The sequence below is a fragment of the Miniopterus natalensis genome, chromosome 6, assembly GCF_054644295.1.
Source record: "Miniopterus natalensis isolate mMinNat1 chromosome 6, mMinNat1.hap1, whole genome shotgun sequence".
NCBI classification, from domain to species: Eukaryota; Metazoa; Chordata; class Mammalia; order Chiroptera; family Miniopteridae; genus Miniopterus; species Miniopterus natalensis.
In genome coordinates, this window is record NC_142086.1 from 63906613 (window position 1) to 64014130 (window position 107518).

Here is a 107518-nt window from a genome sequence, read left to right on the forward strand (position 1 = left end):
GGTGGCTCCTGGCTTCCCCTCTGGGAGTAGCAGGTGTGTTTGTAGCAACAGCTTGTTTACTCAGTAAACTTCCCGTTTCCTGGGTACTCCTCTCCTTTTTTTTTTTTTTTTTTTTTTAAGCGGCACGGAATTCTCTAAACGATATCAGTGCCTCCGTAGACGATTTTCCCCCACTGGTTGCCGTTGTCTATAGGATTTCCCTGCCCGAATGCTTTCTGCTTTATCGGTGGGCTGGTGGTGTGGGCGTAGCAGGGACAAGGACAGGCTAACTCGGGCTTCTGCAGAGGGGCTTTTAAAGTCGGCAGCCCGCTTATGTAAATCCTGATGTACGTAAAGCGCTGGACTCCGGTCTAGGGAATTTCGTGAATGATTAAAACAACTTCCTAATATTCCTCCGACTTTTTTTAAAATTATATTTAAAAAAATATAGCCTGCCTTTGAACACATGTAAAAATATGTCTGGAGATTCTAGAGTCTCCTGGAGCCAAAGTAAATTGCTTCCTGATGTCCTCCCTCCCCCCCCCATTAGATCTTTTGTTACTTTCCTCTAAAGCATAGCCAAGACTTTCTCATTTTTCCTGTAATAACTATTGTTCTTATGAAACAATCTTATTTGCTTCATCCTCTAAACATAATACTCTATATAATACAATCTCTTTAAGAAAAGTACGCCTCCCCCAAGTGGGCTTTGCATAGCTCCCGCCCAAACACGGATTTACATGAAAGAAGAAAGGGGAACCCCTAGCCAGAGCCTTAGCCAGGAAGAAAACTTGTTCTTTGAAATGGAACACTTCCGAACGTTTCCAACGGGTCATGGGGATTTACAGTTTTTTCTAATTTTGTCAGGCCGCCTCAGAATGCCTGAACAGTTTGCAATGCAGTACGCAAAACGCGTGAAGCTGTGTGCTAATTCTTGATTTCCCTGTTTATAACTGAACGTTTTCAGTCTGCCCTTCATTATAATGCTGCGATAACCGTGAAGGCAAAAGAAAAGAAAAACAGTAATTGAAATTTCACTTTGGAATGTGCTTGCATTCTTAAGCTAGGGTGTGCCCAGCATTCCAGAAACCCTCGCCGCTGAAAAGACGCTAGTGAGAGCAGCCTATTTCCCCGGTTAAACAGGCTTTGCACCCAAACCTAAAGACTGACTATATGGTGTCACTGCACAAATTGTATGCTAGCCTCACAAAGGTTATACTCGATTCCTCTAAAGGGATGTATGTTGGTTTGACTAGCAAATAAACAGGCAATGCAATCTTACAACATTTCCAAACCATGTAACCTCAAGCAAGTTATTTAACCTCTCTGTGCCTGTTTTGTGTTTTTACAGAATGGCATGCTTGGACCGAACTCACAGCGTCGGCTGTGAGGATTAGAAGAGTTAATGTGTGTGATTAAAACATACTCCGGCATATAAGCATGCAATAGAGGTTAGCTATTAATATTACTGCTACTTTTACTCCTACAGTTATCTCAGCCGAGGCCCTGTAATCTCCTGATGAGACTGATGGTTCTCTGCACTGCCTTCTCACCCCTGACCACAGGAGGTACGGCACCTATGTTTCTGTTCCCTTTGCCTCACCTTACGCCAGCCACAAATCCCAACCCCACCAGACCAAGCTTGATGCAGAGAAAACCTCCATTGCATTCTTTTCCTACCAGAAGGAGGACGGTCCTTCTAGACCAAATCTAATCTCCCTCTTCTCTTCTAAGGGAAACCCTGTTGTACTTAAGCCATCTTTTCTTGTCTGGAAGACGTGGCTGTCTTGCTGCTGCCCTTGGCCAGGTTTCTGTTCCTTTCCAAGGCAGGTCCTAGCTAAGATTCCTTATGTTAAATGCTACCCTCTTCCTCCAGGACCCTTCACTGGAAATACAGTTTTTGAATTCATATGTCAAGGGGACAAAACTGTTTCAAGTTTAAGCTAGCTAGGTAGATAGATAAATCAAAATGAGAAGTTCCTTGAAAGAATAAACCATTAAAAAAAATTCTTGTGGCCCTGGCCAGTGTTACTCAGTTGGCTGGAGTGTGTGGGAAGCAACAGTAGATGTTTCACTCTCACATCGATAATGTTTCTTTCTCTCCCTCTCCCTCTCCCTCCCTCTCTAAATAAATAAATAAATTCTTGTGTGTCATCCACAACTCCTAAGATGCGGAATGAACAAGTTTCAGACAAAAAATACTAAAGGAATTGAACTAAATTTAAGTACTTAATATATTAAAGTATGTGGCATATTTTCCCCAAGCAATAAAATAATATCTGAGAAGGAGAAAATGAAACGTAGATTAAATTACTGAGATTGCTACTTTGGAGAATGAACTTCCCCACCTCCATCTCCGAATTGAGGCCCACTCTGGACCATCTTTCCTGACTTCCCTCTCATACTTGCTCCTCTCCCAGTTCATGCCCTCCTCTTTACTCACAGCTTCTTTCTTTCCTCCCCCCCCCCCAAAATCCATCTCCATCTTGGGAGGCTGGGAAGGTTAGTTTGGGGTTATGGACTCTCTTTCTCCACTCGCCCTCCTTCACAAGTATGCACACTACCCATGCAATCAATCTTCAAACCAGAGTGAATAAGATTTCTTACAGCTTTCTAGTTTGTTCACATCTACTGATAAGAACTAGTATACCTGAAAAATTATTAAATATGTTGCAATAAATGGACAACGTTTGTTGTAATGGACTTTGTTTTTATTACCTAAAGTTGTGATTAAATGTATAACAATAAATGATGTTATTTCTAAATATGAAATGTTGTTATCAGCCTATAGTATTATCTGTTTTATAATAAATTTAAAGGCCTCATCGTAGGATTAGATGTTTTACTGTAACTAAATATTAACACTGTAATGTCACAGAGGTTTCCTGACTTCCCTCTCATACTTGCTCTTCCTCTAGTTCATTCTGTTTTTCTCCTCTATTTCTGTTCTTAGCCCCTCAAGGCATTTATGAAGTACATAGCTATATGTAATGCCACAGTAGTTACAGTTACAAAGATTCAGGCCTTCTAACAACTTATCGTTTAAGGTTTTTTCCCCAAAATGTTTAATGAACAGCCATGGAATTCTGTTCTATCTTGGAATTATTAACATTTTCCAATTAAAATTTCCAATAACCATTTCCAAGTTGGTTATAATATAGCATCTTCTAACCTGTCATCTCTGCCTGAAAAACAAGTTTTAGAAATTATAATCACTTTGAGCCATTCTAAGCTATTTTACACACCTCAATAGCCAGTAATTAGGATATGAATCATTGCTTTATTCATATGAATCAATGGGCTATAAATCACTTGACATAGATTTGCAAGACTGTACAGATTTAGCACTTAAAGTTTCACAAATAGAATTCGCTTTCCTTGATGGAACAAGAGGTTTCCAAATGTGATGAGGCCATTATTTCAAATTATCTAATTTGATTAGTAAAATTTTAGATGTGGAAAAAAAGTCTTAGCTCATGAGTCTCATTCTTTACTTTACAGATGAATTTTACTAAGACTAGCAACAGAGAGGTTATAGTCCTTTACTAAGGTCAGGTAACTAGTTAGTGGCAAAACCAAGATCAAAAGTTTTATTTCCATTCATCGAGTCTGTCTTTTTATTAAGTATATTAATATTTATTTTTTACATTATACTTATAAAAGTACCAATATATTTATTTGTAGTGCTTATATTTTTTGTACCTTTGAAATCAAGATGCTTTCAGTTCCATAAGAGCCTTATTGGTCTTGTTCACCAGTATCTCCAGCACCTAGCAACTCCCCATCACCTTTGCCTTATTAAATTCTTTAAGAGCAATTAACTAGGTCCAGCCCACAGCCCAGGGGAGGGGATTACGCAAGGGCATGAATACTGGGAGGATGGGAATTATTGGGAGCCATTTCAGAAACTGCCCACCACAACATGCAAACAATCAACATAAGAAAGCAGAAGTGCAATATTAATGTCAAATAAAATTGGCTTCAAAACAAAGAGTATTACCAGAGATAAAAAAGAATGTTTACAATTTTATATTATTAATGCCTTAGTAAGACATAAATATCATAAATAATTATAAACATTTCTATGACTAATAGTAACATTTCAAAATAGTACTCGATATAACACTGTATAAACAGAATAAAGAAAAAGACCATGTGATCATTTCAATAGATGCATAAAAACTGTGTAATAAAAGTAAATACCTATTCATGATAAAAATTTTCAGCACCCTAGAAATAGAAGCAAACTTTCTGAGTCTGGTAAATATTTTCTATTAAACATTTATTCCTATAATCCCACATAATAATGAAATATTTAATGAATGAGTCAACATGCCCATTCTCACCACTCTATTCAACATTGTACTGAAGTTTCCATTCATTGTAATAAAGCGTGAAAAACAAATAAAAGGCCTAAAGAAATAAAAGAAAGAAAGAAAAACTGTCTTGACTTGCAGATGATATAACAAGTCCATAGGAAATTCTAAATAATCAACAAAACTACACTTACAACTAACAATTGAATTAGTAAAATTGACAGATACAAAATTAACATACAAAATCAATTATATTTTTAAATATACCAGTCATAAATTTGAAATGAAATTAGAAAAACAATTTTACTTACTATTGTATCAGAAAACATAAAATACTTAGGAATTAATATAACAAAAGGAATTAATGCTAACCCTCTACACTGAAAACTAGAAAACATTGCTGAGAGAAATTAAAGAAGACCTTAAAAATTGGCATGATATATCACATTCAAGGACTGTAAGTCTCAATAATGTTCAATGGCAATGATCCACAAACTGATCCATAGAATCAATGCAATCCCAATCAGGATCCTAACAGATTTTTTTTATAGAACTTGAGAAAACTTTTTTATAGTCTGTTGAAAAGCAAAGAACCTAGAATATCTAAAGTAATCTTGTTACAGAACAAAGTTAGACTTCCACTATCTGACTTCAAGACTTAATATAAAGCTATAATCAAGACAGTGTAGTGTTAGCATAAAGTACCAACAAAGTGATCAATGAAAAAATAGAGAGTCCAGAAATATATCCCTACTTATACAGCCTTCTGACTTTCTGCAAAGGAACCAAAGCAAACCAATGGCGGAAAGACAGCCTTTTCAACAACTGGTATGGGAAAAACTACATATCCACATGGAAAAAAGACAAAATCTCAACCCTTGTCATACCCCATACATAAAAATTAATTTGAGGTGGATCATAGACCTAAACAAAAGCTAAAACCATAAAATTTTTAGAAGAAAAGCAGGAAAATATCTCCATGACTTGGATCTGAGCAAAGGTATGGTAGTCAAGTCACACGAAGCAATAACCATAAAAGAAAAAACTGATAAATTAGACATAATTAAAAACAAAGATGCCCGGCCAGGCGTGGCTCAGCGGTTGAGCATTGACCTAGGACCCAGGAGATCAGGGTTCGATTCCCGGTCAGGGCATATGCCAGAATTGCGGGCTAGGCAGCCGATCAATGACTCTCTCATCATTGATGTTTCTCTCTCTCCCCCCATTCCTTTCCTCTCTCTGAAAGCAATAGATGTTGGAGGAAAATTCAATAAAAATTATTTTTAAATATCAGACCATCAAAGAAATGTAAATGCAGACTGGATAGTCAATGATATTAAGGAATTATTATATTTATATTTGTGTGTGATAATGATATTGCAATTATAACCTTTAAAGGGATCTTATTTTTTAAATATACATTCCAAAATATGAAAGCAGACTTTTGAGACCCTTGCTAAGTTTTTCTTTGTTTGTTCCCAAATTTTGTAATTTTTTATTGATGTAGTTGACCATATGGGTTTCCAAATTTTCTTTTTGCCTACAGTTGTGGTATATTGACGCTGAATACAACACCTTTATCAAATCCTGGAACAGAAATAAAGCAAAGGAGTGACCATCTAGTGCAGGAACTCACAACTTATGGAAGATGAGCTCAAGGTACTGGGAACCAAGAGAATTTTTTGCTTTGTTTTTTCGATATGTTTTTTATTGATTTTAGAGAGGGAGAGAGAGAGAAACATCAAGGAGAGAGAAACATTGATCCGCAGCCTCCTGCATGCCCCCCACTGGGGATGGAGCCCACAACCAGGCACGTGCCCTAATCCGGAACTGAACTGGGGACCTCTTGGTGCACGGGACAATGCCCAACCAACTGAACCACACAAGTCATGGCACTGAGAGAAGTTTTAAACCTATGATGACTGAAGTACTAAAATTCTAGCAAGTATAAGGGACCAAGTAAACAGTGTGTGAGATGATAAAGACCAGACAAGCAAAGAAATTCCATATTTTGGACAACAAAGGTAAATCAGAGGAAACCTAAAATTCAGGCAATTTTATAATTCCAAAAGTCCTTAACCTTTGCCCTAGAGTGGATAAACTAATGGGTACCCTATGAAGTATTTTGTGAGTTTCTTTGAGGATTATATGAAATGTTAATGCTTAGGATAGTGACACATGTAAAACACTCAATATATGCCAGCTATTATTATTATTATTATTATTATTATTATTATTATTATTATTTGACATACATTTATTAAATACTTATTATACATTAAGCACTGTGCTAGGCACTGCAGATAAAACTATGAAACACATTAATGTGGCTTTTGCCCTCACAGAGCTCAGAGTTTAGTGAGCTCTATCTAGACAACCTCAAACTCTCCTCATTTCCCATGCTTTCCTTTTTGTATGACTGGAGTTCATAAAGCCACAGAGTATTCTAGCTACCCATAACAAAGAGGCAATTTTATGTTAATATGTATAAAATAGAACAACATTTTCCTAATGCACACTAACATGAAAGTTGTGATGCTTGATATAGTCACAGATGTGAAGGAAAAAAATTGGTGCTTTATGTCTTATTACTTTTACCTAAGTTACACACAGTGGAACTTATTTTATAGAGGCTATTAAAATATTAGGCTATTTTCTCCATCATTAAGTATAATTTCTTTTAATTTTTCATTAACATTTTGCATGCTTCCCTTTCTAAAGATTAAATGGAGCTATTTTGCATAATATGGGGTTGAGATGTTTATCAATATTTTCAAATTACATTGTTTTATTTTCCTAATTAAAATCCTTTTCTTGTTTGTTTTCTTTTATTTATTTATTTATTTTTTGGCCTGAATGTGACTGACCAAGAAGTTGATACATATTAAATCACTGCCCTTGAGAACAGCAATGTGAAATTAAAAGTGAAGAATATGTTATCATATAGTAGGTACCTCTAGACAACACTTCTATACTGTTTGATTTTTAAAAATTGTGAATGATTAAATTTAAAACTGTGAAAACAGAACAATCCCAATTGTGTCATTTTCCCTGTCAAACCTTTCACTTCCTGTTAATTACCAATAGCATACATTCAAAAACTTTCCCATAAATGTTCAAATGTTTTATCAACTCTCCCCTAAGCAGAAAGAAGAATTGTTTTCATGCTATGAAAATAAGGAACATAAATTAAGAGGCCCATTTCCTGAAAAGTTTTGGAATACCTTAAGGTAGAAACCACAAATAATATATTTACTTAAAATTTTACAATTAGAAATTAGGCCATCTACCCATAAACTTTACAAGTAATAGTGCAAATCTAAAAACAACAACAAAACAGCTTGAGATTCCAGTTTATTTGTCTATTCCATTATCTTGTTAGAGTTTTAATGAACATATTTCTTATCTTAGGTCCCTACAGACAACTCAAATTTGTGTGCAACAAGATTATCACAAGGAAAAGAATTTTTTAGAAAAACAAATGTTGTACTATCTGGATGAGCAAGCTCTGACTTGACTTCTGAGTGTACTTAAAATTTTCTCAAGACAGACAAATTTTTATTACTGTGGCACTATTCCTCTTCTTGAACTAGGAAAAGGGAATTTAAGCATAGGCTTTGTTTCCTAGGCCATAGAAATGAAGGGCTAGGTTCTACTTCATTGTCTTTGGCTGACACCACATTACTGGGCTTCACTTCCTCCAGCTTCACCTGGTGCTCCTTTGTATATCTCCTCTCAAATGTGGGCATATTCGCCAGGAACCAAGGATTCCACTGTCATCTCCCTTTTTCATGGGTTCTGAATAGCTCAGGCTGAGTCAAAGTGCACTTGGTTCCACTCCATTTGCAAAGGATGTGACTCTGCTTCATAATTATGGGTCCAAAAGCACGTCATTTTTCTTAGGTGTTCTTTGTTTGTTTATTTGTTTTTGTTTAAAATATTACAGATGTCCCTTTTTCTCCCAGTGCTCTTAATTAGATATATCTGCCTAACCTTGGTAAGTTTAGGATTGGTGGGAAATTGAACCCATCTTGTTTCGCTGATTATATACGAGAACCAGGAGAGGGTGGACTGTCTCCACCCCTTCTCTAGGATCATAAACAATCTACGTCATCAAAAATAATCCAGAAAATTTAGGGGAAAGGATTCTGGTCTTCAGTCCATTCTGATTACTTCTCAGATGTTAGTTATCGAAGCCTGCATGAACTATTTGCAGACAGGCACCTCTGCTCCCTTCATGCTACACTTAAACAAGAATATCTTTTATTCCTCCAAATTATGACTCTCCCCAAAATCAGTCCTCAGGCAACCCCAAACTGCACCTACTTAGAGCTGCCCCTGAGCGCTGTGCTGGTGTAGGTCTGGGAACCTCATCACTCTCAGAACTCCCTCCACTATGTTTCAGGAAAAGTGCACTAGAGGTCAGACAGAACCCATCTCCACCTCAAAGGACTAGTCTCTGGCTCTCCTCCTCCTCCTCCTCTGTCCCCCAGTGCTTATGAACCGCAGAATGGCTAACTTCTTGGAGGGCAAAGGGGGTGGGCTGATAGGGTCTTCAATGCTAGGAAGCTTTTCCTGGAAAGAAACTCTCACTCTTATACGTACTTTGATTAATGCTACTTTATTACACTAATTATTTAAACATGAGATATTATGAGAAACTAAATCAAAACAAATTAAATTTAAACACTGATTAGTTCCTTATTGAAACCTATAATCAAAATTTCATAATTGCTAGTTAAAAATCACAAGTCTGGAGATTAATGAGGGCGGAGGGCTGAGTGGAAGCTACACTGACACTTTCCCCAGACCAAGCTGGAATTACGACCAAAAAATAGAAAAACCATCCTGAATAAACAACAGCAACTGAAGACTAGCTGGAAAGCACCCTCATAACTGAGGAGGAAAAGTGGAGACCACATAGAGACTGGTAGGAAGTGCAGGGGCGAGAGGGCTGGCTGGCCCCCACAGGCAGCAGCTGAAGGTCCAGGGGGGTATCTCAGCTGTGGGGGTTCCCACTGAGGACTCTGGGGCCTAAACCCCAGGCTGGGCTTCCCAGCCAAGAGCAACAGAACTGAGAAAGGTGCTCATATAACATCTGGCTGTGAAAAGCAGACGGGTTTCTGTCTGCCAGGGAGAGACAGCTGGGTTACCAATAAGATCAAGAAAGAAATCAAAAACTTCCTGGAAACAAATGAAAATGAACACACAGCAACCCAAAATCTATGGGACACAGCGAAAGCAGTCCTAAAAGGGAAGTTCATAGCACAGCAGGCCTACCTCAAAAAGCAAGAAAGAGTTTTAGTAAACTATCTAACCCTACAGCTTAAAGAATTAGAAAGCTCCCCTATGAAGCCATCCAGACCTGGGCTTTTGTTTGCTGGGAGTTTTTGTATTACTGCTTCGATTTCATCAGTTGTTATTGGCCTATTCGGGTTTTCTGATTCTTCCTGATCCAGTTTTATATGATCTCACTCATATGTGCAATCTAATAAGCAAAACAGATTGAGGGACAAAATAGATCCAGAGACACAGAAGCATGGAACAGACATGAATCTCAGTGGGAAGGTGGGGATGGGTGGGGAGAGATTAATCAAATAATTGATATGCATATATACATAAGCCATGGACACAGACAATAGTGTGGTGAAGGCCTGGGGAGGGGGTGGATGTGGGGCTGAGGGGATCAATGAGGAAAAAGGGTGATATCTGTAATACTTTCAACAATAAAGATCAATTTTAAAAAATCACAAGTCTGATATATCAGGTTTTCTTTAAAATATATCTTTATTGAGTTCAGAGAGAGGGAGAGAGAGACAGAAACATCGATGATGAGAGAGTTGTCCTTGATCTGCTGCCCTCTGCACACCCCCGACTAGGGATGGAGCCCACAACCCGGGGAATATGCCCTGACTGGGAATCGAACCCAGATCTCCTGGATCCTAGGTCCATGTTCAACTGCTGAGCAACGCCCAGCCAGGCAGGTTTTCTTAAATATTATATACACATTTATCAAGAAACACACATTGTATTGATTACAGAATTTATTACTACTTTTTTACTACTTCAAGCAGTTTAAAAAGTATTAATACTATGGATTAATATTTATATTTTTGTTATTTCTATATTTTTCTCATTATTAGTTCTCATTTCTCTTAGGGGTTGCCTTCTTAGGGTACAGAAATATTAATTACTTTGAGGGTATAGTGCCAAATTTAAAAAGCAAACAAACAGAAAATATCAATGCAAGGTAGTCAAGGTTACAGATTCTACATCGTCAGCATATTGGGCTTGTTGGTACCCTTCAAATTTCAGGTGCTGATCTCCAGGTTGTACTTCCATTTTGTACTTATTTTTTGTGGTAAAGACGCTAATGTGAAACTTAGGATAAGGTATTTTGGACAGAGCAGAGTCAATAAGAACAGCAAGAGAATAAATCATGGACTATTAGAGCTAGAGAACACCTTAAAAACAGTCTCTGTTACTTCATCTTCTAAACAAGGAAACTGAAAAAAAAGAAGCAGCAGATACTGGTGTCAAGGAGACCGTTAAATTGGCCTTTGCAATAGTTCATGAATCATGATTTTATAGTCCTGAACAGGGGTGATGGCAATAAAAAAGAAGGCAATCGTGAGAGCCGGATAAACAAAATTGAAGACTTGCTAGTAACTGATTAGATGTAGGAGAATACTATAAAGTTAGGTAGAAGCGCAAGTTTCTATAACCCACACATGCTATAGGGAGTTGATTTTATAGCAAAGCATAGTTTATTTCCAGCAGAGCTTGCCTTGTTTCTCAAGGCAATAAAATTAGTAGAGCCACTGAATGGAGGGACTGCCCTTGAGCAATGCTATCTGATATCCCCAACAGGACTGGTTATCAAATTCATTTTTCTTCATACTGTGCAATAATTTTAGGTGTTTTAAAACAGTGCTACTCAAAGTGCGATCTATAGAGCAGAAGCAGCCTATAAACTATCATCAGTTCACAATGAGATAAGTACAGGAATTGCAAGTTAGCATTTAGAAACTTGAATAGTTTGTTGTGACATCCAAGTGGATGATTGCAGAGTAACTAACAAAAATATTGGTCTGAAAGAATTGAAAATAACCCTGGTCCTTCACCAAGGCCAGTTTGAGAAGCTCTGTTTTCAAAGACAAGAAGAGATATTTATAATACATGAAGTTATAAAAGCAGGTAATAAAACTTTATATTGTATGAAACCACTTTTATAAATATATACATTTATCTATAGTAAAAGTGGAAATACATTAACTATAAAAAGATTAAATAAAATAAAGTATATCAAATACTTAGACTACTGCCTGATACATATAAACACTCAATAGGTATTCATGACAATGACACTGGGACTTCTCTGCAGTTTCCAGTCTTATTCTTGCTATTCTATAACAATCAAGGATTTTCACTTTATTCCAAAGCTGCGACTGCCACCACTGTGCTTACTGGTCTTTTGCTGCTGGTGCAGACCCCACCCCAGAAGTCTCTACCTTATCATTGTGCCATTCCAAACACACCGTCATGATTAATCACGGATTCTTCCCATGGCCACCAAGCCTCATGGCTCTTTCTCCTTCTGGGTCAGTTTCAACAGGTATTACCAGGCTATCAAGCCTACCAAGAAACCTAGCATTACCTAAGGCTGCTGAAAACCAAAATGCATAGTGCTGCTTGTGAGAGTCAGCTTACATCTTTTCCACAGTTCTTAGCTAGACTTAAAAAAGAACATAAATTCATTTAGAGGGTTATAGCTGAAAGAAACAAAAGAGATCACCTGAAGGCTCAGAAGTAAAGCTTTGGTAACATTTGATATCTCCTCCCTTAACCTGAGGTGGTGACATTACTTCTCTCTCTTTCAGCAGTAACTGGCAAAGCATGTGCTCAATAAACGAAAGCTATTATTATTATTATTATTATTATTATTATTATTATTATTAGCACAACCCTGCCATTTTCAGAGGAGGAAGCTAGAAGAAAGTCAAGATCACATGGCTGGTCTATAATTGAACTAGGACTAGTTGCTGACACTCTTTCTCATATCCCTCTGTTGTTTGTAACTGAAAGCCCTGATATAACCATTCAGGAACTCACAATTATGATGATTTTTAACATTTTGTATATACTTTTAGTTTCTGCGTTCATTAATTTAATTCTGGAAATGCAGTGGTGTGAGCCTGTACATGGATAGAAAGGGGGAGAAAGAACACATGCAACTAAGTGTAATTTCTATGTATCTAATAGATGTGCCACCACTGGCTAGCCTCTGCCTTCAGGAATTACAAGTATTAATTAGGTTTACAAAATATTAAAAATCATCATAATTGTGGACTCCTAAATGATTATATCAGGGCTTTCAGTTACAAACAAATGAACCAACTCACTCTAGCTAGGTTTAACAGAAAAGTACAATTCTCAGAAGCTAGTGCTCCTTGGAGTAGTACCCAAAGCCACTGTGAGGCTATCCACAGTGCCTCTGGGAACAATGACCTCAGACACTAGCACCAACCTTCACCTCTGATGCCATGAAGAACTCCATGACTCTCAACCAGACTCTGTACAACACCTTCTTCCTCGTGATGCTTGAGTCAAAGGTTTCCATGAGTGCGTTAATGACAGAATCTAGGGCACTTGCTCAGTGTCTGGGATGCAGGAGAGACTGGGAAAGTGACATTTGTAGCTTCCAGTTTGCAGACCTGGGGTTCATAATGTGGAAAACTACCAACATTTAGAAAGTGTTCAGCCCTGGCTGGGTGGCTCAGTTGGTTAGAGTGTCGTCCCAATACGCCAGCTTGCAGGTTCGATCTCTAGTCAGGGCATATACAAGAATCAACCAATGAGCGCATAAATAAGTGGAACAAACTGATGCTTCTCTCTCTCCCCCCCTTCTCTCTCTCTCTCAAACCAATAAATTTTAAAAAAAAAGTTTTTCAAAAGATTTCAGTAGGACACAGAAATACCAAATGTCCAACAAGTTTTCTTTCATAGGCCCCAAACACTATAAAGCATATGAAGAGCCAGATGATTCACCCTTTAAACAATATAAAATAAAATGAGTATTTCTGGGCAAGTAGTTTAAAATTTTATTTTATGTTTTCCCTCCAACACACCCTTTTTATCTCCTGTTTTTTCCCCCTATTCTGCCTCATTTTTCCCTTATCTTTTTCTCTGAATCTATCATTTCTCCAAATATACTTACCAATAATTTGCATAAGTGACATTTTCATTAAATTTGAAAAAGTATTGAGTGAATTTACCAATGCTTCATCATAGTCATTCATTAAAATGCTTGTTAAGCACCTACCATGTGCCAGGCTCACTAGGGATACAGCAGTGAGTAAAACAGACAAACCTCTTTCTTCTTAGCAGGTGCAGTAAGAATTTTAAATCACTTCAAGATCTTTCAAAAAGCAATCAACAAAGTAGGATGAAGTTTAGTAAGAGAAAAGCAAAATGACAGTAAATCACTCAATTTTTGACAACAACACATCTTTAACATTGAGTTTCTTCATCTTGCTACAAATTCTGGCAGCTCTGGTCACCTGCGACCTGGCTAAAATGGAAGGTGAGCCTAAGAAGTCAGGAGGCACCTTGCTCAGCACGGAATGTGTAGGAAATGTGTCCTTGGCCTGCCAAAGAGTCCCCAGGACAAACTCTGATTAGAGCGTTGGTTTGGTTCCCATCAGCTGTTTAGGCTTTGACAAGGACAGAACACATGAACTTGGAAAGGCTGGCAAAGGACGATATTTCACAACAAAAGTGAAAAAGTCAGTGTGAAACATAAGGGGAAAACCTCTAGTGAGATGCGGTCATTGTGACGTAGATGATGAAAGGATTTCTACAGTCAGTGACACCTTCATTTGATCAACATAAGCCATTGGATACAATAAAAAACTCAATATACACGTTTTTCAGACTAGCTTGTGATGGCTCTTCTTACTTCATTCGTAACAGCACAAAGAATACAACTTTATGTTCTGGATGCTGAGGTCTCCACCACTGATTATAGAATCGATCTTGTAATTCTATTCATTAAGGCTCTATTTATAAAGCAATTTCTAATGAGTTAGTTATGAGTATTGCAAAAGCTGAAAGATTCATTGTGCCTAAGGAAAGGAAAAGTAACTTAAGTCCAATGAGTCTAGAATAGTCTAATCACGCTCCACGTTTCTTCCCGAGGATAGAATTTCTTGCCAAATACGCATTTCTGTGATTTGAATACGGTCACCTATTAAGCTAATACTATATTTTAATCATTCTTTGTTTTCCCCAACATAAATTACTTTTTCATGTGAGCTCTTGTACATTTTTAGAGCTTTATTAAAAGTGCCTGTTTAAATATGGTTAGCCTGTATTTGCATTCTCATGTAACTGGTAGCTCTTGGAGCTGGAAGGACTCTTAGGGACACTGGATCCAAACTACTTTACAGATGAAGAATCTAAGCGTCAAGAATGATTAATAACTTCGCCAAGGTCATATAGCTGATGATAGACTCCCAGACAACTTTTCTGTTAAGATAGGCTGCTTGATTTTAGAGAGAGAGGAAGGGACAGGGAGAGATAGAAACAGCGATGAGAGAGAAACATCAATGCCCCCTACTGGGGAGCGAGCCTGCAGCCCCAGCATGTGCCCTGACTGGAAGTTGAACAAGTGACCTCTTGGTGCATGAGACGACACACAACCAACCGAGACACACCTGCCAGGCAAGTTCTGCTCGTCTTTGGATGACATTTTGACTAAATTATTTCAAGTAATAAAATAAAGATTTTGTTAAGCAATGATATTGCTATATCGTATAACTAGGAGATTTTAATAAAAACTAATTTAATTCTATATAAATGGAAATGTTAATTGCTTGACTCAAATTCCATCTTATTTCCTTCGAAGCAAAGCATTTTATTGACTTTTCTTTTTATCACCCTTTACAATTTATGAGTATATCCTATCTCCACTAGCTCTAAAATAGATCCTAAATATGCCGCTTTTCTCTATTCCACTCCAGGCCACCATCATTTCTCATCTGAATTACTGCAGAAGTCTGACAGGCCTCCTGTTCTCATACAGCAGCTGGAGTGCTTCTTTTCAAATACAGATCAGATCCTGTTTCTACCTGTAAAGCCTCCAGTTGCTTCTCACTGCACGAGCATGTTCAGACTCCTTAACATGGCCTACTTGGTCCTAAGTGATCTGCCCTCTGACGCCCGTACTACCTCTGACTCTCTCACTGTGCTCGTACCAACACCCCTTGCACGCTACTCCTGCCTCACTAGCGCCCTTTCTGTTCCTTGACCTCCTTAGCAATTTAAAGCCTCTGCTCTTGTTCCTTTGACCTCTAGATCCCAGCAAGGCTGTCTCCTTAGTCGTTCAGATCTCAGTTCAGATGTCATCTCCTCAAAAAGTTCCCCTCATCACGCAGTTTAAAGCAGCAACCAGCCACAGGGTGTCACACCACCCTGTTCTATTTTCTTCACAGTCCCAATTGCTTAGCAGCACAGTAAAACTTGGAATTATTTTTACAGATTTCCTCAAAGTAAGTTATGTTAGTGAGCTTGATTTTTATCTCTGGGACTAGCTCTCATCACCCATAAAGATTAGCTTCTAACTTTATGCACATGTATTTGTCCACAAACTTACGCATCTCTGTTTGTTTAGAGTTATATGCGTTACTAGCAACTACAAAAAAAGATGTAAAACAATGATCTCAAACTTGAATGCTTGAAATACCATTAAAGTGTGCCCCTTATATACAAGTTTTCCTTTAACTTTAACACACCTCCACCTAATCATCTCATTATCAGTTCCCAATTTATGATTACTTCACTTCTTTGGACCAGATTCCGTTTAGATTATTATTTCAAGGTGCAAAATTACATGTACCAGGTGTTTTAAGGCCTCAATCAATAAGTTTGGAGTTCTTCTCTTGCCATCTCCTGGAAACAGTTCTCCCAAATGTTTTCCTTTTAGATCTCAGGTTGTAGTTCTGCTAGAGAAGTTCTCTTTCCGTTTCTGTACTCACCTCCCATCCCCTATCTTTAACAGAAAGTCTGGATTCAAGTGCTGTTTTGGTTTCTATTGACCTACTGAAAGAGTTCTTTCAGGTGGCATTTCCTTCATTTTTATTAGTATAGACTCATGGATATTTCTTTTCACTCAGTGGTTTATAATCCACTATTATTATTCATTTTGATGCTAAAATTATCCCAGCTTTAACCTTTGGGAGATCCTTAAAGCTGCTACCTGAGTCCTTTTGACCAGTCCCCTCCATTTTTTAAACACTTCTCTATCTTCTAGCACAAAGGACTAATCTTGTACTTTATCTGCCCCAGTCCTGGAGTCAGCCTTTCCCCCCCCAAGTAGCTGTGGCAGAGCCATAGTTCCATTTATTGGAGACTGGGATTTAGAAACCAAGACTTAGGTGCTAGATATAGTCACTGGCTTGTCATTGCTTGAACTGCAAGAATTTGTAATTATCTTCCTTCACCATATGTCAGCTAGAATTTCATTGCATTGCCAGACAGTGGATTTTTACCTTTCTCCGTATGCCCAGTCTGAGTCAGACAGGCCCGCGTGCTTTGCACAAACAAACGATTGCAGCTTTCCATTTGCGGACGGTCCGCGGGGAGCCCTCGGTCGCAGGCGTGCAATGCAGGCCCGCGTCCTGCAGAGGCCGCTGCGCGCCCCGGAGCCGCCTGGGCGCTCCCTCCAGCCCGCAGCTTGTGCTGCGCTCCGCAAGGACACCGCCGGGGGGGCGCACGTCCGCGCTCGCACTTCCTCCCGACGCCGCCTCTGATTGGCTCCCGGGGATATAAGAAGCCAGGGAATGAGCCGCCGGCCTTCGCATCCACTTGCTGGAGGGCTCGGGGCGGCGATCGCCCTCTCGTCCGGGTCAAGCCGCAGACTGGCCGGCCGGGGGCAGGATGAGGTCGTCGTGCGTGGTGCTCACCGCCCTGGTGGCGCTGGCCGCCTATTACGTCTACATCCCGCTGCCCAGCTCCGTGTCCGACCCCTGGAAGCTGATGCTGCTGGACGCGACTTTCCGGGGCGCGCAGCAAGCGGTGAGCCGCAGCCCAGCGCTGGCTTTTCTCTCCCTCCTCTTAAGCCCTGTTCGAAGGGGGGGGGGAGCAAAATTACCGGACCACGTCCCCCGAGGATGCTTGTTTTTCTAACGCGGGGAATGGAGCGATTGCTTTTTAAGGTGGCTCCGTGCGGCGTCTTTGGGGTGTCGCATTCGCCGCCTGGCTGGCAGCCGCCTAGCTCTGTCCCCTCGGCCGCCTTGGCGACGCAAAAGGCGAAGTTTTTGATTAGAATTTGACAACCGTGCAACCCTTCGTCCGACCTAAACAGCCCCCTCTTTCTTGGTTTGCAAAGTCAGAAAAACACACACCGATCTCTCAGCATTTTATAAGCCGCCTCTCCCCGTTTTCGTTCTCCGACCGGGGCCGGCAGACAGCGAGCTACATGTTTTTTGGGACAGCCCCGGGAGAGCCGGGTCGCCTTCCGACCCGTGCAGCCGCCTCGAAGGCAGGAGCGGGCGCAGCGGTGTCCCCGCGTCCCGACCGCGGAGCCGACCCTCCCCGCGGGCCCGTCGGGGCTCCTGCGAGCGCTTCAGGGGCCGCTCAGATCCCCGGCTCGCGAGCGCGTTTACCAGCGTAGCCCGAGGGAGAAGGGCAGCCGGGCTGGCGGGAGCCCGTTCGCCGGGTGCATCTGTTCTCTGCCCGCCTTGCAGCTTTATTTGATGTCCTTGGCTGTGGAGGAGTAACCTCTGCCTGAGCCAGGATCCCCTGGCTTACCCGGCAGGGTAACAGTTCTCTCTACTGTACCATGGGTGTGTGTTTCTTCCCCCCCCCAAACAGGAAAATATTACTGTCTCTGCTTTTTTCTATGGTAAGAGGCCTTATTTTTAGTGTCAGAAACACTAAACTGCAATCTACAGCCAAGGCTGAGCCCTATGACTGAACAGTATTTCCGAGCTGCTTGCTCTTCTAAACTCCTAACCTTCCTCCAAAATCAAGTTTCCTCTTTTCCCCCAACCGTAGGCTTTACTCTCAGGTTATTTTTGTAAACTCTTTTTTTTTCTTTTCTAAGAATGACTAGAGAAAGGGAGGGGGGAAATCACGACCTTTCCTGAGGGTTGATGTTCGTTTTCCCTGTCCATCCTCGCTGTGTGTGGGATTCTGTAGTCTCTGAAGCTTCGTCCTATCCCAAGTCCCCTGTTGTGTCCTAGGAAGTGTCTGTGAAGCTACTGATCTTCTTCCTTTCCTCCTGCTCCCTGGAATATTAACATGGTAAAAGGATGACCACCCCCTTCTAGCGTTGATTTCATGGAAGGCAGCCCTCATGTAGGAAGCCCTGCAATCCCTCTTTTCCTTCAGAAATTAGATAATTTGGGAGTAACATCCTTCAAGGATTCTAGGGTATAATGGTAGATACCTGGGGTGGGTTAAATAGCCTTTTGTAAATTGTAGGTAGTACATAAAAAGAATAGCGACTAATAAGAATTAGAAAAACAGAGGAAAAAAGAAAAAAAAACTTCTGTGCTTGCCACAGAGATTATTTTTAGTTTTCAGGTCACCAAAGCGTTCCCCATCATAAGTAATCTGGGAAAAGCCAGGTTGGAAGAAAAGCCTTTTTTCCCCAACTAGGCCACCAACCCATTAAAGGCAAGGCCTTCCAACCCTTTACAGAATGTGCCCCCAGCTGGTGTTTGGGAATGATAACGTGGACTGCCAGGTCACAGAGATAGATGAGGCCGCAAAGGATCCTCACCTAGCACCGTAGCTTGGGAGTGGCTTTGCACAGAAGTGACTCTCATGACTTGTCTTTGGAATTGTGAAATATCAGAAAAATCACTCGGACCACCTGGAAACCTCTTCTGCCCAGTAAAGCAATTTACCAGTGTTGCTTCAAATTGTCCTGGGGAAAAGACAATGTGGCTCGACACATTGTAATTGGATAAGAGCATGACTGTTAGAGCCATGCCTTGCCTAATCACATCCCAGTGAGGCCACTTACTGATTGCGAGGCCAGGCAATTTCCTAACCCACTGTGATCCTGAGTTTTCCCTGTAAAATAGGGTTGCTGTGAGGTTTAGTAATGTACTTAAATGCCTGGGACTTGCAGTTATTCTTTTAAGAGTTGCCCCATAGGTCCGCTAGGGATTGTGGAGGTTTCCCAATCCATGGGATTGCCCAGCTGTTGAAACAGTGAAATAAATGTAAATTGGAAGCAGTCGAAACCTGGAGAGCTACCGCTAAATTCATGGCATAAAGTTTGTTACCCAAATAATTTTAGAGATTACTGGTTCTATATAAAAGCAACTGAAGCTACTTCAGAAGTGAAGCTTGGTCTACTTCTGAACACAGCAGACTCGTGCCTTGCATCAGGAAGCATGAATGCTAATTTTATTCTATTGTTGTTTGCAAATGCTTCACCCTTCCAACCTCTCTTATCTCCTTTGTTTGTGCAGAAGAATTTCACTTATTCTACTTTTCTTCCTTGGAGTCCTCCAATATTATCTAAGAAGAAGCTACGTGTTATATCATCTCAAACACAGATGCTACATTAGAATCATCTAGGGAGCTTTAAAAAATTCTGATGCCCAAGTCACACCCTATACCAACTTTATTTAGAATTCCTGGGAGGTAAGACCCAGGCATCAGTGTTTTTAAAAGCTCCCCAGGTGATTTCAGTATACAGCAAAATTTGAGAAGCACTGTGCTTTAAGATAAATAAAATGCATTGTAGATGTAGATAATATATTTTCCTTAAACTGCTTAAGTTATGTTGCACATATGTTGCTGAGAATGAGCCCCTCATATTAGCATGGATTAGTTTATCAGATTAGTTGGTTGATACTTTCGCTCTAAGAGTCCAAGGGGATAAAATACTAGCTAGGCAAATTTCAGTGTTACAGCAGAGCCATCATAAGACTTGAGCAGTGGAAAAGCACAAACAAAAGGCAGTCTGGGAAGGCAGTAGACAGAGAGGGTAGGTAAAGATTGGGTCACAGAAAACTAGAGGGACAAAAGAATGGAGTTTGAGGAGGTTCTGGTACTGATTTCAAACTGCTATGCAAGCCGTTTAAAAAATGGTGATCCCAGGACAGGTGAAGATACCCAGAAATGTACAACTAGTCCCAGAGCACTGCTATTCATGAGAAATATGGGGGACTACTCAGCAACCTTTTTTATCTTTTATTCCTTTTTACATTTTTTTTTAGCGAGAGGAGAGGTTGAGAAACATCGATATGTTGTTCCACTCATTCATTTATTGGTTGATTCTTGTACATGCCCTGACCAGGATTAAACCTGCAACGTTGGTGTATCGGGACAATGCTCTAACTAACTGAACTACTCAGCCAGGGCCTATTCCTTTTTTCTGTAACATTATTTAAAAGAATGAAAATTTAAGAACAAAAGAGATTAAGTAAATTGTGGTAAACCTACGTTTTGGAATACTATGCAGTCAAAAAATTAGCTTGTAAAACAATGGTTGGTGGCCTACGAAAGATTCGTACTGTACATTAAGTGGGGAAATGCTACAAAACAGCATATATGTCCATTATCCCATTTAAAATGTCTTTTAAAACGTATAGTTATCTATATCTACATATATAGGTATAGAAAGAGCAGAAGGATATAATTTAAAATATAGGGATTTGGGGAGGGTATAAGGTTGTATCTTCAATTTTCAAATCTGTATATTCTAGTTTTTCTACAGTGAACATGTAATAATAAGAAATAACTTTAAAACCTTTTTTGTAATAAGTTTTTGTTGTAGGTTTCCTACTTCTAAAGTGGAATTGATATGCCTGTGAGTATCAATGTGAATAATTTTTTAGTAATTGTTCTATGAAGAACATCAGGTGTCTTTTGAAAGGCACAGCTATCCCAGGAGATGCTTCATGTTCAGTCACTGAGCTATAACACAGGTTGAAAGGCCTACTGTACGGGGTTTTAGGAAGATGCTAAAATGACCTAACAGAAACTAGAGCCTAGTAGACTGGAGAAGCCTTGTTTATATACAGCTGTTAAAAAGGTAGGAGCTGACAGGTGTTACAGAAGAGGCACAGTTACAGAAACTCATAGGACAGTAAGGTTATATACAGTATAGAGAGGTGATAAGATGGTGGATCAAGTTAATAGTGGCATCTGAAGGGAGTTCAGAGTAAGAGCTTGACTTATCTTGTTCACTTCCTAGCTTACTAGTTCTTATACTATGTTCCTTTTGATTGCATATGTAAAAGAGAGGATGTTGAATTTGGCATTTCTACTGATTCCTACTTCTTATGGACGACAGTGCTTTTGGACTAGTTGAGCAAGTTGTTTTTCATCCTGTAAAATGTCCCCAAACTTGTTGAAATTTAAAGTGATCTTACCTGGCCCCAGCCGGTTTGGCTTAGTGGCTAGAGCCTCGGCCTGCAGACTGAAGGGTCCTGGGTTTGATTTTGGCCAAGGGCACGTACCTCGGTTGCAGGCTCCAGCCCCAGCCCCAGTCGGGAGGCAGCCAGTCAGTGTGTCTCTCTCACATCGGTGTTCCTCTTTCTGTCTCTCTCCCACTCTCTCTGAAAAGCAATGGAAAAAATATCCTCAGGTGAAGATTTAAAAAAAAAAAAGTGATCATACCTGAATTTTCTGTGTATGATGTGCCCTTGGGCTATGTAGGTGTGGTTTAAATGACTGCTCAGCTGGAGCCATGCAGAGCTCCAACTTGCTAAGCTTTTTCATAACCATGTATGAATGGGATGTTTACTAATACGAGGTACATGTAACCTGAAAACCACAGTAAATAACAAGTTTGTCTACCACCTAGACTTGCCATGATAATAATGCTTCATGTAAGTTAGAGATTTCACCATCCACAAAAGTTTCTAGATGATTTGGTGGGATTTTTCTTTAAATGCCTGGTTGTAGAGAGGCTTTAAGAATAGCTTTGGGGCAATATTTATTCAGTATTAGTTCTGATAGGTCAGCAATCTGAGTTGACAGGTCAGCACCTCTTGATCCACCTGAACATTAAGGTTAGATTAATTCAGCTATCAGGTGTGTTAGACTATGCCTAATTTATAATTTTTCTTTTTATTTTTCTTAGAACTCTGCAAATATAGCCCCGCTCACAGAAATGCCATCATTATTGATTTTAATGGCACATTCTTCTTCTAACATGTGGTTTGATCTTGATCTATGACATTTTCTGTGAGATGTGAAAGTGCAGTAATCATCCTTAAATGTTCTCTCAGTGCACAATTACTTCTCTTAAAATAGTGAGTAATATTTACTTTTACTGCCAAATGAAACTACGTGGGAACTGTCTACCACTTATTTTCTCCTTCATTTTATCTTTCAGTGTTTCTAAAATAAAATTAAAATCCTACCATTTAGAAGTCATCACTTACTCAATGAATATTAACTGAACACCAGTGCTAGGAAGTGGCAGATGAAAATGAAAAAGACATCTACCTAATCTTGAGAAGCTTACAGTCGAGTGAAAGGGAGATAAATCTATTGACAGTTAGAGAGTGGGAACTAGAGTGACAGAAGGAGAGTTATGATACAGATATTTATGGGTTGCTACAAGAGCCTTAAAAAAGACATCTAATGTAGACCTGGGCATTGGGGAGTTTCCCTTTCACGTTGACATCTAATCTGAGTTATCAAGGTTAATGTTTATGATAAAAGTAGCTAACACTATTAGGCATGTAGTGAGCATTTACTCTGTGCCAGATACTGTGCTAATGTGCTTTGCATGCAAGTCATTTAGTCCATGTTATAATTCTACGAGGCGGGTGGTTTTTGTGGTTTTTTGTTTTTTGTTTTTGGATTATTTTCTCGTTTATTGGCACATCAAAATGAAATATATGGCTTGGAAAAGACTTGTAAAAGCATGAAGTGAATAGAGCCTCTGCTTAGCAGCCATTGGAATCTCTAGGTCAGAAAGGAATTTAGGGATTACCTAAACCAACCTATTTACTGTGGTTTCACCTGACCCCTTTGTCTGCCTTTGGAACCCCAGCTCAGAGGACGGAAGCCTCTATCGAGGTTTACAATGAAGAGGCGAGTGTTCTTGTTTTCTTTATCTTACACAGGAGGAAACTGAAATGCAAAGAACTGGTTCAAGGTGACAGTTTATAAGAGGGGAAATCACAATTCACCTCAGGCCTGAACTCCAGGGCTTAATCATTGTACTAGAATGCTTTTCCTTAGGAGCCCGCTGAGTGAAGAAGGTGGGGGAAGAGAAGAGAGGGGAGAAAGAAGGGTGAAAAAGGCACTCCAACCAGTAGGGCCTTTCCAATGAGAGAGGGCGGTACAGCTAAGGAACCAAAAGTAGACTGGCTGGAGCATGGAGCCCAAAAGTCAGAGAGAAGAAGGAGGAAGGAGGCACCGGTCAGATAATGAAGGGCTTTGTGGACCAAGAAAGGAGCCACTGAAAGATTTGTAGTAGGGAAATCACATGGTGGAATCTGTGTTTTAGAATAGTCTCTCTCAGTGGCAGTGTAGAGACTAGAGTTTAAGAAAGCAAGTGAAGGTGAGAGACCACTTAGGAAACAATCCAAGTGAAAGGTGAAAACATGAACTAATAAAGTAGGACTGGTTTGGAGTGAAGGTTGCTGATGGAGGTGATAGTCTGAGTGAAGGAAGAAAGGAGTCAAAGATGACTCCTGGCACAGGCTCTAGGTAAATGGTGGTGATGACCCGGATTTAGGCAAAGAAACAGACCTGAGAGGGAAGATATTAGCATTCTGGATCTTGTTTTGAAGTGTCCATGGGACTAGTTCAAGCATAGCTGTTCATAAATAGCTTGCATTTATACAAGACCAGAGCTCAGAAGAGGAGAGAGGTGGCCTGCATATATGGATTTGGGAGTGGTCAGTGAATGGGTAGTGATGCAAGTAGTGGGAATGAATGTGTATGGAGTTGAGAGTAGGATTGGGGGGATCCTACCATAGATACCCCAGGGGGACAGCAGTGGTGACAGGGAAAGGAGGCTAGCCCTAAGAGAAATGGGACCCTAAAGAACCTAATTTTTTATTATAACTTACATTTATATAGAACTAGGTTTTTGCAAAGGGTTTCACTTACATCATCTCATTTTATTTTTATAATAAATAATTGGCTGGCATTAGTTATGTCCATTTGTCAAGTGAGGAAATTCAGGTTCAGAAAGGGTTAGTGACACTCCTAGGATTACATGATTGCTTATACTGGCAGGATAGGGACTGGAATCAAAGTCCCTGGACTCCTAGTTTCACCTCTTACTGTTGGGCCAGGCCTACCTGAAAACAAAGTCCTCTAGGATGGATCTGCTCCATTTTGTCCCTGATTCTGTCTCTGACAGGCCCCTCATAGCCGTGGCTGTGCGTGTGGGAATGCTCTTGGTCACTTTGTCACCAGTACACTGTATCCTGACTTTTTAGAGCCCCCACAGTCCACAGTGAAATTAACCTACACTAGTGTTTCCCAATCTTTTTTCATGCCATAGACTTGATTACATTTTTAAAGTATGCTAGGGGAAACTGAAGGAAATATGGGGGAGGGGGGGACCGGAATCTATGTGGATTTGAATGACAAAATTCACTAGATTTATAAAGAAAATTTATACAGTGCTTCTCCAATAGGATGTCAACTGTGATAAATTTTGAATAGTTATAAAACATGGTTTTAGGTATTTACTTCCATAAAACACCTAAACCAATATCTTGTGGTCCACCTGTAAATCATTTGTAACGTACCTGGTAGGAATCTCTCCACTCTATAGTTTATTATTACTGCTATTAAATGTAGATTGATAGTCCCCAGATTACCTATACCTAGGTAGCCATATAATTCAATGTCCAAACCAAGACATTTTTGAGAGTCACAGGGGCTGCTATTAATAACCTTAGCAATACAACTGTTTTAAACCAGAATTATACCTAGACAGATCTGGACAGATGCTTGGCCTACATTTATTTCACTTGCAAACATTCAGCAGCATCAAGTTGAAGTTGAAGCATGACTGTTGTGCTCCCAGTTCTACTCAAATCTCACTGCTAACCTTCCGGCGCCCACCCCCCTTACCCCCTGGCTTCCTGTCCCCTAGGATAAGTGGCAGAATAAAAGGACTGAATTCCTTAGCTGGCATTTAGGGCCTGCTACAGCCTGGAAGTACCACTCTGCTGAGTGTGGCCTCAGTGTTCCCATTGTGGTTTACACGCTTGTTATCTGACACCCTTCCTCCCGTTGTCCTCTCTGCCTCACGTGCCCTCCCTCTCTCTTACTTTGGGCAACAGCTCCCGCATCTTTCAACACCTCCTCAAAAACCATCTCTTCTGGAAACTTCCCCTTTTTCCCCAGTCAGCTTTTTTCTCTCACCTTGACACTCTGCTAGCATTTTGTTCTTCTTTTATGGCCCTGGTGTGTTTCTTTCCTTCTGTTGATATGTACAGACTCCCCACCGGATCATAAGCTTTCTCACCTATTATGACGTCATTTCCCTCTTACTGTTTTAGGTGTTTATTGTTTGTTTTGTTTTGAAGGTCTTTCCCCATAGAGAACACAGGAATTCCTGGTTCCGCTTTCCTTCAGTCTTCTGTGCTGCTCCATGGGCCCTGAGGGGCACAACTAGCGCTTCATGTGCTCTGACTCTGAACTTACAGAAAACTGGCTTTTTGTTGTCCTTTGCAACTTTTGTCGCAAGCCTCGCTCTTTTCTGGGTTTCTGACTTCTTCATAATATTTTTTGCAGATTATGCTTTTTTTCAAATTTGTAATGAATTGTATGCCTATTCTAGCTAAATGTTAGTTACAGTTACAGGCCATCTCCTTAAAAGATTGCTGACGAATCCCCACATTCACTTCACATCGTTCTGCCTGTCCCTTTTCCTTTTGAATGGATAATTGATGAATGCCCCATAAGAAATTTATTTGACCCGATCCTCCTCGGTGCTGCCTATCCCATAGTAATGACCCTGCCCTGCGACTCGAGTTACCTTTTCTTTGTTCTGAAGTTCACTTTTCTAAAGTGCAAGATGTTTATCTCACTCTTCTTAGTTTATGCATCTGTTCAAGGTAAGGCCACTCTGTCCCAAGGTTTCAGTCATTTCCATTTCATGACACAGTTCTTCCTTGTTAGCAAGACACAAGTCCAGAGTAGCAATAGTCCCTGCCTCCTTGACTTTCTTAGTGAGGCAAGTCAATCCTCTGCTTTTAGAAGATTACTTCTTTTAATACAATAAGATTTCCGGCAGAAAATAATGGATCTATTTACTGAGTAATATATGTAACCACCTTGTGAAATAGTCATTAGTGTCCTCATTTAACAGGAAAGGAAATAGAAGCCCACAAGGTTAAGCAACTGGTTCACAGACACATGACTGCCTGGTGAGGCTGGCTGTTAAACCAGTCGGCTGGACTCCAGTGCCTTTTGAACTATATTCTACGACTTCCTCTTTGGATTGTTCAGCCTCCCCTCCTCCCCTTCCCACTCAACCCCCTCCACTCTGAAATCATTTGTCCTAGTTGTGTGATCCACAAAGAAAGCATCACGTAGGAAAGGAGTGTGTTATGCATTTACAAATTTTAGTTCTGGAAGATTTTAATGTATATTACACATCTACAAGGATTCCCTGGTTAAATAAGACTTGGAAATGCTGAGTTAAACAGTGTTAATCAGGATTTCTTTTTAAACTGTAAAATGTTTCAGAAGTCCTATCATTTTAACATGTATTTTGAGTCTTAAAGAGAGAATATATAGTGAGTCCCAAATGTAATGGACTGTAGATCTCTATTTTACAAAATAGATCCAGAGACAGAAGCATAGAACAGACTGACAAATCTCAGAGGGAAGGCAGGGGTGGGGTGGGGGAGGAGAGAATAATCTAAGAACTTATATGCATAAATGAATAACCCATGGATACAGACAATAGTATGGTGAAGGCTTGAAGGGGGGTTGCAGGGTGGAGGGGATCAATGGGGGGAAAAGAGGGGACATTTGTAATACTTTCAACAATAAAGATAAATTAAAAACAAAAACAAAAAACAAACAAAAAGTTCATGGTACTGATGATATATTTACCAAAATTTGGGGACCATTTTCATAGTGTTTAAGTGCATGGATTTTGGGATCAAGGAGACCTGTGCTCAAATCCAGGCTCTGAGCTATGCCAGCTGTGTGACCTTGAGGAGTATTTCACCTATGAGTTTGTTTCCTGATCTAATAAGTGGTTACGATACTTAGCCCATAAAGTTATTTGAAGATTGTGTGAGTAATGTGTATAAAGCTTCATTGTTTGTCATTATTATCACACATTAGTTAATAAATAAAGCACTTGGAATAGTACTTGGCACATAAGACATACATTTAGTTCAGATCTGATTTTTGGCAATTGTCTGCGGTATACCCCAATAGTAATATGCTGTTCCTTAGACTTTAACTGGAGCTTAGAGTCGGCGACGTGACATTTTGTTATATAAAGTGCTTTATTTGACTTCTGCTCCAGTGGTGGCCATCTTGCCAGAATGTGAAGGTAGTGAAGCACTTGCAAAGCAGGGTTGTTCTCCTCAACAAAGGGCTTTGGATTTGCTCAAAGATTGCCTGTGGGCCCAGAGATCTGGTCTATAACTATGGAAAAGACGGCAGTGCCTTCTAAGTTATTAAAGGCAGGTGTCTTCAATTGACCACCATGACCTCTGTCATTTATTAACTGAGCAATTATTCTGTGCCAGCCACTAGGGTGATAGCAGTTCACACACACACACACATACCAGCCCCTGGCCTTCCTGGAGCTACAATCCATGCTAAAAATATGTGACAAGTAATCATATAAAGGAAAGTATAGGACATATGAGAAATTTGTTGGCAGGTCAGTGGTATTTGAAATCCCATAAAGACATGAAATCCCCTAAGGAAACAGTGTTGAGTGAGAAGAGAGAAGTTTTAGAGTTGTGAGAAGAGGTGGAGCCAACAAAGGAGATAGAGCAGGCAGAGAGCAAAGAGGAAAACTTGGAAAATATAGCGTCAAAGAAACCAACATAGAGCACCACGAAGAAGGGGTGGTCAGTTCTCCTGAGAGACTGAGAAACATGAGGTTGCGAAGGGGCCCTCTGCCCCCTGGCGGACCCCTCAGGGTATCAGGCATAAAGTGTACTCACAGGCAACTGGCCCTTTTACACGTCAGCATCTCCACTTGTAGCCTGTTTGTTGGAAGGATTTCAAGGATTCCTGAAAAAAATAATGTTTTGACTTATGAAATGTGGATATTGAGCCTTCATTTTTCACAGGAAATAGCCAAAGTATACTTTGTAGCTTGTAACTAAAACCTAAGATGGAGGTTACTGATATACTATATACTATACTACTGACTATACTGATATACACACTATATAGCATCTCAACTTGGAGCCTAAATAATTAAAATAAATTAAAAACAACAACAAGGAGAATGAAAAGTAAAGACTCCCCTTCCCCAAACAACTAAATGTATATTGGTTGGTTCATTTATATGGAAATACATTTTAAAATCTGGACTCTTAACAGGCTATGTAGCTTTTCCTATGTGCCTGGAAATGAGGTTCACATCAATAATTATTGAACTTGCTCTGTTGTAGACCGATGCCTTTTAGTTCTATAGTTAGCAGTGTACCATTGAAATGCACTGCTATACTTCCATCAAGGACAGTGAACCACTATTTTACAGGACATACCACGTGCCAGATTTGGGTCTTAGCAGCCACAGAAGCTCCTACTGAACAAAGCCAATAACTTGTCAGTCTTATTTCCTCATATTAAAATTGCATAATTCTGCAACTTCAGTGAAGATTTATCTTGGATGAAGATTAAAAAAAAAAAATTGTAATTGGTTATGTGTACAGGAGGTGTACAAGAAGAAACTGTTTAGAAGTGATTTTCTTTTTTTTATCATCACCCAAGGATATTTTTTCCATTGCTTTTCAGAGAGAGTGGAAGAGAGAGAGAGAGAGAAACATTGATGTGAGAGAGACACATCAATTGGTTGCCTCCGCACGGTCCCGGACTGGGGTTGGGGATCGAGCCTGCAACCGAGGTGCATGCCCTTGGCCAGAATCGAATCCGGGACCCTTCCGTCTGTGGGCTGACGCTCTAACCACTGAGCCAAATTGGCTAGGGCAGAAGTGATTTTCAGTTATTCTAAAAACATTAACATGATTTTCTTTATTCCATAAAATATTATTTTTTAGAAAATCATAGAATTTTAACTACTTAAAAAATTGGACTTTCTTTTGGGTGTTGTCATGGTTAAATGTCTTTATGTCTTTATGCCATTCTTTCCCTCACTCCATCCCAAACCCATTTTTCCCCCATTTTCAGGTTTTAGAGAGAGGCAGACAACCATGGATAGCATTTTAAAGTTCTATATGCCAATGATCCTTAAAGTTGTTGCAATAAAGATTGGTTCCTGTGGTTTTATGTGCATGTGGGAGAGCCAGGTTTACTTAGGGTCATTTTGTGAACATTGAAGTTAAGCTTAAATGTGTGCTGTTGTGCTTCCTGTTTCTGTTCATGGAGGGAAATCATGCATTATTCATTCTCTAAAATACCGGCAGACATTTATTGGTCACCTGGAACGTGCCAGACTCTGCAGAGACCTTGAGGTGCTCATATTCTAGTTTGGAAAATCCAAGTAGACAGTTCCAACAAAACTTGCTGAGTGTTGCAGTTTGTGGTCTGTAGTGGGCACTGTGGGAGCCCAACCCAGGCGGCCTCTGTAAGTCTGGGGAACTCAGGCCGAGGAACCTGGAGAAGTGCTGGCTGACCTGACTCTGAAAGGGCGGTGAGAAGAGCACAACAGATTGGCAGGGAAGGAAGGACTTCCCAGGAAGGGAAAACAGCAGGTGCAAAATTGTGAGGTGGGAGAACGTGTCCCATCCAGGGAACCACTTCTATTGAGTTTCTGACAGGTAGAAAATAAAAGTTTGAAGGGGATCTTTACATAACTGATCTATGGGTAGGGCTAATCCCAGTCTTGTGTTGTTAAGATATATTTCACCATTTTAATTATGGTAACTTTAAGCTAATAGTAGGATTATGAAAGCCCACAACCATTGTATGATATTTCAAAAATTAGTACTACTTGACAAATTAAGTTTTAACCTTCTTATTAAAAATACTCTCTTTTATAAACCCATATTGGTGGCCAAATATGTCATTTGACTGAAAACGATTTGTTTTTCTACTGTTGTTTGGTTTTATTAGCTTTGGGTCTTACACAAAAACTTGAGTCAGTCTTCCCTTGCTGTGCCACATGTGCTCTGTCTCAGAGAGTCACTCCTTGTTGAAACAAGCACTGCAGCGGTTGGCAGCTGTGGTGACTTAAACGTCAAAAGCTCCTCGCATGTTTGTCAAAGGGGTTGGGTCTATGGTTAGAGAACCTGACCTCTTGTTTTAACCACCCAGCCTGGTTCCCCTCTCACCTGTTTTCCTCTCTTACTCCACCCTGTTCTTTCCCTCCATAGAACAGGCTGCCATTCATAATTGTCTGTTTAATTACTTCTAAGTAACTTGTCTCCCTGAGTAATTCTGCCTCCTCTACAAGGCTGGAAGCTCTGTGAGGGGAGGAAGCATGTCTGTGGGCTTCACCACTGTGGACCCAGCTCCTAAAAGTACCTGGCACACTATACCCGAAGGGTGGACCACATTATTACTGCTCCATGTTCCCTTCTCTTTGTAATGGAACATGTGCCATTTTTAATGTAACTATTCCTCTGTTACCAGAAACAGATGATTTAGTTACTTGCTATTATAAATAATGTTACGGTGTACATATTTGTATATATAATTTTTTTGTGTGTTTAAGATTTTTCCTCCAGAGATTCCCCAAAACTAAAACTACTGGATCATTGTATAAATAATTTTGCAGGTCCTTATTTCCAAGTTATTCTCTTATTAATATGGTTGACAGTAATGTGAGTGAATGCCAATCGTACTATACTCTTCCAGCCTAAAATATTATAACTGGTTTTTTAAAACTTGTTAATTTAATAGTTTAAATCAATACTTTGTTTAATTGTAGTTTCTTTGAAAACAGTTGTCATCAGAATTCTTGTTCATTCCTTCAATGATTCCTGCTTTCATCCTCTGTTCTTACACTTAAAGAAACTTTCATTAAAAAAACACAAAAAAAACAACCTTGGGAGGTTAAGTATTTTTGCAAAACTTTACAGCTGATAAACAGCTAAGAAAGGATTCAACCTGGTCTTTTGTTTCAATCCCATGGTCTTTCCAATCTGCTACACTACCCGTGAAGGGGAATATAGGGGTTTTAGCAGAGTGCCTATCCCTCCAAGTATCTTCCTCTATGCTTAATCTAATTATGATGCCATTGCTAGTACTCAGAGCATGTCTAAGACCTTTTTTAGAAATTTCATTCCAAGCCACTTCATGAGATGCAGGTGAACATCAGTTTCACCTTGTTTAGAACAAAATACAGTCCTCAGCTTCATCATACACCTCTATCTCTAGAGGAACTGTGGCTCTTCCAGAAATCAAATTCAACGTCAGGGAAAGAGGATCTGTCCCCATTAAGGGTACACAAAGGAGTGAACCAAACTCTGAAACCAGTTGGATTCTCCCTCCTTTGCAAGAGTCAGTGCTCTGAATGTCGCTTTGGTTGTCAGTTAGTGTAAGAACTGTCAGCTTTTACTTCTGCATGGGTTGGTAGGGCCCTGCAAGTCCACAGCACCTGTGGGTACCACCAAGTGTTCAGCACATATGTCAACCTCAAGGAGAAGGGCCAGCGACCCTTTACCCAGTACTGGGCAACTATTACAACACCCAACTATATATAGCCTACTTCCTCGGAGCCTTGGTGGGGGGACGGAGACAGCATGTAGGCAGCCTGGACTTTCTTTCATACTTATATCATATATCATATTATATTCTCTTTAATATATTTCCCTTTAATCTTTTCTTCTAACACTAACCAAGTTAATAATCTCAGAAAAATTAACCTCTGTCCTCTATTTCTCTTTTGATTCCCGAATTGTCGTAAGTACCTCTGATGAGAAGACTGAACTCAAATCAGGGAAAAGGAAATCTGTGTGTTTTGAAGGAAAGCTAATTTTAAAAAGAAACAAGTGCATCAGCCTCTGCAGTCCTCAGGTGGACCTGTAAATCCCATTCAGGTTCTCCAGAATCCCCATGGACATTGTCATTGCTCTCTAATTAAACTGTTTCTATGCATCATCATAATTCAAAATGTAAAACAAACAAAAGTCACATATTCTGATGTCATGTCCTGGTTTTATTTATTATTGTCCAGGTTTGGGGATAGAATACTGTCAGTCATGCATATTGTTTGTATGAAAAAAAATGTGATTTAACTTTCAAACAATCAGCGTGAGAGCCAGAGACTGACCTGTAGATATTATTTTTTGCCAACACCGTATATTAAACATTTTATAATCTGAGTTTTCTGCTTCTCTTTAAAAAATCAGGTCATCTGGCAGCATGGGGCCAGAATTTCCACATCATGCCATCACCCGGGGAAAGCAGCAGCTTCTTTATTATTCAGGAAATTGTTTCTCCAGTTTGCCACAGGCCTCCCCACTCCCTGATGTATTACACCTGTTTTATTCATTTAGCCTGGCCCCCGAAGACATGAATTTATGACCTGTGTTCTATAGCTACACTCATCTAATGTTTCACCTAATTAACAAGTACTTACTGAAAACTTTTATTTTGCCCAAGTGTTCCAAACGATTCCTATGCTTGAGGGGTTCAGATTCTATTTGGAGAGACAGGACATAATTACACAGTAGGTAAAGTAATACAGGAGCATAAGCCTAGGGATGTCAGGACGCAGTAAGTACATGGGTGGTTTTCACAATGGGCAGTATAGCTAACAGTGGCTGGGAGCTTAGAGAAGGTGAGAACCAAGCTGGAACAGCCTTGGGAGGGTTAAGATCTGAGCTGTAGCTTAAAGAGTGGGGCAGAATAGCATTGCAGGGAGGCTAGGGAAAGGGAGATCTGTGTGGTAGGGAAGGAAATAATATAAAATATGCACAAAAGCAAACTGGTAGGAATGAGCATACTTAGGAACTGTGAGCAGGTCTGTTTTGTTGGATAAAAGAGCTCTTTCAAAGAGTATGGGCTACCACTCTAATGAAACCATCTGACATCCATTCTTTAGTTCTCACTGTCATTGTCCATTCACTTCACAATTATTCTGGAAATCCCCAAACAGAAAGACAGCAGGCAGTTTGTGTAAACACTGGCCCACCTCTATGCAAATCGTGATTTCCACTGTCTTAAAGCTCTTTGTGTCACCTCTATCTAGCTTTCCCTCCCCCAGGAAAAAATGGAAAGGAGGCTGATTCTTGGCATAGTAGGATCTCTAGAATCACCTGGGAAAACGTGGAGAACAATTCAAAGGAAGCATGAAAAAGATGGAAGGGCAGTTTGGCTTGTACCATCAAATTTTTGGAGGAGCCTAGGCTCACCCAGCCCTTTGCCCTAAAGACTATAGCCCTTGTCTGAACAGTCTCACCCTCAAATCCTTTCCAGTACACGTTGCTCTGAGCTGGAACCCCTGAGAATGAACCTTAGGATGGTTTTCCATGCCCATGCCCAGTGTTTAGTGTTACGTAGTAGTTGTGTAACAGGAAATCCAGCGTAGTCCTATGTCCTGATTGGATGTAAGATCAAGTTGACATAGTAAAATCAAGCATCTTCTCTTCTCCCCTTTCCCTTAGGCGTACACTGTGGGAACATTTGTAGTCCAGCTCGAGGCAAAGGGTTGGATATTGGGTGTGCTGACGACCTGGAAGCATTGGATCTAGCAGAGGAGGAATAATCCTTAGAGTGTAGGCCCTGGCCTGAGGTTCAGAGCAGGATTGGAGCTCCATCTGTGGCTCCCAAAATAGAGCAGGACCTTGGCAAGTCATTCAAATGCAGATTCAGTTTTGATTTGTAGAAGAAGAGAGTTGGACTAGGCACTGTCTTCCCAAACCAGTTTTAAGGGAATTTAATAGGTGTGAAAGATTAAAGACTAAGCAGAGTAAAATAAATTTCTGTTTTACTACTGGGACTTGTCAGTGTCTTTAAAAAGCTGATGTGAGTCTCTGGGAGAACTGATAGGCAGTATTTTCCAAATTTAGTTAATCACAGGATCACAGAGCCTTTCTCTCTGTTCTCTGTGCAAAATTGTCTCCTCAAATTGCTGTTCCATGGAACACAGTTTGGGAAAAGCTGCTTTGTAGTTTTCCTTCCAGCTCTAACATTATAATATTCTAAGTATGTAAAAAGGGCAACAAAATCTAAAACGCCAGAGATGTCAAAGAGAGCACAGGGGTCAGGTCAGCAGGTAGTGAGGTTTTAGAACAATGCTGCTTGAAACACGGATGTTCTAGCTGTAGGTTTGGGAGGCAGATGGAGTAGTGAAGTGGAAGTGTTACGTGATGGGATGGGGACTGGGCCAAAGCAGGTCTGCCCCAAGCTGGCCTGTGGTGGGTGGGTTCTTGACTTTGTGCAGGAGAATATCACAATATGAGTCTGGGTGATTTTGAGAGTACTTTTTTAAAGCTGGGGACAGTGGAGCAAAGAAGGGCGTAGGGTAGAAGTAACAGAAGAGCGCCTAGGCGGGGCTGCTTTGGCTCTCTAGAGACCTTATAGGAAAGGAGTGAGCCGTGGCAGGGCTGCATGAACTAGCTGAGGAGTAAAAGTCACAATGGCAGAAGTGAGTTAGGGTGGGGCTGCTGTTAGCTCCCTGGAAAGTCAGAGAAAAAAGGGGCCTTGGAGACGGGTTGAGGGGGTTAGCCCAGGACAAGCTGCCGCTGCCCACTGCTACCCTGGTTGCAAGTCTTATGGGGATCCGTAGACTTTAGGAGAAAGAAAGTAAAAAATTCATGCCCAAGAAAAGGCATGGGCATGTTCCAGAGAGCTTACACTGGGTCCTTGGTCTTGAGGCTTTTCTCTCTCTCCTGGCAGTGGGAATCCTAGGGAAGGTTTCAGGTGAGGGTCTTAGAGAATATTCATTAGTTTTCCAGGTGTGTCCTTCAATATGTTGATTTATCAAGATGAGTGTATAGAAGGGTCAGGGTCATTCTATGGTCAGTTTCATCTTTAAAGAATGTCATTGAAGAGGACTGGGACCAAGGCCGGTCTTCCTCCATGTAGTCTGGAATGTGTAAACCATTTGCTCCCAAGTGTCCTTGTTTGGGGAAGATAAGACCTTGTGCTTCACTAGCTGGCTGGAAATTGCTCAAATTGTTTGGCCTTATTTAATTATTTTGTCTGTTTCCCACATTGCACTTGTGAAGGAATTTTCCTAACTTTTTACTATCCTGTCTCAGAGGAGTAGAATTAAAATAAAAACAATAACAACAAAAATAACCATAGAATTAAGCAATTTTGCTATGAAGGGGGAGAGAAAGAAAGGTTAGGTTTGCAGAGACTTCCTGAGATAAACTGCAACTTTTTTCCCATAGGGATTTAGTGAAAGAACCTGGAACCAGGAATCTGCTGACTTGCATTCTAGTCCAAACATGTCAGTAACTGGATGTTTTGGGGCTGGTCCCCTTACCCATCTGGGCACCAGTTTTCTCAATTTGTAAAGAAGAGTCTACATACCTGTGCACCCTTTAGGTTTTAGAATTGTACAACTTTATTTACATCCAGTGTAAGTAAGGATTGAGTTTTTCAGAAAAAGATTTGGTGAGAAAAGATGTATGAAGAAATGAGGGCTGAGACCTAGTTGAGAGAGAATTAGGTCAGAGAAGCTCCTTTACAAGCTCCACGAGGAAGGATCTTCACTGGTTCTCTGTGAGACTGAGTGCCAGCCACTGGGAGTTCTCTACAGAATTGCACACAGACTAAATGGTATCTGTTCAGTTGGCTTCTTAAGATAATGTGACTTAAATTCCCAGCTAAACCCACCAGACCTTTGAACTAGATTGAGTAATCATTAACCCTCCTAAGAAATTGATTTACTTGATTAACTGTCGCCCAGATTTATATTTTGTTTTCTTGTTTTTGTAGTAGAGTGCCTAGATAATTGCACTTTAGCGAGCTATTTCCAATTTTTGTTTATTTGTAGTCTTGAGACATTTTCTAGATTTGATTTCTTGAGTATTTGCCAAGTAAAATTAGTTTTAGTAATCTCATAATTATGAGACACAGTAATGTACATCTTGGTAAATAGTTTTAGATATATGAGAAGCACACCACTGTATCTTGTTTTCAAGCGTTATATATACACTTCTAAGTGTGACTATGAACACTCATTCATTCCACATGTGTTTGTTGCACACATACTGTATGCTAGGCAGAGTGCCAAATGGTAGGGATGAAGCAGTGAAAATGCCTTGTCATTGTCCTTAGACTGGTGAGAATGGGTATCTGTCCTCAAACAAAGAATGGCCTTTGTAAACATTCACTCCCTCATTCATTTTTACTTAATGATTCTATTCATTTAGTTATCAAAGAATGATAAAGTGGTAACTTTTAGTGAAGCTTTACTAAAAGAAAATGTGTTTTTTTCACCTTAGTTACCTGTTGATCTAAAAATGAAAGGCCAAAGTAGAGGCAAAAAACATTTATTTGAGATAAAAAATAGCTGTTCAGGAAGCTCTGATTCGGTCAGAAGCCCACATAATGTTAGGAGTAGGAGGCAAAGGCAAGGGGCATTTGAGGAAAAAGGAAAGGGAAACAGTTAAATCAGAGAAGGAAGGCCTTTCATATAGATGCAGATAAGCTGACATAGTGATGTTAATTCTGAAGAATGTTTTTAATTTTCAGTCTTGTAGTCATATCTGCTTCCTTGTTATCTTTGCAAACAGTTGTTCAAGACACAATGTTGCTTTAGGCCCAGTACAAAGGTGGTTCACTCTGTTTTAACATTTCAAAAGCTTGAGGCATAAGTTGAGCAGGCCCCTGGGATGGCAGCTCAGACTTCATTTTAAAGTGGCTCCATTTATATTATTTTTATATACCCAATACATGATATGAGAGCAGGAAATTGTTTAATAATGCTAAGTTTTATTAACACCACAGTGGGAAATAACCTTATGCTTATGTTTTTTTACAAATCACTGGGTCACACACAATTCAAAACCCACAAAGAAATTAAGAGTCTTTACATTAAATGTTTTCTTCCTAAAAATTCTTAACTGCTATATACATCTGTGTTCAAGCAGTAAAATTTAATTATGTGCCATTTTATATTTGTACAGCAAAATAATAAAGGCGCAATTAATGCAAACTAACTTAAAATTAAACCTTTTCTACTGAGCTGTGGGCGGGGGCACACAGTTGGCTTGGTGGTTTCCCTGGCGTCCTTAGCAGTAGTGTCCTGGTCACCAACACAGGCCTCCTCAAACCCATCTCCTCAAACTCTCCTCTGAAGTGTAAAGCTGATGATCTCTTGGTTATAAAATGTAGCATTTTTCTCGGGTTCTGCTTTCTCTGCATGAGGAACTTTCAGGGCTAAATGTGATCACCCCACTAATTCCAGTAATCATCTGTCACTGTGCAAACTTATCACAATATTATTGACTATGTTCCCCTTCCCCTTTACACCCACCCTCCCCAGCACCCCTCCCCTCTGGCAACTATCCTTTTGGCCTCTGTATCTATGAGCCTGTTTTTGTTTTGTTTGTTCATTTGTTTTGCTTTATTTCACTTTAGAGTCCACATGTAAGTGACACTCTATAGTATTTGTCTTTCTCTGTCTGACTTATTTCAGTTAGCACGACACCCTCTAGGTCTATCCACATTGTCTCAAATGGTAAGATTTTATTCTTTTTAATTGTTGCTTAATATTCCATTGTATATATTTATATACCACATCTTCTTTATTGGTTCATCTATTGATGGACACCTAAGCTGGTTTCATATCTTGGCTGTTATAAATAATGTTGCAGTGAACATAGAGGTGCATATATCTTTTAGAATTAGTGTTTTGATTTTTTTCTTCTTTTTTATAAATACCCAGAAGTGGAATTGCTGGGTTGTATATTAGGTCTGTTTTCAGTATTTTGAGGACTCTCCATACTGTTTCCAAAGTGGCTACACCAAATTGCAGTTGTACCAGCAGTGCATGAGGGCTCCCTTTTCTCCACATCCTTGCCAGCACGTGGTGTTGACTTTTTGATAATAGCCATTCTGACTGGGGTAAGGTGTTGTTATCTCTTTGCAATTTTGATTTGCATTTTCTGGATGATTAGTGATGTTGAGCATCTTTTCATGTGTCTGTTAGCCATCTGTGTCGTCTTTGGAGAAATATTTTTTCATGTCCTCTGCCCATTTTTTGATCAGATTATTTATTTATTTATTTTGTTATTGAGTTGTATGAGTACCTTATATATTTGGATATCAACCCCTTATTATTTGTGAATATATTCTCCCATTCAGTAGGTTGTCTTTTTGTTTTGTTGGTGGGTTTTTTCCACTGTGCAGAACTTTTTAGTTTGATGAAATCCCCCTTTGTTTATTTTTGCTTTTGTTTTCCCTTGCTCAAGGGGACAGATCCAAAATGATATTATGCAGACTGATGTCAAATTAACTACCTATGTTTTCTTCTAGGATTTTTATGGTTTCAGGCCTTACATTTAAGTCTTTAATCAATTTTTATTTATTTTTTATATAGTGTAAGAGGGTTGTTTTGTTTCATTTTTCTTGCATTTATCTTCAGTTTTCCAGCACCACTTGTTGAAGAGACTATCATTTCTCCATTGTATATTCTTGCTTCCTTTGTCATAGATTAGTTGACCATATAAACGAGGGTTTGTTTCTGGGCTCTCTGTTCTAGTCCATTGATCTACATGTCTGTTTTTGTGCTAGTACCATACTGTTTTGATTTTTATAGCTTTCTAGTATAGCTTGAAACCAGGGAGCATGATACCTCCAACTTTGTTCTTCTTTCTCAAGATTGGCTTGGCTACTTATGGTCTTTAGTGTTTCCTTATAAATTTTAGGATTATTTGTTCTAGGTCTGAGAAGAATATGGTTCGTAGTTTGTTAGGGATTGCTTTGGGTAGTATCGTCATTTTAACAATATTAATCCTTCCAGTCTATTGGCCTAATATGTCCTTTCATTGATTTGTGTCCTTTTCAGTTTCTTCCTTCCATGTCTTACAGTTTTCCAAGTATAGGTCTCCTACCTCCTTGGTTAAATTATTCCTAGGTATTTTATTCTTTTTGATACAATTACAAATAGAATTACTTTCTTAATTTCTCCTGATTGTTTGTTATTAGTGTATAGGTATATGACAGATTTCCATATATTAACTCTGTATCCTGCTACTTTACTGAGTTCTTTTATTAATTCTATTAATTTTTGGTGGATTCTTTAGGGGTTTCTATATCTAATATCATGTCATCTGCAGAGATTGACAATTTTACTTCTTCCTTTTCAATTTGGATGCTTTTTGCTTCTGCAGCTTTTTGAGGGCAAGGAACTCATCATTTCACAGAGCCAGGCACTTTGAGTAGTCTTGAACTCGACAGCTTGTTTGTGTAACGGTGATAATAGAGAGATAAATAGAACTAGTTTTCAATAACCTTGTCTTAAAAACAGGTGAATAGTAAAAACTAATAATTTACTAACCTACTTATTGTGCCAAACTCATTTTATCTTTTCAGTTGGGATTTATCTCTTTTAGTGGAACCAGACTTTCGTTTCCCTGGGTTTTGTACTGGGCGTGAAGAGGTGGGTGATGGAGAGGAGGAATAGATGTTCTTCGAAAGTATCATAAAGACCAGATTCAAAGTCATCGAATTAAGAATATTTTAACACATTGAAATACAGTGCCAACCCTGTTTCTCTCAGGCTCAGAACTGTAGTTCATCCCACCTTCTCAACAAGCCTTGCCCTTCTAGACCTTTGTGAGTTACCATACTTTGTTCCTCTGTTTGGAATGTCCTCCCCCATTTTCTTCTGGCAAATTGTTATTTGTTCTTAGAGACCCAGCTCAAATATCACCAATGCTGTGAACATGTTGCAAACTCCTCTGAGCAGAAATTGTTACTTCTTTCTCTGTGTATGTTCCCACCATACTGTTCACACTACTGCGCTGCAGAGTATATATCCACCTTATATACTGTCAGCTTCTTAAGGACGGAACCCATCTTTTTATTTCCACTTGTCTCTACCAGTTTTGGCATCTGATACACAGTAAACTCTCAAATATTTGCTGAACAAGTGGATAAAAAATAGATATGGACCTTTTCCTTGTGATGGGTTATCTAACCTATGAATTCACAACAGATAAAGCTTTCTAACCTATAACCAATATAGTTATCTGCTGGATAGATATGTTGATTTAGAGTTAATGTTAGACATTAAACACATTAGATTGTTTGTTGTAGTTTTAGATCTACAACTAATAGTGAGGCATAGATTGTTTCAGTTTCCTGAATCTGTTAAATTGAGAAGCCTACATTGTTAGGGACCTCGAGATCCTAGCCCAACAGCCTACCTGCCTTCCTGAGCCTCTGGAAGGCCAAGAGAGTGGTGGGCCAAGTCTCTCCTAATTCCTCAGGCCAAGGAATGACTGAAACTTCTGACTGTAGAATTTCTAATTGGCAGAAAGCCACAGGCATTTGCACTGAAGCCAACTTTCTTAGACCACTGTTGACAGAGGCAACCAGGTCCTGCTAACCAGCCCGGCAGATCTGCTGGCACATGTGCTGCTGGTAGGGAAAATTTGGGATACATTTCATGACCTACTTCCTTTCTCCACCCTGATTTTCAACCTTTTACTCTGAAGTGCTCAAAACCTATGTGTTGGGAGAGGCTCAGTGTTTGGTTAATGATTTTATGCTGAGCTCTGAGTAATGACAGTCAGAGGGATGGGGCAGTCAGCTGGGTTGTGGTGCTCACTCTGCCACTTGGAGCTTTATGATCCTGGGCAAGGTGTTTAGCTTCAAATGAGCATAAAATGAGTGTAATATCTGCTCTTTCTGTTTCACAGGATCTTTTGAGAGTCAAACAAGTGAAAGTTCAAACGGTCATAAATTGTAGAGCATTGTACAGAAGAGTAATTATTATGCTTCTTAAAATTGGTTATGTATTTCATATAGTATGCATTAATTTATTATAATCACATTCTGAAGGTGCACAAAGGGGTCTTAATCTAGTATGATCACCTGAATCTGGCTCTTCAGACATCTGTAGGTATCTATAAAAATCATTTGCCTGTGACTTTTGGGTTTACACTTAAGAAACCATTTCTCAAAGGTCACATCTAATTTGCTGCTTCCTGAACTTTACATGAAGCAGAAGGTTAAGCCCCACCCTGGAGTAGCCCATAGAACACACTTGTGCAGTCAGGCAGAAGGCGTGAGTGGGCAGGCTCTGAGTTGCCATATAGCAGAAGGAAGCCTGGGAGATTTTGTTGAGCACTTTAAATTCCTCTGTGCTGCTTTTAGTCAGCTGCTGTTTGGAACACTCAAGTGAAAACAAATGCTGCTTGTCCCGGCAATCAAGGGAGGCTTTTTAGCAGCTTCAGTGGCCTCATGAAGGACATTTGTTTATGACCAGCTATATATGAGGCACTGGAAAACAACTGACCCCCAAGATTCAGACCTTATCCCAAGGAGCTCACAATCTAGTTATTGCTGTTATAGGTAAAAGAGGTGTGGGTAAGAGAGAACTCAAATTAGTTTTTCAAAGTCTCATTCCAGCTATCATGTGCATGTGTATGGAAGGCAAAGGAGAGTGAGATGGAACAGAGCCGAGAAAGGGGTGAGAGGGAAAGGACCAGAGAAGCCTTGAGAGAGAGATGTGCTGATGAGGAAGAGCTGGGGGAGAGGGGCAGACGGGGGTGCCTCCTGGGCCCAGAGTGGTCAAGGCTAGAGCTGCTGCGCTACAGCTGCTGACCCTGGGTGAGGCATGTATTTTTTCCCGAGCCTCAGTTTCCCCCTGTGTAAATATGGGAGGCTAAGTGTTCGTTCCAGATGTAAAATCCTCCAGTTTTATGATACAGGTTTGAAAATAAATTGTCTCGTGAGTGGCAGTAGAGAGTAATGGTTAACGGTCTGGAACCAGAATGCTCCCGTTCACATCCAGCCCACCGCCTTCTACCTGCATGACCTTGGGCAACTCCCTGGACCACTGTTGGTCTGAGTTACCTCCACACTGACAACAGTGACTGGCAGACAGCAAATGTCAGTACGTTCGAGCTGTTATATTCCTGCACATATCTTGACAGAATATACAAGGCTTTTGGAGCTAAGCAAGTACTTTGGCAATACAGAAATTCTTTGTCTTCTATGTGATAGCAGAAAACAAACAAACAGGTTTAGGAACTAGAAAGAGAAAAGCTTACCCTTTTTGTGCTCCCCAGATTGAATTGTAGCCCTGGGAGGGAGAGAACAAACTGACGGCTGTAGAGGTTAGGGTGTCGGATCCCTCTGAGCTCTTTCCTTTCTCTGTTCTAGGATACCTTGTTAACTGATTGGTGAGCAGGCTTTCCTCCGGTTGGCTTGTAGCTTGTAAGGAAATCCTTGGATACAGAACTAAACAAATTTGAAATTCTCTAGTAGCGTCATCTCCTGTCGGGTCAGAGAACCCTACTGTTGCCTAATTATATTTGTGCTTCCCAGGTTGGCTTAACAATTCCCCCCAGCGCCTTGCTTTATGGGGAAGGGTTCAGTTGTGCTCCACACAACTGTTTTGGTCCATGCCTACTTTCGGAGTGTGGGAAAGAAGGTTTACTTAACAAAAGCAGTGTTGATTAAAGTAAGGAAGGAAGGAAGGACAGGTATAGGAAGGGCAGCTAACCAGATGGGGAGCTACTGAAGCCCTGAGGATTCGTGTCTCGCATGCATGGGTTCTTCCATACCATCTCTGGGAAACGGGGGCCCAGAGAACCTAGGAAGCATCCCAGGTCATGCAGCTAATCAACGGTAGAGGTGGGACTTGGCCCTGGTCTCTGTCCAAGGCCGGGGCTCTTTCCTCGTCATTGTATTTCCTTTACCCTTTCTAACCTTATTCAAAGAATTTCAAGGCCGGATAAGTCCTTACATATCTCTCAGTTCAGGGCCGTGCAGCTGGTGAGTTGGTGTGGCTGCAGCTAATGGGAGATTTGCTTTGCTGGTCACCACAGCTAAGCTCAGGTGGTGAGACTTTATTATGACAGTCTGAAATGCTATGAAGGCCTGACATAAACACATAAAAAAAGCATATGAGCACTGATATACTAAGTTCTATGCCAGGCATCCCTTAAAAAGCTATAAAGTAGTTATTATCACCCAGTTTTACAGGTGAAGAAACGGAAGCAGAGAGGTTTGGCGACTTGCCCAGAATCACCCAACTAGGAAAGTGTCAGAGGCAGGATTGGACCTTGGCCGACTAACTTCCTAGTCCACCCCTTAAACTAGTATGCAGTGCTCTGGATGAGCAGGGAAAGGGGGTGAATTAGAGGCGTGGAGTGCTCTCTGTGGGGCGGGGGTAGGGGGCGGGGAAAACCTGACTTGCACCTATAGCTAATTTCCATGATATAAGTACTCGCACTGTGGCCAACCTCAGGCTGCTGACCTGCTGTCAGCTGACATCAATTTTAACAATTGATTTTTGTGACCTGGCAAGAACTAGTGCCAGCACACCACCGAAGGCCATTGCCAAGGCAAACAGCGGGTACAGGATAAAATAAAGTTATGCTAGTTATACTTGAGTACCCATGACTCTAGAGAACTGGAAAGTACAAGGTTGGGTGGTGAGAAATGGGATTGGAACGGAAAGTGGGGTCAGACTGGAATGTCAAGTGTTTTTCATTTTTTTCTGTAGGGAACTGGAAGTCAGTGGAAGTTTTCAAGTAGCCAGGTAATGTGATCAGCCTTTTAGGGTAAGAACTCTGATAAGCAGTACACATCAGGTTATGGAGAAAATAAAGTGTCTAGAATTCAAGTTAGTAGGCAAATACAGGAAATAATGAACATATAATCAAGGCAGCAGTATGAGCTGGGGGGAGAGAGTGGGGGTAGAACAAGATTCAGAAATTGGCAGGTGGAATTGACCTAAGTTGATGATTGATTGGGTATCAGGTAAGGGAAAGAAGCTGAGGAAAATACAGGTGTTCCCCGCTGTGCCACTTTGCTTTTACAAAAGGCCTACATTAGTACCTGTTTTTGCTAACCGAAAGAAATTCTAAGAGGATTTCGTTTTTATAAAAAATGGTCAGAAGCAAAAACAGCATTCAGCATCTGTTTGCTGCAAGCCCTTATGGAGGTAACCCGCCCCCCCTCCCCCAGCAGTGAGAGTGGCAGCCCCAGGCCCTTTCCCAGGAACTATACCCAGCATCCAGCCGCCTCAGCTTTGAACCATGTGTGTGAGCACCTGGGCTTTATTCCGATTTATTTTGTGCATTCATTAGCAAGACATATCCTAAAACTGGACTAAAATATGTTTCCATGTAAATTAATGGTAATTGCTTCTTCGCTTCATGCATTTCAGCTTCCGAAAGCTTTCACAGGAATGCTCCACTTTCAGATAGCAGGAGAAGCCTATGTCAAGGTTTGTTTCCAGCCTGCAAACTGGAATTATGGTCAGATCATTAATAAAGAATGGAGTGAGTTGTTGAGTTGGGGGTGGAGGAGGAAGGGTAGAACGTGTTCATTTCAGAGAGCTTTTAGGCTAGATCCTTCAGATGGTTGGAAATACGCATCTGCAGCCGAAGGACTACTGATCAGAGGCTGGAGAGAGAAATTTGGAAGCCATCGGCATATGGATAGAGAGGTCATAGCCATTCAAATAAATAGGCTGCTAGTTAGTAAACACTTTCTATTTGCTTGGCATTGTGCCATAGAAGTACATTGGCTTACTCAGGGGAAGCAGGAGTTGTACAGTTGAATAAAATTTAAAAATGGAAACTTGGGGAACACCATTATTTAAAGGGTCAGTAGGCAGAAGAGGAAGAAACGATCAGTAAAAGACAAAAAAAAAAACAAAACCCAAAAAACCCAGGAGGAATTAATTATTGGCATGGCAAGAGAAACTAGAGATTGGAGAAGTTAAGGGGAAGAGAGTTTCAAGAAAGAGCAAGTTGTTGGATGCCTGCAGTGATGTCTAGCGGGTCGCTGGAGTTGGCAGTGGGGTGATGGGGCATCGGTGAACGTCATACAGACAGTTGAGTAGGAGACATTTGGCCGGAAGCCAGATTGTAATGGGTTGCCTTCAAAAAGGGCAGTCTTTGAAAAGCCACTGTCTTTAGAGTAAAGAGAGAACTGATCCCAAGAGAAAGCAAGTTCTCTTTAGAGGTAAATGCTCTCAGCGTTTCTGCCTGCCTCCTCTACACTCACCTGTTGCCGCCTGCCCTTGGCCAGTCTTCTGTTTCCAGAACCTCTCTCCTCCTTTCTCCGGGGGCTCAGTTTACTCAACATTTCTTTTCTCTTCTGTAACCTTTGTCTCTCCTTGTTTACAGGCTCTTTCCCTGCAAGCATGCTCAAGTTTCATCTTGGAAAAAAAAGGTTTTCTTTACTTTTTCTCTCAGCCTGTTGTCCTACTGCCTTCCTCATCTCTACAAACATTGACGGCATTCTGCATTCACTGCCTCTATCTTCATTCCCACTCATGTTGCAACCAGTTACAGCCTGGCTTCCAGCCAGATATCTCCTACTAAACTGTACTTACCAGGCTCACCGATGATCCCATAACCCCACTGTCAACACTAATGGCCGGCTTGGCCTCTTTGCAGGCATTTAACAACTTGAAACTCTTTCCCCTTAACTCCTCCAGCCTCTTGTTTCTCTTGCCATGCTAATAATTCTTCCTCCTTTTAGGGGGATGGCGGTGGGGAAGATCTTTTAATGATTGGTTCTTTCTCTCCTGTCCACTGTCCCTTTAAATGACACTATTCCCAAGGTTTCATTTTTTATTTCTATTTTTATTTATTTGTTTTTAATCCTGACCCAAGGATATTTTCTCTGTTGCTTTTCAGAGAGTGGAAGGGGGGGGACAGAGAGAGAGAGAGAGAGAGAGAGATACATTGATGTGAGAGAGACATTGACTGGTTGCCTCCCGCTTGTGAGCCGTCTGGGCCTGGGGATTGAGCCTGCAACTGCAGTATGTGCCCTTGGCTGGAATTGAACCCGGGACCCTTCAGTCCAAGGGCTGATGCTCTAACCACTGAGCAAAACTGGCTAGGGCTCATTTTTAAAATAATTTTACTCACCTTTACAATTCCTGCTTTCCCTGAGCAAATTGACTTCCCCTCTCTGGTGGAATTTACCGAATTGCTAAAAGCCTTCAAAAATGGGTAATCCAAGCCCGAGTGGGATTGGATTAGAGATCCAGCCCCAGCCAGTGAAGGAGTGTTTTTATTTTTGTAATCTGGCCGGGAATAGGAAAGAGGACTTGGATGTCTTCCTATTCTTACTGGAGGAGAGTGAGGCTGAACACTTGTAAAGCACAGCATGGGCTGTGGCCAGAAGGTTGAAGCGTGGAACACCTGCCCCGCACACAGACCTCTGAGTGCCTTTCCCCACCTGTGGATCATTCATGGCCTATGGCTCCTCCAGCCTATGGATCAGTCATTGAAACTCAGTTCACCTTGGCTAATACTGCCTCCAGGCAGCCTCTTCACGTAGCCTCTGTCTCTTTTCTCATCAATCTATTGTGTATACTTCAGCTGCATAATTCTTCCTAAAGTATAGTTCTCATAATAATAACAATAAAACAGTGTCCCAAAGTCTTTCTTATTTTACCATTGACAACAAACTAAGGTTGACGCTTTAGAGCATTTAACCTGCCACCAGCTTTCCAGCTGCACTTCCAAGTCAGACTGGATCGTCCTCTATGCCAGAAGTTGCACCTGGTGGCCCTTAGTTGAGCTGGCCTGCAGACATGTTCTATTATTTGGTTTGCAACTTTAAAAAAAAATTAATGCTTTAAAATCAAAGGAATTTCCTTAAAGCTAAAGTCTCAGAGAAAGTACAGGGAACTATGAAAGCTTCAGAAAAGATGGGAATTTGGGGAAAGGAAAGGAATCAGACAAGACTTAAATTCTTACCAGCTTAAGTTCTCAGTCCATCTTTTACCCACCTTTGTAGTAGAGTCTTTACATATAGTAGGTAACTAATTATTACTTGTTAACTGATAGTTATATGACCTTTGGTAATTTCTTGCCACAAACATTGAGGTTTTTCTGTTTCACAAGAGACCTGCATTTGTTGAATCTCCGGTGATTTGTACAGTGTCCTTAAGTGCAAGTCAGTAAAGAAATTGAAAGCTGCATTTTAAAGTACCTTCAAATTTTACAGTGTTTTTAAAAAGATGACCATATATTTTCATGCAGATAAATGGTCCATGAAAATTTGTTTTACTATAATAGGCAGGAGTAAAGCAGGATTTAGAGAGGAGAGTTTAGAAACTTGTTTGACAGGATGAAATGGCCATCACTGGGAAAGGTGGAGAACCATTGATGTAAAATACAAACCTTTGAACATAGGAAATGAAGCAGGTGGTAAATTACAATAAATGCTCTAGGCATTTAATGTGGTTGGTTCATGTTGAAAGTTGACCATGTGCTAAGTTAGTTATGTGTATGGGTATCAGTGTACTATGGCTTTTCCCCACCCTCCTGTCCCCTTTGACATAAACATACAAGTGAAATTTTAGAGACAATTATTTTATATCTCTTTAACCTGAAATAATTTTAAAACTTGGTAATCATCACGGTCCTAATAACAAATATACGTAATGGGAATAAATGGTTAACTCAGCTTGTCTAGAAATATTGGACTACCTGTTCCCGGGCTGACGTTTCCAGGTGCAAGGGTTTTCTAGATCAGAGGTACAATGGTTACATTGACCAGCTCATATAAGGCTTAGTATGTGCCAGCCATTGTCCTCGGTGCTTGTGCCTTTTTGTTTGTTGTTTTTCTTGAACACTGGCTAATGGTTTTACAATGCATTGCTTTACAACTCGTTTCATGGCAGGGTATATGTATTCAATAATAGTATTTATATGGGACCCTGGGATAGAGGGCCCTATGCACACTGTGCTGGGAAGCTGTACGGTGGTGTATTGCAGACTTTATATAGTCCTGATTTCTCCTGATAGCATTGCTTCCTTGATCTTCTGATGGCATTAAACATTTCACTAATCCACAGTGCCCCTTTTCATAGTCTACAGAAGGGCACTGTTCCTCTCCAGCTATTCCCCTTCCTGAGGTCTGAGAGCCCTCGGAGAAAGTTCACACACGTGTGTCAGTCAAGTTTCCCATCACTCTGACACTTCTGAGCCTCTCCAGACTGACCAGTCTCCGGCCTCCAGACCGATTCCAAAGCTCTGTCTTTGAACCATGGTCATTAAATCTTGCAGCGAGGTCAGTTTTATAAGTGTACTCAACAGGAAGAGCATGGATAAGAGCTGAAGAGAGAGGAATGCACTCCACAAGGTCTTTGCTGAATGGATAACTTGGGTCTCTTCTCTCTTTGCTCCTCCAACCAAATAACTTTCTGTGAACACTTAATGCAGAGCTCGATGCCCTCGGGGCTCAGGGGGAAGAGGTGGCGGCTGTAAGTTCTTTGCACATTTCTGTAAAGCTCCTGGTTGTGTCTGAGCTGGTCTGCTTTTGAATGCCGCCGGGTTCGCAGTTGACTCTGTGTCGTCCCTCTCACACACTTATTCCTTTCTCCTACCCTCAGAACAACCAGGCACACTTAAATATATGTTTAAAAATACTTAAAGTATATATAAAACTTTCCTTTCTTTTATTTGCATTTAAATAAAGTATTCTTCCTCTACCCTTTCTATGCTTTTAGAGCTGTGATGTGCTGATCTAAGAGAAAACAAAAGGGCCCCACCTGCGTGGCTCAGCGGTTCAGCACTGACCTAGGGTCCAGGAGATCGAGGCTCAATTCCTGGTCAGGGCACATGCCCGGGTTGCAGGTTCGATCCCCAGCAGGGGATCATTGATATTTCTCTCATCATTGATATTTCTATCTCTCTCCTTTCCTCTCTCTGAAATCAATAAAGACATATTTCTTTAAAATCAATAAAGACATATTTCTTTAAAAAGAGAAAAAAAAACAGAATCCTAGAATTCACAGATTCTAGATTTCAGCCTCAGAACTGTCACTTATCCAGCTAAATGAACAAGTTTATTTAATTTCTAAGCCTTCGTGATAAGACAAGACAAATGATACCTGTCCCATTTCCCTCTCAGAACTGATCTTGAAAACCAAAGGGAATCTAATGCATGACAATATCCCATAAACTCTAAAAGCACAAGGTAAATGCAATTTGTTATTGTATTAAAAGCAGCCAGCGTGTCCTCAAGTGCAGTGGCATTTCCTTGTAAGAATTTCAACACCGAGTGGTGAGTGTGGCTCCGGTGATGACAGAGTTGACCCCGCTCTCCCTCTTTATTCCCTCCCTCGCCTTGCAGAGTAACCTGATGCACTACCTGGGCCTGAGCCACCATCTGCTCGCACTGAATTTTATCATCGTTTCTTTTGGCAAGAAAAGCGCATGGTCATCTGCTCGGGTGAAGGTGACCGACACCGACTTTGACGGCGTGGAAGTCAGAGTGTTTGAAGGCTCTCCAAAGCCAGACGAGCCTCTGAGGCGCAGTGTTGTTTATATCCACGGGGGAGGCTGGGCCTTGGCAAGCGCAAGTATGTCCTGGTCACCTGCAGGTGGTTTGGGGTTGTGGTTGGCCCTGGCAGAGAGGTGTGTGTAATTGAGTTTTACTTTCTTATTGGGTAAAGAGGGGGACCATTTGACTTGGTTCCGCTGGACAGTCCCAGTTGCCCCTATTGTCCCAGCAAAAGTATTAGGGGTGTGTCCTTTTCATGCTTGAAAGTGTCATGGTTTGGATGATTAATTATATGTTTATACCCTACGGAAAGGTTTTTGCCTGCTCGTTTGCTTGTTTGTTAATTAAGGCAGACTGTTTTGAAAATATGTCCTGTGACCTAAATCATAGACTAACTTATTACGAAGTCCTGGCAAGAGCTTTCTGTACCTACACAAGGTGGAATTTCTTTGGCCCAGAGGATGAGGGAATGATCTCTAGCTCTTTTGCCAGCTTGTGTTTTAAAGACATCTTTCTGTGAAATAGAACACGTATTTCTGAATACACACGTTAACTCATCAACATTTCATCTGCTTATGAAACCAAGGATGGGAATGTAAAAGTGTGCCACCGTTAAAAGGAAGTGATCTTACGAAGTTCAAGAATGTTCTCTTTATTACTGGATTACTTTCAGGAGCAGAACAGGTTCAGAATGGCAAGCCACCAGGTGGAGCAGCCGGCAGGAAGCAGAGGCTTTAGCTCTGCCTGTAATTGCATCTTCAACCCAGAGCTTTGGCAACTAGTTCTAGTTGTTTTGTTTTTTTAATAACATTTTTTTTAATGAGGCAAAAGCCAAAAATATAGCTTTTTATAATAATCCCATTTAATTTAATTCCATATTCATCATTTGTTCTTTTAATCATTGATTTGTTCATGTTTTCAACAGATGTTTACTGAGCATGTAGGTTTGCCTAGGACTGAGAGGTTTCCCGGGGGTGCAGGACTTCCAGCACAAAAACTCAAACAGTCGTGTGCAAACCTGCACCTTTGTCACCCTAATGTGTACTAGGTGATGGGATATAGAAATGAGTAAGATAGAATCTTTTTCCTAGAAAAGAATGAGCCTGTACCATTGAACACTTGCCAGGTGAGACATTACATTGGAGGCCAGGAAGGGTAAGTGCTGGGAATGGTGTAGGTTATAAGAGCCAAATGGCCCTTTCCACATAATTGTGACTGGTCACTCTTGCCAGAGGGAGAGCTCAGGCTGAGGGTGGTATGTAGATGGTTATGTTCTTGTTTAACTTCTGATTCTAAGACTGCCTTGCAGAGCCTATGGCTAAGGTGACATTTGGCTTTCTGTTGACATAATCTGCTCTTTGTATATTGGAAGAACAGCTAAGGGATTAATTTTTTACATAATAGCATTGGTTCTGTCAATGCAAACTTTTGGATTCTCTTTCTGAGAATTGCTAAGAGTTCTTAAAATTCTGTTTTGTTATATGTTTGTTTAAACAAAATACCATATTCTTCAAATTGGTGACTTTCCTGAATAGTAGCAAGTGAGGATGTTAAAAGAGAAAAATTTTATGGTTTTAAGGAGAAAACTGCTTATTGGCTGTGGATTTTGGAAAGGCATACATTTAAAGTGCTAATCAGAATTAACTTGTTGCATTTCATATAGTCCATTATGAAATAAATGCTTAGTTAAAAACACATTCAAATGCAATCTAATATGAATTTCCTGTTATTTTATAGACATTGCATTTTATCAGAAACTTGATTTAAATTCTGCATTTGTACATGTAACTGTATTAAGGACATATATGTTCACATTTGCTTTTTATTATTAATTACTAAAAGCAATTCGCGATTAGCAGAATTTAAGAACAGACAGTATTAAATAACTTGTTTAATAGTGGTTGTTCCTTTGTTTCCTTTAGAAATCAGATATTATGATGAACTGTGTACAGCAATGGCTGAGGAGTTGAATGCTGTCATTGTCTCCATTGAGTAAGTAATTAACACTAGTCATAGAAAAAAATTTCAGAAGGGATCCTGGATAACCATCCAGTTACTTTATTTTATAAGTGATAAAATAGAATATAAAATAAAGGTTCAGAGAGGTGAGGTGATTTTACATGAAGCGATTTCTGATATAACATCATTTCTCGCTTTTTAATGCCTCAAATTATGTCTTTATTTTCATTTTGGAAACTTCTGGAAAAGGAATGAACTGAAATTGAGAGAAATATGCAATCAGTTATCTACAGCATATAAGCATTATCACTGCTTTTTTTAAAACGAAACACCAATCAGCATTATAAGAGAATCTCTCCTACAACCAGGAGTTGTAGAAGTGATTCTCCCGGAGTCAGGTTCTGTAAGTCGGACCTTGTAAACAGTAATGAGTTCAAGGAATCTTCGTCGATGTAGTTATCATTAACATTATTATTAGTCGTATTAGTATCAATATTTTGAGTTGCTTCTACCAATTATTTATTAGCCATCTTTCCGGGAAAGATGTGAATACTTATAACAATTGTGGGGATAGTAATAATACACAAACCATGGCACCTATTCTGTGGCAGGCCTGGTGCAGGTGCTATTGCTCACACTGTCTCTCCTCCTCAGGTCTTTGTCCAAATGTCATCCTTTCAGCTAGGCCTTCCTTGACACCCCTATTTAAAATTGCACCCCACTTTTCCTCTGTTTTATTTTTCTCCAAAACTGTCATCAATATCTGACAGATCACATATTTAACCTACCATATATTTATTGGACTGAACAGAAACAGGCAATGTAAGTTTCACCAAGGCAGGGATTTTAGGGATTTTTGTCTCTTTTGTTCATTGCTGACAATTGTACCTGGAAACATTCTTGGTAGATAGTGGGCATTTAATAAATATTTGTGGGATGAATGAATAGAGTCTTGCTTAATATTCATATAAATCATCCAAGATAAGTATTTTGATATTTTCCTCGTAGATAGGAAATTGAGGCCCGAGAACTTAAGTAACCTGCGTGAGGTCCCATAGCTAGATAGTCACAATGCTGGAATGGGGAACTGAGCCAGGTCAAATTGTCCCAAGGCCTGTATCAAGCCAGCGCTGAAGGAAGCTGATAGTGCTGAGCGACAGTGTGGCAGTGTTACGAAATCAGCCACTTTCCGAGCCCCGAGCTTATCCGGCTCTGCCTGTCCCTCTGCCTGTCCCTGCCAGCACCCCTCCCATTCCCGGCACAGCCCCTCCTTGCTCCTAATCCAGACCTGAGACCTAAGAGAATCCTTTCTTCTGCAGTCCCGGGAGGGCTGGCCCCGAGTCACTTGGGCAGCTCTGGCGCTGGAACAGAAGCCGCAGAGTCGGAGAGCTGTGCTGTGGCTGCTGCCTCAGCGGAGGTGCTCTCAGCGAGGCCTCTCAGATCGCTCAGGGGAAGTGCGGTAATGCAGGAGCCTGCTACTAAATGATTATGGCATCTGTCCTGGGCAGCTGGCCAGAGGAAAGCAGGGGCTGTGCAAGCAGCTGAGCCTCACAATGGAGCGAGGTTCCACAGCTTGGGGCTGGGGAACCAGCCTCAGAGCTCCTGCCATGGGTCCCTGTGTAGCCCCAGTTCCTCAGAGGCCTGGGGAAAGGAGGACAGGGGCCTTGCATTACTTGGCACCAAGAGGATTCTCCACCCAGGCCTCACCCTCCAGGGCTTCAATATAAGCAATTGGCAACAAGAGTCCCCATGTCCTCCTGTCAGCATCGAGTAAAACGTATCCTTAGGCTAATACTAAAATGCACGAAGATGGATGAGATGTTTTAAAGATTTTTTCAAAAGAACTAAAACATAGCAGGCACTACTTTCACCTTTGATTTTCCATGGGTCCTAATCTAGATGATGTAGCTTCCAGAAGTTTATCAGCTGGGAGGCATTGCAGCAGTGGGCAATTGCTATTACTTGTGACTGTGTGACCTCGGGCAAGTCGTTTAACCTGACATGCAACATGGGGTTAGGAATCCTTTCTGTGTGTCTAGAATGTGAGCTGCTGGGAGCAGACATGTGTCTTCGTTCCTTTGGGTCCCCATCACCCAGTACAAGGCTTAGCACATATATGCATGCGAGGCAACTGTACTTTGAGTTAGGTTAACGACTTCACAGAGTTGTCACGAGAATCAGCTTGAACAATTGAGATAAAAGGGCTTCCGATACCCAAAGGTGCTAGACAGACTGGAGTATTGGTGCTGTAGCTCAGAGAATGGAAAGGTCCAACTGACACACTTATTTACCAACATGTGTTTGGAATTTGCAGCATTTTTCTTGTAGAAATAATGACCTAAGATGCTTAGGATCCAGGCCAGCCAGCCCACAAAGAGCCACATAACCTGTGCTCTAGCTGAGGGATAGCCAACATATGATCATGATGTTTCTCTTAGAAAGCGTCTTCAGAGTCCTAACTTGGGAACATAATTCTTCTCAGCGCTGTGTCTTTTCTTTTTCTTTTATTCTGTAAATATCTATTGAATTCCTATTATATGCCAGTTACTGTGTTAAATTCTGGTGACATACAATGTGAGTAAGACAGACATCATTCCTGCCTTCATGAAGTTTACAATGTAGGTGAGAAAAACCCTGAGCGACTCATGCTAAGTGTGATAAGTGATGTGAGGTAGATGGTAAGTAGTAATGGAGGCATCTAGTAGATAAGATGTTACCTAATTTGAGGGTCAGAAGAGGTGTCTTGAAGAAAGTCATATTTGAATCAAGGTCCTAAGGACAAGTAGAACCTAGTTAGACAAAGCGAGCTGGTCATGGAGGTCCAGGTGGTGTCATGAGAGGGCTTGGGAGAAAGGGGAGGAGGCAGAGAACATTAAGGGAGAAAAACACGAGAGAAGACAGATGGAGGGACTATACTTCTGGCAATGACTAAAGAAAAGAAATAAGGGTAGGTGATCCTGAGAGCCCTTGGCTTTCCTGGGATTCCACCTCCCTAGCAGGGGAGTGGTGGTGGGGTCACGGCTTTGCTTCATGTGGGGTGAGGCCTTGGGGAGGGTTATCATCTGAGGAAGCTGGTAGGCAAAGGTTGGGGGCCACCCTGACAATGGGATCCCCTCCTGTGAGGCGCACACCAGGAGTTGGAACTCCTCAGTGCATGTTGCTGGCACTGGCTCAAGGTTCTGGGGACTGACCCAGCAACACAGGTGTAGATAACGGCCTCAAAGTATAAAAACAGGCCGTGCCTTTACTCAGTAGCTTCTGCAACACTATGCTATTTTACATGATTAATTACACAATAAGTATTTGTTAAATAAATGAAAAACTTTATCTTATAATACCAAAGATACATGGCTGTAGCCTCAGTTATATGATCTAGGAAGGTCCTATTTTATATTCACAAACTTATTTTCATGAAGTTCACTGCAGTTTAGCTATAGCATGGTGTCTTTTTTTTCTTTAACATGGTATCTTTTTATCTGTAGTTTACATAATAGGACACAATACTAGATCCATAAAAAAATAAGTGAAAAGGATTTCATTTCTTTTTCAAAATATAAAATGTAAGCCAACACAGGTGGCATGTTGGATATTGTTAAATTCTATTTAATACATTTTATTTAATTCTATAAATTCTGTTATGTTCTAGAAAGCCTTTATTTGTGTTGCTTTCTTGGATGAAGAAAACAGTTTCAAGTGGTGTTTTGCTTTTAATTAAATCTTGACTGCACTTGTAAACTCCCCACGTTATGTGGATGGAGATTTCTTCCCATCCATCAGTGGCAGGTGGCAGGTGGCAGTGCACACCGAGAACCTGAACCCTTTCACAGAGCTGTGAAGGGGAATGTGGCTAATGCAGACAGAGAAGCTGGAGTGCTTACATTAGTTTTCTGCAAACAGTTATAAGCAATGGCACACTTACGCCTCTTTTTTTTTCACCCATAAAATTAGATGAGTAGAAGTTGACAAAACCACAGTGCTTTTAGGAGGCACAACACAACACACATCTTGAGAAATGGTTGTAAAATAAGATGCTCTGAAAAACAGTGACAGTGACCTAGCCGTGACTTTCCCTCTGCTCCTTTACCTGCGTGAGTCCTGAGCGGAGACATCCTCACGCATCAGTCCCACCCGGGCAGCCCCAGAAGGTGGGCAGACCAAATTCCTAAGGGTTCCCCTCCAACAAGGGAAGATGTGCTCAAAACTTTTCTTTTACTTGGCTCAGGCCAACCTGAGCAAACCCAAAGGCCAGCGTCACAAATAATTCAATACCACAGAAAGATAATATTGTGGCTTCTTTTAAGAAGTAGGTTCTTTTATTCCCTTTACTATCATTAACTTGATGAATCCCTCTTTTTAGACATTTCACTAAAGTCTTTTGGGCTTTGTTTTCTACTAACAAAAACCCACCGGTTTCTTTCTTGTGGTTGGTTTTGGTGTTTTAGAATTTCTAGCGGGGAAACAAGCTTTACAAAAAAGCCAGTGCCGTGGCACAGAGCACCTGGGACTGCAAACCACAGGGAGGCTGCGAAGCCTAGTTTCACCCACGCCTGAACCCTAGAACTATGTTTAGCTTCTGAAATGACAGAGAAAGGAGGCCAGAAGGACCTGGCACCAAGCCTGCTTGGGCTTCTATAGCCACCTGGGGGAGAGCTCTGGCTCTCAGTTTATGCTGGAGGTGAAAGGGGAGATTTGCATCTGAGTGGGCAGAGGCAGTTAGATAGTTGGGGAGTCTGGGAGCTCCCTGTTGTGCACGGAGGTGCACAGGAGTCTTACAGGGTGAATGGAGCATCAGAGAGTCACATCCTTGGAGTGGATCACAGTTCTAGGCTCCATCGCTCCTAGGATCTGGGTGAAGCACCCTGAGAGATCAGTTCTTGTGGATGTTATTCTTACCCCATCAGCCAAGCCTTTGCTAATCTCACCTCTCCCTTGCTGAAGGACTGGTGGTCAAAGCTATAAAAGGGGCCAGTCTTTTTTTTTTTAAAGATAACTTTAAAAAATATATAGATGTGTTTTTATTGATTTCAGGGAGAGAGAGAGATAGAAACATCAATGATGAGAGTCATTGATGGGCTGCCTCCTGCAGGCCCCCTACTGGGTATCGAGCCCAGAACCCCGGCAGGCATGTGCCCTGACCGGGAATCGAAGCTCGACCTCCTGGGTCATAGGTCGATGCTCAACCACTGAGCCACACCGGCTGGGCAAAGGGCCAGCTTTGAGAGTAGAATCAGAAAGGAGAGCGCTTGCTCAGCTTTTATGCACAAACCGCGGTGTAAGAACGAAAAGAGAAACTCTCATCCACTCGCAGTCTTTCCACTTTTGCCATTTTAGTGTATGTTCTTTTCACGGAAAGGAAGAAGCTGTCTGTTAAGAAGACTAAATAGATAGATTCTGCCCCTGGAGATGCCCCCAAGCGCGGTGCGCGGGCAGGGTTGATCGGTTTCACACGGCCCCTCCTGAAGGCGGCTCTGACTGAGGAGAAGAGTAACCTTTTTGTATTCTCAAGGTGAATCTATTGAGCTCCTCTTGGGAGATGGTGAAAAGGGGAAAGAGGAAAAAATAAGGCCCCTAAAAGGAATGAGATTTTATCTCCCTCCCGCTGGATCGCGCAGGTGTCTGATTTCATTCTAGAATGTCGTGTGTACCTTTCACCTAACTGGCACCGCACGAAGGGAACTCGGTGTCCTTGTCCTCGGCGGAAGACTGTACACAGTTGGGCTATTTAGAGGGAGAATGTGCGTTACAATGTCACTAGAACAATAGTGACATTCAAGGCCTCAGCGTCCCTGGGCTTGGAGCAGCTTACGTTTCCCCTCAGCTACGGGCTGTGTGCAGGACGGCCTGGGGCTTACGGAGCAATCTGTCAGGCTTCCCGAGCCGTCCCACGTCCCTGCCACCGTTAATAAAGTGGGTGCTGATTGCTCAGGCAGGTAAGGTACCCACCAAACTGAGTACAGAGCCCTGGCTTTCCATCGACGCCCAGAGGGAGCTGAGGTGGCTGTGCTAAGACCTGTTCCCGGAGAGACTTTGAGGGCTTCCAGGAAGGCGGGCGCTACTGTTGGCTGAGCCCCCAGGAGGTTTCAGGGAGGCAGTGGCACTTGAAATGAGACCTAAAGGATGGGAACATTTGATGAGCAGTTGGGGGTGGGGGAGGGCGTATTGGACAGAGCAAGGGACCGGTACACTGGGAACAGGAACAGGGAGGTGCTAGAGAAGAGCAACAATGTGGCTGGATCCGTGGTGTTTCTGAACCTTGGCTGCCCATGAGAATGACTTGGGGGAATTTTTCATCAAATACGGGATGTTTTGCCAAGGAGCTAGAAATAGGTAGAGTTGAGAAACTCAGAGCTGTGCCTAGAACACAGGAAGCGGAGTCCTTGGAGATGTGCTAGACAAGTAGGTGGGTTAGGAACAATCTCTTTTTTTAATTTTTTTTTTTTTTAACACTTACCCAAGGATATTTTTTCTATTGCTTTTCAGAGAGGGTAGAAGGGAGAGAGAGAGAGAAAGAAGCATCGATGTGAGAGAGACACATCGATTGGTTGCCTCCCACACACACCCTGACTGGGGCCGGGGATCGAGCCTGCAACCGAGGTGTGCCCTTGGCCGGAATCGACCCGGGGATCCCTCAGGCCGCGGGCTGGCGCTCTAACTGCTGAGCCAAACTGGCCGGGGCATCTGTTTTTAACTCCCTATGGCTTATTACTTTTCTCACCACAGATAGTGTTAGATGTAAAAGGGATAAAATTAATCTTTGAAATTTTGTTTGGAGGAAAGAAAAGTATGTTATTAAAGATTGTCAACATAAGAAACATCCAAACCTGCAGAGAATTTTTATATGCGTTTATTTCAGCCAAAACTGACAACAGTTGCCGGGAAGCAAGATCTCCAACGGTCCAGAGTGGTGCAGTTTCTTTTATGCATTTGGAATTAAGAAGGAAATATAAGAAAGATGACATGAAAGTGGGAGAAAGCAAGGTGTGATTAGATTACAGGGTAGTTAACAAGCTCATGAGGGTGGTTACCCCTTTGAGGGGTATTACTTGTGGCATTTCAAAGGTGTGTTAACCTAGATGCATAAGAACAATGTGGACAGGGCTTGCTTAAAAACTAAAGAAGTTATATGCCTGGGGCATCACTACCCACCACGACTTGCCCAGTTAGGGAATTATGATTTATTATTACAACACCCTTTTTTTGTCCACAAGATGTACCATTTGCCCAGACACTGTGCTTGGTGGTTTGTTTTGAGAATATTGTAAAACCATTGAAATCATGAGAGAGATTCTAGGGTGTCAGAAATCTGTAGTTTTGAGAATTTACTTGCTTTGGTGGAGTAATGAGAACACACACGCATGATAGTAAAAGGCTGTGAGTGTTGAAGAAAAAATATTTTTAAAGGGGGAATACACATGATTTTCTAAGTCAGTGTGAATTCAGATCACAGCTTTGCCACTTATTAGCTGCTGTAGACAAGTGATACATCCTAGCAGGAATAACATATTTTTTAGAGAGTGTACGCATTTGTTAAATTGATTAAACCTCATTCCTGAATTTACACTAAATTTTGGTCTAGTAGGAGGCATGCACAGTAAGAGATAGGCAAACACTGGCATTGCAGTCATCCATCCTTGCAGTGAGTTGGGAAATTGAGATTATATTTGCTAGAATTCATCAGGTACTTTTTTTACTCAAGAGCTACAATTTTAAAATAAGAAAATAAAAAAGGCAGAATCCTTTTTCAGTCCTTTGCAGGGACATGCTTTGAACAAAAACAGCAGATAAATATATTTATGCATTCTTTCTTTGGCTAAACCATGCATAAATTTTCTCCTGATCCTCAGTTTTCTGTGTCTGTAAAGACATTACAGAACTTTTGTTCCGTCTACTCGTCTGGTCAATTTCAAGCTCCTTTGAGGGCTCATCTTACACTAGGTGACCTGAGACGTATCTAGTTTCACTGCAGTCCCTGGTCTGAGCAAATAGTGTCCCTTCTTATTGAATAAAATTAGAGACTGTTTCCAGCTTGAACAGAGGTAAAAGGAGGGGTGGGCAGATAGGTTTTTATGGGCCCCAGGAAGACTTTTTATCATAACCTGTTTGCTTTTAAGTATGCTTATTCTGTTATCTGAACCAGTTGTTAACGACTGATAAGATTTGAGGTAATAGCATTTCTTTTAGTTTACCAATTTTCTCTTTATTCAAAGTCACTAAGATCTTTTGTGAAACGTCTGAAAATTTAATTCATGTGTGTGCACTAGTAGAATATGTTCTGACCTCCTAAGCCACCAGGAAAACAGTTCATCATGATATATGGAATCTTGCTAAGACAAAATAGCCTTTATTTTCACAACTTGAGTCATAAAGTGCATTTGTACTTATTTCATTAAAAGAATTAAGAATTCAGTTTGGTAATAATACGGGAGTTAAAATATGGAGACCTCCTCCCAGAATCATGTGAGCTGTCTCCACCTAGTGGACAAAATGGTGCAGTTCTACTCCTTTCATCAGTTATTACTAATGGAATGTATAGCAGCAGCTTTAAGCCTAATGAAAATCAACTGGGGGAAAAACATTTTAGATAGTTACTTGATCACCACAGATGCAGAAATAAGAAATAAATCAGAAAACATATTTTATCTCTTATAAGGCAACCTTCTAACCCAGAGGTGCTGTGAATGGAACGCTGACTTCCAGAAATAAAATCCCAAATCTGTTGTGGTTCTGTCCATATCTCAACAATCAACATCTGCTTTTTACTCTGAAGTTTCATTTTTTGCATTGGTAGTGGTGGTGGTAGGTGTTTGTTTTTGTTTGGTTTGTTTGGGCGGTTAATAGTGAAAAAAAATAACATTACATTTTAGAACAAAGTATTTGATTTGCAAGAAAATGAGTGGTTCATTTTTATATTTATTTCAATTCCTTTCCTGTTTATTGTTGGCCTCAAAAGAATCAGTGCCTCCTTAAACTTTAAATGGCCTTGAAGACCCAGAGAAGTCCTTAAATGAATACAACTTTTGTCTTCACAGATATAGGCTAGTGCCAAAGGTTTATTTTCCTGAGCAAATTCATGATGTTGTACGTGCCACGAAGTATTTCATGCAGCCGGAGGTCTTGCAGAAGTATTCGGTGGACCCAAGCAGAATCGGCATTTCTGGTGACAGTGCTGGTGGGAATTTGGCCGCCGCCCTGGGCCAACAGGTAACAGGCTTCTCTGAGGCTCTGGCAGGAGGAGGGCGCATGGTAACATCAAAAAGACCAACACATTCCTCACTACGCACAGCAGAGGCTTAGCCAGGTGGGCTGGTCACCATGTGGCCAGGGTGTTAGGGTGGCTGAACTTGGAGGTGCTCAGAGACCTTTCTGAAGTAGGAGAGGGGTCACTGAAAGCCAAGTCATCTCTGAGTCTGTGTACAGGCCCTGAGTACAGTCAGGACGAGAAGGGGCCCAACATGTTGCAGGCCTGCCTTGCTCCTCAGGGGATGCATGGAAATTAAGCATCTCCTGCTCCTTCTTCATGTTGGACTTCCAAACATGGAAAAGTTTTTATATTTTTTCTTAAATTACAGTTGTTGAGATTGTTTCCTTAGAACTTAGAGCCAAATTTAAAAAATTAAAAAGTGCCTCCCAGTGTTTTTTTTTTTTAATATAAAAGAAACTATTAAATGGTTCTGCCACTTTAAATGTAATAATAAATCTGAGCTTTACCTTGTTAAATTCTTTGAAAACAGAATTTGGGGCAGCTGTATAAACTCAAAGATAAGTACATTTTCTTCCTGTAATGGATTTGATAAGAGACAAAGTCTGCACTGTGCTAAATTAAACTACAGCAGGCTGGAGGATAGGAGGAAGAGGTAAGAGGTAATCAGTTTGAGATCCTGGGGCCCAATCCAGCAAAAGACTGCTCACAGTCTTGGACATAGGTTAAAGCTCTGAATCAACTTTCAGTGGTTATAAAAAAAATTAAAAAATAGTGAAACATCCAGGCACCACTGCAGCCTGCGTATGCATGAACTTTCCAGACTATGCCCACAACCCATTCAGAAGCAGGAAATATTTCTTCCTTAGGGACCATGCACCTATCCTAGAACTTCCTCCTGATTCCCCTTTCCTGCCACCGGTATCTGTAGCTAATGTAAATTCTTTCAAACAACTTACATCTTTCTTCCCAGAACCCATTGTATGAAAGAGCCTGTCAGCTCCAGGCAGTGGGCATGCTTGTGTTTTCCATCTCGCCCTGCAGCTGGGGGCTCAGACTGCGCACCCCAGGACCTGGTGCTTTCTCTGCTAGCACATGGCTCAGTAAACCTTCTCTTGCAGAAAAGCTTTTGGCCGCAAAGGTTTTGGTTTAACGTACCAAATAACTTATGAATAGCATCTCTGTCTTCTCACCTCCGAATTTTTTGGGATATTTTTTGAGTAGCATCTGCTTTTTTATTTGTGGGGTACCTTGGTTTCTTCCCCTTTGCTGTAATTAAAGAACTTGATTCTCCACTTGACATTGGTAGGTTTGCTATCCACGTGTCCAAATGTGGTAAAAAGCAAGTCTTGGTGCATTGGGGAGGCCTTAAAACCAGACAGAACTGAGAAGGAATCTAAGCCCCCTTTGGGAGCTACAGGGTTCTGGGAAAGACTCTTAACCTCTAATATCGTCTGATTGTGGGGCTGTTGCCAGGACTTAGTGAGATGATGTGTATACAGTTCTGGGCACATATTAATAGTACTGTTTCCTGCCTGGCCGGGCATGGCTCAGTGGTTGAGCATCGACCTAGGACCCAGGGGACCACAGTTCAATTCCTGGTCAGGGCACATGCCTGGGTTACAGGCTCAATCCCCAATCATCATTGATGTTTCCATCTCTCTCTCTCCGTCTCCCTTCCTCTCTCTCAAATCAATTAAGATACACACACACACACACACACACACACACACACAGAGGGAGAGAGAGAACTATTTCCTGATTATTTTCTCTCACTGTTACAGAGCAGTTACCTCTTTCCTGGGGATGGGGCTCTATAGGCCGGTGTGAAACCAAATTGTACGGCTAAAGTTACCTTGAAGATTGTTGAGTTGCCTGCAGTGAGCTAGTTGCTGTCTTTTAGATGTTTCATGAAAAATCAGTCATTTAAGACACTAGAACTACAACATGAGGCAGTGCTTTCACATTTGGGGGAGGCATCGGGGAACAGGTCTGCTGGGGTGGGGGTCCTTCCCGTCCCCATGTCGAACTCACTCTGGGGCACGTGCTCATTAAGCAGAATGGCGGGTCCATGGCCAGCACTGTGTGAAATCTCACTCTCACCAGCGTGGAGGCTGAGCGCTCATCAGAGGAGGTACCCTGAGGTCCTGCCGAAACACTGGAGTCCTGTCATCTCTTCATTTTCCTGCCCTTCTCCTTTGGAAGAGTCAGACTAGTTTTTTTTCTCCCTAGGAAGACAGTGCCTTTTGGGGCTTTGCAGGGAATCCAAAACTAAATAAGGTTCACACATTGTCCATCCACAATACCCAGTAAGGATGTGCTAAGTGCCAGAGGATAGATAAAAGTAACATATTAATGAGGATTTAAAGACCTGAGAGATGATCTACCTGTGAAGTGTTCACTCAAAATTATGAGTCGCAAACGTCATGCCTTTGTTGGTAAATATCTAGCAGCTTCATCGGGTGGTGGTGGTGGCAGTTGCGGTTGGTGATGAGGAATTACTTGTTTTTTTAAACGACATTAATACCACGCCTGCTAGAAATTTAACAGCTGTCTCCCTTTGATTCCAAGTAACACGTTTTTCAGGTATGGCTTCTGTAAAAGGAACCATGCAAAATAAAATAATATGTTTGTTGCTTCTGTTCCAGTTTAGTCAAGATGCCAACCTGAGAAACAAGCTCAAAGTGCAAGCTTTAATTTATCCGGCCCTTCAAGCTTTAGATTTTAACACGCCCTCTTATCAGCAAAATGTGAACGCCCCGATCCTGCCCCGATACGTCATGGTCAAGTACTGGGTGGACTACTTCAAGGGCAACTATGACTTTGTCCAGGCAATGATAGTGAACAATCACACGTCCCTCGATGTGGCAGAGGCTGCGGCCCTCAGGGCCCGTCTGAACTGGACATCCCTCCTGCCCGCGTCCATCACCAAGAACTACAGGCCCGTGGCGCAGCCCACCGGCGACGCCAGGATTGTCCGGGAGATCCCTCAGCTGCTGGACGCCCGCTCTGCCCCCCTCATCGCGGACGAGAGCGTCCTGCAGCACCTCCCCAAGACCTATATTCTGACGTGTGAGCACGACGTCCTGCGAGACGATGGGATCCTGTATGCGAAGCGTTTGGAGAGCGTAGGCGTGGAGGTGACCATCGATCACTTCGAGGATGGCTTCCATGGGTGCATTATTTTCACCAGCTGGCCCACCAACTTCTCTGTGGGAATCCGGACTAGGAACAGTTACATCAAGTGGCTGGATCAAAACCTGTGAAGGAGTAGAATTTCTAGAATGCTCGTGCCCCTCCTGACCCCCTGCACCTGCTTTAGAAAGACATGTATTTTTTAGTCGAGTAATTTCCCCTTGTTACTTGTGAGTTATGGAATCCCCATCCTCTGCTTTATGTTAATTTAATTTTTTTTAAATACATTTGACTAACCTAACTGCAAAAACATCTAAATCTGATTCTCCAGGTGGGCCAGTCTCTCCTTGTTGTAGTGAAACTGCTACCAGTGCCCACCACTGCAGAGAGCAGGACTAGGAGCTGGAAAGAGCTGTGCCTCCTGCCTTCATCAAGTTCTTTTTAAAAGAAATACGTCCAGCTCTGGATGACACTGTAACCTTCAATGAGTTGAGAAAGCGCAGGCTCTTGTTCCACATGCTAGAGTTTACTTTGAGTTTAGAGCACTGTTAAATGTGTGCACTTGAAGGTCAGTGCTGGGCACTTGAAGGTCAAGTGCCCTCTGTCCTTTGTAGATGGATGGTTTTGTTTCCTATGGGAATTTTGGCAAAGGTGTTCTAGCAAGGACAAGTTTCTCAAATGACGTTCTTCCTTGAGAGTGTTAATTTTATGAGATAGCTCTCTGTAAGTCCAGTTGGATTATGATGATACTTGAACGTTACTTTCTACCACTATTATTAGAAAATATAAGGCTGCATGCACTGGATGTCTGTACATTGTTAATATTTTTGGTTATGCTATCTCCTCGGGGGAGAACTTTTGGGACCAAATTTATTTAAATTTAGAATAAATTTTCCATGATAGAACAAGTAAAAAACCAAATGAACCAACCTATTGTTTTCATAATGAATACGTCTGACATAAGTTACCAAGAGCAGTGTGTATATATTTGGCATAGTCAGGAAAAAAAAGATATGTTTAATAGCAGTTTAAAATTAGGAAAAATACCTGTAGAGGGTCTAGTTTATTCTTGAAAACTCAACTTTTTCACTACATGGCTTTAAAATGGGGCTATTTTGGGGGATGGAGACACACACACACACACACACACACACACACACGTATGTGTGTATATATATATAAATAAATGTATTGGGGTTTTTTAAGTTATTTAATGTTAATATATGGAGCTAGACTAGATTTTTCAGAATAAAGTCTATAATGAATATTTAAAATAATATTTTTAAAAAACTATCTTAGAATTATATCCATGTGTAATTTTATGGAAAAAGGTAAAATAGCTATTAATACTACTATACATTAGGCCTAAGTATTTTGATGTTCCCATGCATATACAAATTAAGATAATTAGAAACTGTGACTCCACCTAGTAAAAAGTCATCTAAGTGTATAGTTTATGGCTTATGCAAGACACACTGCTCATTTCTGCTCTCTATGGTCAGAGGAACACTAGCTCGTATTCTCCCAGGTGAAGGGCATACATTGGCACCTGGTGCCTACACCCTCCTTATCTCCTTCCATTAGGTCTAGACATTGCAACAGCCCAAGTTTAACTTTGTGTAAAGCCTTCACTGCCAGTGGGAACATCTTTGGCATCACAAAAGACTCCAATTCTGATGTGAGTTGAGCACCTCTGCTCTCCTTCCTGCCACTCTTACGTCTCCCCCAGTCCTTACTTCTTCCAGGTGCTGCAGGGAGCTGCAGTCCAGCCAAGTGATGATACAATTTAATAAATGTCTCAGTGGAGAGAAAGTAGAACCTTTCACTCATTTGAAAGATGGGTATTTCCCACTTCTGGTGATGAAATTACAAATAAAAAATTGTATCATTGTTTTTTATTTATTGTATAAGCCAGTAGCATTTTATGTACAAAACAAGTAAATGCAACAGTGTGTGTGTGCCTGTGTGTGTATAAAAATAATCATACAAATTAGCGTGCTAATGTACTCAGGCAAGCCACTCGCCATCTCGGGGCCTCTTTGCCCTCTCCTCTAAAATCAGAGACCTGATTACTTGATCTATGAGGTTTCTTTCAACTATAAATTCCATCTACTTTTGTCAGAGTGACAAACTGTATTGACCTCTTCTACAGTGTTTTTTTGAAGGCCATTTATTCCATAGACTCCTGCATCATTGAAGATATTTTTTCTCAAAAATTAAGATTTTAGTTCTTACTCTCTTATAGCTATCCTCCTTGTTTAATATTACGCATTTTGACGTCCTTTGAAGGAACCAATGTTTGGATCTTATTTTGAGGTTTTCTACTTGTAATAAAGCAAAGAAAATGTAATACATGCACAGACTTCTTTAAAATGACATCCCCTGCCCCTAGGATTATAAGCCAAATCCTGTAGTCATTATAGACAACAAATGATTCCAGATCTCTGAAGGGATCTCTCAGATGAAAAGGGAGTAAAAGAAAAAGGGGGTCAAGCACTGTTTCTGATGAAATACTTGAGCTTCATTAAAGCTTTTATATATGTGAATGATTTGTCTAATGACTTGCACTGTGTCTCACCTCAGACCTTGACATTCTCCTTATAATAATAACAGTTATGAATCATGATGCACAAATCCACTAGATATAAGAGAGGCCATAAACCAACCAAAAATCTGAGTGCTAAGAACTCTTTGGGAAGCCTACAGAGTTCATGTTGAAGGTATTTTGGTTTGGGGTGAGTTCATTTTCTTTTGGTGTTTTTTTTTTCTTTGTTTTTTTTTTTTTTTTTTGAGTTTATGCTCTGGAGATTGATATATATATATTTTAGTGTTACGGCTTTGTTTTGTTTTGCTATTTTATGAAAAAGGTGATAGCCATTTTGTAATATTGTTGTTTGTGAAATATGAACATAAATATATGAAGAAAAAATCTTGAAGTGCAGCAAAATATAGTGAAGTGTAAATTATACTTAATGTTTTGTCCTTGGTTTGTAAAGAATTTGAGGCTATTATATAATTATCTTGGTGGATAGAATATTTTATGCATGACCTTTTAACCTTTGACTTTTTGCTTATTTCCTACTGCAAAGGGAAAGGCAGATTTTATGAAGGATTTTAGCAACAAATCTATTTTATAAGATGAAAATCCATTATGGAGGTAGGAAATTGTATGTCTGTTTTGACTCATGTTTGGAAATAAAATGGCTCCATCTGGCAGTTTGCTCCTAGTGTCATTTTCTGGTTCCCAGCTCTCTCTTTCTCTCTGTATCTCCGATTCCTAGGCACAATTCTGCCCAAATCTTCTGCCCACTGGAGTCCTCCGGCTGCCTTTCAAGAGAGGTGGCTCAGTGGCCTCCTTGATGACATTCACATCATGTCTGGATACAGTATGTGCTGCCCATGATGGGGAAACCTGTCAAATATATAGTTTTTGAAGAAGTTATTTATTTGGAGACCAGAGGGTGGTGCTATTGCTTTTTCCCAGGCTGATGCCATAAGGAGGGGAGTGCCCCACCCAAGAGAGATGGCCTCTGCAGTGTGGAGAAGGGACTCCGCACAGAGATCCTGGCAGATAACCCTTCAGCTCTCTCCCCAGAGCTGCAAATCCCAGCCTCTCCTCCCACAACTCTAGTCCGCTCCACTCTCCCTCCACCAGAGCCCAGGGCTGTCTTTGAAACCTGTGCAAGGGACACCTAACCAGACTTAGGCGTTAGAGAAGGCAGCATCTGTGGTGGGGTAAAAGTAATTCCATCGTGGCTTATTCAAAGGCGAGATCCAGTGACGGAAAAATTACTTGTCCTCCTACAGTCAAGGAAATGTCAGATGCAATATCTAAAGAGGAGATGGTGAGACGGATAAAGATGGCTGTGAGCACTTCATGGATATGGACCAGGACTCTAAAGAAAAGGAGCTTCATTTAAACTTGGCTTTACATCTTGCGTCAGACTTTTCCCTCAAGCATCCCGACGAAGGTGTTCACCTACTGGTACCTGCTGCCTTGCTGATATTTTCAGGATTTATGCTCCTGAGGCTCCTTGCACATCCCCCGATAAATTTAAGGATGCAGTTAGGTTTATAACAAGGCAGTTGAAGGGGGTGAGAGGATACAAAGAGCCCACAACTCAGTAGGTATTTTTATTGAGAACATTGCTCGGGTCAAGTCATATGACATATGCTTTGAATTGAAAGACAACAATGACATTTTTTACACCATTATACAGAACATTATTTTCAGTTACAAACAATAGCCACAGTCAGGAAGTTCATATGCACATGGTAGACCTCTTGAATTCTATTATTTGTAAGGTGATACAGTATCTCAGGAGCTTTTGCCCATAAGAATTTAAACAAGCAGGCATATAATTTGGCAAAGGCTTTACTGAAGAGGACAGCTCAAGCTATTGACCCATATAATACCAATATTTTTGAACTTCCTTAGATTAAAAAAATTTTTTTTTATTGTTGACAGTATTATAGATGTCCTCCAATTACCCCCCTCCTCTACCCCCTCCTTCCTTCCCCTACCCCACCCTAGGCCTTCACCACACTATTGTCTGTGTCCATTCACGTATTATCAATTTTAAAAATCAGGTTCTGATGCTTGGGAGAACATCTATCAGCTGTTTGTCAGAGCATGTCTTTGAAAATTTTGGAGCTTTATAGTATTGGTAGTAATTTGCTGCTCTCATGATGAGGAACGCCTGCAAGTTGTTAAACTACTGGCAAAAATGCTTGGGGCAAAGGATTCAGAATTTGGCTTCCCAAAACAAACCCCTTTGGCAGTTACTTGGGCAGGTTTAATGACATTCATGCACTGATACTTCTGGAATTCGTGCAGTTTGCTAGCCACTGCCTCATGAACCATCCTGATTCAGCAAAGGACTTAACAGAATATCTTAAAGTGAGGCCACATGATCCTGAGGAAGCTCTTAGGCATGATGATGTTGTGTCTATAGTTACAGCTGCTAGAAAGGATATTTTTCTGGTCAGTGATCACTTAATTTTGTGAGAGAGAGAACTTGAGACAAACGGTGGAGAGTGCGCAGAGAAGCCATGATGGGATTTGCCCAAATTTATAAGAAATACGCTTTGCAATCAGCAGCTGGAAAAGATGCTGCAAAACAGATTTCATGGGTCAAAGACAAATTGCTGCATAGATATTATGGAAATAGTATTGATGATTGCTTGTTGAATTGATCTTTGCTCAGGGCCTGGTTCCCCATCATTTGGAAACTACAGAACAGATCGCTTGTATGCCACACTAGATTTAAATGCTGTGAAGTATGTTTCAAATGTCAAACTATTCTTTCCATCTTTTGTAGTATACTGGATTTTATGGGGGAGGGGGGAATAACAACTATTTTCAGATAGGAAAAATTTATGTAATGTAAACATTGTTTAAATAGTCACACAATAAGATATACAGGTATTTTCCCCCCAGAAAGTAAAAAGGAAAAGGTTATTTAAATATTTCCAAGCAAAATTTAATCAAAGTAATTTCAGCCAAATTTTAAAGCAAAAACTGTTTTTGAAAAAATCAATAAAGAGTTCCTTCCTATCTTTCCACAACTCAAGTCCTTTCTGCGTTTTTCTTAACAGATTCTGAGGTTTTTGCTTTGTTAAATAAACTTGCAAACTGCCGTAAAAGAGTGATCTATCTAACATGTTTACAATTGTTTCACGGAAGTTAAAGAGTTTGAGAAATTTTAACCAGTCAAAGCAATTCTACCACTTTGAGGATGTTGTCTTCCCTTCTTTTTTTCATTATTTTTAAATAGGAAATCTAATTCTATTTCCTGTGTTCTGGTTAAATTTCATGAAATAAAGCAATAATAGATACTTATTTGCTTGGTCACAGATTAAAGTTTTTTTTAATATTTTACTTTAAGATAAATGGTTGACTAAGCTAAGTAACACACCCCTCCTGACTTCATTTCCATCAAGCTCATAGAATGAAGTCACGGCCTCCTGTGCTAAGCCAGCAAGTACTTCAATTTGTGTCCTTAATCCAGTTCATTAGTGTCACCTTCCAGGACTTGCTAAAGTACCTTCCCTCTTGCCTGTATCTTCAACTCTCACTCTACTCGTTCCTTCTTAGCTCTATAAATATAGTCAAATCTGTCCTGCCCAGAAGGAACTCCCTTTTGGCCCCTTTATCTCCATTTCATTCCCCTTCTGATCCAAACACAGCAATTATCCTGGTTATCTATTGCTGAATAACATTATTCTGAAACTCCTAAGTTAAATAATAGCCATTTGTTACTGCATGATTCTGGGTTGACTAAACTTAAGTTGGCGAGTCACCTGCTAAATGTAGTGTTGACCTGGGCCCGGTCATCAGAGTGCTGCACTGGGCAGGGACGTCCACCATGGCTCACGGCGCGGCGGGCCGCTGTGCCTGGCTGAAGCTAGGCGACTTGGTTCTAGTTCACACGGCCTTTCCTCCAGAAATGGAACTATAAAAGCATCTGAATTCCGAGACTGAACATTCTAAGTATGCAACAGCAGGAAGCTGTGTATCTTCTAAGATGCAAGTTTGGAAATGACCCAGCATCATTTCGCCATATTCTATTGATCATAGGACCAGCCCAGATTCAAGGAGAGGGGAAATAGACACTGCAGCTTACTGGAAGGAGTGACAATTCCTGCCAGGAGAGAACTTCCTTTTTGACTAGTCATTGATGAGAACAAAATTCTCCGTTTATGTTTTTTAAATATATCTGATGATTTGAAGAATTTTCCAAATTACTTCTGACCCAATATATATATTTTTATGTTTTTTTATTGATTTTAGAGAGAGAAGAAGGGGGAGGGGGAGAGAGAGAGAGAGAGAGAAACATCTGTGAGAGAGAAATGTCAATCGGCTGTCTCTTGCATACCCCCTACTGGGGAACAAGCCCGCAGCCCAGGCATGTGCCCTGACCAGGAATTGAACCAGCGACCCCTTGGTGCATGGGATGATACTCAACCAACTGAGCCACACTGGCTGGGTTGGCCCCATACATTTCTAATCTTGTTTTTCCTCCAAACTTCTGGTGCTGGGTGCAATACAATTAGCTCATATCCCAATACCTTTGGCTCCGTACTTCAGCAGAGTGTGGGATAGGGGTGTTCCTGGAAGTCATTCCTCTGCTGGGTGAGTCAGCAATAACTCAACTGAAGCAGCTGAAATCAACAGACTATATTCCACTAAACTCAAGCTGACTGCATTCCCAGTTCAATTTTCCCTCAACTAAATCCTAAGAATGCCATCTAACACATGGGGACTCATGCTGGAGGAGAAAGTAGAGTGGAAAAGTTAGTGACAGTAACCAACAAGTTAAAAGCGCACACCTATGAATGGGGTCCCTACACAAGACTTAGATTCATTCATGCACCCTCCTAGATGCCTCTTATGGGCCATCCCCATCCGTGCAGCAAGCCCCAAACTAAGTGCATTACCTGCCCTGCACCCGCATGGCCTTCTACAGTCCCCGCTTCACTTATTTAACCACCTCCTCTCCAGTTACCCAAGCTAAGACTATGACAGTTTTCTCTAGCTCCTAACCCAGTCCTCCAACTCTTAATCACTACGTCTAATCAATTCTGCTTCCTAAGTATTTTTCAGACTCCATTCCCTTCTTTCCATCTCTGGACACACTGCTCTAGTTGAGTCCCTTGTCACTTCTTGCCCAAACAATTACAATAACTTTCTAACTTGTTTACTTTTCTCAAGTCTTGTGCCCCTCAAATACATGCCCTCCACAGCTGCCAAAGAGTCATCTAAAACTCAAACCTGACTATACACTTCCAAGCTTAAAGTCCTTCAGTCCCTTGGTGCAGTTCAGAGCACTGAGCACTATGTGCACAGCTTTCCCTCAGGCACTTGCCCCTGTCTATGTCTACAGCAGCCTGCGCTCCTCTGGGGGCCCACAAAATCAAAAGTATTTCACAATAATACTACGATGTTATTTGCCTTTGTTACTGTTTTGCTTTAATGAGCGTACAGTGGAGTTTTTCAGCTGCTTCCTGACATGTGGTGCTTGCAACAGATGGGATGCAGAGGCAGATATGAGAATCCAGCTGGCTCCTGTTAAGCCAGACATTAAAAGTTTTGCAGACATGTACCACCCTTCTCACTTGTTTGTGTTTAGAAAATTTAGGGTTTGTTTTGTTTTGTTTTGTTTTCATAAAATACAGGTTAAGGCAACATGTAGTTAAATACATCAACAACTATGTTCAACATTTGTTTTAATTTCTAATGTGGTAATCACCAAGAAATAAAGTCCACATGAACAAAAGCTTTTTGAGGGTCCTCAATCATTTTTAAGAAAGTAAAGTCCTGAGGCCAAAACACCTGAGAACCATTGTCATACAGCATCATCTCTAGACAAGCCCTGTGAATACTGAGCTTGTCATTAGGGTTCTGCACACGCACCGTGTTTTCTCTTACCTGACCCTCTTCCCTCTACCTGGAATTCCTTTCTTTGCCCTGCCTTGTCTTCCTTTGCCAACCTCCTCCAGGGAGCCTTCCTAACTGCCCCCTCCCCAGGATGACTTAGGTGTCCGTGCGGTCTCCTATTGCACTCAACACATGGCAGAGTGTCTGTGAGTGGGTCTGACTCCCCCACAAGACTCTGAGATCCTGATAGGGGGTCATATCAGCATCAACTCTGTGACCCCCATTGCTGACACAGTGCCTCTCACAATAAGCACTCAATCAATCCCTGCTGAACAATTCTTCTTCTGTTGTCACAATTAAAACACAGTGTTCTTTTCATGACATATAACATTGTGCCTGATGCCATTATATTTGCTTATTTTTATTTTTTTAAATTTATCTTTATTGATTTCAGAGAGAGGAAAGGAGAGGGAGAAAGAGATAGAAGCATCAATGATGAGAGAGTCATTGATCGGCTGCCTCCTGCACACCCCCGACTGGGGATCAAGCCCGCAACCGGGGCATGTGCCCTGACCGGGAATCGAACCCCGATCACCTGGATCCTAGGTCTATGCTCAACCGCTGAGCCACGCCTGGCTAGGCTTATTTTTATTCTTAACATAAAATCTTGCCCCCCCCCCCCCTTCGGGTATATATATATTTAAACCAATGCATTAAACACTTCATTTGGTCAACAAATGAAATCCTGAAGCCTGAATTAGAATGTTTTTAAGCTCAAGGAGATCGCCAGCAGAGGGCACTCTTGACAGTAAACAGCGTTACGCTGTTCCACACACTGTTGCTACACTGCACCTGGAATGAAAAGGTGTTCCACTAGTTTCCCATTTGTTTCTATGAAAGGTAAACAAAAAGCCTTTTCATCACAGAATAAATTAAATTGAGTATTTTTTAAAATAGAGAGACTTTAAAATCCTCATAGAAGCACCGGGGAGAAATTTCTGCATTCACAAAACAAAGTAAAACAAAAAAAGGATTCGCATTGATCCGTTTTAAAACCTGACTCCCCTCTCTGCCCACCAAGGTGCTCTGTCCTTTCCTTTCCTGTTACATGTTTTTATTCACCGTAGATATTTGCTACTGATTTGGAAAAAGCCTGACAGAAAAAATGATGTTCTGCATTTTTAAAGGACCCTTTAGTACAACGAGAACTACAGGACTTTCATCTTTTATTGTGTTTGCGGGCAAATTACAGGCCCTGGGCACTGTGTGGATCCTTATGTGCAGAAACTGCCTTTGAAAACAAGGAAGGCAGAGGTCAGTGGCCTTCAAAACTACAGCACAGCCCAGCCGGGCGTGGCTCAGCGGTTGAGCGTCGACCTGGGATCCAGGCGATCAGGGTTCAATTCCTGGTCAGGGCACATGCCCGGGCTGTGGGCTCGATCAATGACTCTCTCATCATTGATGTTTCTATCTCTCTCTCTCCCTCTCTTTTCCTCTCTCTGAAATCAATAAACATATATACATTTAAAAAATCAAACTATAGCACATTTTCAATTCAAAAACAACATTTGGCAGCAACATCTGCAGGATTGCCACACTTTTAAAAACAAACATAATATGTTCCATAGTTAAGGAGAAAAAGCTTGACACTCAGCTCATGTGGAACAGAAGAAATTATATGAGCTAGGATTTAGGAAACCAGAATTCCAGTTCTAGCTCTGCCAGCAAATATCTCAGTAAGGTTTTATTGGTGTCTTGGTTTCCTAATTTAAAAGTTATATTTATCTAAACTCCATCTTTACTCCACAAAAATACATGAAGCAGCTTATAATTAAACAAAAACAAAAACAAAATACAATGAAATACTAACATAGAATTGGGAACTCATAGCCATGGAAAATAACAAAATCAATGCTGACAGGACAAACCAGCTATAGTTGACTTCTGGTTTGGCTCTAAGCACTGGAAATCAACTATAGCTGGTTTTAAAAAGAACTTAGCAAGAGGAAGACAATCCAATTAAAAAATGGGAAAAGGACCTGAATAGACACTTCTCCAAAGAGGACATACAGATGTTCAAAAGACATGAGAAAACGCTCAATGTCACTAATCATCAGAGAGATGCAAACTAAAACCACAATGAGGTATCACTTCACACCTGTCAGAATGGCTCCATCAACAAATCAACGAACAAGTGCTGGCGAGGGTGTGGAGAAAGGGGAGCCCTAGTACACTGCTGGTGGGAATGCCAGACTGGTGCTCCCACTGTGGAAAACAGCATGGAGGTTCCTCAAAAGATTAAAAATGGAGCTGCCTTTTGACCCAGTGATCCCACTTCTAGGAATATATTCTAAGAAACCCAAAACACCAATCACAAAGAACTTATGCACCCCTACGTTCATAGCAGCACAGTTTACAATAGCTAAGATCTGGAAACAGCCCAAGTGCCCATCAGTAGATGAGTGGATAAAAAGCTGTGGGACATTTACACCATGGAATACTACGCAGCTGTAAAGAAGAAGGATCTCGTACCCTTTGGGACAGTGTGGTTGGACCTGGAGAATATTAAGCTGAGCGAAATAAGCCAGGGAGAGAAAGACAAACATCACATTATCTCATATGTGGAATCTAAAGAACTTAATAAACTGATAAACAGAATAGATTCAATGACATGGAAGCATAGATGAGACTGACAAATGTCAGAGGGATGAAGGAGGGTGGGTGGGTGGAGGGGGAGAGAGTAACCAAAGAATCTATATGCATATATGCACAACCCAAGGACACAGACAATGGTATGGAGAGGGACTGGGGAGGGAGGTGAGACAGGGTGGAATGGGTCAATGGGGAGAAAAAGGGACATCTGTAATATTTTGGAAAAAAAAAAAAATTAAAATTAAATAAGCTGAAAAACTGCCATCCTCCAGAGCATTTTCTCAATCCATTGAAGTTTGAATTCTGGGCATGTCTTCAAAATTTTGACTCAAGTAAACACATAAAACATTTCTATTGGCTGGATTTTGTTTTTGTTTTTTGTTTATTTTTGTTTAAAATATTACAGATGTCCCATTTTCTCCCCAATGACCCGTTCCACCCTGTCCCACCCTCCTCCCATCCCTCTCCACATCGCTGTCCGTGTCCTTGGGTTGTGCTCCGGTGCCTGCAGTTGTGCCTTCCAGGAGTCTAAAAAAGATAATTACTCTGACATTGCAAAGGCATGTTATCCTAGAGGCATAAGAACAATGGAAAGAGTTCACTTAGGGTACAGACTGACCTTGGCTAAGGAAGATATAGGCTTGGGACGTGACCACCCACCATGGCCCGCCCGTTAGGATTTGTGATCCTGTGTGACTACTGTGAGTCACCATGTGGTTTTCTGATAGCTTCTCAGAGTTTTTCCAGAGCCCCTTTCTGACTCACGGCACCCGGACAGTTGAGGGGAAAGTTAAAAATGTGAAGGGCAATTTAGTCATTATGAGGCATTTGAGGTTTTCAAGAGTGATAGTCTGTCTCTAGCACTGAATTCTAAAAGAAAACCCCTGCGTGAGACTTAAAGGCTAATGTCCTCAATTATTTTAAAGCAAATACAGCAGGAACTCTCACGTAACTACATATTTAGTGAACCTCAGTGAAAACTGAGGACATGAGTTTAAACCTCTGTGTATCCATATGTCAAATCAATGAAAGAGGTGATGTTCACTCCACTGTCTGCCTCCAAGGACTCTTAGAAATAAAGCTACAGAAGGACATTTTAAAGTTATGAGTTAAACAAATGTTAGATATTATTAAATGTATCCCTCTAGGTATATTGATAATAATGATCAGCTTTCTCTTCTTTTGTTGCTGCCAAGGGGGGAAAAACAGGAGGCATTAACAGTTATTAATACAACTGTTAACTGGTTGCCTCGGGGGAATGGGAATAAGGCCCTAGGGAAAGAAAGTTCTATTTTGGTTCCCTCTGAAAAAAATTGATTTTAAAAATAATGACTATGTATTAATATATATATTTTAAAAAGGCATTTTGCTCTTAAATAATACCTATACAGGGTCTTCAAAATGACTCCAAATATCCATTTTAATTTTCTCTTAGTCATGATTTAGTTGATCTCTTTGAAAGTCATCAATTGCAAAGAACAGACACTCCAGTGGCTAAAGTAAAGAGGGAGCTTGTTGAAGGACACAACTAGAAATCTGGACATCCAAGACCAAAAAATGAAGGGAAGCCTGAATTCAGGGAGCTTGGAACAGACCATTCAAGAACCCAGGCTACTTCCTCTGTATCTGTGTATCTAATTTCTGCTTCCTTCTCTTCCCAAATACCCAGTTTCGTATGACGAAAAATTCTGGGTAGGGGTAAAGCCCCCACTACTGACTTTCTATGTCTCTTAAGCCAGGGCTTCTCAAATGTTAGCCAGCATGTGAATCACCTGGGGATTTTGTTAGAACACGTTCTACGTCAGTAGGTTTCTGTGGGGTTCTGAGAATTCCAGGTGCTTCCAGTCCACAGACCACACATTTTGAGTAGCAAAGCCTTAGGGCACTTTTTTTTTATATACTGCACTTTACATTTAGTTGGTCTTAACAGCAAGAATATGGTGTTTTGTTGTTGGTGGTGGTGGTGGTTTCCTTTTTTAAAAAAATTAAAGTATGGTGGACACACAGTAATATATTTCATGTGTGCAACATGGTGATTTTACATTTATATACTTTACAATGTGATGATCACGATATGTCTAGTCACCATCTGTCACTGTACAAAGTTATTGCAATAGTGTTGACTATGTTCCCTGTGCTGCATTAATTTTAGTGACATTTATGATTGGTGGCTAGCCAGCCAATGATTTGTGTTGGATGCTATCATTTATGGACTGGGGTAACTTCTGGTGACATGCCCACTAAGAGGATCTATGGATGGGAGTAGAGTCTCTGAGAAAGAAAGGGTAGGCGGGCACTTCAAAACATAGATCAGACATTTTACTCTTGTCTGCATTCGAAGTTGCCACAAATGTGACCCAGCTATATAAAACAGACAACCCTCCATCCCAGTTTCCAGTATTCAACAACCTCAAGTCAGATTCAGAGGTAACTCTGGCTTCCTCAGAGCTCACAGCCTCAAGAGGACAGATGTTCTTCCTTCGGGCTTCTTGCTGTCTGTTCTGGGTGTGGATTTTCACCATTCCGCACTGATGGAGTCATCAGTGGTTTTCAAACTTGAGATTCTGGTTCAGTGAATCCAGTCTGGGGCCTGGGCATTGGGATTTTGAACAAGCTTCACTCGTCATTCTGATGCATCAGTGCACTCCTGCCTGAGAACTACTAGACTGGAAAAAAATTCCTTTGCAGTGGGGTGGGGGAGGAGGAGTGGAGAACGGGATTCCTTACATTAAAACACGTATTAACCATCATATGTCACATCAGTGACTTTCACACGTTAGCATGTATTGGAACCCTCTGGAGGGCTTGACAAAACACAGATGGCTGTGCAGATTGCTATCTGGGTTTTCAATTCAGTAGGTCTGAGACTGGGCCCAATGATTTAAATTTTTACAAGGTCATGGGTGACACTGTTGCTGCTGAAGCTGAACACATTGTGAGGGTCTCTGTGTTCTGTGATACTACTACGGATGACCACCTACCACGGAAACACATCTGCTGGAAAGAATACATATACATATTTATGAAATAGCTCAGAACTATAAAAATGTTCCATAGTAGTCAGTGAATTACTCAGATAAATGAATAGATGGTTTCCATTCAGGCCTTACCCATAAGGTCTATCCATCAGGGTCCAAGAAGGAAAGAGCTTGCACACTTAAACTGGTCCATTTGAGAAGCATTGAACAAAAGCACTCTTTGCAAAGCTGTGGGCACAGTTTGAAGGAACCAACAAGAGACAGCGCTATTCCCAGGCTAGTACAATAGACAGCAGTTTCTTTATCCAGACCTGGTAACCCAAAGGGAGGAGTTCATCCTCTGTTCTAAGAGAGGGTAGCTGTGTGAAGCGAGCCTGACACCCACTGTCCTTCTGTGGGCCATCAGAGGAGGAACCAGGGGACAAATTCCCCAAACTTCATTCACCTTCCGCCGCCCATTCTCCTGCCTGTGCCTTCCACGTACTGAACTGGAAGTGAGGAGGCCAGTCATGAGTCCACGCTGGTCAGACTCTGTGGGCCCACAGCAGGACAGAGGAGGGGTGAATGGGTCTGGAAACAGAAGACACTCAGCTCACCCAGTCTGTAGGGTGAGCCGCATCTAGTACTTTTGTAGCCTGGGGTTTAGCAGCACAGCTAATAAGGGGAGGCAGATGATTTTCATGTCCACACAGGCAAATTTTAGGTCTTTATGCTCTCTGAAGTAATTACACTTAAAAAAATAATAATAGGAGTGATGTTTAATTTAAGATGGCACTTAGCAGAAATAATAGGTATGGCTCTATTACAATAACAAGCCCTAGTGGTTATCCTGACTCAAAATTTGTAAGCGCAATAATTAACTAAAAACACACTACTAGCCTTTCCTTTTAAGTATAAATTTTAGGGTCAAATGATTTTTTTCCTGCCTACTTCCTACTTTAGAGCACTAATGTTGACTTATGGTAGGCAAAAAACAAAACAAAACAAAATAAAAACCTTGCAAACTATCATTCCAACATTACAGGGATGAAGACTTCACATAAACTGTCCATTTATTGATCAATCAAGTAAGAGAATTGTGCTTCTCTTCTATGGTCAATGAGGACTGTCCAGGCAGAGAAGGGTCAAGGATGACATATTCAGCAAAATATTGGATCTCAAAACCTCCACTTATCCACTTTCCCCATGGTCTGCCATCCATCCATCCTTCCATCCATCCATCCATCCATCCATCCATCCATCCATCCATCCATCCACCCACCCACCCACCCACCCTTCCATCCATCCATCCATCCATCCATCCATCCATCCATCCATCCATCCATCCATCCATCCATCCATCCATCCATCCATCCACCCACCCTTCCATCCATCCATCCATCCATCCATCCATCCATCCATCCATCCATCCATCCATCCATCATCCTTCCTTCCTTCCTTCCTTCCTTCCTTCCTTCCTTCCTTCCTTCCTTCCTTCCTTCCTTCCATCCACCCACCCTTGCATCCAGCCAGCCAGCCAGCCAGCCACCCATCTATCCATCCATATATTCAATGTTGTTGCATTCCTCCTAAATGCCTGGCACAGTGACAATCACAAGGCACCTCCAGGCTCTCAGAAGCTTACAATCCTATGAAGGAAATGGAAAAATTAATGGTACTGATCTAATTATGAAACAATTAAAAGTGTTTATAATAATCCATGGTTCACCATAGATGTTACCTTATCTAATCCTTATTCAGCTTTGGAAGTAATTTTTGTTTTTCTAATTTTACAGAAAGAACACAGAAAAGGAAGAAAGTACATAATGGGAGTTAGTCTGAAAAAGAGAAAAGTAGTATAAAAAGAGAAGATAAAGATCACCAACAGGCAACAAACACTGCTTTATAACTTCACTTAGGCCTGGCCCTACTGCAACCCAGGTTCCGCGACTACTACCCCCAAGACACATTTCTAGGGTGAATTTCTAGCCTGTCCATTATAATTAAGCCTGGATCATTTGTTCCAGCTTTGCTGAGAGGGAATGAGGTGCCAGGATAATGTGATAAACAATGTTCTATCTGCCCGCAGGTCAGCATTTGTTCTTTTCACTGGGGCCATAATGAATCTGTGCCCCAAACAAGCACATGAAGTTCTATGTAGCCAAATAAAAATGCCCTGTAAGTAGTCCCAACACCAGGTTTTTTCAAGTCTCCAAATTGGCGTGACCTAATATGGAACACTTTGTCAACAAGAGGGAACACTTTGTTGTCCATCAGTGAGGATGTGCCCTATGTCTTCCTTGTCTTGGCTTGCAAAGTTTGATACACCAGACACCCAGTGTAGACTCAAGATGTCTCAAAATCAAAGCACATAACAGAGGAACACGGAGCATATAAAGTATTAATATCATGATCTGGCTTGATTTTCAAAACTTTATTTAAAGTTATGGATCTACTTTGGTGATTTTAAAAGAATACTGAACATACCTTAAAAACACTACATTCAAGCGAATCTGCTTCACCTTCCATCCATAAACAATTTTTGTTAACTTAAATACTAAGTGCAAAAGTAATTATTTTTTGGAACAATGCTGTGTAAATCCCGAGGGAATTACTAATGATAATAGATATGATGTATTGAATGCTTATGTATGTGACAAGCACATTACAGATATTTTCCCCTGACAATCTGTGACACGTTGTACTTTGTGGGTAAGGAAATTAAGTTAATTAGCTTATCTAAGTTCGCATAGCTAGAAAGTGGCTGAGATGGGGCATTTTAATCCAGATCAATTTAACTCCAAAATCTACGCTCCTTTATCACATCACTGTTTCCCAAAGAAGGTGAGTTTTCTGGTTTAGGCTCCAACTTTAAGAGCTGCATTCATTGTTTTGGGCAGTAGGGGAGATCCTGTTAAAACAGTTTGTAATGGTTAATTTTATGTGTCAACTTGACTGGGCTACTGGGGTGCCCAGATAACTGGTCAAACATTATTCTGAGTATGTCTGTAAGGGTGTTTTGTTTATTTTATTGTATCTTTCAATTACAGTTTATATTCAACATTATTTTGTATTCTTTTTAGGTGTAAAACATAGGGGTTAGACAACCATGTACTTTAAAAGATGATTTCCCTGCTATTTCCATACATAGTTATTAGGCTATTACTGACTATACCATACATAGTTATTAGAATATTACTGACTGTATTCCTTATGCTGTATTTTATTTCTTATTTATTTATTTATTTGTTTGTTTATTTATTTATTTATTTTAAATATATCTTTATTGATTCCAGAGAGAGGAAAGGAGAGGGAGAGAGAGAGATAGAAACATCAATGATGAGAGGGTCATTGATCAAGCCCACAACCGGGGCATGTGCCCTGACCAGAAATCGAACCCCAATCACCTGGATCCTAGGTCGACACTCAACCGCTGAGCCACGCCCGGCCGGGCCTTATGCTGTATTTTATATCCCTGTGACTATTTCATAACTACCAATTTGTACCTCTTCATCCCTGCACCTTTTTCACCCAGACCCACAACCCTCCTCTCTGGCAACCACCAAACTGTTCTCTGCATCTTTGAGTCTGTTTCAATTTTGTCTGTTTATGTTGTTCATTAGGTTGCACATAAAAGTGAAATCATATGGCATTTGTCTTTCTCTGACTGACTTATTTCACTTAGCATAATACTCTCTGAGGGTGTTTTTGGATGATATTAACATCTGAACCGGTAGACAGAGTAAAGTAGATTGCCTTCTCCAAGTGCCAATGGGCGACTTCAATCAACTGAAGACAGGACTAGAACAAAAGAGCCAATCCTCCCATGAATAAGAAGAAACTGCCTTCTGCCTGTCTTCTAGCTGGGCCACTGGTCTTAGCCTTTGAACTTGGATTTGGACTAGAATTTACTCCATTGACTCTCCTGGTTGTCAGGTCTTTGGACTTGAACTGGAACTATGGCTCTTCTGGGTCTCCAGCTTGCTGAATGCAGATCTTGGGAATCCTCAGCCTCCATAACCACATGAGCCAGTTCCTTATAATAAATCATGTATGTACATGTTAGTATACATATATGCTATTGGTTTTGTTTCTCTTGGAAACTCAGACAATACACAATTCTTCTCATCAAGTATTCTGAGGTCAGGTAATCAGCCAGCTGTTATTTAAGTTGCACCTGGTCCGTGTCTAACCTTCTGACATACTCCTCTGTGGTGATCTGGAAATTCCCATCATACTTCCCTGTTGGCAAAATGTGTACTCACTTAACTCTTGATGTTATTGAGAATTTCAGGAAAATAAAAGTAACTCATCTTCCAAAACAAGAAAGCTGAAGCTTCCTATTTTTTTAACTAAAAAGTTTTAAATAAAAGTTATTTATCCTCACCTGAGGATATTTTTTTCATTGATTTTTAGAGAGAGCAGAAGCGAGGGAGGAGAGGAGGGGAAGGGGGGAAGAGAGAGAGAGAGAGATGTGAGAGAGACACATTGATTGGTTGCCTCCCAAACACAACCCAACCAGGGCCTGGGATTGAGCCTGCAACCAAGGTACGTGCCTTTGGCTGGGATCAAATCCTGGACCCTTTAGTCCACAAGCTGACGCTCTAACCACTGAGCCAAGCTGGTTGGGCTCCCGTTCTTTTCTTTAGAAAATGACTCTGCTATATCTTCATACTGCTTTTTATCTTGTAACAAACACATTAAAGAGATATTTTTCTTAGGCTTAGACCTAAATCCTATTCCTGTGGGGTTTTTTCTTCTTTTCTTTCTTTTCCCTTTCTCTACTCTCCTTTTCGAATCTTTACCCTGATTTTTTTCTATTTCAGAAGATAGAATCTGGAAAAGAAAGGAAAAAAACTAGATGTGTACTGACCACACTTGTAAGACTTCCAAAACATATTTACACTGGAGCAAACAAACTCGGAAAGCTATAAGCCTAAGCATGCCTAATTAGCTGGCAAAATTTGCCTTAAATATTGTCAGTTTAGTCTGAGGGACTGAAAGAAAGCAAGTGCACTCACGCGACGCTTTCTCACTGCATGCGACTTGGTGTTGCACTGTGACCAGGATGTAGGCGTGTGTTATTTGTTCCTGCACATTTCCCAGAACTGTCCACATTGAAAGAAGCTTAAGTTTTGTTTTAGTTCTTTCACTTTCGTCCAAATGGCCTCTTGAATTCTAAGACTCTCCTTTTACATACACAGAAAATTAGGACCAGTGGCTAGCTCCAGCTCTCCTGAGCTCCACACAGTACTCTTTTTTCAAAAAATCTTTATTGTAAAGAGTATTATAGATGTCCCCAATTTTTCCCCCATTATCCCCCTCCACCCAGTTCCCACCCTACCCCAGGCTTTCTCCACACTATTGTCTGTGTCCATGGGCTATGCATATACACATATAAGTTTTTTGGTTTAATCTCTTCCTGCCCCTCCCACCCCCCTTCCCTCTGTACTCTTTTTATGATTTTAATCTGGTTTTATACTTTAGGTTAAAAACCACCCTCTTCCATTGTTTGATTAAAGATCTTTAACTATACTTAAAGCCATCTAAGAGTCAATTATATTAAGCAAGATGATTGTCCATGAACAAAACTATATTCAAAGAACAATTTAGATTAGTGTCTCCCTCCCAATTAGACACGAAGTTCAAAATCTTTAATAATTGGCAGAGTACCTGCACTGATACCACTGATGCAGACACCAGCTGTTAACTCCTGGCCTTGACTGAGATGAGCGTCAGAGAGAATCCACTTTCTTTCTGAGTATATATACTACATTAGTCTATTTCCAGTTGGTGTGGATTCTGAGGTCTGGGGGTTGCAGGCTTTTAATTTCTTGGGTAATAGGCTTGGGGTCTTTCTGGCAACATATCTCCTCTAAAATCTATTAGCCTTTGCTGATTTATATTTGTTCAACTCCACAGACCTTGACTAGTTATGGTTCTTGAACCAAGAGCTAAACCTGAGGAATTCTGTCAGATAACATCACATCTAGTGCTTCATCCATTTGTAAGCCTTCGGCACTCAACATGGCTGTGGGCCTCCTAGCAGTGGAAAACTATACCCTAGGTTGGAGGAGACAATTCACTTTCTCCTTGTCCCATGTTACATTTCATGGAATGGTTGTTACAGTGAGGGTAATTGTCATCTTTGTCAATAAAACGAGCCTAAATGGGTATGTTAAAGGTTGGAGAATCACTCAATCCTATATTCAACCACATTTCACCATCTTTGCTTCCTCTAACTTTAGCTTAAGGCAGAGAATCCAGCTTTTTAACTCTGCAAAGCTCAAGCCCATCTGTAATTCAACCATATTGTATTTATGGCCACAGGAAAAAGTGTATATTTTTAAGAAAAGCTGGATTTTCCTCCCCCCTTGCCTTTCAGGAAAGCTGTATTTGATAGAAGCTTATCACTTGTGTGGATTTCCTGAAGTTTGCAGACAGTAGACAACATACCCTAATTCCCTTATATTTGCCCAATGAGCCACACAAAATCAAGGCTTGGGGCCAGAATGTGCTCTAATTTTATTTTTAAAAACAGGTGGAAATAAGATATTTGCATAAGGTATATCTGATAAAGGATGCTTACCCAAAATTTACAAAGAATTCTTAAAACTCAACGTAAGAAAACAACCAACCTGTTTGAAAAATGGGCAAAAGACACCTCACCAAAGAAGATACACAGAGAGCAAATAAATATATGGAAAACTGTTGAACATTACATGCCATTAGGGAATTGCAAATTAAAACAACAATGAGGTACCACTACACACTTATTAGAATGACCTAAATCCAAAATACTGAAAGCAACAAATATTGGGAGACTATAGACTTTGGATGCTAAGGAGCAGCAGGAACTCTCATTCATTGCCAGTGGGAATTTCTAAAGGGTGCAGCATCCCTCTGGTAGTCAGCTGGGCAGTTTCTTACAAAATTTAACACTCTTACTATATGTGCTCCTTGGTGTTTACCCACGTGAATTAAAAACTTATATCCACCCAAAATCCTGCACATAGATGTTTACAGCAGTTTTATTTATAATTTCCCAAATCTGGGAGCAACCAAGATGTCCTTCAGTGGGTGAATGATTAAATAAACTGTGGTACATTTATACAATGAGATATTATTCAGCTCTAAAAAGAAATGGGCTATCCAGCCACAAAAGGACATAGGAGAAATTTAAATGCATATTATTAAGTGAAAGAAGCCAGTGTGTAAAGGCCACTTACTATACAAATCCAATTATACGACATTCTATAAAAGGCTAAACTATGGAGCCAATAAAGAGATCAGTGGCTGCCAGGGTTTAGAGGACAGGGAGGAACAAATAGGCAGAGCATAGGATTTTTAAGGTGGTGAAACTGTTCTGTATGAGACTGTTTGCCAAAACCCACTGAATGAACAAGAGCAAGAGTGAATCTTAACGAAAACGACAGACTTTGAGCGATAAGGCTGTATCAGTGCAGTAACAGCCGTAACAAATGTACCGCTAGTGGGGGGTATGGGTGGTGGAGGAAGTTGTGCATATAGGGAGGCAGGGGGTATATGGGAACTCTTTCTACTTTCCACTCAATTTTGTTGTAAATGTGAAACTGCTTTAACAAATTAAAAAAAAAAAAAAAAAAGGTTTAGCCTGCTGCTGTGCTAGAACCACCTATGAGGAATCAACAGGGTAGAAGAGTTTCACTACCCATAATACATGCTGTGCATAGTGTAGGGTCTGGCTTATGCGAAACCTCATTTCTATAGACTAACTTCTAGAGTAGTTGAGACCTTTTGAGTCACTCCGAAACCCATCTTTAATCGGCTAATACAAAACGAGAATGGTCTGACAATGTAGCTGAGAAGTGCAGGGATGCTACTGGATTCAGACATAACTAACTAAATCCAAGTGCTTAAAAGATGCAATCAGATATCTATCTATCTATCTATCTATCTATCATCTATCTATCTATCTATCTATCTATCTATCTATCTATCTATCATCTATCTATCATCTATCTATCATCATCTATCATCTATCTATCTATCTATCTATCTATCTATCTATCTATCTATCTATCTATCTATCTATCATCTATCTATCTACCTATCATCTATCTATCTATCATCTATCATCATCTATCATCTACCTACCTACCTACCTGTCCCTCTAGACTCATATTATGCTGCTTAAGCCATACTTAGAGGATACTCCTTTCTCAGCAAAATTCAAGCTGCTATTTCACTGGGTAGACTGTAATCACTTGCCCATATAACAGCTTTAGTCCATTGCTTCTAAAAGTTCATGTCACTGGTGCTCCACATGATAATTTTAGGTAGTAAGCAAACATTTATTTTAATTTTAATAATTATGTTTATTTTCATGTATATTAAATATAACTAGGGCATCAAAATTTCTCTTTCACTTTGAATGTGGCTGAAATAGAAAGGAAAGTATTAATCCCCTTTACATAGTTAGGATGAGTTTCAGGTTAAGATGTTCAGGCATATTTCCCAGCGTTTCACACCTTGGATAATCTGAGCCACCCACTAAGACTTTATCTTCCCCATGGAGGTAAAGCGTTGCATAGGCAGAAAGTCCCTGCTGTATACTGAGGGGGGGTGTTTGGGGTAACTTAAGTTCCTCAAGAGTCCTGCATACACAACAGTGTGGCGATAACGGGAGGTGGAAGAGGGCAGAGAGGAGATAAATGGTGATGGAAAAAATTAAGTTAAATTAAAAGGAATTCCAGAAAAGTTCTTTTCATGTGATTGCTCATAAGGCAGCTTTTGAAATGAAGTCAACATGCCACAAATGGTATTCTTGGTTTCACATTCCATATTGCAGTTGCTAAATGAATGATTTGCTCTTGTGGAATGTAAAACCCAGTCATATTATCTTATAGCCCCTAAAAGAGTTTGAATTAATGAGATATATAAGCCCTTGAGTGTAACTTTGAAAATCTTTATCCCATTGAGAAGAAACAGTGTCACTTTAGTATAAAGTAAAATTAATTACATGACTGGCCCATCCCCAGTTAAACTTCTTGTCAACAAAAATTATGGAACTGGTTTTTGTTCCTTCTGACTTGTTTATACGCAGTTTGCTCTCCACGTGGAAGCACGTTTTCTTCTTAAGTTTAGTTCAAATTCTATTCTAGAAGGAAACTGAAGCAGCTCCTTTTTGTGCATTTTTTTTTAAGGTTCCACTTTTGTTTCTCTGTGATTTCACTATGAGAAGTAATCCAAGAAGGAGAAGGCTGTTATAATATACTTGTATTTCTATTCTTTTTAAAAAATATGTTTTTATTGATATTTTAGAGAGAAAGAGGAAGGGAGTGGGAGAAAGAGAGACACTGATGAGAGAGAACTGTGGATCGACTGCCTCCTCCACACCCCCTATTGGTAATTGAGTCCCCAACCCGGGCATGTGCCCTGACCAGATCCAATGGCAAGGGCATTATATTTCTATTCTTAAATGAGTTATTAAAAAGTCCTTCAGATAAATAGACTATATAGTTATAAAGTATTTTTTATTTATTAAATACCCAAGACCTCATTGAAGACCTTAAGAAAAAATCTCAGTGGGTACCTCTTCAACTACCTGTAAGAATCCCCCTGGAAAATGGGCCCAAAACTGTACTCTGGTTTCCACCCCACCCCACCCTTGACAGGGGCACAAATCTTCTATTGAATTAGGTTTTTCTTCTCCTCTTTCCCCCAAGTCTTCTAGACCCTCCCTCTACCAAATCCTCAGAAGCCTCTCAGTTAATCATCCCCAGAGAAACCAGGATCCCATCCATCAGATTGTCTCATTATAAGATTGAGCCTTCAAGGCACTGTCTCTAAAATCCCAAAACCCTTAGGAAACTCACTCTAGAAACAATGGACTCAGTATCCAGGACATCTGATCTCCGTGACTGGAAATTGGAAATAGTGAACATTAAATAACTCTCTCTTCACAGTAAGCCTAGATTGAAAAGGCAGAGGGCAGAGCAACTGCTTACACCAAAGACTCTGAACTTAGTAAGAAGAACTGATACTGAAATTTGAGTAAGTATAACTGGAAGAAACTTTGCCTTTACCTCTGAAGTAACCTTTGCTTTACAGATTTAAAAAATATTTCCACAGGAGCTTAGTAAAACAAAGATTACTTCACAGGGAAAGGCAGAACTGTTTTGCCCAGCTGCGATTCAGCATTTGAATCTTACACATACCACTATGGTTGTACAGTCAACTAATTTTGGTTTAAAGTCACTCACAATTCCCCATTTCTATGTGGTATAGAAGACTGAAATTCTGTCAAAATGGGGGGGGGGGGAGTGCATTTTAAATCACTTGTGCAGATTAGTTGTTCAGGCTTTCCAGTCTTACAGAGAAGTTGTAAGATTATTACAAAGAATTCCCAAATGCTCTCTATCTAGATTTCCCAAAGGTTAACATTTTAGTGTATTTGCTTTATTTTTTCTTTTCAGTATATATTCAGAAATATTTGAAAATAGGTTGCAGGCATAGTACACTTTACTGTTAAGTACTTTAATGCATTCTTTTATATAATCACACAATAATAATTAAAATCAGGAAATTAGCATTGATATAATTATATAATCTATTCTGTAGATCTTATTCAGATATGGCCAGTTATTCAAAGAATGACCTTTGTAACAAATAAAAATATTGGATTGTCTGTTGCATTTGATTATCATGTCTTTTAAGTCTCTAATAATCTGGAACTGTTCCTTAGATTTTCTGTGTTTTATGACATCAACATTTTGAAGAGTACTGACCAGTTATTTTGTAGAATTAAAACCATGGGTCCTTATAACTTTGATTAAATTTAACGTTAAACTCTAGTTTTAGAAATCATCTCTTTCCCTCTCCCTCCCCTCTCACTCTCTCTCTTAACTCTCTTTTTATTTCTCTCTCTCTGACTCTCAAGAGATCTAGACTTTTCCCTGGACAATCAGCCACCTCCGAGGCAGCAGAAGGCAATGGCCTGGACCTGACTAATGGTCACAGGGTCCAGATCTCTTACAGGCTAAAGATAATATCTTGACCTAAGTTCTGTTTCAGTTTCTGACCTAAGGTGGAATGATCACCTGGATACTTTCCCCATGAGACTGGACAGAGGATTGTCGGAATAGACCTCAGAGCTGTCCTCGGGACCTGAAGAAATGATTCATTACCCTTTCCTCACCTTTGATCAGTCAGCTCCCAGCACAACCCTGAATCCCTAACACACAGTGTCTTGTGATTTTGCCCTAAAGAATCTATAACCTACACACCATCAGGGAGTTTGGGCTTTTGAGCATTAGCTTTCTGTTCTCCTGGACAAGGTCATTCATCAATGAAGTAGCCAACATTTCTCCACTACAATTCTTGGTGTCTGCTGTTTGGTTCTCTTAGCCCTGAGTGGATGAACTCTTCCAGTTCTGTAACAAAATGCCCCTCAGTTTGGGTTTGTCTGATGTTGTATCACCATTAGATTCATATTATTCATTTTTGGCAGGAAAATCACTAAAGTGTTGCTGTGTTCTTCTCAGAGCATCATCAGGCACAAGATACTGACTCATCCTTTACAGATGATGTGAACTCTGGCCAGTAGGCTAGAGTGGTGTGGTAGAGGTTCATTTCAGTATATTTCATCTTTACATTTCAATTTGCTTTGTTGGAGCTTACAAATTACTTAATATCCATTAAGTAATTTTGTTCTCTTATCCCTGGTGTTGAAAACAGTTTCCAACAGCATTGAAAGGTGACCCAAGTATGACTGCTATACAAAGTTATATATCAGTGTTGTAGACATCAAAAATATAATTCCTGTAATCTGAATTCAAGGGCATTCTCATCAATCATGCTAGCAGAAGGTAAAGCAACATTTCTTTTATCCACAGAAACCTCCCTTTGACCAGAGACCATAAAAATATATATGATTCATTCTGCTGAAAAGATGTCACTTTGAAAAACTTTTTGGAGAGATCAGTAAGTCTGTTTCTGTGGCATTCGGTTTTCTAATTGCGACTTCACTTTAATCAAACTGTTTCTCAATTCCAAATATTTAACCTAGGAATACACCTGCCAAAAAATAAAGAAAAACATGAGTTTCCTTTAGTTGGCCATTTTTTTGTTTTTGGTTTGGTGTTATATAATCTGGAAATCAAAGGGAATTAGAACATTGCTAAATGAACAACTTAAATTGCCTAATAATTTGAACAAGGCACAATTAGGAAAGAATGCTAGTAGAAGGCTCCCAAGGCAATGACTACTCTTGGAACTTTTCTTGCTTTAGGGGACCCAGGAGCAAAGTAGCAAATCCACCAAAGCATAGCTGCCTTCCTCCTACCCTCCAAATCTCCAAATTGCATATTTTCAATCTCTCTCTTTCTCTCTCTCTCTCTCCTCCCACCCTTTCTTTTTCCTGAGTTATTTTTTGTGTGTGGAAAAAACTTTAACATTAGTTTTTTAATTTAATTTTTTCAATTTTAAAAGAGTAAAGCCTGGGTGCTGACTTTCCTTTAACAACACAGGACTACAGATAATAGGATTCTAGATTAACTCATACTGTCTTGTTATCATCACCAAGCCTCACCTATAGCCAATTTGTCTAATGGGTTAAGTTTTGCTTCATTTTTCTCCCTCTCAAAAATGTTTTTCATTTGATCCTAGTGATTCTGGGTTGTGCAGATTTTTATCAATATTGAACGTACTGACAAGATCACCCCAGATCCAAGGAAATAAGAGAACACCAGATAAGATGAATAAGATGAAGATAAGAGGTCCACACTAGGACACAGTATAATTAAATTGTCAAAAGTTAAAGACAAGGAGAGAATCTTAAAAGCAGCAAGAAAAAAAAAATCAACTTGTTATGTACAAGGGAACTCCCATAAGACCACCAGCAGATTTTTCAGCAGGAACTTTGCAGGCCAGAGGGAGCAACAGAGTATATGCAGAGTGCTGAGGGGAAATAAAAACACCTGCCAAATAAGAATGTCATGCTCAGCAAAACTGTTCTTCAAAAATGAAGAAGTGATATGGACTTTCCCAGACAAACAAAAGCTGAGGGAGTTCATCACCCCTAGACCTGCCTTACAACAGTGCTAAAGCAAGTTCTTCAATTTGAAATGAAAGGATATTAGAGGACAACATGATAGTATAGGAAAATATAAAACTTGTTGATAAAGATTAAGTATATAGACAAATGTAAAATACTGTATTATTGTAATGGTGATGGGTAAATTGCTTTTAATTCTAGTATAAAAGTCAAAAGATAAAAGTATTAAAAATAACTATAACTAATAAATATGAATGAGTACACAGTACAAATAGATGTAAATTGTGACATCAATACAAAAAGTATAGGGGAAGTAAAAGTGAAGAGTTTTTGTATGCAAACTGAAGTTTTGTCAGCTTAAAACAGACTGTTATAACTATAAGAGATTTTATGTAAGCCCTGTGCTGACTACAAAAAAAAAAAAAAATACCTAGGAAGTTACATAAAAAGAGAAAGGAATCAAAGCATATCATTGAGCACACACACACACACACACACACACACACACACACACAAAGCAAGATAGTAAGGAAAGAAAAGAGGGACAAAATAACTGTAAGACAAAACAACAAAATGACAATAGTAAATCCTTTCCTATCACTAATTACATTAAATGTAAATGGATTAAACTCTCTAATCAAAAGAAATAGAGTGGCTGAATGAATTAAAAACACAATTACTTAATGGATATAGGTCTGACTATATACTATCTACAATAAATTCACTTTTGATCTAAGGACACAGAGACTGAAATGAAAGGAATAGAAAAAGACATTTTATGCAAATTATAACCACAAAAGAGCAGCAGTGGCTATAATTATATCAGACAAAAAAGACTTTAAGTCAAAAACTGTACAAAAGATGAAGAATGATGTTATATAATGATAAAGGATCAATGTCAGAAAGATATAAATTTATAAAGCTATATCCATCCAATATCAGAGCACCCAAATATATAAAGCAAATGTTGACAGAACTGACAGAAGAAATAGCAATACAATAATAGTAGGACAGTTCAATACTTCACTTTGAATAATGGGTACAACAACCAGACAAAAAATCAACAAAGAGGGTCAACTTGAACGACACTACTGGTCAAAGAGTCAAAGAGACACATGGATCCAATCAACCAAATCAGCAAAAACATCAGCGGCATGGACCAAAAGGGACAGAGAAGAGGTGAAATGAAGTAAGGTTGTCGAACTTCTGGAATGCTACAGAACAAGACAATAGAGCTACTTGGCTGTGAACATGCATTATTCTTCAAGAAATGGGAAGAATAATCTGGAAGGCAAGGCTGCCTCCTCCTCAGTTCCAGAAATCAGGGCCAACTCCTCAGTTCTAGAGGGCCAAGCTGCTGCTTCCCAGGACCTCAAGAGTGTGGCTGCCACCCAGGGCCTTGGGGGCAATGTTGCTGCCTCAGTGGATCCAGACTGAGATTTCACTGCACAGGAGGGTGAGTAAGGGGCAGCAAAAAGGCTCATTATAAACACCTTAAATATAGAAAACAAAGGAAATGCCAACAAAGCAGAGGCTGCAGTGGGCAGTCAGGGGAGGGAAGGGTTTTGTATGAAGTTCAAAGGCCCGAGTGAAAGCTAATGAGGACCTTTGTATTTGGGCCAAAGAGAATGCAGAGCACTCATTGGAAAGGAGTGTTAGATTACCTACCCACCTCTGGTTTCTGCAGCTTTTGAAAAGGCACCTTGGAGCCTCTGGAGGCTGTAGAGATGTCAGTTTCCTGGGGACATTTTCTAGGGGATCCCTGCTGGGGATGTCTCCTGGGGATTGAGAAGGGTGTGTGGTCTGTACCCACAGCAAAGGAGCTCAAGGGGTGAGGGGGGCGAGTGGTTTGGGGCGGTTCCCCCAGTGATTGCTGGAGTCCTGGTAAGTCAGCATTGCTGAGGAGCCTGCAAGTTTTGGGGGTCAGAGAGGTTGCAGGGTGTGGGGATGGGCTTTGGGACAGCTAACGGTAACTTTTCTTTTTTATTTATTTTTAATCCTCACCCTAGGATATTTTTTCCATTGCTTTTCAGAGAGAGTGGAAGGGAGAGAAACACACGCCTCAGGGCCAGGGATCGAGCCTGCAACAGAGGTATGTACCCTTGGCCAGAATCGAACCCAGGACCCTTCAGTCCACGGGCCAACGCTCTAACTACTGAGCAGAACCAGCCAGGCCTAACAATACCTTTTCTGGTGGATCTTGAGACTATGTCCTGTCAGTTCTTTGATCCTAAACTCAGAAATACTGGACTAAAAATTAGCTGCTGTGATTTAATGCAGATCCTTGAGTGGGTAGTAGCAGGTGATCAGTTTCAGACCTGCCTTGACCTCTGAGAACATCCACTGTGGCTGGGGAATCCAGGGCCACCAGGGGCGCACCCCACTGAGGGAGTGTACAGATGGTCTGAGGGGAAGACTTTTTGTGGGTTGGGGACTCCTGGGCCACACCCAGTCACTGAGGAGGACTTCCGGATGGCAGGACCCCTCCAGGAATGCTCCTCTTCCCCTCCAGGGGCCTGGCTCGCGTCTGCACCTCTGTCAGGTGCCATTCTACACTGCGCTAGAGTCGCTTCTGTTAGGGAATCGCCTTTCATTTTGTTCTTTCAGTTCCCATCTACAGAATGAGAAAGACAAGAGCAAGAATGAACAAACTTTATTGCCGATAAAACCACCCAGCCCAGCCCAGCCCAGCCCACGGGGGCACAATACCCACGACTGTGAGGGCAAACTAGGAATAAGCGTGAAAGATTGTAGCAAGGATGATATTGAATGAATGATAACTAAAGAAAAATGGTAAAAGATTGTGCGGCAGTGTTTCTGGGAAAATATGTCCGGTGCAATATCCCTTGGCTAATTAAGACTCTCGTTCCTCTTTCCTCCCTGTGTTTCATTGTTATCAGTTCTTCTCAAAGTCTCCAACTGCATAAACGTAAACAGCCGTCACGGAGGCTGGCTACACAGGCACCACAGAGGTGGAGGGGACATTTTAGGAAAGTGAGGGAGGAAAATGCAGTGAGGGCAAAGGAAAGATCTGGACAGTGTTGCCTCTTTCATGCTTTACAAAAGAGAATCTGGCCCTGGCTGGTTTGGCTCAGTGGATAGAACGTCGGCCGGAGGACTGAAGGGTCTCGGGTTCGAATCCAACCAAGGGAACATACCTCGGTTGCAGGCTCCATCCCTGCCTAGGTTGGGGTGCCTGTGGGAGGCAACCAATAGATGTTTCTCTCTCTCCCTCTCTCTTTCTCTCCCTTCCACTCTCTCTGAAAAGCAATGGAAAAAATATCCTCCGGTAAGGATTAAAAAAATAATAATAAAAAAGAGAATCTGGGCAGAGAGGCCCTGGGGGGTAGAAAGACAGTTTGAGCAGACTTTCAGACATCGAGAGACCCTGGACCAAGCTGAGGTGGACCAGTGCAGAGGTTAGGAGGTCACAGTGAGTGGAGAAGGGAGGGGACCATCTTGATTCCTGAGCACAGAATTCTCAGTCACCCAGTGTCACTGTAGGTAGTTAGTTATTGATAAATAGGAAGAGAGCAGCAAGGGGAGCATGCACCTGTTTGCTACACCAGGAGGCTACATCTTCACACACACTCCAGGGGATCCCAGCATTGCCTGGCCAAGGATTAGCCCCCTCCCTTACCCCCTCCAGTACAGGATTATCACTGGATTGGGGCAGAGAAGGAGGTGCAGGAGGAGATAAGCACCTATGCAACAGAAGTCAAAAAGGCATGGGGGAGGTACCTGACCATCGAGGCCTGTCAGTCTAACCTGGAAAAAACACCGAGGATTGTTGGGGCAATCCTGTCCTAGAGCCTCAGAGGGAGCATGGCCCTGCTGTCACCTGGATTTTGGACTTCTGGACACCAGAACTGGGAGAGAACAAATTTCTGTTGTGTTAAGCCAGCCCATTCATGGAGATTTGTCACGGGAGCCCCAGGGAGTGAACACACCAAGCGTTCACCTTGCTTCTGCTGTGCACTTGAAACATTCTGCCTTAGGTTCTGCGGGGTGCGGGAGGGCGGGGTGCTGCCTGCATACAGCCCATAAGCCAGTTTGCTCTCCAGCGCTAGAAAAGGAGATGAAGGGTGGGACCAAGAGGGCCTGAAGGAAAGAAAAAGGGGTCTTGCTGAGGTGGAGACAAGAGGATGGATGGGCAGCAAAGACTGGAAGGCGGAACCTGGGGAGTGGGGGAAACCCAGGATGGAGCCAGATTCCTTTTACTTTTTATCCAATCCCAGAGATTCCGTGCTTTGCTTTTTCCCATCTCCCTAATCTATCACCAATGAGTTTTATGTAACTCCCTTACACCTCCCCCTTTGATTCTAATGTATAAAACAAGGTGCATAATTGCCATTCTCTGGAGCATTTTCTCAATCCGTTGAGATTTTGATTCCTGGCCATTGTGATCAATTTGGCTCAAATAAACTCATAAAACTTCTTTCAGGTTTGAACAAAACTTCTTACGTTGAGAAGAGAAAGCATATATGGTTCCTGACGACAAATAACTCTGCAGAGGCTTTAAATATCGTGCTGGCAGTGACTCGGAACCCAAGTATGCTGGCCCTCTTGTAACGTGTGTGGCTGGGCTACACTGACAGAGACAAAGGGGTTAATATCTAATGAAACCAGGGGGGAAGCTGCCTGCATTAGAGAAAGAGATAATAATTGAACTGTTTGCACCACTACTGGCCAGGCTCCCCAGGCCTGACCCTATTTCTCACCTGCTCCTTCCATCCTTGAGTCCATCTGTCTATTTCTGGCCCACGGGGGAAGACCACAGAAAGCTCAAGCCACAAGGCCTGAACAACAAGGCCTTTGGAAGCTGCCGGGACAGGAAATTAGTGATGCCAATTTAGCCTTTATCGGACGAAAGGGAACTTTAGTTCCTGGCAAGGAGTGGATCCCGCTGGCCGAATTTAAATGCTGACGGAATTTAAATGCCGTCTTTTAAAGGTTAGAAAAATCAGGAGATCCAAGAGGGCTGCGGACTGAGTGAAGCTGCACTGACGCTCTCCCGGGACCAAACTGGAAGTACAACTAAAATATAGCAGAACCATGCTGAATAATCAACAGCAACTGAAGACGAGCTGGAAAGCACCCTCACAACCAAGGAGGAAAAGTGGAGACCACATAGAGACTGGTAGGAAGTGCAGAGGCGAGAGGGCTGGCTGGCCCCCACAGGCAGCAGCTGAAGGTCCAGGGGGGTATCTCAGCTGTGGGGGTTCCCACTGAGGACTCTGGGGCCTAAACACCAGGCTGGGCTTCCTAGCCAAGAGCACCAGACCTGAGAAAGGTGCCCACATAACATCTGGCTGTGAGAAGCAGCCAGGTTTCTGTCTGCCAGGGAGAGGCAGCTGGAAATGCAGGCCCCTCTTAAAAAGCCAAAACACAAAGTTTCCTGTTCAGCCACTCACATTGGGCTCCAGCAGAGGGAGAGCAAAGTGCACTGGAGCTGTGTGAGGAGAATCCAGGGTTGTGGGCTCTGGAAAGTGAGATCAGGGGACACCCATCTGGATTCCTGTGCCAAGTCATTCCCCCAGACTCTGGGGGACATCTTTCTCAGGCATCCAATTTTCGGCTTTTGCCTGATGGGGGAAGCAATTGCCCCACCCTGCTGGAAAGCCTCGCCCCTGCCCAGAGGAGCTTCTACAGCCTGAGGCTCATTAAGAGAGTCAGATTAATCAGTCTGCAGGCAGAGGCAGATCTCAGGGGGCTTTGAGTCTTTGTCTGATCTGTTTCTTGGTCCTGTCCAAATGCACCCAGCCCCAGCAGTGGGGACCTTAAGCCTAGGGTTGTTGATAGCTCCAAACAGGGTACTCAGGGCCAGTCACAAACTGCATCTGACATTGGCCTGTACCAGAGATCCTCCAAAAAGACTGAGAGTCCTAGCAGATCTACCTAATACTTAAAAACAAACCCAAAAAAGTAGCCAAAATGGGGAGTCCAAAAAACAAGCCCCAAATGAAAGAACAAGAGAAGTCTCCAGAAAAAGAGACAAATGAAAAAAAGATAAGCAATTTCTCAGATATAGAGTTCAGAATACTGATTGTAAGGATGCTCAACAGCATGAAAAGATATGGAAACTATGAAAAATGACCATTCAGAAATGAAGAATGACATAGCAGAGATAAAGAATACATTGGAAGAAGTAAACAGCAGATGAGAGGAAGTTGAGGATCAGATCAGTGAATTAGAAGACAGGGTAGAAAAAAAATCACTCAATCAGAGACCCCAAAACAAAAAACAATTAAAAAACAGGAGGACAGCCTAAGGGAGCTGTGGGACAGCATGAAATGTAACAATATTTGTATTATAGGAGTGCTAGAGGAGGTCGAAAGTAAGCAGAGGTTAGAAAACATGTTTGATAAAATAATGGCAGAAAACTTCCCTAACCTGGTCAAGGAAAAAATCATACAAGTTCAGGAAACACACAGAGTTTCAAGCAAGAAGAATTCAAAGAGGCCCACACCCAGACACATCATAATTAAAATGCCAAGAATCCAAAACAAAGAGAGAATCTTAAAGGAAGCTAGAGAAAAGCAATCTGTTACCTACAAAAGAGCTCCCGTAAGGCTGTCATCTGACTTCTTATCAGAAACTCTACAGGCCAGAAGGGAATGGCATGACGTATTCAAGGTAATGCAAAACAAGGATCTGAAACCAAGACTCCTCTATCCAGCAAGATTATCAATCAAGATAGATGGTGAAATAAAGAGCTTCCCAGACAAAAAGAGGCTAAAAGACTTTATCACTACAAAACCAGCATTACAGGAAATGTTAAAGGGACTGCTATAATTAGAAGTAGAAATAAAGAGAATGAGAAACATAGGAATAAAGAAACAAAATGAGAGCAGATCAGTATCTTTCAATAATAACCTTAAATGTAAAAGGATTAAATGCCCCAATAAAAAGATATAGCGTGGCTGAAAGGATAAGAAAACATGACCCAAATATATGCTATATACAAGAGACCCACCTCAGAACAAAAGACTCACACAAGATGAAAGTGAAGGGATGGAAAAAAACACATCAACAAAGCAAAACGACAAACTACTAAGTGGAAGAAGTTATTAGCAAATGATATATCTGATAAGGGATTAATATCCAAAATATATAAGGAACTTATCAACTCAACATCAAAAAAATTCCAGTTAAAAATGAGCAGAAGACATGAGTAAACATTTCACCAAAGAGACATATAGATGGCAAGCAGACACATGAAAAGATGCTCAACATCACTAATTATTAGAGAAATGAAAATCAAAGCCACAATGATAAACAATCTCAAACCAGTCAGAATGGCTATTATCAAAAAGTCTATAAATAAAAAGGAAATGCAAGCTAAAATCACAATAGCTTCCCACTGTACACCACTAGACCAGCAAAACCCCCTACAAATACCGCAGGTTGGTGAGTACGCAGTGTGACAGGAACTGCTCCCCTGTATGTGGGATTACCTGTTGGTGCTGGCATTTGGGAGCTTCCCCTATAAAGTGATATGAATGTAACTTACAACCTACGTAAGTGGGCATGTGTCTCGGGGGCAGGTATAAGAATGCTCACTGCAGCATAACTATGTAAAAAATGAGAAACAACCCAAAAGTCTTTTAACAGTTGAATGGGTAAATTGTGGAATAATTATACAATGGAATATTTAAAAAGCAACGAAAATCTTAACAAACTACAGCTTCCTACATCAGCATGAATGAATCCTAAAAATAATAAGGTTGAGTGAAAGAAGTCACAAAAGGATATTTATTGTATGATTCCATGTACATAAAATTCAGGTAGTAAAACTATTTTATAAAAAAGCAAAAATCTAAAGATTATAAAAACCAAGATAACTATTTTCTCTGGGAGCAATGAAAGCACACTGGGAGCATCCACATTACTGGAAGAGGTAGCAGACCTTGTTCTAGATGACGGTCTTGTATATAAAGTTCTTTCTTATAACTTGAGTTATAATTTCATGGCTTAGAGTTTTATGATTATTGCTTGTATTATACATATATATGTTTTATAGTACATATATGTGTATATTTTACATCACAAAAATGATTTTAAAGGAAAAAAAGGCAAGAAACTCAATATAGTGGAAACGGTACTAGACTTGATGTCAAGAGATACTACAGTAAATTCAAATGTTAAAACAAAAAACATTTTCTATAAACTCTTAGCCGCTCAACTGTTTAGTAGTCAAAAGAGTATTTGGAGCAAGGGGAAGCGGAGTAGCAGTGTTTGTAAGTTCTCTGGATGATATCACTGAATACGTCAGAAGTCTGGGAATGCCTTAGTGCCATCACGTTGTCTAGGCATCAAGCACCTTCTAAACATCAGACTCTTCACAACATTGTTTCTTGTTATCACAACGAATCTCTGAAGTTTGAATTATTATATCTATTTCACAGAGAAGAAATCTGAGGTTCAGAGAGGTTAAATGCCTTGCCCAAATTAATAGTCAAAAAAGAGACGGTAAACAAGAGTTTCTTTTCTTTTTTTCTTTTTTAAAAAAATATGTCTTTATTGATTTCAGAGAGAGGAAGGGAGAAGGATAGAGAGAGAGAGAAACATCAATGATAAAAGAGTCATTGATCAGCTGCCTCTTGCACGACCCTCCTGGGGATTAAGCCCGCAACCCAAGCGTGTGCACTGACCGGGAATCCAAAGGCAATCTCCTGGATCATAGGTCGATGCTCAACCGCTGAGCCACGCTGGCTGGGAAAACCAGAGTTTCTTACATTTTACTGTGCAAATGAATCTCCTGAGATCTTATTCAAATGCAGACTGTGATAAAAGAGGTCTGTGAGTCTGAGAATCTGCATTTATAATATGTCTGGGGCTACTGGTCCACAGACCACTCTGAGGATCCTGGTTCTAGATCTACACTGCCTGAAACCCCAATGCCATCATTTTGTAGTTTTGTGTCATGGAACAATTATATTACTTTTTTCATCTGTAAAATGGAGGTGATAAGATTTAGCTCATAGGGTTGTTGTGATGTTTAAAGTTACAAAATTTATGCAGAGTTTAGCACAGTGCCTGTCACTTAGTAAACATTCAATAATATTGATTATTTTTAATAAGTAATGAGAATTACTTATTAAAAGTTAACAAATTATACCAGAGAGCCTTCGGCACAAACACTGGGAAAAACTGAGGAACTCTGACTCCTATGTGCAACTCACATGTCCTGCCTGGTCCTGTCATTTCATGTTTCTGTATAGAAGAGCACTTAATATGCAGAAAGATGTACTTTTATTGAGAATAATCTCCCTATAATCTTTATGGGAGGACAAATGTTTCTCGGAAAACACCTAAGGCTGGGAATCCATCCAATGGTTTAAAGCTGCTGATCAAATCCAAATTGACAAATACTTTTTTAATAAAATCATTTTGTTTTGTTTTGTTTTTGTTTTTTTAGTTGTTATATTAATGGATTTATTTTACTTTTATGTGTTTTATACACTTTTCTGTATATGCTATACTTAACAATTATGCAGAGCTGTATGGGAAGAACATTCCCGCCAAAAGCTTTATTAATCTGGTTTCTAGAACTCCAAAAGGGGTCATGTCCATTCTACTTGTCCTACCTCTCTGAGTATCCATCTCCTCCATATAGTCAACCATCACCACTTCTATAATATCTCTCCTCAGAGCCAGTTAGTTAATAGATGTCTATTTATTATCTCTCTCTCTCACCGATCATTTATTATCTATCATCTACCTATCATCTATTTATCATCTATCTATGTCTATCTACCTACCTACCTACCTATCTTCCACCCTCTTATTGAATATTGCCATTTAGATCATGTCCAAAAGCAATAGATTCAAAATAATTCAATCACTTGTCCCTGAATCTACTCTCCTCATTATCTTCTCCCCCAAACTTACTTTATCTTTGTTTGGTTTTGGGCAATAGAGAAGTTAACCCAAGAAGAGACAAACAGTTCTTTCTCTGGGATTTTTCTGAATTAGAACTAAAACGATCAGTCCTTTGGGATGGTTGTCTTAGGTGGTAAGACTTAGGAATGCCCAGTAACAAAATATCCTAACAGAAGAAGTCAGCCTGTGGGACGAGAACCCTGAGTTGACACATAGGGAAGAAGACACACAGACAGAGAAGCAGAGTCCTGCAGCATGTTATTCCCTTTGGCTAGCTAAGGTCTAGCTTCCTCCTTTCCCTTTTCACAGATAGGTGAGTGGCTTTGCCCTGCTAGTTTTACTTGTGTTTTAATACAATAAATAAAATTCTACTCAGATGATCTAGGTAACTTGGAGAAACCATTTTGAAGTTAAAATGTCACATTAAATGAAATAATTGACTAAAGGTATTTTTGGGGGGAGAAATGCAAGTGGAAAACATTTTTTATTTTTAATCCTCACCTGAGGATATTTTTTCTTTGTTTTTTTTAATTTCAGGGAGAGAGGAAGGGAGAGGGAGAGATAGAAATATCGATGTGAGAGAGAAACACCATTGGTTGCCTTCTATACATAGCCCAACCGGGGATTGAACTTGCAACCTGGGTATGTGCCCTGACCAGAATCTAGCCCGAGACCTTTTGATGCATGGGAGGACCCTCCAACCAACAGAGTCACATAGGCCAGGGCTGGAAAACATTATTAATAACAAGCTCCTTTCTTCCTAACGCCCTTTTACAATATTGCTGTCTCCCCCTAGTAACCGAGGTTAAAGCTATGGTGCCATTGCTCACTCCGTTTCTTTATCTTCTTCCTTTTTTGGTTTAGTTCAACCGAGAGGATGACATTCAGTAAGTTTAGAAAGGATCTTACCACCACCAATAACCCTTGTCTTTGGTCAGTGGAGAAACTTCCTTATAAATACTCTCTCCAATGAAAGCAAACGTGTGTCCCCATTGTCTGTTTAACAAGAATTGCTGTTTAATAAGACAGGTAGTCTTATGACATCCAATTTTAATTGAAATACAAATGTGTCAAAGTGGACATGATCAATTCTAAAGATAATGTAAATAAAATATGAATCTTTCATTTCATTTTTAAAAGAAATGAGTGTTCACTTATTCATTAGTGAAACAAAATATAGTAATAACTTGGCATGTTTTACTCCTCAATACTGTTCATATAGGATTTTATTTTTTTCCACTGAACCAGTAGAGTAACTTGATCATTTCTGTCTTTTCAGAAAATGCATTCTTCAGTAATGGGTTAGTTTTTATATTGTCAAAAGAAATGGAGTTTTTCCATACCTAGAGCTATTTGACTACTAAACCTAGAAACGATTTGATTTTACAATTACAGTATTATGTGCATCGATGATATGTCCATCATATTCCAGTCATATTGAAAATTAACATAATTCTTTTTAAAGAGACTCATTCATCTAATTATTAAAAGGGATGGCTGAAAAGCAATAAAAATTATACTCAGCTGTTACAAAAATCTACTCCAACTGCTTTCATTGTAAGATTAACTACAACTAGGTAAGTATAGGACTCAGTTACAGTCTTGACATTTTGTTTTTACTTGTCCTAGTACTGCAGGGGCTCCTGTCACTACCACAAATACGTCTGTGGACAGTCAGGGTCACATGACAACTTTCATGGGCCCCAGGCACTTTTGCTTTGGGCCTCTTCTTCCATAAAAGAATATTCACAGTTATATTTTATAATTATATTGGTAGAAAGAAAAATATAATCCAGGTTGGATTTATTATTATATCATTATTATGATATTCATTTTTCTTCTGATTCTACAAGAAATTAAAACATGTGTTTGGGCCCCTGAAAGTTCCGTGGGCCTTAGGCAATGTGCCTGGTGTACCCTGCTTAAAGGAGCTAACTTCTGCTGAGCGCTGTAAGTACCAAGCGGTGTTAACTGAGTTACACGCATTGTCTTATTTCACCTCCAACAAATATATGACATAAATGTCAGTGTCATTCCCACTTTACAGATAAGAAAACTGCAGCCTAAGGAAGTCCCAGAGAGCCCAGCCAGTGTGGTTCAGTTGATTGAGCGTCATCGCATGTACCAGGAAGTCATGGTTCAATTCCCTGTCAAAGCACATGCCGGGGTTGTGGGCTAGATCCCCAGTAGGGGACGTGCAGGAAGCAGCCAATCGATGTTTCTATCACTCTCTCTCTCTCTATTCCTCTCTCTGAAATCAATAAAAACCTATTTAAAAAAACCAGACTCCCAGAGAAATAACCACAGAGCCCAGAATCAAATCCAGGTCCTCCTGATTCAAAGTCCTTGGCTTTCATTCATGACTACAACTGACTGCTTTCCAAAAGTTGAAAGCTCAGTAAGTCACTAACCCAGAGTGACCCGGGTACCAGGCTACGCCAATAGTGAGATGTCAAACAGATTGTTTACTTCTGAACTATGAAACTCAATGCTAACATTTTCACTAGCTATCTACCCTACAATAACAAAACACAGATGGACTGTTGGTAATGCAGATATTGGATGTGACTCAAGGGCAAGCAAGCTGACTATTCACACACCAGAAGCCTTCCTTGAGAAATAAAATCTAAAGTTCCCGGAATATTTTTTAATCTTAAAAATGTTAGTATCTTATAAATAAATACTCCTCACAGAACTTTCTTAGTTAAATTCACTTTGGAGAATGAGGACAGTTTCATTTTCAATGTGCAACCATCATTTCCAGGTGCTTCCCTGCCCCTCCCCCCGTGCCTCCCCCCCCTTGCTGAGGGATTTTGATAAGCAAAAGCAACTGATCCCCACGCAGAGCAAGAAATCTACTGGGAATTAATACACAGCTTCCAGCTTCCAAAACCCAAAGGAAAAGGGACAACAATCCAATTCAGTGAAGGGACAAGCATAACAACTTTGCTGGAGCCTCCAACAAGTACATCTTGTCAGAGCTACTAACCTTGGTTCCAATCAGACACTGTGACCTCCATTAGTTAGATAATGGAGATGCAAACAGATTGTGTGCCTTTATTTCCTGCCCAATTACACAACCCTGTTTTTCTCTGTTCAATAGAAGTGACCTAAAAGCTTTTGAGGCACCAGTCAACAAGGTGTCCAGATACAACGACCTTACAAAAATTCTGATGTTCTCACATTTCTTTGTGGGGAAAATATCCTGTAGTAAAGGATACTGGTGGTTGTTTTTTAACTTTATTTTTATTGTTGACACTATTACAGATGTCCCCATTTTCCCCCACTTTGCCAACTTCCACCCAGCCCCCAGCCCCCGTTCCCTCTGGCCATCACCACAGTGTTGTCTGTTCTATGGGTTATGCATATATGTTCTTTGGCTAATCCCTTCACATTCTTTCATCCAGTCCCTCTTCCCCTCTCCCCATTGACAGCTGTCAGTCTGTTCCATATATTCATGCCTCTGTTTCTATTTTGTTTGTCAGTTTATCTTGTTCATTAGATTCCACATATAAGTGAGATCATATAGTATTTGTCTTTCTCTGACTGGCTTATTTCACTTAGCACAATAATTTCCAGGTCCATCCATGCTGTCGCCAAAGGTAAGAGTTCCTTTTTTTTCCCTGCCAAGTAGTATTTCACTGTGTAAATGTCCCACAGCTTTTTTATTCACTCATCTACTGATGGGCACTTGGGCTGTTTCCAGAGCTATTATAAATAACGTTGCTATGAACATAGGGGTGCATATATTCTTTCTGACTGGTGTCCTGTCCAGGAATCGAATCACGATCTCTTAGATCATAGGTTGATGCTCTACCACTGAGCCACGCTTCGCCAGGCTGGTTAATTTTTTAGTTAAGATATTTTGTTTTGTTTTTTTAGTTAAGATTCTGCCTGTGAATGTCCCATGAAGACAAGAGGAAGGTGGGACAAGGTAGTTCTCCATAGGAAGACCAAAGTGTTCTTTCCTAAAGAAAGGAGAAAGGTTGCAAAACCCACAGAAACATAGGAGGAGCATTGGTGAATTTGACAAATTTTATAAGCATTTAATAAGTGCAAACTTAGTACTGAGATACTGAGTTACTGAGATAAATCCAAAAGGGATCTGCCCTCAAGCATCCCACAGCCTGTGTGGCAGGTGCTCAGGCTTAGTTCCGTCCTTCTCGTTGTAGGTGGCAAGAGCGGCACCAGGTATCTGACCAGAGTCAGACCGGACCTGGGTTCAGCAACCTCAGACTTGAGTTCTGGCTAAGAAAAAAATTCACAGCCAAGACTCCAACTCGTTAGAGAAGATTTATTGGGAAAGCAAAGAGAAAGTACACTCGAAGAGAAATTTTGAGTGGGTGGCTCAAAGAGCTTCCCTGGGGAGTGGGCTAGGGCTCCTTTTAACCCCTCAGAAGGGGGTTCACTGCTTTCTTCTTTAAACTGACCTGTCAGGGCCTATCCTGTCATCTCCTGTCCTTGTATGGAAGTTAGGTTGGGCTTTCCTCCAGCCCCCCTGCTCTCCTCTAAGGGTGGGGTTCTGCCATATGACTAACTACATGCCAGGGGAGAAAATATCAGGAGAATTTGATCTGCATGACTGGAGGCATTCTAGGGTAGAGAGGAGGTCTTGGGGCAAGTTCTTGAATATTTCCAGTATCTGCTCTACCAGTTCTTTTTCATTGCTAGGAATCCGGGACATTCCATCCTGGTGACCTTCTGTAACTAGCCAATCGTCCTTGCTCTGCTCATGTCTATCTAACTGCCTACCACATCATGATAGCACAGGAAAGGGGCAGGGACTGACTTACTGAGGAGCCAGGCTAACCCCCAGACTTTCTTTCCCACACTGATATAGATATCACCAGCTTAAAATTTACTTTCTGGCCCTAGCCCGTTTGGCTCAGTGGTTAGAGTGTCAACCCATGAACTGAACAGTCCCGGGTTTGATTCCGGCCAAGGTACGTACCTCGGTTGCAGGCTCGTCCCCAGCCCTGGTTGGGATGTGTGCAGGAGGCAACCAATTGATTTGCATCTCACATTGGTGTTTTTTCCTCTCTCTTCTACTATCTCTGAAAAGCAATGGAAAAATACCTTAGGGTGAGGATTTTAAAAAACAAAAAACTTTCTGGCTTTGGGTCCTCCCCCAGATTTGCCTGGGACACTAACCAGTAGCGGTATTCAGGACCTGGGTAAGCTGAACTGTCACATGGGATAAGTTATCTCCAACCTTGCCAAAGACGAATGAACTGGCCTGCCCAAGAGCTCACAGCTCCTAAGATCTCCTTCTGAGATGCATGACCAAGCACACTTACAGTCTTACAGGGCCACCTGACGTCTTCCTACTCCCCAAGACCATGGCTCTTCTGCTCTACGGGAGACCCTCTCTTAGATGGAGAGAGGAGGGGGCTGCAGGGGGATGGCCAGGTTCAACTTTCCCACAGGGGTCTAGGTCTGGGCCTGCACGCTGCTGGGGTGGGGAAACTCAGCTCAAAATACTTCTGCAGAAGGTCTGATGGCTTCATTTTCACCCTCCTTCTGTTTAACATGTAAAATTAGTGTGCAGTATCATGCCATCTGCAAATAATGAATTTTATTCTCCTTTCCAATTTGGATACCGTCTATGTTTTCTTCCTGTCTGATGGCTGTGGCAAGGACTTCCAGTACTATGCTGAGTAAGAGTGGGGAAAGTGGACATCCCTGTCTTGTTCCTGTTTTTAAGGGAAATGGTTTTAGTTTTTCACCATTGAGTATGATGTTGGCTGTAGGCCTGTCATATATGGCCTTTATTATGCTGAGGTATGATCCCTCTATTCCCACTTTGCTGAGAGTTTTTATCAGAAATGGGTGCTGGATTTTGTCGAATGCTTTTTTGTACCATTTGGGACAGTATGGAAGGAACTGGAGAATAAGATGCTAAGCAAAATAAGCCAGGCAAACATCACATGATCTCACTTATATGCGGAATCTAAAGAACTTAATAAACTGATGAACAGAATAGATTCAGTGACATGGAAGCATGGATCATACTGACCAATCTCAGAGGGATGGAGGAGGGCCAGTGGGTAGAGGGGGAGAGAGTAACCAAAGAATTTATATGCATATATACACAACCCAAGGACTCAGACAATGGTGTGGAGAGGGACTGGGGAGGGGGATGGGACAGGGTGGAACAGGTCACTGGGGAGAAAAAGGGACATTTGTAATATTTAAAAAAAAAATGGAAAAAAAAATTAGTGTGAAGGTGCCACTTCCAGAGGCTGTGCTCAGAGAGTCATTAGGCCTCCTGCTCCCTCATGTTCCCTCCCTCCTGAGCTCACTTAAACTTCACTCTTCTCAGAGGAGATGGAAGTCCTCACACGGCCCAGCGCAGCTAAGGAGGACTGAGCAGTAACCTAACTCTCTATTCACAGCAGCCCCGAGAGCTGGTATAGAGGTTGTGTAAACCTCCACCCCATCTCCATCACAACCCAGACAAACACAAGAAAGCAGATTTAATTGAAAACACCATGTCGTGTAGAGGAAACA

The 107518-nt window shown here is 41.0% G+C and overlaps 1 protein-coding gene and 1 pseudogene across 1 annotated transcript; both read left to right on the forward strand.

The window, feature by feature from the left end:
* Positions 1-17231: 17231 nt before the first annotated feature.
* On the forward strand, positions 17232-65223 carry NCEH1 (neutral cholesterol ester hydrolase 1). The gene is made up of 5 exons (XM_016208249.2): positions 17232-17369; positions 49656-49884; positions 51728-51797; positions 60794-60965; positions 63612-65223. Exons 1-5 carry the CDS (start codon positions 17232-17234, stop codon positions 64227-64229), a joined length of 1227 nt encoding a protein of 408 aa, XP_016063735.2. The 3' UTR covers positions 64230-65223.
* Positions 65224-67249: 2026 nt separating this feature from the next.
* Positions 67250-69451, forward strand: LOC107533517 (sister chromatid cohesion protein PDS5 homolog B-like; annotated as a pseudogene).
* The last annotated feature ends 38067 nt before the right edge of the window (positions 69452-107518 follow it).

Coding starts and splice junctions, on each gene's coding strand:
- NCEH1 (XM_016208249.2), top strand. CDS start 17,232: ATGAGGTCGTCGTGCGTGGTGCTCACCGCCCTGGTGGCGCTGGCCGCC. Junction 49,885..51,727: donor CTGGGCCTTGGCAAGCGCAA/GTATGTCCTGGT, acceptor TGTTTCCTTTAG/AAATCAGATATTATGATGAA. Junction 51,798..60,793: donor GCTGTCATTGTCTCCATTGA/GTAAGTAATTAA, acceptor TTGTCTTCACAG/ATATAGGCTAGTGCCAAAGG.